Source organism: Panthera uncia, chromosome C2 (genome assembly GCF_023721935.1).
Source record: "Panthera uncia isolate 11264 chromosome C2, Puncia_PCG_1.0, whole genome shotgun sequence".
In the NCBI taxonomy this organism is placed as follows: domain Eukaryota; kingdom Metazoa; phylum Chordata; class Mammalia; order Carnivora; family Felidae; genus Panthera; species Panthera uncia.
The window spans coordinates 4,164,497-4,306,041 of record NC_064810.1 but is presented as its reverse complement, the minus strand read 5'-3'; the positions used below and the strand labels follow the sequence as shown (position 1 = coordinate 4,306,041).

Sequence of the window (141,545 nt, the reverse complement as noted above, 5' to 3'; positions counted from 1 at the left end):
TTAATTCATAACCTGCTTTAAATAACAAAGAAAATGATTTAAGTCACAGGAAATCATGTGCTTTGTACACACTTTTGGAACACCCAGATTTAACAAATGCTAACGTTTTTGTCGTATTTTCTTCAAAAATTTGTCATGGAAACAAAGTAAATGGAGTTAGAGCCCCACCCCACTGCCTTCCCGAGAATTACCCTTTAGCTTGAAACCGGTGTACGTTCTTATAATTACTACGCACGTAACATTTCACTACACAGGTATGAGTACCTTGCATTCATCATCTCTTGCTTGGTAACAACTTAGCCCCCAGTTTAGCAGTACTTGATGACCTTGTGCAGGTGCTGAAGGTCAGCAGCCGAGGAGTGGCTTAGCTGGTGGTTCTGGTCTAGGGTCTCCGTGGTCTAGGGTCTCTCGTGAGGCTGGAGGGGACTCTTGGAAGCTCACTCCTGTGGTTGGACCTTGCCAACCGGACCTTACTTGCCGTTTGGACCTCACACCAGGCTTCCCTGAGCACACTTAGGACAGTCGTCTGGTCACCCGGGAGCAAGCGATTGCAGGGAGTAGAAGGGCAATAGAGCAACCAAGACAGAAGCCACAGTCTTTTTTCCAACCAATTTTGAAAGGGCATACTGTCGCTTCCGCCCTATTCTGTTGGTTGCACAGAACCACCCTGGTGCACTGTGGGAGGGGGATTACACAAGTGTAAACACCGGGGAGCGGGGATCGTCGGCGTCACCTTAGAAGCTGTCTCCCATAGACCTGTAAATAAGTACCATATAACAACCAACATAGGTTGGTTGGTCGTGGGTTTTTGATGTTTTAAAATGTATATGGGGGCGCCTGGGTGGCTCAGTCGGTTAAGCGTCAGACTTCGGCTCAGGTCATGATCTCGCGGTCTGTGGGTTCAAGCCCCACGTGGGGCTCTGCGCTGACAGCTCGGAGCCTGGAGCCTGCTTCGGATTCTGTGTCTCCCTCTCAATCTGCCCCTCTCCTACTCACACTCTTTCTTTCTCTCTCCCTCTCTCAAAAATAAATAAACATTAAAAAAATTTAAGGAAACAATTATTGAAAAATAATAATATGAAATGTATGTGAATGCTACACAATACTGTATATAATAATATATATCTTTTGTCCACCTGCTTTATCGGTCAGCATTACATTTACTAGATTTTCCGTGTTGATGGGAGATCACCCATTTTGACTGCTGTATAGTATCCTCTTGTATGAATATACCCAGATTATTTACCCAGTCCTGCCTTGATTAACATCTGGATTGTTTCTAATATTTGCAGTTATAAACACTACTGCAGCGAACATCTTTCTGCCTGTGAATGAGATCTTCTGAAAATGGAATTTCTAGATGGTTTGGTATGTCAGTCTTTGGAATTACTGGCTGCTGTTGGATTTGTCCTCATGGTAGCTGGACCATCAGGATTCTACAAGAGTTTTCATTTCCTCAAACTATTCTATTCTATTTGTTTTGTTTTGGTTTTTGCTTTTTGCCAATCTGTATGTGTGAAATAGTGTCACAGTTTGATTACTTCTGAGATGATGCAACTTTGGATGTTTTCGGGGTGTCTGAGCTTTCTCTCTTGTGGTGAATTTTTCTAATAGTTTATGGACATTTTCTTTTTTTTTTTTTAATTTTTTTTAACGTTTATTTATTTTTGGGACAGAGAGAGACAGAGCATGAACGGGGGAGGGGCAGAGAGAGAGGGAGACACAGAATCGGAAGCAGGCTCCAGGCTCCGAGCCATCAGCCCAGAGCCCGACGCGGGGCTCGAACTCACGGACCGCGAGATCGTGACCTGAGCCGAAGTCGGACGCTCAACCGACTGAGCCCCCCAGGCGCCCCAGGGACATTTTTCTACCATCTCTTTTATTGATGGCTACACAGTCTTAATATTTGATCCATTAATTCTGGGGGGCTAATGTGTGGTAAATATCTGCTAGTCTCTGGATTTCTGTTACTTGTTTTTATTAGCTTTCACTTACATTTATCGACATTTAGGGAAATAAAATGTACCAATCTCTTCTTTACGGCTTTTACTCTGTACCTTATTTAAGAAATTTTTCTTTAATCTAAGAAAATAGAGATTTTTTTTCTAAAGATACTGTATACTTCCCCTCCCCCCCATTTTCTCATAATGTGAAGTAGGAATCTGATTTTTATAAGGGCATTCAATTTTCTCAGTACCATTTATGGAATATATTTTCTCCTCTGATATTTTCAATATTGTATTATAAAAAATTTTAATATACGAAAAGACTAAAAATAATGACATTCTAAATACACACTATCTAGATTTAATAATTTTTATATTTTGATATATATTAGTATACGTGTGTATGTAGTTTTTGTTTGAGCCATTTGCAAATAGGTTGCAGATATCATGACATTTTACTCCTAAATATTTTACTCCATAATACCTCATCCACAAATATCTCTTAAAAATAAGGACAGGCTCGTATATAACCATAATACCATTATGACTCCTAAAAAACCAACAATATTTACATTGTAATATTGTGTAGTATCTAGACCATATTCAGATTTCCTCAGTTACCCCCAAAATGATATTCTTAGCTGTTCTTTTTTTTTTCCAAAAGACAGTTGTTTTGTAGGATATATTTAGATTTGTCTGGATTTTTCCTAATGGTATCATTTAACATGTTCATTTAACCTCACATTTCTATAAACTTGGCTTGGTTTGGATTCAAGTTAAATAATTAAATAATTTTAATAACATCTTTGTTGTATACCAAGACCCAGTATAAATCTGGATCTATTATTTTTTTTTTATTTTAAGTTTATTTATTTATTTTGAGAGAGAGCACAAGTGGGAGAGGGGCAGAGAGAGAGAGATTCTGTGCAGGCTCTGTGCTGTCAGTGTGGAGCTGAACTCAGGGCTTGAACCCACGAACTGTGAGATCAGGACCTGAGCCGAAACTAAGAGTCTTACCCTCCACCAACTGAGCTCCCCAGGTGCCCCTGGATCTCTTATTTCTGAACATTCTCTTTTATCCCACTGGTGTAGCTGTCTGCCCCTGTGGTATAACATATAGTTTAATATCTGTAGTTATAATAAGACCTAATATCCAGCAGGGGCTCACCTCTTCTCCTTATTCTTCTTTAGATGGTCCTGGCTACTTTTGTCCTTTTGTTCAGCTTGTCAAGATCTCTGAAGAACCTTATTGGGATTTTGATTGCAAGTGCACTGGATGTACAGATTAACTTGAGAAGAAATCAAATCTTTATTTACTTTTTAATGTTTATTTATTTTTGAGAGAGAGAGAGAGAGAGAGACAAGAGTGCGAGCAGGGGAGGGGCAGAATCTGAAGCAGGCTCCAGGCTCTGAGCTGTGAGCAGAGAGCCCGATGCGGGTCTCGAACTCACGAACCACGAGATCATGACCTGAGCTGAAGTCAGATGCTTCACTGGCTGAGCCACCCAGGCGCCCCCAAAATCAAATCTTTATTATACAAGTCTTCTCCTCCTGAATGTGCCAAGTCTTACTTGTTTAGGTCTTCTATTATATCCTACAGAGTTTTTGCAGTTTTCTTCAAGAAGTTCTTATGCATATATCTCTTGCTTAGGTACCTATTTTGATTGGTATACGGGCAACACAGGGTTTGTTTGTATATTAATCTTCTATCCAGTCACGTTGCTAAAATTCTCCTTTTAAAATAGTTGTTAGTCACTTGGATTTTTTGTGAGAGCAGTCCTATAGTCTGGTGCATGGAGTAGGCTCTTGGAGTTCCCTTCTAATCCTCCGTTAAGGGATTCTCACTTTGCTGAAATTGTTTAGTATGAATGGAAAAACGGTTTGACATTTTCTGCTAATGTTAAACATATTCCTACTCTATGACTCAGCAACGGCACTCTTAGGTAGATGCAGTGAGGAAATGAATGTGTGTTTCCACCCAAAGACCTGACCAGAAGCAGCTTTATTCATAAAACAAACTAAAGCACATCATTCAGTAATTACATTGTTACATAAAACCGCCATTTTCATCAAACTAAAAACTGTTCAAAGCTCAACAAAGGAAAATGGATAAACATTATGACACAGCAGTTTTCCTTATGCTGAAGAATGTAATTTAGGATTTCTTTTAAATTTCATTTTTCCCCCAAGTTAAAAAAAATTTCTAGGGGGCACCTGGGTGGCTCAGTCGGTTGAGCGTCCGACGTCGGCTCAGGTCATGATCTCACAGTTTGTGGGTTCGAGCCCCATGTCGGGCTCTGTGCTGACAGCTCAGAGCCTGGAGTCTGCTTCTGATTCTGTGTCTCCCTCTCTCTCTGCTCCTCCCCCGCTCGTGCTCTGTTTCTCTCTCTCCTCCAAAAATAAATGAAAATTAAAAAAAATTTTTTTTAATATTTACTTTTGAGAGAGACACACACACAGAGCATGAACAGGGCAGGTGCAGAGAGAGAGGGAGACACAGAACCCAAAGCAGGCTCCAGGCTCTGAGCTGTCAGCACAGAGCCCTATGTGGGGCTCAAACTCAAAAACCGTGAGATCACGACCTGAGCCGACGTTGGATGCTCAACCAATTGAGCCACCCAGATGCCCCTCATTCATCCCCAATTCTTGACTCATAATTTAACTATGTGTGGAATTCTAGGGTGACCGTTTTTCCCTTAGTGTTTTGAAGATGATATTTCAACATCTTCTGGCCAACATTACTGCTGATGAAAAGTCACTTTCAGTTGTGGTACCAAAAAGGGTCATCGGTTTCCTCTGCTTGCTGTTCAGACTTAGGTTAAATTTTTAGTCTTCTGGAGTTTCACCATGATGTATGTAGGTATAGATGGTTTTTCATCTTGCTCAAGACTCATTGTGCTCTCTGAATCTAAGGATTCGTGTTTTTTATCACCAATCCTAGAGAATTCTCAGCTCGTGCCTCCTTCACTATTACCTCACAGCCATTTTTACTAGTTCCTTCTTTTGGGTCTCCTGAGATAAATTTCGAGATTTCTCCTTATTTCCTCCATGTCCCTTGACCTCTCACTCATACTTTCTTCTCTTTACCTTTGCTGTATTCTGTGTAGTTTTCTGCAGATACATCCCGTAGTGCCCTAGTCCTCTCTTCAACTGTGTTCAGTCGACCACTTAAACTATTCAGTGAGCTTTTAATTACATCGACTGTATTTTTCATTTCTGGCAATTCCACTGTGTACTTTTTCAAATAGACACGTTTACTTCTCTGTAAATTTTGTTCTGTAAATATTGTTGTGACTTGTATTCCCTTTATCTCCATTATTTTATTTAATTTTTGAAAACGGCCAGATCGTGTTCAAATCACAGTGCGTTAGATAGCGCCCCGCTCTGTTAGAGGCAGTTATAAAGACTTCAAGTGTTCCCTCATTATTTTCTTAAGTTTATTTATTTTGAGAGAGAGAGAGAACCAGCAGGGGAGGGGCAGTGAGAGAGGGGGACAGGGGATCCAAAGTGGGTTTTGCACTGGCAGCAGAGAGCTCGATGCAGGGCTCAAACTCTTGAACCGCGAGATCATGACCTGAGCCGAAGTTGGACACTTAACCGAGTGGGCCATCCAGGCGCCCCCTCTCCCCATTATTGTTTGAGCCTCATAATCTTCTGTCGCTCTTCTCTAATTCATTTAACAATTCCTTATGGATACATTGAAGTTGTTTCCAGTCTCCTGTTGTTATAGACAGTGTTGCAGTGGATGCCATTTGTCTGTGTTTATTCTCACATATGAAAGTACAATTGCTGGGTTAAAGGGTATAAACATATAAGAATCTTTTCTTTCTAATGTTTATTTATTTTTGAGAGAGTGTGCAGGCAGGGGAGGGGGAGAGAGGGCGGGGGGGCAGAGGATCTGAAGCAGCCTTTGCCCTGTCAGCAGCAAGCCCGATACAGGTAGGGCTCGAGCTCACGAACTGTGAGATCGTGACCTGAGTCGCTCAGCCAACTGAGCCCCCCAGATGCCCTAAGATTTTGTCATCTTGATGGGTATCGTCACATCGCCTTCTAAGGAGGTTGTGCTCTTTTCTGCGTTGGCTGTACCGTTTGTCTAGCAACGTATACTGTGGCCTGACTCTCCAGTCAGCGTCACCAACAAGGTGTTGTCACCCCTTTGGGAATTTTGCCAATCTGATGGATGAAGGTTATCTCAGTGTAGTTTTTAATTTGTATGACTTTGTATGCGTGAGGTGGAGTTTATTTTTATAAGTAAATGTCTAGGGCATTTGTTTCTCATTTTCTGTGAACTAGGCACTCATATCCTTTCCCCTTTTTTTTCTTTCCTGTCGGATTTTTAGTTGTTTTCTATTGATTTGTAGAATCTCTGTGGTGTAATGGAGTAATTAGCTATTTGGAGGGAAAAAAGCTATAATCCATATTTCAATTCTACATTATTTAGAAACTTTGCTGATAATGGATTTTTAAAAAAATTTTTTTTAACGTTTATTTATTTTTGAGACAGAGAGAGACAGAGCATGAACGGGGGAGGGGCAGAGAGAGAGGGAGACACAGAACCCGAAACAGGCTCCAGGCTCTGAGCTGTCGGCACAGAGCCCGACGCGGGGCTCGAACTCACGGACCGCGAGATCATGACCTGAGCCGAAGTTGGCCGCTCAACCGACTGAGCCACCCAGGCGCCCCTGATAATGGATTTTATTGAAAAAATGCTTTCATGTATTTAAATATGTCAGTCTTTTCCTTTAAGGCCCTTAGGTTTAAAGCCACATTTTAAATGACCTTGTTTATTGAAATTATTTCGTGATTTGTACAAGTACTTCTATGTTTGATTTACCTTGACATAGTTTGTATGGATTAAACCTCCCCCCCATATGATTATCCCATGTTCCTATGACGTTTTCCCAAATAATCCACATTTTCTTCACTGATTTGAATATTATCACATACCAAATTCCAGTAAGTATTTGGGGAGATAGGTCTGTATGTCTGGATTTTCTATTCTGTTCAATCGATATATCTTACAGTATTTTTTTTTTTTTAATTTATTGCTCTTGGGAGAGCAGGAGAGAGTGTGTGCGCATGTGCTCACACATGCATGAGTGGGGAAGGGGCAGAGAGGGCGACCGAGAATCCCAAACAAGTTCCACGCCGATAGCTGGATGAGGGGCTTGATCTCATGAACGGTGAGATCATGACCTGAATCGAAATCAAGCATCAGACGCTTAACTGACTGAGCCACCCAGGCGCACCCCCCCTCCCCCCGCTGTTCTTTCTCAATTTTATTTTCCTTTATGAACCTTTCAATCAGCCTGATTAAAAAGCCTTGGTAGTATTTTAGTGAGTTTTTAAACACCGCTATTGTGTAATCTCCAGCATATTCTGTTTTCCTATCGTTTACGGAGAGCTGATCTCTTTGGTTTTGTGTCTGCTGTTCTCTCGTGGCAGATTTTCTTCTCACTTGGTTTGCAACTACTTGTTGTGAGCTTATCTTTAGTGGGAAAGCTTTTTTTTTTTTTCCCTTTGGAGAGAGTTCAGTGCACCTTGGGTTGTAAAAATGTTGCCATAAACCAATTTTGCATTTGTTTCTGCTGAGTGTGAGGCGATGAGCACTTCAGGATTTCTACACCAAGCTGTGTAAATTTCGATGCCAGCCCTGCTCCAGGCGGTGGCAGGGAAGCTCTGCTTCTCGCAGGAGGTTCTTCCTTGCCCTTCCGGCCCCCAGACCTCGGGCAGAGTCCGGCTTCCTGGTTGGCAGAAATTTCCCGGCTCCCTCCCCCAGCAAGCCAGCCTCTACCAGCCCCCTCCGTGGTGCCGGGGTCAAGTCTTTTTCCCATCCCCCTCCGCACCCCTGTCCCTGGGCTTTGGATCCCCAGTCCTAGCACCTATTTCCGGGCTCATCTACATATTTAAAAATATGAGTTTATCATCTTTTCTCTGTGTGGGAGGAGGAGGACGTTCTCTCTCGGTGCCAGCTAGCACTTGGTGGAGCCCAAACCTTTGGGAGCTTCCCTTTTCTCTTGATGTCTTTTATTGGGTTTCCGTAATAATTGGTGTTTGTCACACCACACTCCGCCATGGGATTCGGCTTGTCTCTAAGGGTTGGGACAGGGTGGGAAGGAGAGCAGCGAGTGGGAGCTCTTTGAGGACTTTGCCGGGGAGCTTTTTAAAATACAGGATGGCCCACACCCTCCCCTCCTTTTTCAGCCAGGGTGTATCAGAATGGTGGTAGGTGGGAGGGTGATGGTTATTTTGGAAAAAGATCCACAGATGCTTCTCTTGTGCTGCCCTGCCTCTCCTCGCCTCACCCCCCCCCCCCCAACCCCTACAAAGAATCACTATTCTGGTCTCAGATCGGAGCCGGATAAATACGGCGGTGGTCACCGCGTGTCATAGTGCTGGCCGGCCTGGGGCTTCAGCGTACAGATAGTCTCACAAGTCAGCAGCAGACAGACAGACGGACGTTCAAGGCCGGTGCGCTTTCAGATGCCTCTGTGTTGGCTGGGCCAAGTGTCCTAGAGCTAGAAGGATAACAGAGCGTTAAGATTGACAGATCTCTCTTAATGTATCCAAAGCTTCTGAAATACCACTCATGTCTTTTTATAGATTGAGACATTTAACACCCAAGAGCTGTATAGAGTTGAGCTTTTACAACTTGAGACGTACCATGGATTGTGGCAGTCGTTTCGCTGTGAATTTCCTTGTGCAGGTTGAAAGTGGATCATCTGGTACATATTCATGTTTAAAAATAGGAAAGTTAGCTGTTAAGAACAGAGTTTCAGAGCGGGGCCTCTGCCATCTACTTAGAATATAATCAAAGGATTGCAAAGCCAAGGGGCCCCAAAGACATGAATCATGCGGTCTCAAAAGAACACCGAGGCCTGGGGTAGTTAGTAAGAGGTTTTCGTGTAGTTGCAGCACAAAATGGCCCTGGGTCTAGAATGCCTGTCCTGGAGCTCCAGAATGTTCTTCCAAGTGAACCACGGCTGCTCGAAAGGCGTCTCGGTACCATCACTTTATTTTACATGCCATGGCAGAAAAGACCCCAGCCATGATAATTTTTATAGTTGGTAAGTTGATGGATCTTCCTCAGGTGCTCATTATCAACTGGGTCTTCTGGAAGATAGAACCGAGAAAACACATAGTTACAATTTTAACCCAAGACATTGATGAAAGATTTAAAATAACAAGATATTAACACGTGGTGCTTAGGAAGCACTGCCCTTACCCCAGGCACTGTACTAAGTGCCTTCTATTAGCTTGGTCCCCATTCACTAAGACTGTGATTTGTGGGTACCATTGCCATCTCCCATTTTACAGATAAAATACCTAGGAGATCTGGGCTTGGTTTTGGTTTTGTTGTTGTTTGGTTTTCTCTTTTAACCTAAGTGAAATCATATCATGTGTGCTGTTCGTTGACATACTTGACTGCCCCGTTCTTTTGATTTTTCTTTCTTTAATTTTTTAGGCTTATTTTCAGACAGAGAGAGAGAGAGCGCGCGCGTGTACAAGCGGGGCAGGGGCAGAGAGAGAGACAGAATCCCAAGCAGAGCCTCGTGTGGGGCTTGAACTCACGAACTGTGAGATCGTGACTTGAGTGAGCCAAAGTCAAGAGTTGGACACTTAACTGCCAGAGCCACCCAGGCGCCCCTCTGTTTCTGACTTCTTACTTAATTCCACTGTGGTCAGAGAACACAGTATGAACTGAATTCTTTTTTTTTTTTTATTAAAAAAACTTTCTTAAGTGTTTTTATTTTTGAGACAGAGCATGAGTGGGGGAGGGGCAGAGAGCGAGGGAGACACAGAATCGGAAGCAGGCTCCAGACGCGGGGCTCGAACTCACCAACCGTGAGATCATGACCTGAGCTGAAGTCAGACGCTTAACCCACTGAGCCACCCAAGCGCCCCTGAACTGAATTCTTTTCAATGTCTTGAAACTTGTTTCGTGGCCCAGAATGTAGCCTGTGTTGGTTAAATGTGCTCTCGAAAGCAAGGTATATTCGGGGCTCCTGGGTGGCTCCCTCGGTTGAGCGTCCGACCGCAGCTCGGTCATGATCTCGCGGTTCCTGGGTTCCGGCCCTGCATCGGGCTCTGTGCTGATGGCTCAGAGCCTGGAGCCTGCTTCGGATTCTGTGTCTCCCTCTCTCTCTCTCTCTGTCCTTCCCCTGCTCACTCTCTGCCTTTCTCTCAAAAATAGACGTGAAAAAAAATTAAAATATTCGCTGCGTGGGTGGAGTAATTGCCAGTGACGTCAAGCTTGCGGGTCGTGCTGCTGGGGTGGCCTCTACCCGCACTCACTTCCTGCCCGCGTGCGCTCTTGCTGAGAATGATAAGGGCGGGTTTCCCTAAACTTCTGCAGGTTCCTTATTCTTGTTTCCTACATTTCAAAATTCTTAGGAGGCGTGTAAACCCTTAGTATGGCTGTGCCCTGTTGGTGCGTTGAACCCGAACCCTTCGGAAATGAGTGCCTTCGTCCCTGGCAGTCCTCTTTGCTCTGAGTCTGCGGTGTCTGATAACTGACACGGCCACTGCATTTCTCTTGATTACCGTTAGCCTGACCCGTCTTTTTTCCACCCTGTGACTTGCAACGTATTTGAGTGTTTGTATTTAAAGTGGGCTTCTTACAGGTCGCGAGTAGTCGGGTCTTGCTTCATATCTAATTCCACGGTGTCTGCGTTGTCGCTGGGGCGTTGAGACCCGAGGTTGGCAGATGGCAGCCCGCAGGCCGGATCTGGCGGGTGGAGGTCTTTTCTACGACCTCTGAAGATGGTTTTACATTTTTTTAATTTATTTTTTTATTTTTTTAATGTTTTATTTATTTTTGAGACAGAGACAGAGCATGAATGGGGGAGGGTCAGAGAGAGAGACAGGGAGACACAGAATCTGAAGCAGGCTCCAGGCTCCGAGCTGTCAGCACAGAGCCCGACGCAGGGCTTGAACCCACGGACCGTGAGATCGTGACCTGAGCCGAAGTCGGACACTTCACTGACTGAGCCACCCGGGCGCCCGGTTTTACATTTTTAAAGGGGTGTGAAAATAATCAGGACAGAAGGGGACAGGAATCCTAGGGCGGCCCCAAAATCCCTAACACATTTGCTATCCGATCCTTCCCAGAAATGTTTGCCGACCCCCGGCTTAGATTATATTTAATGTGATGATTCATGTGGGAATGAATGCTGTTCCCGCGTTGCTACCTGTTTTCTGTTGGCCTCTTCTCTCCCTTCCCCGCCTTTTTCTGCTGCCTTTGGATTGAACATTTTTGTTTCTCTTGATCTCGGCGAGTTTATGAGCTGTGGCTGTTGTGTGGTGGTGGTTGCCACAGGGTTCGTAGCCTGCGGCTTTGATTGACACAGGGAACCGCTTCGGGTAGGAAAGGGACCTAGAGTGTTCTTGCATGGTCTCTCGCCATCCTGTCCCCCGATGTTGCTGTCACACGTTTTACTTAGGCATGTGTTAGAAACCGCCCCCTACACTGGTGTTATTTTTGCTTTCAGCCAGTTATCTTCTTCAGTGTTTAAAATGAAAAGGAGAGACGTTATAATTGCCCGTGTGGTCACCGAGTCTGGGCTCGTCTTCCCTTTGTGTGGATCCCAGTTTCCATCCGACATCACCGATTTCTGCTCGAAGGGCTGGCTTTGCCGTGGTTTTGGTGCAGTTGGCTGTGATGGTTTCTTCCTTTTTTTGGTCAGCTTTATTGAGATATAATTGACAGATGAAAGCTATATGCATTTAAGGTATACAACTTGATGCTTTGATAGATGTGTATGTTGTGGAATGATCCCTGGAAGCTAACATATCCATCACCTACCTCACAAAGGTACTGTCTCCTTCCTTTCCTTCCCTTCCCTTCCCTTTCCTTTTTCCTCCCTCCCTCCTTCCTTCTTCCTTTCTTTTCCTTTCCTTTCCTTTCCTTTCCTTTCCTTTCCTTTCCTTTCCTTTCCTTCTCTTCCTCCCTCCTTCCTTCTTTTCTTCTTCTCTTTTCTCTTCTCTTCCTTTCTTCTTTCTTTCCTTCCTTCCTTCACTTAAGATCTACCCCCACAATTCTACTCTCTGCTGCTGAGTTGAACTATTTTAGATTCCACGTGTAGGTGAGATCCAGCCAGATTCTCTGTCTGGCTTATGTCACTTAACATAATGTCCTCCAGGTTTATCTGTGTGTGTGTGTGTGTGTGTATGTGTGTGTGTGTGTGTGTGTGTTAAGTTTATTTTGAGAGAGAGAGCCAGGGACAGGCAGAGAGAGAGAGAGAGAGAGAGAGAGGAAGAGAGAGAATCCCAAGCAGGCTCCTTGCTGCTAGTGCAGAGCCTGATGCGGGGGCTCAGTTCTCATGACCCTGAGATCATGACCTGAGCTGAAATCAAGAGTTAGGATGCTTAACTGACTGAGCCACCCAGGTGTCCCAGAATTTCCTTCTTTCTTAAGGCTGTGCGTGTCTCTTCTTGTGATAAATTCTTGCAGCTGGTGTATGTCAGAAAACATCTTTATCTTCACTTTGAAAGACCCTGTTGCTTGGTACAGAATTCTAGATTGACAAGGTTTTCCCTTCCGGCACTTGAAAGCTGTCACCGCACAGTCTTGTCGCTTGTGTTACTCCTGACGTGAAAGTCGCTCTAATTCTGTTTGTTCCTTTGTACAGAATGTTTCGTTTTGCTCTGTATGCTTTTAAGATTTTCCCTTTGTCACCGGTTTTCAGCAGTTCACTGGTGTAATCTGCTTCGTGCTTCTTAGGCTTGGGGATCTCTGAGCCTCTTGGATCTGTGACCTTGCTGGTTCCTTGAAGTTTGGAAAGGTTTGGGGTATCATTGTTTCAGATATGTTTTCTGCCTCCCATCCCTCCCCTCATCTGGGTCCTCTGAGTGTGGCCCTACAGTTTACCGACGTTCTCTGTTTATGTTTTCAGGATTTTGCCCTCTCTGTGTTTCATGGTTAGTTTCAAGTTGTCGAGTTGACTGGTCTTTTTCTCCTGCGGATTCATATTCCATTAATATCATGCAGTGCATTTCTCCTCTTGCACATTGCGGTTTTCATCTCTAGAAATTTGACTTAGGTCTTATAGCTGCTGTCTGTCTAACACGTCTGACGTGATTATAGCTATTGTGTCTCTATTCACGCCCGATATTCCCTCCAGCATCCTGAGTGGAACGCAGTTATAGTAGCTGTTTCAATATCCTGTCTACGAATTCCACCATGGGTGTCATTCCTTTGCCAAGTTCCATAGGATTGATTCTTTCCCCCCTTGGTATGAACTGCGTTTTTCTACTTCTGTGTGAATTATGAATTGTGTTTTCCTGCTCCTTTGCACACTTGGTGATTTTTTCTTTTTCTTTTTTTTTTTATTGGAGGCCAGACATTGTGAATTCCACCTTGTTGGATGCTTGTGATGTTACAGGTTACAAGAAATATGTGTTTGGTATCTGCCTCCATTTCTGGCACAGAGCTCCTTAAAACCCTGGGAATTTCCAACGAGGAGTGTTGTCTTTTGTTATGTTAGTGAGGTGACTTTGGAAAGCATCTAAGGGTGGGGCTGGCCTGTGATTAGTGTTGGAACTTCCCGTCCCTCCCCCTGGCCTGCAGGGAGGGAGGGGCTGGTCACCGAAGCCATCTCCACTGGCCAGTGACTTCATCCATCGGGTCTGTGCAGCGAACCCACTATGAAAATCCAAAAGGAGAGGGTTCGGGGCAGGTGGATGTGTGGAAATATGGTGAGAGCGGCACCTGCAGGCACGGAGGCTCCTCCCCCTCCCCCCACACCTCGCCCTGGCCACCTCTTCCATCTGGCTGCCCCTGAGTTTTGTCCTTTTCTAGTAAACCAGTAATTCAGTAAGTACCCAGTCTCTCTGAGTTCCCTGAGCCTCTCTAGCAAATGAATGAAGCTCAAGGTGGGGGTGGTTGGTACCTCCAGTCTGTAGTTCATCAGTCAGAAGCATAGGTAACAACCTGGGCTTTTAACTGATGTCTGAAGGTCGGGGGTTGGGGGACAGCTTTGTAGGACTGAGCCCTTCACCTGTGGGATCTGATGCTGCTTCCGGGTAGACAGTGTCAGAATTGAGTTGAATTCGAGGACACCCAGCTGGGGTGTGAGAACTGCCTGTTGGTGACTTAAGCCCCAGCATGTTAAAGTTGGGTCCAGGTATCCAAAACAGTGCTGAATACTCCTGTATTCCTGCAAATATGCTTGAGATCTGTTCCTGGGTCACATTTAAGTTAGAGTCCTGCCTTGTCTTGCTTTTTTTTTTTTTTTTTCCTTAATGCTTATTTTTTTTTATTTTCGAAAATAGAGCGGGAGCAGGGGAGGGGCAGAGAGAGAGGGAGAGAGAATCCCAAGCAGGCTCTGTGTTGATAGCCTGGGGCTTGATCTCGGGAACCCCGAGATTGATGAGGGAAACAAAGGCAAGAGAAATGTAGCTGAAGTTAAATCTCCTTACAGCTCGCAGCCCGCTGACACTGACACGTGCCGAGTGTGACCTTGCTCAGGGAGCTCCTGGCTGCCTTACTGCCTTGGTGTTTTTGTTTTATCAAAGACCGAAGGTAACCTCATCTTAGCAGCAGCGAGCCCCTCAAGGTCCTGAAATCCTAGCTTCCAAGTTCCTTAGAGACTTACGCCGCCCCTCACCCCCACTAACTTAGAAGTATATGGCCACTCACTCCTCACAAGCCCGGTGCAGCTCTTTCTGCCCCCGGGTCCTGTCCCCGAGCTGGAAGAAAATCACCTTTTGCACCAGAGACGTCGCAAGAATTCTTTCTTAGCCGTTTGCTCACGAACCCACTCCGTAATTTCATCGTTTCGGCGCCCTTACGTGGGGCTGTGAGTCTTTCCATCCTCTGGGCTCTGCGCCTCGGTGTGAACCAAGTGAGTCCTCTCTCTTCTTCCTTTACTCTCATTTCAGGGGCTTTTCGAGAAGTTTGGTCCTAATGGAACACTTTGATGTCAATCGCTCGGGCTGTAATCCTCTAGTCCAGGGCTGCTCCACGGGGAGGACAAAGCCCCCCCTTTGGCTGGAAGTTAAGACCCCGGCCGATTTGGTAGTAAGACCCAGGAGCTGGAGGCCCTCTCTTTATCCCTGTCCTTGTACGACGTTGTCTGTCTTGGGCATGGGACAGCCACCTAAGTCACCAGGACGGCTGCCAACCTTCACGACTGCCGTATGAGATTTCCTCCTCATTGGTCTGATGTGATCCCCTCCACATCCCTGGTCTGGCTGCTTCTGGCCCTGGGACCTCCACTGGGAGCCGGCCGAAACTAGGACCCGACCGACTTAAAACCCAGCCAAGGACTGTTTCCTAGGAAGTGGTCTGTAAGGACTATATATGTGTCGGAACGTGGCTTGGACCATGATGGAATTCTGCCTTTACTATTTTTCATCAGAGTCCCCTACTGACTACTGAAGCCCTCTCTTCTGCAGGAAACAGAACAGGTAGACTGAGGTACCCTGCGTCCAGCTGTGAATGGCCCTAAAGCAGGCTCCCGATCTCAGGGCCTCTTGCAGAATGTGTTTGGCTACTAATCAGGCTGATAAACTGCCTCCGGATATATTGGATGTTTGTCTAAACGGGCCTCCTGCGGAGGAGCCCCTCCCCGGTAGCCAGACTCCTTTGGTTTCATTCTCGACCTAATCAACCGGGTGCCGGGACTGCTGTCAGCCCTGATCGTGGGTTCCATCTGCCATAACGCGATCCCCGCGTTTTAGAAAAGCGGTTACAAGATCATGACCTGGGCTGAAACCAAGAGTGGGACGCTCAACCCACTGAGCCACCCAGGCGCCCGTGGCCCGTGTTGCTTTTAAGCCTCTAAGATCAGACCAGAGCGCTGTGCAGTCTATGGTTCCTTTCCCTGTGATGGAGGAGAGACCCTTAGTACTCTGATTCATGCCCTGCGAGTTGGGTTTGGGTTTTTTTCCACTGGGACACGGCGTAGACAGAAAGCGGTTGGCGGTAGATACAGTAGTCAGCTCTGCACGGGAGCTCCAAGCCCTGTTCCTTCTAGGCCTTTCAAGTGGATCTTGGGCCCTCCGCTCAATTTTGTCAGCTCTCTGCTGAAGGCTCAGCGGGGGCCCTCTGGAGGTGTGTGGAATTTCTGTCTACAGCTGCCTCCTGCCCTTCACTGCCCTTGTGAACCCCAGCAGTCCCCAGCCCTGCCTTGCCCCCCACCCCCAGCCCTGCCCTTCTGCCCTGCTTCCCAGCCCTGCCCTGTCCCCGCAGCCCTGCCCCTCTGCCCTGCCCCTCCCCTCAGTCCTGCCTGGACCTCCCAGCCCTGCCCCGCCCCCGCCCCAAAGGCTGCCCACCTCTGCCCGTGTCCCCCTCCCTGCACCACAACCCAGAAACGTTCTCAAGGCCACTTTCCTCTATCCGTCGGGATTTAGGCTCCTTGTGCAGTTTGCAATACCTTCAGAATCTTTGTTTCATCACATATTTTGTCCAGTATTTTAGTTGTTTCAGGTGTGTGGGGGGGTAAATGCGGCCCCTCTTACTCCATCTTGAAGCAAAAGTGGTTTTAGGTGATTTTCATCGCCTCGCGTTCTGCACTGGTGCTGGTTTTGGTACGTGCGCTAAGCATGCTTCCCAATTTATAAAGTAAACACGCTTTTTAAAAGACAGAGGACCTGCTCTGGAAAGGCACTTGCCACTTGTTTCTACTACGTGAAGGATTCTTACGGCTCAGGAGAAAAAGGCAGAAATTATAATAGAAATATAAATGGCCAAAGAGTTTGTTGTTTAAATGGTGACCACAGCCGCGGCACCTGCTGTCTGGATGGACAGGAGGCCAGCGCCCCTGTGTTCCTGGGTACACACAGGCTCTGGTCCCTTGCTGCGCTCTTCCAGCTGACTCAGAGGACGCTGTGAGTCCACACACACACACACACACACACACACACACACACAATCCCCATGAGCAGGAAAATGTTCCAATCACGTCTGTTTCTTCCCCCATTTTAAACCCTTCTTCTAAGGCCATCATTCCATTGTTAGTTTGACTTTTTCTTTCCTCACCAAAAAAAGATGTTATGTGGCAGACCTTAGGGTCTTGAGGCTTCCAGTTACAGAAAAATCAAATGCTTAGTGACAGTGTTTTTTGGCGCCTCAATATGCATCTCTGCGATTAAACATGGGTGAAGCGGGTGGCAAGACCTTTCTCTTTTTCCAAGTAAAACGTAAAGTGCCACATAAATTCTGTGCTTCTGAAAGGGGCAGATAAATCTGATGGTAGAGAAATGCAGTACTGATAACCCCCAGACTTGCTTTGAGAAATCCTCTCCGGGGCGCCCGAGTGGCTCAGTCCCTTAAGCATCCGACTCTTGATCTCAGCTCAGGTCTTGATCTCAGGGTCATGGGTTTAAGCCCCGTGTTGGGCTCTGCTCTGGGCATGGAGCCTACAATTTGTTTTAATTAAAAAAAAATTTTTTTTTTTAAATGTTCGTTTATTTTTGAGACAGAGACAGAGCATGAGCAGGGGAGGGTCAGAGAGAGAGAGAGACACCGAATCCGAAGCAGGCTCCAGGCTCCGAGCTGTGAGCGCAGAGCCTGACGCGGGGCTCGAACTCACGGACCGTGAGATCATGACCTGAGCCGAAGTCGGACGCTTAACCGGCTGAGCCACCCAGGCGCCCCTAAAATTTTTTTAATGTTTATATTATTTTTGAGAGAGAGAGAGCGTGTGCGCGAGTGGGGGATTCTGTCACAGAGAGTGACAGAATCCGAAGCAGGCTCCAGGCTCCGAGCTGTCAGCACAGGGTCCGACACGGGGCTTGAACTCATGAGCCGTGAGATCATGACCTGAGCCAAAGTTGGTCGCTTAACTGACTGAGCCCACCTGGGTGGGCTCCCTGGGCATGAAGCCTACATAAAAAAAAAAAAAAAAAAGAAAAAAGAAAAAGGAAGGGAGGGAGGGAGGGAGGGAGGAACGAACGAACCCTCCTGACCTCGTGCGAATTCAGTGTCACACTCACATACCGTTCCTGATTCTGGGCCCTTCACACACTGCAGGGGGGACGCGGGGCAGGGAAGACTCTCTTGGGCAGGCCGGTCTGGCCGGCTGGTCTTGGAGCCCAGCGGGAGTGTGGGGCAGGCTGACGTGAAGGCAGCATGAAGTCAGGTGGACTGCACCGGGGACATCCCCGAGCTTCGGGCAGGCTCTGCCGAGCTCCTCGCCGTAGATACCACTGTCCTCCCTACTTCCTTCCCCTCCTTCCCTCCCAGCCGCCCCGTCTCGGTCGTCCTCCCCAGGCGCTGGGCGATGCACCCTCGCCCGCCGGGCCCCGCGGCCCTGCCAGGCCTCGCCGGGGCCCCCGAGGCTTCTGGATGTGCCCTTCTGCCCATCGCTCTCCCCCACGTGGGTGCAGCACCTGCAGACCGCGGGACGTGCCGTGCTCCGGTGCGGGCACTGAACGCCGTGACAATGTGCTGACGCAGAGGTCCCCTGCCTGAGCCACTGGCTCCTGACCCGTGAGGCCGCGGTCTCACAGAGCAGGCGTTCTCTCTCTCGTTACACGGCGGAGATGGGCTGCGCCCCTCACAGCTGTGGATTTTCCCCCTTTCTGTCTCCCCAGAAATTGCCGGTGCTCCAGTGTCTGAAATTTCTGGGCCTTTCTCAACAGACGACATAGCCAGCAACTGCGTCCCCGCCCTGCCTTTGAACGAGCCCATTTTGTGGATTGTCTCCTACACTCTCATGAGCGTGTGTGGAATCATCCTTCTTACCCTGATCGTCCTGCTGCTACTTCCTTTCCGGTGTCGGCGCCTGCCCCCGGACCCCGAGGTTGTCAATGACGAGTCCTCGCTCGTCCGGCATCGCTGGAAATGAAGAGCAGGGTCCGAGCTCGTGCGCGACCTTGAACTCTCTGTTAGGAGAATTCCGTTTCAGGTGCAGCAGCCGGGGTCATAAGGCAGGGTTCCTTCCTGTAACCACTAGTCTTAAATCTGTTCTGCTCCCAGATGCCTTCCAGATTCACTGTATTTTGATTCTTGATTTTAAAGCTTCCTTCTTCTCCCTCACTTCCAAGAAAAATTATAATAAAAACACCTCATTCTAAACCAAAACAGAGTGAATTGGGCTTCAGGCTTTCTGTGACTGGTTATGCCAGACTGGCTAAGTGTGCGGCCAAGACCCGCTTTGGCTCATTCTCCCCTTCCTCCCGTCTCCGGAGAAGGGAGTACGTATGGTTCGTAACTCCTCCTAGCTGATGGGAAGCTTTTCATATTAATTGCATGGAAGGGTATTTTGCGCCAGGCCTCAACCTGGATCAGAGTGTACGGGAGCCTTGCAATATGGCGGCAGGAGGAGCAACCTGGGGCCTGATGATATGACCATCCTGCCCGCTTCGGAGTTGGAAACAGAACCCTTTTCTGGGTCTCTCTGTGGTCTGAATGGGAGCTCGAATCCTTTGGGAGAAGAACATCCCTCCACGGTCTTCACCAGCCTCTTCTGAAGACGGGAAGCATATTGTCCATCAAGGGAAGCCTCCTCTTTTGTGCTCGTACTTGTGTAGTACCGTGGGTCTGAAAATAAGAAGCTACCTCTGCTGAGACTTTGCCCGGGGCCCCGCGCCCGGGTGGGGGCCGCAGGCAGCTTGCTTGCTGCCCTTGTTGCCCTCGGCTGGAAGAATCATCATCCCCGCTGGGTGAGAGTGACAGGTGCTGTTCTGTCACCCAGCTGGCCATCATCCCACAGGCGTACTTGTACTTAAAATTAACAAGTGGGGTTTGGGTGAGAAAAACAGATCCTATTTCGCCAGCTTGGTTGTTTGTTTTTTCCAGATCTCTGAAGGTAGGTTGGGTTATTACCTTTTAGGAAGGTAGGGAAATGGCCGAATGCCCGTCCTGGTGACCAACACTCAGGGGGAAGGAAGACACAAGATGTGCGGAGGACTTGAAGGAACTTCGGCTTTTCCCGTGCTTCCAGACCATGTGTCCGCATCTGCAGAACCCCTAGACTCCAGTGTAGCCATCTGAACCCGCGAGAACAAATCCGTGACCTGCGCGCTGCTCTCCTTCGGCGTGTTCGGTCTCCGGCGACGAGGTGGGTGTGCAGTGCGATCTTTATTTGGGGAACCTCCCTCTTGCTATCATTTATTTGATAAACTAATTTCTTCGCAAAAAAAAAAAAAAAAATCCTTCATGCTCTGTAGTCAGCCTGCTGTGATCAGATGTAATTAGAAGCGTTCACAGCTCAAAGCCAATATCCCCTCTCTTGTTTGGGTGCCCAAGTCCATGTTCACTTTGCATTGCTATTGGGGTGAGTTGGGTGGATGCAGGAATCCTACTGGGAGGGCTAACTGGCGTTTCTGCTCTGGCTGAACCGTCACGTATATTCAGAATAGGCTACATCGCGGTGGGGGAGGGGGGGGTCAGCCATCTGCTCTGCTCACTGGACCAGGGCATATCCGTCCTGAGGAATAGACAACCACAGAGACGTGGGGCCACGTATACGTGTCGTGGTGTCCTTGTGGACACTACAGCAACAGAAGGTTTGAGTTGATCTTAGAGCGTGAATCTTCTGTGCTCTGTTCAGGAAAACAGCTGGAACATGGCGGGTTAGGAGGCCCTCTAGAGATGGGATGGCAGGAGGGGGGTTCCCTTATCGGATGCTCATCATCAGGTCCGGTCTCGGCTAGGTGACACGTAGTAATCACGTAGTAATCACATTTCAGAGTTCGAAATCTCTGGAAGCCTAACTCTCTTGTCCTGTTGGCTTTTTCATGGGTTCCCGCTTTGTGGTCCACTTCTCACGGAAGTGATGGCGGTCCTCCCAGACCGGGTTTTCCCTTGGCAGTGAAAATCCAAGCTCGTGCACTAAAACGAGGGAACTGCAGAGGTGACCCGGGCGGTTTTGCTGCCTCGTCCTTCACACGGATATCTTCTGTCCAGTCTCTCGTGTTGGGTTTCCGGGCTCGTGTTAGACCAGCAGGCACTGTCCCCAGAATGCATGATGAGAGCAAGTCAGTTTCAAGCTCTAGGGTAGCTGATGAAGTTTGCTGTAATGCTGTGGGTTTCCTACCAGATTTCGCCACCTTTTCATCCCAGATGTCATGGGATGTGACATTTTAATGGAAATGCTTAGATTACAAAAGTGTACGTTAGCAACCAGAATGAAATAGACAGTGGAATGTGGGACATTTTTCTGGCATGCTTTGCTGTCGAAAATTGGACGTTGAGTCAAAACCCTGGTTCGTGACACCCACCTCCTCGAGTTATGTAAATTGATACGGAGCTTGGGAAACCTTCTAGCGGGCCTGCTTTGAACAGGAAGGGAAGTAGCAATTGTCTGACCGTGTCATTTTTACCTTATACCACGCTATGGAAAATGCTGGAAGACAGTCCTTTCTTGAAAGCTGCAACTTAGCATTATGCTTTTGTCAAACCTTGTCAACCCTCCCATGAGAAGTGGGATGCTTCTCCGTGAACCATAGGTTTGTTGTTTTTTTTTTTTTTTACTAGGGTGATATTTTATATTCTCGGTAAGTTATTTGGAAGCCCCAAATGCAGTCCTGTCTTCAGTCTCTAGAGCTCTTTGAAAACTAGCAAGAAACAAGATGAGGACTGAGTCCTCCCCCCGCCCACCCCCGGGAGTTTTAAAAAGCGCCACAGTGATTGGTACCACACTATTCTGTATTTTTTCTAAACCAAAAACCAGTATCTGGCATTAAAGAAACGGGTTCCTTGCATGAGACTTCTGGGAATGCTGTCCTTCGTGAATGCAGCCCACTCCTGAAAACTTGGAACCAGACTCCTTGTGAAATGCAGAGTGTTGTGGTTGGAGATCAAGGTGGGGTCAGTTATGGCTCAGAATCACGAAAGTCATCCCCAGCAGTGCCCCCACCGCTGACATCTCCGCAGAGCCGTGGGTGATAGATCTTGCAAACAGTTCTGACTTAGCATTGTCTTATTTAAGAAGTGAGGAAGGACTGTTTGATCATTTAATACGTCCCCGTGGAAATGAAAATTTGTCACGTTCTTCTCTCCAGGTCCCTGTGTGGTGGATTACCGTCACAGTTCAGTTCTGAGTTCTGGCCCAGGGCCTCGTGATGACACGGGAGATAAAACCCTGCCCGCCCCCCCCCCCCCCCCGCCCAAAAACCTGTTCCATAAGCATCAATAATAGAGTTTCACCAACTTATTCTTCTTAGTGGAAACCAGATACTTGGGTGGACTCCCCAGATGTTCTTGTCTTGAACAGACTCATTAGAATTGATATCACAACTGTTCAGAGCCAATACTTAGCCACCAAGAGGTTGTTTTTTTTTTTTCTGTTTTAGGAAAAACAACTAAACATTATAAAATGTAGAATTTGGGTTTTGCCAAGAGAGGGACTAGGTTTTTAGCGCCAAGAAGACTCCATACAGCAGAAGCTCTTGCATACATTTGTAGTGGGTTTTAAGAATTTCCGATCAGAACTTCTGTCGGTTGACCAGTTACGTGGCAAAGCTGGAAAAATACATTTTGCGAGTGGGGAAGGGAAATAAACACGTAATCCAAAGTATGGCGACAACATAAGCGGAATTCGCAGTTTGGGAAAAGCTGCTCGAATTAATTCCGGGAATCCTCACGTTTCTTACCCTTAGAGTTGCTGAATCAGTGGCAGGTGGGATTTACTTTCTACAGCAGCAAGCCCGAAACTTAAAGAACATTCAAGCCGGAGTCACGGGTCAGGTGTCAGCATGGGCAACGTGATAACGCGGCCCCTTACACTTCGAATTGCCCAAGCCAGGTGAAGATTGGTTCATTTGAGGACCAGGGAAGGGGGTGATTGGGATTTCGAAGGTTCTAGAACCTGAGAAGGGAGGTGGGATAGGAAGCCGGATCCTTTGTCGGCAGATGGCTGTGAAGGATCTTCTGGGCAAACTGAGGACGTCCCAGGATGTCATAGGCAACTCATTTCCACCCCCTGGAAATGATTTTTTTTGCACCCATACTTTCCAAGAATTTTCCAAAGGAACCTCTAAAGGGAAACTTGCTTTACAGCCATGTTAGAACACCTGTATCCTAATGCAACTAGAGACACATGAACTCCCAAGCAAGACCTAGTCCTTAGGCTGTAGACTCAAGGTTGTACACTGGGATGTTCCTAGGGCAGGGTCAAGGGGCCGAAGCCAGAGCGGGTGGTCGGCAGTTACCTTAGGGGTGTGGGCATCAGACAGTTGCCTTGAAAGCCAGAGCGACTCAGACACAGTCACGTCCGCCCAACCCTGCCGGGCAGCCCCCTGACTCAGGAAGAATCCGACAGGTCCCTGACCGCACTCCTCCTCTGGGGACACCTGCTGTCGGAGACACTTGCAGAAGGAAGCGTCAGCCCCTGTGCCCCTGTGCACAAGCGTGGCCTTGTGGCATCTCACAGGCCATACATCTCGCAGCTCACCCTGGTTCTGTTCAGAATCAGCGCAGTTCCGTAGGCTCCCCACGTGTCTAGTGAACCCCAGCCGCTGCTTGAGCTCATGCCCTGCTTCCACGAGAATGTCATCCTGGGGGCGGGTTGGCCGGATTGTAGTGACGCCAGCCTGTCGGCGGAACCTCTAGTCTCGTGAGTTCCCAGGGAGAATTTTGAGTGTCATGAAGACACGTGACTTCAGCCAATCAGTACAGCGTTTCTCCCTAGTCCTGAGCCTTCTCTGGGTTTCTTAGCGTCAGTGTTACGTACACGTGTCTGGCGTTTCTCAACTACATCGTGCTGGGTGATGTGGCCGCACGTTTTTCTCTTGAAGATCTGCCCGTAGCCAAAGGCTGGGCCGGGAGGGTCCATCCGCCTTCCTAAATAACCGTGTGTGCTTTGTGGCTGGGAGTTACAATCGGGATCGTTTTCTCACTTTCCTAATTGGAGGCCATGCAGCATCTAATGTGTCACGTGTAACATTCTTGTATCCGTGAGCTTGGCAACCCTATTTAGCCCGGGAGGTACCTGGAACCCGGGAGGAGGCGGCCTGAGCGAGTGCTCGTAGGTCAGCTGTACTTTGGTAATAAGCGTGTTTCAACCCCGGAGCGATGGCTGGGATCTGCTACGCGCGAATGAAAGGTGAATTTTTGCCATCTGCGATGAGGTATTTCCTACTGCTCCTGTTCATTTGCACAGTCAGGGAGACTTCAGGCTTAAAATCTCCACGTCCGGTCCCTGGAGGCGGTGACTTTTTTTTTTCTTTCCCCCGTAAGAAGGGTGACTTTGCTGCCGCCCTGGGGTGTGCCTGCTCGGGCCGGGAAGCTGCAAACCTCGGATTCTCAAGTGGTGCCGACCGTAGCACTTCGCGGACCGTATTGGCGTGCGTGTCTCAGATGAACAACTTCCGTGCACGGCTCCGTGCAACTTGCATTTCTGACAAGGCTGAAGATTGTTTTTTGTGTCCCTCTTGGGATGTCCCTCCGTTGGGGGCGTGCCACGGTGATCGAAACCGAGGGCGCGCCAGGCCAGCAGTTGGCGTGAGGAGGTACGCGCCCCGCCTCGGAAGTGGCTTCGCAGCCACGGCCACGGTCCACGTGGTTGGGCACCTCACAGTCGGGTTTTCTAAAGCCCTTGTCTTTTTATACTTGTGGCCTCCCCCACTTTAAGATGTATCCCGTTGGGAAGGAAACAGAGGAGCTTGGTTTGTTTGAATAAACACCACTTTCGACTTAACTGGGCTTGGAGTCGTTTTCATGCTTTTCGAGTCACACTTCCGACGTGGCTGGCCGTGGCGCGTGTCATGTTCCGCTCGCCTCCACTGCTGCCAGATGGGTTCCTGGGAAGCGTGAAAGATAAAATTGAGGGTAGGGGGATGATGTACCTGGCGGAGAATAGAGCACTTCGGGACGTGAGGCCACGTCTAACCGTCTAAACCATGTATTATAGATCAGCATGTTTAAGGGGTCACAAGGACTGGACAGGATCCCCCGCCCGCCCCGCCCTGTTCACCCTGCAAGGAGATGGTGTCCGAATCCGACAGACCAACCAGCCCCAGGTCACACGCTCAGGAACACACAGCCAGAAAAGTATTCGCCTGGGAAGGGACCCTGGTCTGTCCACCTGCCGAGCAAATCTGCACCACACTGTCTCACCAGGTGCGGTGCCGAGCCATAGCTTCCAGAAGCATCGGGGGCCAGCCAAGTGGTTTCAGCTTCCAGACAGGGATGTTGCCAACTTGGGGGAAAGCAGAAGTAATGAACGAAGACAGATGTCACCCGCGAGCTGTGATCTAGCCGCTACGCCAAACCTTGAAAGACCCCCTTTCAATGATTAGATAGATGCGTTTGGTGATACCTAGGCAAGAGGGGGTGGGGGAGGAAGGGAATTTCAAGCCATTAGTAAGTGAAGCAATAGTCACTGGAGAAAGACAACAGGACGTTTGCTTCCTTATCATGAAAGAGATCATTTGATTTCAGTGTGGTTTTTTTTTGCTATGCTGGTTTATCATATTTTGCCCTTCCTTAAGCGGTGGGTCGTGTTGAAGATGTGGTTTTGTGTGCTCATCACTAGGTGGTGCTGTTGCCAAACTTTGTGAAATAACATTTCTGCTTTTAATTATTTATTTTTCATTCTGCGTACCTTTGTTGGCAAATTTCATCAAGTGTGTGCATGAAATGAAACTATACCCCACAACTATCCAAGGATGTTTACTCTTCCATTCTACTCTGAAGTAGAATCTTCGAAAGATGCTAGAAAATGTAGTAAATCTTGGGGGGTGATCCCCACATGTGCATTTTCACCTCCTAGCCTATTTGGCTGCCGCACAGGGAAGGAAACTGAGTCACAGGTGCCGTAAGCTCTCCGGGTTCTCGCTGTCAGTGGCAGCGTCCAGATTTGAAAAACCACCTTGTCTGATCACCAGACCTGTGATCACAACCATATTCTGCTACTGTTTTCATGAGGTTAAAAATGGAGAATCAACAAGAAAACTATTTTTAAAAATGGGAACTAATGTATGCTAGAATAAAAACGCTACCTGGGTAGGTATTGGGAGAATTATCTGTGTATTTACACATTGGCATATACGTATGTATTTATAAATAGAAGGATGAAGCAAACATTTATTGGACGATGAATTCTGGCCTGGCTGATCAGGTACATGATGACATTTCCTTCCTCAGATCAGGCCCTAAGCAGGTACACATCGTTACTAAAAATATCTTGTGAACTGTGCGTGGAAGGCAAGGGTACGGAGAGGACAGATGACAGAAATTGAGAGGTCTGGGGAAAGGAAGCTCTCGCCCACAGGAGAAGAGTCCGTAGGCCAAGGTCTTTTTTTTTGGGGGGGGGTGCAAAGGGGTGATTTTATTAAAGCACGGGGACAGGACCCGTGGGCAGAAAGAGCTGCCCATAGGCCAAGGTCTTAAGAGTGTCATCATGGTAAGAAAAGAAAAATAGTAATAAAACCAAAAGACCTGCTGCCCTTCGCATACAAAAATTTCATACCAGTAAAGCCAAAGGTACTAACCATGTCTTTATTTTCTGTGTTCTGACGCTCGGACATGTGGTACCTTATTGGCTGTGGAGAGACTGCGCTCCCGGAGTTCGCCAGTTCCTAGAGAGAGCAAGCAGCTCACTCCAGAGTAAACGACACTGGCTCCAAATGTGACCCAAGCAAGCCAGAGCCCATACCCCGCAATGGTCTCCTTTATCTGGTTCCCACACTCTGGGCCACTGTCTCCCCACCCCCCCTGCCACCCGGATCACCCCAGGGTCAGGTACCAGACAATTAAGGACAACCTCTGTGCCCCAGGGCCTGCTGAGATCATTCAGTCTGGCCAGACAGCCCCTTTTAAAAGCCCTGCCTTGCCCATTCCTTCCTCTGGAAACCAGAGTGAAGGCTCTTGTTTCCCCCTCCTCCTCCCTCTGCCTCCCCCTGTGGCCCTGAATGGCATGCCACGCCTCCTGTCTCCAGGGATCTTCCTTCATGACAGCCCCTTCTGCTTCTGCTGTCTTACCATACCTCATTAAAACAAACCTCAGCTACCCGTTAAACACCAAAGAAGAACATGAGAGCCAAGAAGAAAAACATACAAAAGCTGGCAAATGGGAAAATGGTCACGAAACGTGAAATCGCTTGATCGATCTTACAATGTGTGCAGAAGTTTACATACTTAGGAATCAAGTGAACCCAGTTTTTAAAAAAAAAATTTAACCATTTATTTATTTTTGAGAGACAGAACATGAGTGGGGAAGGGGCACAGAGAGGGAGACACAGAATCCAAAGCAGGCTTCAGGCTCTGAGCTGTCAGCGTAGAGCCCGACACGGGGCTTGAACCCACAGACCACGAGACCATGACCTGAGCTGAAGTCGGACGCTCAACCAACTGAGCCACTGGGGCGCCCCTAGTGAACCCAGGTTTTAATGACCAGTCGCTGCCTACGAGGTGAGCCATCTACGGTGCTGGGGCAGTGTGTAAGCTGGGGCAGGCATTCCAGTGAGCCTGAAGAATACCCACGTCCCCTCTGAATGGATACTTCTGGAATCTATCCTCAAGAAATAGCAATGTAGACAAACCAGGAAATGATGCAGACAGAGAGGCGGTTTGCTGAATGATTTGCCAGTATCGCATCCATTTTTCAAGAGAAATAAACGAATAGGAACGCGAGTGTGTAAAATGTAAGAATCTAGTGAGTATATGACGTTCACCCGAACCTGTTACCTCAAAAATTGGGAATCCTGGGTGAAAGGAATAGTTTAGGGATTTTTAATTAGTTTTTATTCAAGTCCTACATTGGCATCATTATTAAAAATTCAAATAATCTCAGGAGGCTTTTCATAAAAAGCAGTGGTCCCCCGACTCACCCCTACACTTATTAATACGGTTTTAACATATAGGATGGTTAATGGAATTAATATAGAATTAATATATAATATCCCCCCCCCCTTAGTCATCCTGCTCAACGTTGTATACTGATTCTCCTAGATATCCTTTAGAGATATTGGGTGATGTTTCTAAAACTATCCTGTTGAGATTTGTTTTGGAACCGTGCTAAATGTATAGATAAATTTGGGGAGAATTTACATCGTTACGAAATGAAGACTTTGAACCCAATGGAGCGGGTTGTTTTGTCTCGACTTGTCCTCTTTCCTGTCCCGAGCAGACTTTATTTCATGTAGATCCACACCTATTTCTTGATAACTTAATTCGCCAGGGTTTTGAATTTTCTGTCATCATTATGAATGGGATTTTTCTATGTTCATCCTGTAATTGACCACATCAGTCAACTTATTGTTTCTAACACGTTTTGTTCTGCTTTGACTTGTCGGGGGGGGGGGGGGGGGGTTTCCAGGAAGACGATGAGGTCATCTTCAAATGATGGTAATCTTATCTCCTTTCTGAGATCTGTGCCTTCTGTGTTCTTGTGTGTGTGTGTGTGTGTTATGGCATAAAATACAATGTTTGAGCTGTCGTTTTCCCTACTTTTTGCATAGGTTGTATGTTCGCAGAGTTCAAAAACCAAAACACAGCGTGATGAGAAGTCTCCTTCCCACTCCCGACTCCTCATCCGCCTGGTTTTTCTCTTCCGTATTGCTCTCCACCTCTCCCAAGGTAACCTGTTAGAGGAGTTTGCCGTGTAGCCTTCCAGTTTTTCTTTAGGCATTGATCAGCACACGCTTTTCTTTTCTCTCTCCTTTTGATATAAAAAGGTAAGTGTATACACCATTCTGCTTCTCTTTTTTTTGCCCCCCACATAGCTCACCTTGGGAGATTGCTTCCCGTGTATTTCCCAGATGCTCCACGTCTGCAGTATGCATGTACATTCTTGATGCAACTGGTCCCTTGGTGACATCATCTGGGTTGTTTGCTCTCTTTTGCTTCTACAAACGTGGCTGCAATGAATAACCTTGTACAAACATCGTTATGTGGGCAGGTCCACGTGTACGGTGAGTTTCCAGGAGGGGAGTTGCGGGGTCAGAAGGCAGCTACATGTGTAACCCTCACAAGCGCTGTCGAATTGCCCTTTTTAAGGGTTATTCCAGATTACGCTCCCACAAGTAATGCATGAGTGTGCCTATTCTCTCATCAGGAAGCTGGTAGCTTAACTTGCAGAATGTTTGCCAAGCTGATGGGTGGAGGGTGACATTTCAGTGTAGTTCTCATTTGCATGTCTTTTATTATGAGCAACTTTGGATATCTTTTTATGCATTTAAAAGCCAACTGAGTTCTTTTGGAGCGCCTGGGCGGCTCAGTCGGTTGAGGGCCGACTTCGGCTCAGGTCATGATCTCACGGTTCATGGGTTCGAGCCCCGCGTCGGGCTCTGTGCTGACAGCTCAGAGCCTGGAGGCTGCTTCGGATTCTGTGTCTCCCTCTCTTTCTGTCCCTCCTCCGCTCATGCTCAGTCTCTCTAAAATAAACATTAAAATTTTTTTTAAGCCAACTGAGTTCTTTTCCTATGAGCTGTTCACATCTTTTGGCCATTTTTCCATAAAACTCTTTTTTGGTCAACTTCTGGGGAACCATCACGTGTATATCGGTGTATATTACAGGATTTACATACCGAAGTCTCCTTACATGTTAACTTCATGCTGTGTGATTTTGGCAAACTAACCCTTCCTGCTTGAATTTCCCAGCTGTGAAATGGTGTTAATGCTAACGCTCCCTCCCAGGGTTGGTATACAAAGTAACTGAGCTAATCTTGGTAGCATAAGAAGTCCCGCCTCCCCCGGGATGATGGCTTTTTAAAATGATGGCTTTTAACATTTTTAAGATGTTAGGGGAGGGGCTGGTGGTGTGCACCTGGTGGCTCAGTTGGTTAAGCATCCGACTCTTGATCTCAGCTCAGGTCTCAGCCTCGTGAGTTCAAGCCCCACATTGGGCTCTGTGCTGGGTGTTAAGCCTACTTAAAAATAAGTAAAATAAAATAAGATAAAATAATAAAGTAGACAGGTTGGCGGGGGGGTTCTTATCAGTCGCAATTTTGTTTTCCAGTTCGTCACGTCTTTTGACTGAATATCATGGGTTTGGGTTGTTGTGTTTTGTTTTGTTTTTGCCTTTGAGAAAGGTGTGCACTCTCACACATACTCAACTTTACACAATGTTTTCTGATAAGCCTTCTGGATTTAAGTCTGTTAGAAAAGCCTTCCCACCTGGGTGTTTATAAAGAGACTTATACACATGTTTTCTTCTGATTATATTTGTGGATTGCTTTTTTGGTAAACATTTCACCTTCAATCCATTTGGAAGAAGCTCATGCAAGGTGTGAGGTGTGGCGTTCCCATTGGGAGGTGCACCCAGTTCTCACTCTTTTTCAATAGCTCACCCTTTCCGTTGACTTACGATGCCTTTTTATCGCACACATCATTGTTGTGTGTGGTTGTGCCTCCAATGATGCGTGGGGTTGTGCCTCCTTCCAGACTTTGTTCCCTGTGCTGTGCGTTCTCTTTCTTTCCCCTGTGTTTCTTTTCCATTGGTCTGTTCTGTGACTTGCCAGCACCTGGTTGTTTCAGTGTTACAATTTCTTTTTCAGTCTTAGAATTAAAAAAAAAAAATGTTTATATATTTTGAGAGAGAGAGAGAGAGAGAGAGGGAGGGAGGATCCCAACCTCTGACAATGCAGAGCCCAGTGCGGAGCTCAGTCTCACGAACTGTGAGATCACGACCTGAGCCAAAACCAAGAGTTGGATGCTTAACTGACTGAGCCACCCAGGCACACCCTCTGTATTATAATTTTGCACAAGTTTTCATAGTCATGGCTACTGTGTTCATACTGCCCTTCTTTTTTTAAAAAAATTCTTTTAATATTTATTTATTTTTGAGAGAGACAAAGAGACAGACCGTGAGTGAGAGGGAGGGGTAGAGAGAGAGGGAGACACAGAGTCCGAAGCAGGCTCCAGGCTCTGGGCTGTCAGCACGGAGCCCGACGCGGGGCTTGAACTCACGAACCGTGAGATCGTGACCTGAGCTGAAGTCGGATGGTTAACTGACTGAGCCACCCAGGAGCCCCTCATACTGCCCTTCTTTTTCAAACGTTTCCTATTATTTTTTCATATGAACAATTGAATCAGTTTGTATAGATGCCTCCCCCAAACATATATTGGAATTTTTATTGGGATCTCATAAACTTGCAGTGGAACTTAGGGAGACTCAACACCCTTCTGCTGTTGAGGTATCCTATCCAAGAAGAGGAAATGTGTTCCTAGTCATTAATTTCTCCCTTTTTGTTCCTTCGGGACGTTTTAAAGTTTCCTTGGTGCAAGTCTTGCCAATTTCTTATTAAATTTATTTCTGGGTGTTTAATCTTTTGTCGTTGTTACTGCAAATGAGATCTTTCTCCAGTTACATACATCTCCTAACTGGTTGTCGTTTTTGAATATGAAATCTGCTCGTTTCTTTTTTCTTTTTTTTTTTTTAGTTTTTTTAATGTTTATTTATTTTTGAGACACAGAGAGACAGAGCATGAATGGGGGAGGGTCAGAGAGAGAGGGAGACACAGAATCTGAAACAGGCTCCAGGCTCTGAGCTGTCAGCACAGAGCCCGACGTGGGGCTTGAACCCACAAACTGTGAGATCATGGCCTGAGCCAAAGTCGGACGCCCAACCAACTGAGCCACCCAGGTGCCCCCAAATCTGCTCGTTTCTATATACCGATTTTGTATCATGCTTTCGTAGTGAATTCCTTAGTTTGGCCAACGCGGGCTCCACACTGACAGCAGAAAGCCTGATGCGGGGTTCGAACTCAGGAGCTGTGAGATCATGGCCTGGGCCGAGGTCAGACACCTAACCCACTGAGCCACCCAGGCACCCCTCTTTCATGACTTTAAACCTGATACTACTTGAGAAAGAGATGATTTATTATGTTGAGGAAGTATCCATTTCTCATAGTTAACTTTGTGTCAGTGTGGCCATGGAGGTATTTTTTTAGATGAGATTAACATTTAGATGAGTGGACGTTGAGTAAAGCACATTACCCTCTATACTGCGGGTGGGCCTCGTCCACTCAGTTGAAGGTCTTAAGAGAGAAAAGATGGAATTCTGCCTCCAGACAGCTTTCAGACTCAAACTGCCAATGGAGTCTTTCCTGGGTCTTCAGGCTGCCTGGTCGTCCTCCAGATTTTGGACTTGGCCAAGCTCCACGATTACGTGAGCCAATTCCTTAAAATAAATCTATGTATCTATACATCCTCTTGGTTCTGTTTTTCTGGAGAACCCCAACTGCTATACCACCTATTTTTTTTTTTAAGAGAGAGAGAGGACGTACGCGTGTGTGCACAAGTTGGGGAGGGGCAGAGGTAGAGAGAATCTCAATCAGTCTCCACGTTCAGCGCAGAGCCGACACGGGGCTCGATCCTATGGCCCTGGGATCATGACCCGAGCCAAAATCAAGAGTTGGATGCTAAACTGACTGAGCCACCCACGGTGCCTCCATCTGTTTCTATTTTATTGAGAAGTTTATCATAAATTTTACAATTATGTTAGGTACTTTTTTTTATCATCTATGGAGGACGTCGTGATTTATCTCCTTAGATTTAATAATATTGTGAATTATATTTCCGGATTTCCTAATAGTGAACCATTTGCCCTTCTGGAATAACCTGTATTTGGTTGTGACGTGTTTTTCTTTTTGATTCTTTTGATTCTGTTTGCTCGTGTTTTACTTAACACCTTCTGAACCATATTCACAACTGTGTTTTGTCTATCGTTTCCTTTTTCTGCAGCCTGCCAGGTGTTATCAATGCTGCGCTCACTTCATAAAGATAATTTGGATGTTTACCCTTTTCCTGCGCTCTGGGAGAGCTTATGTGTGGTAATGGGATTACTGGCTCTTAAAACGTTTGGTAGATTTTCCTTAGAATTCTCTGTGTCTGATGTTTTGCCAACTAGCACGTTGACTCCTTTCTCTGTGTCTTCCGCGGAAACAGTCTGTTTAGATTTTCTCTCTTGACTTAAAATCAGTTTTGATAAATTATATCTTCTTATAAAATTATGCATTTTAATTCAGGGTGCCAGATTATCCTTACAAGTTAAGCATAACAGTCTTATGGTTCCTTTCTCCATTTTGCCTGTTTTTGTAACTTGTTTTTCCTTTATTCTTCGTTTTGTGTATCTGTGCTCTTTTTTTAAAATTACTTTTGTTTCTTTATTTTTGAGAGAGAGAGAGAGAAAGAGAGAACAAATGGGGGAGGGGCAAAGAGAGAGGGAGACACAGAATCCACGGCAGGTTCCAGACTCTGAGCTGTCAGCACGGAGCCCGACGCGGGGCTCGCACCCACAGACCGTGAGATCATGACCTGAGCCGAAGTGGGATGCTTAACCCACTGAGCCGCCCAGGCACCCCTCCCTGTGCTCTCTTTTTTTTTATTATGTCAGGTTAGCTCATGACTTACCCATTTTATTTTTTGAAGGGTTTATTGTTTTAAAGGTTTTACCGATTAATTCGACTGTTTACTGTCCTTATTCATTTCTGTTTTATGAATCTCTTTTCTCTTTGTTTTGCTTACATATCTTCTTGATTGATGATTTTAATGCATTTATTTTCATTCTGTTTCCTTGATAGAAGCTTTGTGGCAATACGTTTTCCTCTTAGTGCGGGTAGAATTGTATCTTAACCAGGCTTCATGCCCAGTGCGCGCCTGACCTCCCACTGGGAGACCATGACCTGAGGCGGAAGCAAGAGGCCTGACACCAGGGCGCCTGGGTGGCTCAGTGGGTTGAGTGACCGACTTCGACTCTGGTCATGATCTTGAGGTTCTGAGTCGGGCTCTGTGCTGCCAGCTCGGAGCCTGGAGATGCTTCAGATTCTGTGTCTCCCTCTCTCTGTCCCTCTGCCACTCACACTCTGTCTCTCTCTCTCTCTCTCTCAAAAATAAATGTTGGGGGGGGCGGGGGAAGAGTCCTAACACTTAACTGACTGAACCACCCAGGCGCCCTCTTTTTTTGAGCACCTTATGGCACAGCATTGCTGCCTTCTGGCTTTGAACATGGCTTTGGGGGAAACTGATACCAGCTTTTTATCCCTCCTATTTTATATGACTTGACATTTTTTTCCCTAGCTGCCCTAAAGACTCTTAACTCAAAAGCTCTCTAATGTGTATATAATGACCTGTCTCATGCTGACCATTTGGGGTCCAGGAAAGTTAAATGTTTCTTCCGATCCGATGCTTTGGCCCCTCCCCACTTGTATGTGAACTTCAGTTATACATATGGGATCTCTGTCTTGCTTGTCTTTGATAACCATCACTTTATAATACTTGAAAAATATTGCTTTATTCCCCCAAGTTTTTTTTACCGGCCTCATTTCTCTCGAACCATGTTGCCTACTCTGGTTTCCTAAGCATTGTTTCCCCCATGTGTGTGTCTTCTGATGACTTTGTCTTTTTCTTTGGCGTCTTTCTTGAGTTTGGTCAGCTTGGATTTCATTTCTTCCTATCATTTTGCTCTCCTCAAACGTTTGCTTTGCTTTCCTTCATTACGGGTCTCCTTCCCTGAAGGAATTGCTTCTGTGAGGTGTTTTTGGTTTTGTTTTAATTGGTGATGAAAGGCATGCTCGCATTTGTCATCTGCTCTCTGAAGACCCTTTTCTGGAAAGCGTTCTCTGTTAGATGGGAAGCTTTCCCACATGTTATTTCTCGTAACATCGGCTCATCGGTTCTGCTCTATTTCTTTTTTTTTTTTAATTTTTTTTTTTATATTTTAATTTACTTTTTGAGAGAGAGAGAGAAAGAGCATGAGTGGGGGAAGGGCGCACAGAGGATCTGAAGCAGGCTCTGTGCTGACAGCAGGGAGCCCGACGTGGGGCTCGAACTCAGGAACCGAGAGATCCCGACCTGAGCAGAAGTCGGACGCTCAACCGGCTGAGCCACCCAGGTGCACCTCGATTTCCTTTTCAAACCACTCCCTCACGGGGGAGCAGGGGACGAGCTGTCCACAGGAGGTCCCACTGGGACAGAGCATGTGAGTTTCACACAGCCTCCTGGGTTTCCTGGCTCTAACCTTGGCAGCTTATCTCTCCTTGGGCTTATCTCCGCTCCTGGTTTCCGGAGAACTACAGAGTTCAAAGCTCTGTGGCTCCCATTCTTTCATGTTTTTCATGTTGCTTCTGTGATTCCCAGGACAAGAAGGGCAAGTTGCTGACTTACGTGCCAGGGAGTCTGGCCTTTGCCATTTATTGTATATATTTTTATATCATTTCAATGGGGGTTTTTTTGGCGGGGAGGGAGGTGTTGTTTTTGTTTTTGTTTTTTTACTACTGGAACGTTTTCGTTTGGTTATTTAGATATTTTTAAACCTTTTTATTGAAACGTGAATAAAGATTTTATTACAAACATATTGTTGTGTTTTTCTTTTTCTTTTTTTTTATTTTGAGAGAGAGAGAGAGAGAAAGAGAGAATTTAGAGCAGGCTCCACACCAGTGCAGAGCCTGACGCGGGGCTCGACCTCACGACCCCGGGATCATGACCTGAGCCGAAATCAAGAGTTGGACGCTTAACTGACTGAGCCTCCAGGCGCCCCCAGTTGTGTTTTTCAAGGTGGAAAAAAAAGGCAGTGATCCAAGTGTCCAGCACTAACAGAATAGAGTAATTGTTATACACCCATAGGGTACAATGCAAGGCAACTTTTAAAAATCTATTTTAATAACTTTAAGGTCAGGAAATGATTATACTAAGAGAAAAATGATATAAACTGTCTATTCAGTGAGATCACCGTCTTAAATGTATACACACACACACACACACACACACACACACACGTACAGACAGAGACAGACCAAATACCGGAGAGAAAAACACCAAAACGTTGACGAAGGAATTACAGGTGATTTAAACCATTCTTTTACAAGTTACGTACTTCCTAAATATATATTTATAATCAGCAAGTACCATGAAAAAATACATTTGAAAATCTTGCCCATTGATTTCTTGCTGTCCCTCTCCCTCGATCCTTCCTTCGATTCCTTCTCCCTCCATCCTTCCTTCTGTCTTGGTCAATGGCAGCCCCACCACAGCCTGGGCAGGAAACCTGAGTCATTCTCCTGTCCTCTTGGTCCTCCATTCCCCACCCTGGGTGGGTCATTAGTCACTTGGCTCTACCTTCTAGAGGCCTCATATTGATCCCCCTCTCACTCAGGTGCTCCAGTGATCTGTCTTCTAGGCTTTTCTTTTTTCAGTGTTTGTTTGAGACAGAGAGAGAGCGAATGCAAGTGTGGGAGGAGCAGAGGGGGGTGGGGACAGAGGATCCGAAGGGGGCTCTGTGCTGACAGCAGAGAGTCGAATGAGGGGCTTGAATTCACAAACCCCAAGCTCATGATCTGAGCCAAAGTCAGATGCCTAACCGACCGAGCCACCCAGGTGCCCCTGTCTTCTGGGCTTTTGAGTTGGTCTCCTTGTTTGTACCCTGGCCGTCTGCCTGTCCCACCTTGACACCGCCTTCTCTCTGGGTTGAATCACCTCCAGTCTAAACACCGCCCCTGGCTTACTGCAGCAGCAGGAAGAAAAAAGGCAAATTCAAGCACTCAAGGCCAGCCTCAGCCTGACCTGAATCTCTATCCCATGACACACCTGCTGCACTCCCATCTCTGTATACCCTGCCCTGTGGCACCCTCCTGGGTCCACGTGACCGTCCCAGCAACCAGAACCAATGCTGGCTGACTCTGCCCCGCCGAGAACGTAACAGGTGCTCAGTGGAAGGACCTGTTACTGAGGTCGTGGCAGTGCAGGAAGCACGGAGCACCCAGGTCCAGACAGAACCAGTTCTAAACCATGCTAGAAAATGGTCACTCGTCGTGGGGCGCCTGGGTGGCTCAGTCGGTTAAGTGTCCGACTTTGGCTCAGGTCGTGACCTCACAGTTCAGGGGTTCGAGCCCCCCGTCGGGCTCTGTGCTGACAGCTCAGAGCCTGGAGCCTGCTTTCGATTCGGATTCTGTGTCTCCCTCTCTTTCCGCACCCCCCCCCAAATAAATAAACATTAAAAAAAAAAAAAAAGAAAGAAAATGGTAACTTGTCCTAACTTAGAAGCATGGGAGAATAGGAACGCCAGATTCCTGCGTGGCAACCATTATAGCACCCAATTCGTGTTTTGATCGTTTGAACGTGTTAGCGGGAAACGCTCGTGTTGTCGTCTCTGGGCTTGTTTTCTCTGAACCCCACGTTCTCCTTGGATCCCTCTCGCAGTGCCGTAAGGTAGTGCAGACAGCAGCCCTGGGTCCTGGGAAACAGAGGGTCTGTCCGCTCTGTCGGTATTTGGATACTTTTCTGGGAAGATACCCAAATTCATACTCCTCTCAGCAGTGGGATGAGACTGGTCGCCTGACATATATTAATATTATCTGTCAAGCCCCGCCTAGTTTTAGAGGCACCCGCTTGTTGGCAACATTACATTTTTTGTTCTGTGTATCACGTATTTTGCAAACGGTTGCTTCATTTCATTGGTCCATTTTTTAAAAATAGTATTTCTTTTTTTCTAACTTTTTTTATTTTTTGAGACCGAGAGAGAGTGCGCAAGCCAGGGAGGGGCAGAGGGGGGCAGGGACAGAGGATCAGAAGCACCACGGGGCTCGAACGCGCGAACGATGAGATCCTGACCTGAGCCAAAGTCAGATGCTCAAGCAACTGAGCCCCCCAGGCGCCCCTTCTTGGTCCATTTTCTACTCGGGGTCTCAGGTTTGCTGTGCTGGATGAGCACGAAGGCTGAGCCCTGCACGTGTGAGGAAGGAACGTTCAAGGAGAAGTGCGCGTCCCGGCCCAGCAGGCCGGGGAAGGAGCAGATCTCTCCGCTCAGAGTCGCTAAGTTACATCTTGTTTATTGACTGCAGTCCATGCACTGGGAACAAGCACCCGTGCCAAGGAGGAGAAGGATCTGGGAGCTGGCTGAGAGCAGGGACGCTCCAGTCCCCGGCTTGCTGGCCCCTCAGGAGGACAGATGGAGGAAACAGTGGTTTTCAAACCTCTCCTGGCTGCCACTCACCTGCCCCGTGCTCGTTCCCATAATGGCCCCAGACTCACCCTCACCCCCAAGACCGCAGATACTCTTTGCACAGAATTCTCTGGGCCAGAGCTTCTCGGGGTTTAACATGACGCGAATCATGGCGGGATCTTGTTAAAATTCGCCTTTGGATTCTGTGTCTGGGGTGGGGCCTTTCTTCTTTTTTTTTTTTCTTTGAATGTGTTTTGACGTTTTCATTCATTTTTTGAGGGACAGAGAGAGAGGGAGACACAGGATCCGACGCAGGCTCCAGGCTCCGAGCTGTCAGCGCAGAGCTGGACGCAGGGCTCCAACCCACGGACCGTGAGATCACGACCTGAGCTGAAGTCAGCCACTTACCCAACTGAGCCACCCAGGAGGGCGGGGCCTTTGTGACAAGCTCCCTTGATAGGGTCCCCCTTAAGTAACAAGGCCTAGGTTACACCCTCACCCCCAACCCTGCCTTCAGGAAACACGCTGCTGCCCCTCATTCTCAGACCCCGGCCAGGTCTCCCCTCCCGCTGGAAGGAAGGCCGTCTCAGCAGGACCTGAGATGGGACAGAAACCAAGCCCTCCCCCCGAGGATGTTGATTAGCTGGGCCTGTGTCCAGCCTGGTGGGAAGCAGGCTGCGGCATCGGGCGCCATGCCTGGCTGGGGGTAGATGATGCCTCTTTTCTAGATCAGTGAGTGCACGGTAGCTTATCTGGGTTTCTCTATGCTTTTTATAACCTCATTAAAACGTTTTGAGTCTCCAGACGGTAAAAACCCTCAGTGGACGAGGGGCGTGTGTTGAGATCCATTTCTGTGCCATGCACTTGGCAAAAACTTGTCGGTTCCACCCTTGAAAGTGCTGTGGCCCTCCCCACGAATCCGCTTACCCCCCAGCCCCTTCCCCACGCCCACCCACACACCCAGCCGAGTATTTAGCAGGGATCGGCGCTTTGAACATAACCCTCTGGAAGGAAGGAGGCTGTGAGCCCGGGTCTATGCCTGTCATGGCCCCGGTGGCCTGTGTCGTGATCCCCGCCTCGGCTGTCAATAAGGCCTTTCTTTCCCTCATCCTTTAAAACTGGCCCCCATTCCAAGCCTCAGGCCTGGGCCTCCCAGGCTCCCGGGGAGCAGCTGTGTGAGTGGAAGGGGGACGGGGCCCGTCTGATAACCCCTCCCTGAAGGATGGGGATACAACACCCGCCTCCCCGTGGCGGCTCAGGCATAGGTGACCCGGGGCATGCTTTTCCTCACCTTTGTCCCTATTCTGTCACTGAATATACGGATGGATCGATGGAAGCATTTGCTAAGCTGAACTCTTAGAAGAAATAGGAAGTGTTGACATAAGCAGTTATTATTTTTTTAATGTTATTTATTATGAGGGAGAGAGAGAGAAAGAGCAGAGGAGGGGCAGAGAGAGGGAGAGACAGAATCCCAAGCAGGTTCCACGACGTCAGCACAGAGCCTGACTCGGGGCTCGAACCCATGAACCATGAGATCATGAACTAGCTGAGATTAAGAGTCGGACTCAACTGACTGAGCCCACCCAGGCACACCTACAAGCAGTTTTTAACAGAGAAGAGAATGAATGCAAGCAAACCCCTGGCCCCTGGCAACAGAAAGATGGAGACACCCCTCTGGGTCCTTTGCTAGGGAAACCCCAAGTAACCTTTTATTTTATTAAAAAATTTTTAATTTATTTAAAAAATTAATTTTATTTAATTTATTTAAAAATTTTTATTTTATTAAAAAAAATTTGTAGTTGTTTATTTTTGAGAAAGGGTGGAGAGGGGCAGAAGAGAGAACGGGACCGAAGATCCCAAGTGGGTTCTGTGGGAGCCCACCCTGGGGCTCAAACCCACAAACTGTGAGATCATGGCCTGAGCCAAAGTCAGACGCTTAACCTACTGAGCCACCCAGGTGCCTCCTCCCAAGTAACTTTAAAAAAAAAATTTTTTTTTTTAATGTTTATTTATTTTTGAGATAGAGACAGAGCATGAGTGTGGGAGGGGCAGAGAGGGAGGGAGACACAGAATCGGAAGCAGGCTCCAGGCTCCGAGCTGTCAGCACAGAGCCCGATGCGGGGCTCGAACTCACGAGCTGTGAGATCATGAGCTGAGCTGAAGTCGGACGCTCAACCGACTGAGCCACCCAGGCGCCCCTCAAGTAACTTTTTAAAAAGCAGGTAAATGGGGTGCCTGGCTCGCTCAGTCAGGTAACCATCAGACTCAATTTCGGCTCAGGTCATGGTCTCATGGTTCATGAATTCAAGCCCCGCGTCGGATTCTGTGCTCACAGCTCAGAGCCTGGAGCCTGCTTCAGATTCTGTGTCTCCCTCTCCCCCTCCTCCCTTCTTGCTCTCTTTCTCTCTCTCTCTCTCTCCCCCTCAAAATAAATAAACACTTAAAACTAACTTCACAAAAGCAGGGAAGTATAAAGAAAAGCAAGTCATCGGAGGAAGAGGAAGGAGGAAGAGGCGGCCTCCGCGGTTATGAAAATAAACCTGATGCCTGTCTACCTTATATTCCATTCCTGTCTCCAGCCACTGGACAAACATTTAGGGAGTGGGGACTGTGGCCCAGGTCCCACCCAAGGCCCTGGTGAGGCAGCTCTGAGTGAGTCAAAGACCCTCTCCTCATGGAGCTTGCAGCCCAGGGCAGAAGGGTTAGGTAACAAGCAAGTTCACAGTGAAGTGCCTGAGATAATTGCCGTCAGTACTCAGTGCTGGGGGGTGGGGGAGGGGAGAGAAGTCAGGATAATTATCATGGGGCCGCCATCCCATTTCCATAAATCCCCAAGGCTGCCCTTGTGTGACTTCCCTGCCCTTCCAAGCTGCCCTTGACACCCGTGTCCCGCCCAGCTCTCGCCCACACAGGTGTCTGGGGGAGGCCGGAGGGCAACCCAGGCGTGGTTGTCAGGGGACAGAGTGCAAAGCCAGCTGGCAGGCCTGCCCTCTGCTCCCTGGCGGCTGTGGCCCTGGCTGTGCCCGCCACGCTGTGCCCTGACGGCCCTGGCCAGGCCAACTCAGTCCCTCCCACGCTTCCCTCACCCTCACCGCACCAGGGGCCAGGCCCCTTCACTCGGCAGGAAGCACCGGCCTCACATGACTGTCATTTGCGTGGTGTCGAGGAGGGAGACGTAGGGCAACGTAGGGTTGCCTGTGACAATGGCAGACTTGCTCACCCAGTTCCCTGGTGATGACGGTCATTAGGGTTCCTCTCAATGGGCTGTCCCACCCACGGCCCTCCCATCAAGCAAAGCTCATCTCAGGTACACCCCAGGGACAACCTCTCCCCTGCCTCCCTGCCACTCGCCCAGCAGAGCTCTGATGCAGGGAAGCAAACCACCACGTCTGGGAGGTTCCAGTGGCTCCCCGCCCCTTGCACGCTGACCTTCCAAGGCTCTGATGTCCTACTCTCTGGATGCTGACGGTGAATTACTATTGCAATAAACCGGCTGCTTCCCAGCGATCGCAACATTGGAGCCCTGGCCGCGTTCTCAGACACTCACGGGCACGTGAGTCACCAGGGATCTTGAGAATGTGAGGATCCCCCTTCAGGTGGAGTGGGGGTGGGGTCTGCAGTTCTAACAAGTTCCCAGGTGATATAGGACCTGGGGTGGCCCACTGAGAATCAAATACCACGGTAGTCTCTCTCCTCCCATCCTTCATTCTATTTTTAGTGTTTATTTATCCTTGAGAGAGAGAGAGAGAGAGAGCACGAACAGGGGAGGGGCCAAGAGAGAAGGGGACACAGAATCCGAAGCAGGCTCCAGGCTCCGAGCTGTCAGCACAGAGCCCGACGCGGGGCTCGAACTCACGAACCGGGAGATCATGACCTGAGCCGAAGTGGGACGCTTAACCGACTGAGCCACCCGGGTGCCTGACCCCTCCTCATTCTCAAATCCAGTGGTTCTCAACTGGGGGCCCTTAGGCCTACCGGGGAGACATTGTTGGGGGTCACGACAGGTGGTGTTGCCGCTGGCCGACCAGCAGACAGAGATCAGGGGTGCTGCTGAGTCTCCCGCTCTGTCCAGGACAGCCCCGCGGCGGATAATTATCGGGCCCCAAACATCAATAGTGTCCCAGTTGAAAAACCCTACATCCCAACTCAGTAGGACCTAATTTCGTGGACACGTGAGAGTTACCTCGGGTTCTTCGAAGAATGTCGGTTCCCGGGGTCTCTCCCAGACCATGACATCACAATCTCGGGGGTGAGACCTTGGTTCTGTACTTGTCAGATGCACTCGCGAGTCCGCTGTGCAACCCCGGCTGAGAAGCAGGCCTCCACCAGCACTGACCGCTGCGATGGAAGCCGTGGGCTGGGGGCGAGGGCTGGTGTTTGGGACTTTTCACACGCCCTCTGCTTGGCTGCACAGCACACGTTCTTAACTAACATCAGCTGCCAGGGTGTGGAGCAGCCCGAACACAAACCGAATTTTGTGCTCTGCTCCGTCAGGACCTGGGAAAACCCCGAGGGCCACTCTGTGCGCGTGGGGGCGGGGGGGGGGGGGGGCTCAGCCTCCACCCCGGGGAGAGCTGACGGGTCCCCTGCTGCCCCCTCCCCCCATCCCCTGGCCGTGATTGGCTTCCGGCAGCACAGACACTACATGGGAGTTTTCACCTCATTTTTATGAAAATCGGGGGTGAATGGTTAATAACAACAATCATCCTGTGGTTGCACAGGCGAGAAAATGAGGGGCCGGGAGAGCGGGCTGGGCTGCCTAGAAAACAGGCAGAGCTGGGATCAGAACCTGGAACTTATCCGTTCGAATCACATGAAATCTCCACTGTTATTCCACTTTCCACAGAATTGATTTGTTCGCTCATTCACGCGGTCATTCATTCGTTCATTCATTTGTTCATTCAGACGCATGAAAAATCTGCAGTGTGTGCCAAGGATCCTTCCAGTTGCCGGACAAACAAGGCTTGGAGAGCTCGTGCCCACGCAGATGAGGGGACCAGATCCTTACGATGCAGGGTGATGGATGCCCTGCAAAGGAGCGGACCGTCACGCTACCCTCAGCCTGCATCTTGCCAGCTGTGGGACACTGAGCAACTCACCGCACCTCTCTGATCCTCAGCGGCCTCATCTGTGAAATGGGTACAGCAACTTCGCCCTCCTGCACTGTTGTGGTTGTAAATTGAAATCATCGAAGCGACAGGTCCGCAGGAAATGTCGATTCATCCACTCACGTCCTCTCTACGACACTGGGCGGAAGAAAAGGTGCACGGTGATGGGAAGACGTTGAATCAAAGAAAGAGTAACAACTTCGTTTGTTTTTCCCTTTAGAAGGAAAGCAGGCGTTCTTATTAAACAGGTTTTGGGGTGCCTGAGTGGCTCAGTCCGTTAAGCATCTGACTTCAGCTCAGGTCACGAGCTCTTGGTTTGCGAGTTCGAGCCCCGCCTCGGGCTCTGTGCTGTCAGCTCGGAGCCTGGAGCCTGCTTCAGATTCTGTGTCTCCCCCCCTCTCTTCCCCTCCCCCCCTCGCTCTCAGTCTCTCTCTTTCTCTCTCAAAAATAAATAAACATAAAAAATATTTAAAAACCAAGTTTTGAAAATTCTCGTCGCCTCTAAGCAAGACGTGTGCATATGTATTTAATTTAATCACATTAAATTTAATTTAATTTAATCATATGTATTTAATTTAATTGATCACTGCCGATCACTGTTTCACTCTAGAAAGGAAAAGCAGCTTTTTTGCTCGCATCTCAAAGGAGGTTTACCGTTATCAGGACAAAGTAAGCCAGGCTGCTTGGCAAGCCTGCTCTAAGGCAATGTGACCGAGGACTTTTTGCTTTGCGTTCTTTTTTTTTTTTTAACCTTTTTTAATGTTTTATTTTATTTTTGAGACAGAGAGACAGATCATGAGTGGGGGAGGGGCAGAGAGAGAGGGAGACACAGACTCCGAAACAGGCTCCAGGCTCCGAGCTGTCAGCACAGGGCCCGACGCGGGGCTCGAACCCACGAACCGTGAGATCACGACCTGAGCCGAAGTCGGATGCTTAACCGACGGAGCCACCCAGGCGCCCCTGCTCTGCATTCTTAACCAGGCCTTCTGACTTGTTCCGTTTAATAAGGTCAAGAGCAAACTGTGAGAAAGAACTTACTGGTTTTGTTTCTCTCAGAAAACAGCTTTCCTCCAGCCAAATCCTTGATCAAACACACCTTACCTGTCAACACTGATGACAGGAAGAACTGAAGGTGTGACATCAACCGTCTTCCTGATCCCTGTGGCCTGAACTCAAATTACAGTTTACTGGTTGGTAGGAGTGCAAAGCATTGTTTTCTGCCACAAGTGTGGTGCCCCAAATACTACCTTGTTATTTCTCCCAGTTGAATCCAACATGGGGCTCTTGAAGATCGGGACTTCAAAGGGACAGGATTTATACATAGCACAGGAGTCACAGCATAGCCCACAGTCGAGTCACTTAACTGGGTTCCCAATGTCCTCATCTGCAACAGAAAGCACTGAGGGGCAGGGGTCCGGCGGGGGATGGGGCGGGAACTCCCCATAACTTCCTCCTGGAAGGCTGCGGGGCGCTGGGTTTGGATATCATGCTGTTACGGACCGGAGGCTTGTGTCCCCTCAAAACGCGGATGTTAAAGTGCTAACCCCCGGTGCAATGGTAGATAATCAGGCCTAGATGAGGTCATGAGGGTCTTGATAGGACTAGTGCCCAAGAAGAGAAAGAGACACCAGAGTGCTCTCTCTCTCTCCCTCTCTCTCTATCACATGAACACACAGCAGAGCAGCAGTTATCCTGGGGAAGAGAGACTTCCCCAAGAACCTAATGTTCATGCACCTTGGTCCTGCCCTTTGAAGCCTCCAGAACTGGAAGCAAATGAACCTGTGCTGTTTTCGCTGCCCAGTATGAGGTGTTCTGTTCTGGCCCGAGCCGACTGGTACAGCTGCTCAGAAGGAGTGGAGTTAGGTGAAGCCTGGACTTTGGGCCAGCTTTGCATTTTAAGAGGCATTCGTTCAGCACACGCGTGGTGGCCCAGCGCTCCCCGAGTGCCCCACCCAGGGCGGTGGACTGGGGACCCAGAGAAAACACAGGCCCTGCCTTCCACGGGCCTGCCGGGGTGTCTACCAAAGAAGTCCCTGATCCCACTTTATACGCGGAAGTACCGCGCGGGCAGGATTGAGACAGCTAATGGAGCATTTTCTCAGAAGCACTTTAATTCTAAAGTCCTTCCAGGGAGTCTCCTCTTACCTTCCAACAATGAGTGGTGATTATAAAGGGCAGGGAGGAAGCCACGCCCGGCTTGGAGCAGCCGGCAGGTGTGTGCCTACGGGTAGCAGGAGCAATGGCGGGGCTTCCAGGCCGAGAGCTCTCACACTACCCCGCAGGGGGCCCTTCGCAGGCCCCGCCGCTGTGGGGCACACTCTTCTGGCTGTGGGACCCTCCTGCAGGGACCTTTGGCTGGGCAGTTTCAGCGACCCCAAGGGCAGAAAAGCCTAAGGCAGTTTGAGGGGGTCCTCCGGCAGGGCGGCCGAGGGAAGGCCTCGGTGGTCCGTCTGTGGCTCCCCGGGGTCCGCCCAGCAGGAGAGGCGGGGGTGGCGCCCACGGGACCCGGGGGGCGCAGGAGAGGCGGTGGGGCCCCGTTTCGGCGCCGCGGGGCCTGCGCGGTGGGGAGGCGGCGGGGAGGGGGGGGGGGGGGGGGGGGGGGTCGGGAGAGGCGCCCCCCGCGGCGGGGATGGCGGGGCGGCGCACACCGGCTCCGGCCCACGGAGAAGGGCGGCGGCAGGGTGAGAGCGCGGGGGCGAGGCGGGGTGAGGCGGGGCGAGGCGAGGCGGGGCAGGGGCGGGACCCCGGGGTTGGAAGGGAGCCGCCCTTCACGTCGGGGATGCGGCGCGAGGGTCGGAGGACTCAGGCCCTTCTCGGCCGCCGGGGACACCCGGCCCCGACACAGGGCCTCCGGGCTTGAACCCACGTGGGCGGCCGGGGTCGCGCGTGGGGTCGGGGCCCGAGACCCGTGCTTCTCCTTGAAAGCGGGGCGGACGAGACACGTGGGGGGGCATCCGGAAAGGAGGGGAGGCAGCGGAGGGCCCCCCACCCCCACCCCCGGCGGGTGCCATCCGGGTCATCCAGCGGGGCTGGGGGGCGGGGGGGTGGGTTGGGTGACGTCACCAGAACCGCGTGGCGCGGGACGGGCGGGGCAGTGGGGCCGCGGGGGACCCCCGTGTTGGTGCGGGACTGCGGTGAGTTCTGCGACGCTTTGCCCTTCCCTTCGCTGCTGATGCTTTCAGTTCTCCGAGGATCCCCCCCTCCCGAAAGGACGTGTCCCAAGTGAGGCGTCACTCATCCCGAGAGAGGCTCCGATCCCGCCCCAGGTGGGGGGGGGGCAGCTGTCTGGGGGGCTGGGAAGGGGGCCGCCGTCTCTCGGGTGCCTCACAGGAGGGTGGAAGAGAAAGTGGGGCTGCGGGTTCCGCGTGGGGGCCCGGCAGTGATGGGTGACGGCTTGGGGGTGCGGTGGAGGACGAGGGCAGTGCTCCCCAGGTTCCCAACCGCCAACGTATGGCAGCTGGTCCCGCTTCCCAGTCACCGAGTTTCAGAAATCCTGTGTTTTCCTCCTTTTAGCATTTTGGGACCATTACGCGCGCTGTTGACATGGTTAGTGTTCTTTGCCAAAGGACTTACCTTTAGGAAACATCTTTTGTCGTCGGAATATTCTAGGACAGGTGTCCCACGGTGTGTTTGTGGTAGTCTCTTACTTAACTTTTTCCGTTTATGTATTTATTTATTTATTTATTTTTAAAATTTATTTTGAGAGATAGCCGGGGAGGGGCGGAGAGGGACGGAGAGAGAGAATCCCCAGCAGGCCCTGCACTGTCAGAGCAGAGCCTGATGGGGGCCTCCGTGTCAGGAAGCATGAGATCATGACCTGAGCCGAAATCAAGAGTCAGATGCTTAAGTGACTGAGCCACCCAGGCGCCCCAACTTTTTTCTACATCAAAGCTGAAATTCAGCTAATTTTTCCTCTTGGTTGCTTGTGACAGTGAGAAATAAAATAACTCCTAAAATCTCTTAAAAATAATAATAGTGACCATTTATGGGTTCCCTTCTTACATCCAGCATCGTTCTGGTACCTTCTTTGTATTCTCTCACCTCTGGGGTGGGTGTTGTGGACATCCGCTCCGCACCTCCAAAGTAGCTCCCACCCCAGACCAGCCAGCTGCCGAGAGATGGAGCTAGGAGATCAGGGTCAGTCTGATCCGATTTCCATGCTATTCATCCTCCAAATTTCAGTCACTGTAGCCAGCAAAAATTGTTTCATAAAAAGTGAAAACCAGCAGCAAAGGAAATGGGTTTGGGTGTTTGTTTTTTTGGTTTTGTTTCTCACAAACCTCCCATTCCCGGGGAGGCGTGAGGAAACAGATCACAGGCACTTCACATCTCGCCGTGTGTGGGTTCGAGCCCCGCATGGGGCTCTGTACTGACAGCTCAGACCCTGGAGCCTGCTTCGAATTCTGTGTCTCCCTCTCTCGCTGTCCCTCTCCCTGCTCATGCTCTGTCTCTTTTGTCCCTCAATAATAAATAAATGTTAAAAAAAAAAAAAGATGAACATTTCCTCTTCCAAGGTTGGAAGAACTTGGAAGGGTCGGCTCTTCCATTGTCCTATGGCTTTCCTAGGAGACCTCCCAGGACATGGAGAGCCTTTACTTTCCTTGTGGTTGGTCAGCTGGCCTGGACTCTGAACAACCTCACTCCCAACTCAGCAGACTCTCTGGCAACCCTCAGTACCTTATAGGACGAAGTGCAGTGTGCATAAACAATAACATGTCTCAGTGCCTGCTAGCTTCGGGCTGTCTGTGCCAGCACATTCCATATATCAGTTCATTTAATCTCAGCAGTTCTAAAAATGTTATAATACCATTTAATTATCACCCCCCCAAAATGAAATACTTAGGTATAAATCTAAAAAAAATATGTACAAGATCTATATGAGGAAAACTACAAAATACTAATGAACAAAATCAAAGAAAAGGTAAATGGGAGAGATATTCCATGTTCATGGATAGGAGGACTCAATACTTGGAAGATGTCAGTTCTTTCCAACTTGATCTGTAGATTCACTGCAATCCCAGTCAATCAAAATCCCAGAGAGTTATTTTGTGGATATTGACAAGTTGATTCTAAAGTTTATATGGAGAAGGAAACCACTCAGAATAGCCAACACAGTATTGAAGGAGAAAAACAAAGTCGCAGGACTGACATTACCCAACTTCAAGACTTACTATAAAGCTACAGCGATTAAGACACTGTGGTGTCGGTGACAGAATAGACAAGTAGATCAATGGAACAGACTAGAGAGCTTAGTAATAGACCCACATATAGTTAGCTGATCTTTGACAAAGAAGCAAAGACAAGGGAGCAAAGATAGTCTTTTCAACAAATGATCTTGGAACAATGGAACATCCACATGCAAAAAAAAAAAAAAAGACCCAACCCCCCCCCCCAAAAAAAAACCCAAATCTAGAAATAGACCTTATACCTTTTACAAAAATTAACTCAAAATTGATCCCGGGGGCTCCTGGGTGGCTCAGTCAAGATTGCAACTCTTGATTTTGGCTCGGGTCATGATCTCACGGTTTGTGGGATTGAGCACTGCATCGGGCTCTGCACTGACAGCTCGGAGCCTGACTGGGATTCTCTCTCTCTCCCTCTCTCTCTGCCCCTCCCCCACTCACGCAATCTCATTCCCTCTCAAAATAAATAATAAATAAACATTGAAAAAAGAAAAACTGATCCCAGACACAACTGTCAAATGCAAAACAATAAAACTCCCAGAAGATAAACTAGGAGAACACCTACATGACCTTGGGTATGGTGATGACGTTTTAGATACAACACAAAAGGCGCGATCCTGAAAGAAATCATTGAAAAGCTGGACTTCATTGAAGTTCAACATGTCTGCCCTCCAAAAGATAGTGTCAAGAGAATGAAAAGACAAGCCACAGTCCAGGAGAAAATATCTGCAAAGGACACATCTGACAAGGACCTGTCACCCAAAATATACAAAGAGCTCTAAAAACTCAACCATAAGAAAACCGACAACTAAATTTAAAATGGACCAAAGGATTTAACAGACACCTCACCAAAGATACACAAATGTCAGATAAGTGAATGGAAAGATAATCCACATCATATGCCCTGAGGGAAGTGCAAATTAAGACACAGACACCTCTATGCACCTGTTCAAAATAGGCGAAACCCAGAGCACTGACAACCCCAAATGCTGGTGAGGATATGGATCAGGAATGCAAAACGGTAGAGCCACTTTGGACGATTTGGGGGGGTTCTTACAAAACTAAACGTATTCTTCCTGAATGACCCAGCAGTCACGCTCCTTGATCTTTACCCCAAGGACTTGAAAGCTTACGTGCACGCCAAAACCCACACACCGTTGTTTTTCGGGACTTTCCTGATAATTGCCAAAGCTTGGAAGGAACCGGGATGTCCTTCAGTCGGTGAAGAGATCAGCGGGTGCATCCAAAACAACCATGGGTTAATCAGCGCTAAAAGAAATGATCTGCCAAGTCGTAAAAAGACATGGGGAGGAAAGTTAAACACAGATCGCTAAGTGAGAGGAGCCCGTCGGAAGAGGCGGAAGAGGCTACGTACTGTGTGATTACAACTGTCGGACATTCTCGCTACAACTGGGGAGACAGTAAAGCGATCAGTGGTTGCCAGGGGCTGGGGGGCAGGGAGAGATGACAGGCAGAGCCCAGAGGATTTTTATGGCAATGAAACTACTCCGTGTGATACTATGACGCTGGAAACCTGTCGCTGTACATTTGTCCACACCTACAGAATTTACAACACCATGAGCAAATCCTAGTGTAGACGGTGGACTCTGAGTGATTATGACATGTCTGTGTAGATTGATCAGTTTGTAACAAATGTACCCTCCCGTGGGGAATGTTGACGGGGTGGGGGAGGGGGGACTATGGGAAACCTCTATTTCCCGTTCAATTTTGCTATGAACCTAAAACTGCTCTAAAAAATTTTGTTAAAAAAAAAAAAGACACCTGGTATATATTTTGGCTCTAAGACAGTGCGGTGTGGCCACAGTCATGGTCTGCTGTCCGTGTCCTCCATTTGTGGCCCCTCGCGTGGTCAGAAGAAAACTCAGGTGGGTCTTTATTACCTTTAGTTGGATGACTCCTTTCCTGTTTGTGACCTTCCTTCTTTCCAGATTCCTGTAAATCCTCCTGTTTATGGACTCTGCCTTTGGGCAGCCTTTGACCTGCTCGCTCAGTACCTAAATCAGAGTCCTAACTCCTTTCCCCTTTCGGTCTGCCGCCCTCCCGACCTGTGTCTCATTCAGTGGAATCCTTGGTTCACTCATTAGTTCACGTACGTACTCGCGTGTTCACCAGAGATCTGTTGAGAAACGCTTCTGTGCCAGGCTCTGTGCTGGGCACCCGGGGGCCGGCAGTGCACGGGATGTGGCCCCGCAGACATTGAGCGGCTCCCCAAACAAGGCAAAGAACTTGGCTGGTGCTAAGTGCACTGAAGAAGAGTGATAGGGCGAGAGGAGTGGGGCTCTGGGCTTATGCTTTTGGGTGTCCAGGGAAGGCTTCTCTGCAGAGACCCCTTTGTGGGCATGTGTCAATGTCATGTAGGAGTCCTCATTATCCTCGGCCACCAGTCACGGGGGTAGACTGATCTTGCCCTTATCTCTTATGTCTCCTGCTCATTGTCCCTTACAGTTGACGGCCTCCCTGTTGACAATGCGTTCCTCCTTGTTTACCGTGATGTTTCTCTAGCATCCCAGTCACCTTTTGCCCCCTACTCCAGACTGAGCTCACCACCTCCCTATGCTCCCCAAGGAGGCACCCCCACCTCTGGGGGCAGCATGCCAGGAAGCCGCATTCTATCCAAGGGCACTGTTAATCCCCTAAATTAGCACGAAGGAGTATGACAGCAGAACTTCCATGTAAAAAAAAAAAGCGGAGGGTGGGGGGTGGGGAGCCCAGCTCCATCAGGGTAGACACTAACCTCAAATGAACAGCTTATGTTGAATTATAGCCAGTTTTGAATCAACTAGGTCATTCATGAGTTTTCAAGCCTTGACTTATATATATATACGTGTATATATATATATATATGTATATATATATATATATATTAATGCTTATTCATTTTTGAGTGAGAGAGCGCATGGGCCAGCAGGAGAGGGGCAGAGAGAGGGGGGACAGAAGATCTGAAGCAGATTCTGTGTTAACAGCAGAGAGCCCAAGGCAGGGCTCAGACTCGTGAACCTTGAGATCATGACCTGAGCCAAAGTCAGATGCTTAACCAACTGAGACATGCAGGTACCCCTATATGTATATTTTTATAGATGGTCCCAGAGTGGTCATGACTCAGATCCCAGCAAAAACAAACACAAATATTTTCAGGAGTAAATTACTTTCACTGGCCCGAAGATGTTTTTTCACACATTTTTTTTTTCAAATACAATGTCCAGTGCACAGCCAGTCAGGCAAAAATCTCCATGAGCTACAAACCAGGAAAACAGCTTGCAAAGACTTCAAACAAATTATAATCAGATTATAGACTGTAATAATCTCTAGGTTATAGCTCTAGACTGTTAACTGGCTACACTAATTATGATTAAAGTCAAATCAGGCTTTAAGATACCTTCAGGAAACAGAAAATTATATAATATAAAGTTATATTATAAGTAGCTTTGAAAAAGAACCAAATCGAATTTCTAGAAATAAAAGTCTGTACAATAACAACAAACTCAAATGACCACGTTTAACAGCAGATTAGATAGAGCTATGTAATTAGTGACCGGAAAGTCACAAAAAGCTAAATAAACATAGTGCAGCGTAGAGAAACAAGAGGGTGCAGAATAAAGGGTGAGTGATGTGGAGACACAGTGATGACGTCTAACACCTGCCCCAGGAGAAGAAGGGAAGTTTGTTTCCAGAAATTTCCAGGCATTTCAACATGTGGAGTCTCCAGCTATGGGATCAGTAAGAGAAACAACTGACTTAGTTGTTAAGAAGCTAAATCTAATTCTTTCAAAGAAAAAAGGCCTTAGCATTTTATGTGCTATGGATTTTTGAGATGGAGAATTTGGAAGCCAGGTCATTCTGAGGATCCAAGGAGACAGAATTTAGGGGCTGTGACTATAGAGTACTGCCATTAGGAGGCCCTGGCCTGCCCTGTGCTGTGACTTCAGCAAGCAAATACACTCAAGGAGAACTTAGCACATTCGGACTCACTTAGAATCCTTTGGAATCCTCACTCCCTAACTGATGGCTTTTATGACAATTGATGCTTCATTTTACCATTAAAAATTTGTTTTTAAATCCTTATTTTTGAAAGAGACACACACAGAATGCGAGTAGGGGAGGGGTAGAGAGAGAGGGAGACACAGAATCCGAAGCAGGCTCCAGGCTCCAAGCCATCAGCACAGAGTCTGACGTGGGGCTCGAACTCACAAACCACGAGATCATGACCTGAGCCGAAATCGGACGCTTCACTGACTGAGCCACCCAGGCGCCTCTCACTTTACCACTTGTAAAGGGGTTAAGATAACTTCCCTTTAGGCTGTTGTGAGGGCTGAAAAAGATCTCTCAGTCCAGCCTCCAGATCAGAGTGTGTCCCATGCTGGGGACTCTGTGGCTGGAGTGGGACAGCCAACATGAGCAGTGACAGCTGAATCCAAAATTCATCGGTAAAGTGAACACGCAACGATCACTAATACCTGAGCAGAAGGAGACGAGGCGGAGAGAACAGAATATAAAGTCCAGACATCAAAACAAGTACACTTGAGCCTTAATATGGTGACGGGGCAATTCAGTCAATGTTAGGAAATGATCATTCAACAAATAGCAAGCGACCGGCTGGCCAGATGGGAAGAGAATAAAATCTCCATCAGAGTGAATATGGAGGGATCAAATATTTTAATCAAAAAATGAGAAACTGTGGGGAAGGGGAGAAAGGCCTTTCCAAGTAAGGCAAAACTCCAAAGCTGTAAAAACAAAAAATCAGATAATTGTTTTATTTTTTTTAATTTTTTAAAATGTTTACTTATTTATTTTGAGAGAGACAGAGACAGCATGAGTAGCGGAAGGGAAGAGAGAGGAAGAGGGAGAGAAACTTAAGCAGGCTCCGTGATGCCAGCACGGAGCCCGACGCGGGGCTTGAACCCACGGAACCATGAGATCATGACCTGAGCCGAAACCAAGAGTCAGACGCTCAACCAACTGAGCCACCCAGGCACCCGCCCCCCCCCCTTTTTTTAAATGTGTAATAAGGGGAGACCCATTTTATTTATTTTTTTTTAATTTTTTTTTCAACGTTTTTTATTTATTTTTGGGACAGAGAGAGACAGAGCATGAACGGGGGAGGGGCAGAGAGAGAGGGAGACACAGAATCGGAAACAGGCTCCAGGCTCCGAGCCATCAGCCCAGAGCCCGACGCGGGGCTCAAACTCACGGACCGCGAGATCGTGACCTGGCTGAAGTCGGACGCTTAACCGACTGCGCCACCCAGGCGCCCCAGGGGAGACCCATTTTAAATGGCAGTGCTTTCCCAAGTAAGCAAGTAAAGTGAAAATCAAGAGTAGGGAAAATTATCCTGGAGAAGACTTTATAACGGAACAAACGTGCATCAGCATGGTTGTCGATGAGTGCAACAGCCATCCAGGTCCGTCTTGGCAAACTTTTATCAAAATTACAAACAGCAGAAGCTCGGCAGTTCCGCTTCTAGGGTTTTTTTTTTTTTTAAGTAGGTTCTATGCCCAGCATGGGGCTCCAACTCGTGACCCCCAGACCAAGACTGCCCTGCTCTACCAACTGAGCCAGCTGGGCGCCCCAACATCAGAGATAGTTTTGTTATTGTTGTTTTATTCATTTCACGTAAGTGAAAAGTTCTATGTGCAAGATTCTTGTTACAGTGTTAGTCCTAATGAGAAGTGGAAAAGAATGTCTCTAGTGAGGAGCTTGCTAGATAAATTATGGTCCATCCACGCTGTCAGATGCTTTGTAGCTGTTGAAAGAACGAGGGAGAGTTCTGTAGACACAAGTGAAAACTCTCCAAGATACCTTGACAAGCAAGAGGTGGGGGCAGGGGCAGAGTATGTGACAGTTTGTTCACGTGTGTGTGTGTGTGTGTGTGCGCACGTGCGCGGTGGGGTTTGGTTGGGTATGTCGGAAGAAATTCTGGAAGGACACCCAAGAAATTAATAACTCCGGGTTTCTACTAGGTAAAGAGGATATGTGAGTAGGGAGGTGATTTATCACCATATATCTTTTAAGACACTTAAAAAAAATTGGACTATATAAATGTATTATCTAGTCAACAAAGTATTTCTCACAGCTACCACAACTCAAAAAGAAAAAGGCTAACAGCTTCATAGAAGACTGGGCAATTGATATGACTAGATGGTTCCTGAAAAAGAAATACAAGTCACAAATGGCTTTTAAACCTACGAAAGTATGCCAGAGCAATCACTTTTTTTTTTAAATTTACATCCAAGTTAGCATATAGTGCAGCAATGATTTCAGTAGATTCCTTAATGCCCCTTACCATTTAGCCCATCCCCCCTCCCACAATCCCTCTAGCAACACTCTTTTTTCTCCATATTTAATAAGAGTCTCTTCTGTTTGGTCCCCCTCCCTGTTTTTATATTATTTTTGCTTCCCCTCCCTGTGTTCATCTGTTCTGTGTCTTAAAGTCCTCATATGAGTGAAGTCATATGACATTTGTCTTTCTCTGACTGACTAATTTCACTTAGCATAATACCCTCCAGTTCCATCCACGTAGTTGCAAATGGCAAGATTTCATTCTTTTTGATTGCCGAGTAATACTCCATTGTGTGTGCGTGTGTGTATATCTATACATATATAGATAGATAGATAGATAGATACGTATATAGATACATATATCTACCTGTAGATAGATAGATACATACACCACATCTTCTTTATCCATTCATCCATCAATGGACATTTGGGCTCTCTCCATACTTTGGCTATTGTCGATGGCGCTGCTATAAACATTGGGGTGCATGTGTCCCTTTGAAACAGCACACCTGTATCCCTTGGATAAATACCTAGTAGTGCAATTGCTAGGTCGTAGGGTAGTTCTACTTTCAATGTTTTGAGGAACCTCCATACTGTTTTCAAGAGTGGCTTCACCAGCTTGCATTCCCACCAGCAGTGCAAAAGAGATCCTCTTTCTCTGCATCCTCGCCAACATCTGTTGTTGCCCGAGTTGTTCATGTTAGCTATTCTGACAGTTGTGAGGTGGTATCTCAGTGTGGTTTTGATTTCTATTGCCCTGATGATGAGTGATATTGAACACTTATTCATGTGTCGGTTGGCCGTCTGGATGTCTTCTTTGGAGAAGCGTATATTCATGTCTTTTCCCGATTGCTTCACTGGATTATTTGGTTTTTGGGTGTTGAGTTTGATAAGTTCTTTATAGATTTTGGATACTAACCCTTTATCTGATATGTCATTTGCACATATCTTCTCCCATTCTGGTGGTTGCCTTTTAGTTTTGCTGATTGTTTCCTTTGCTGTGCAGAAGCTTTTTATTTTGTTGAGGTCCCAATAGTTCATTTTTGCTTTTGCTTCCCTTGCCTCCAGAAACATGTCAAGTAAGAAGTTGCTGCGGCCGAGATCAAAAAGGTTTTGCCTGCTTTCTCCTCGAGGATTTTGATGGCTTCCTGTCTTACGTTTAGGTCTTATATCCATTTTGAGTTAATTTTTGTGTATGGTGTAAGAAAGTGGTCCAGGTTCATTGTTCTGCATGTCGCTGTCCAGTTTTCCCAGCACCACTTGCTGAAGAGACTGTCTTTATTCCATTGGATATTCTTTCCTACTTTGTCAAAGATTAGTTGGCCACACATCTGTGGGTCCATTTTTGGGTTCCCTATTCTCTTCCATTGATCTGAGTGTCTTTTTTTGTGCCAGTACCACACGGTCTTGATGGTTACAGCTTTGTAGTATAGCTTGAAGTCCGAGCAGTCATTTTTTAGAAAATCTGTTTTTAACGTTTCTCAATATTTATGCCAACGTGGATACATGAAGGTTATTCACTGCAGCATTGTTAATAGTGCAAAAGACTAAAAATAACCAAAACTGCCCTTCTACACCTATTTAAAGAATATGTTCATCCCAAAATAAAAGGTGTGGCTTAAAGATATGATTTACCATGGTGGAGGGCGTGGGGGAAAGAAGAGAGAGATAAACAAACCACAAGAGACTCTTAACAAACTGAGTGTTGATGGAGGGGAGGTGGTGGTGGGGGGGATAGGCTAAATGGGTGATGGGCGTACTGGTTGTGATGAGCCCTGGGTGTTGTGTGTAAGTGATGAATCACTGAATTCTACTCCTGGAACCAATATTGCACTACATGTTAACTAACTAGAATTTAAATAAAGTTTTGAGACAAAAAAAGTAACAGAGACGTGCTTCACCCAACCATGGAATCGAACACAGCACTCAGGAAGAATAAGCAAAGCCCGGGTGTGTTTATGTACAAAGCTTTCTAAGATATTCTAACATAAAAAGGTAAGTTGTGAAACACCACGTACAATATATCTTTTGTGTAAAAAGGCTGAGGGAGATATACGCAGGCTTGCGTATGAGGAGACAGGCTCTGAGGACCACGGGGAATGCTAGGGACAGTAGCTGTCTCTGGGGACTCTGGGGAGGGAACCCTGGACCTAGCGGAGGGAAGGGACCTGTTGAGGGGGAAGGGCTGTGCCGATGAGCCTGTGGCCCAAGTGGCCCACAGACGCATGAGGAATTGAGGGGGAACTGTGTGCTGTGTTCATTTCAGGTGTATGACACAATGAGTCGGCATTCTATGCCTTACTGCTACACAGCGCTCACTGCCAGCTAGTTACCGTCTGTCCCCATACAAAGGCATTCCAATATTGTACTGTACCTTTCAGCCCTGGGACTTACTTATTTTACAAGCAGAAGTTTGTGCCTCTTCGTCCCCGTCACCTGTTTCACCCATCCCCCCAGCTCCCTCTCCTTTGGCACCCACCAGTTCTCTGTATTCATGAGTCTGTTTCTGGTTTTTGTTGGTTGGTTGGTTGGTTGGTAGGTTTTTTCGATTCCACATAGAAGTGAGATTATGTCGTATTTGTCTTTCTCTGTCTGACTTGCTTCACTTAGCGTTATACTCTCCAAGTCTATCCATGTTGTCACAAATGGCAAGGTTTCATTCTTTTTTATAGCTGAGTAATATCCCATTATATGTCTACAGCAGATCTTTACCCATCTCTCTATCGATAGACGCTTAGGTTGCTTCCATATCTTGTAGTGCTTATTTATTTAAATTTTTTTTAGGTAATGTGGCTTTATAGTACGCACAGGCAAATACCACAGGTTTTTTGCTTTTATGTGTTTCCGTCTAGTCTTCTTATAGGCATAAATGTCTGCTTTTGTTCCTGCTTTTTCACTTAAAGTAAATTTCATGTATATTTTCCATGTATATTACAAGTAATATATAATCTTGATACCAATCATTTTAAGTTCCTGAGTTGAGTTCCAAGTGGGTAATAGTAATTTATTTAAATAGTCATCCCGCCTTTTATTAGCCTCATAGATTTTTTTTTTACATTTTTCACTGTTAGTATACATAGCGTTTACTTTTTATAAAAGAAAAAAAATTCCTTAGTATAGATCAGCAGAAATGGAAATTATATCATTTTTTTTTCTCAAATAATGGGAGCTGCTAGGGAGAATTGATTAGACATGTTTGTTACAGACCGGCTGAGAATGGGGAACAGGGTCTAATGCAGGTGATTAGAGCAAAATGAAAACAAACCCTAACTTAACCAAGGAAGCAGAAAAACTTATACACTGAAAACTAGAAAACGTAGCTGAAAGAAAGGAAGGAAGGCACCAATAAATGAAAAGACACCTGGTGTCCACAGATTGGAAGGTTTATTATCATTAAGCTATCATTACCACCCAAAACAGTCTACAGAGTCAATGAAAGCCCTATCAAAATCGCAATGATGTTTTGTGGTTTTTTTTTTACAGAAATAGAAAAATCCAACCAAAAATTCCAGTGGAATCCGAGGGGGCTCTGAATATCCAAAACAATCTTGAAAGAGAAAAAGTTGGAAGGCTCACACTTCCTGATTTCAAAACTTATTATAAAGCTACAGTAATCAAAAACGTGGTACTGGCATAAAGAAAGATTCTGTATACATCAATGGAATGTACCAGAGAGCCCAAAAAGAGACCCTTGCATATATGGTCATATGATCTTGGACAAGGATGCCAAGACCATTCAATAGGGAAAGGACAGTCTCTTCAACAAATGGTATTGGGAAAAGTGGACATCCACATCAAAAGAATGTCGTGAGGCCCTTCCCTAACACCACATACGAAAACTAACTCAAAATGGATCAAGGACCTTAATGTAGGTCCTAAAACAGTAAAACCCCTAGAAGAAACACAGGAGAAAAACTTCACAACACTGGCTTTGGCAATGATTTCTCGGACGTGACACTGAAAGCACAGGCAAGAACAACAAAAATAGAGGAGACTGTATCAAACTTATCAACTGTGCATCGTAGGACACAATCAACACAGCAGAAAAGAAACCTGCCGAATCAGGGGATATATTTGCAAACAGTACATCGGATAAGGAATTAATATCCAGAATATTTCAAGAACCCCTACAGCTCAGCAGCAACAACAACAAAATCAGACTACAAAATGTGCGAAGAACTTGAACAGACATTTCTCCAAGGATGATATGCAGATGGCCAAAAAGCATACGAAAAGATGCTCCGTATCACTCATCATTAGAGACTCATGCAAATCAAACCACAGTGAGATACCAGCCCATAGCCCTTATGGCTACTATTTAAAAAATTTAAAAGCAAAACAAAACATGTGTTGGTGAGGATGTGGACAAATTGGAATACGTGCACACCAATACTTTATATTAGGAATATAAAATGGTGTAGCCACCGAGGGGAACTGCACGGTGGTTCCTTAAAAACTTATAAATACAATTGCCATAGGATCCAGCAATCTCATTTCAGGGTGTGTACCCAAAAATAATTGAAAGCAGGGTCTCGAAGAGATGTGCATCCATCTGCTATGTTCATAGCAGCGTTACTCACGGTGGTCACGAGGCGGAAGTAACCCAAGTGTTCATCAACAAATAAATGGATGAACAAAATGTGGAACGCATGCACGACGGAGTATTATTCAGCCTTAAGAAAGCATGAAATCCTGTCGCGTGCCACAACACGGATGCCCCTTGAGGACGTCATACTAAGTGAAATAAGCTAGTCATAAAAAGACAAATGGTGGAGGCTCCACTTCTGTGAAGTATCTAAAGGAGATGACTTCATAGAAAAAGAAAGTAGAATGGCGGTTGCCAAGAGCCGGGGGGTGGGGGGAGGGGAGCTGATATTAACGGAGACAGAGTCTCAGTTTTGCAAAATGTCCTGAGATCTGTTGCACGACAATGTGAATATACTGAACACTACTGAGCTGTACACTTAAAATGTAAAATTTTAAATGTGGTAAAAGATAGTAGGTTTTATATTATGTATTTTTTTTACCACATTAAAAAAAAAAAAAGAAAGGAAACAACAGGACATAAACGCTCAATCTCCGAAATCAGGTGAGCCAAAGACAAAAAGTTGAGACTCTTGGTCAATGAAACCAATATCCACTTTATTAAAAAATTTTTTTTAATTATTTTATTTTATTTTTATTTATTTTTATTTATTTTTATTTTTATTTTTATATTTTATTTTTATTTTTATTTATTTTATTTTTTTATTTAGAGAGAGAGCATGTGTGTGTGCACGCATGAACAGGGCAGGAGGAGCAGAGAGAGAGAATCTCGAGCAGTCTCCATGCTCAGCGTGGAGCCGGACGGGGGGCTTGGCAGCACGACCGTGAGATCACGACCTGAGCCGATATCAGGAGTCAGATGCTCAACTGGCTGAGCCGTCCCGGCGCCCCCCAACATCCACTTTAATGAATCGATGCGCTTGCTCAATGTAACTTAGGAGCAGCTGGAGAGCAGCCCCGAAGCGGCATCCCAAGGGAAATGTGCCATGCTGAAGCTATGGTACAGTTCTCAAGCCCTGGAGCTGGGAGACCCCGTCTTCGGATCGCCCTGATGTGGGGAACCATTGGGGGAGGGGGTGACCTGGAGGACTCAAGCCAAACTGTCCACAGGACATGTGTCCCAGGCTCCCTGGATGGGGCCACGCAGCAGCTCCTCAGGAGGCAAAGACCACAATGGAGAAGGGTCACGGTCAAGTCCCTTTTGACAGCCCACAGGTTGATGCGTATCCTGGGACTAGGTGAGGGGACTTTGTGTTGCACGTCGAGGCCTCTGGGCTTTTCCGGAGAAGAGAAACAGGGACCAGCAGAACTGTGGGGGCCACGGACGCGGGGGGTGGGAGTGGGTTTTTTGCAAAGACCTGTCCACCTGGAACACTCTTGCTCTGCGAAGGTGACCAACTGCCCTTGGAGCCTTAACTTGCCCTTGGCAGTCTGAGGCCACGATGACTACGGTGTGTTCCAAAGAGCTGTAAAAACCCGATGGGTGTCTGGAATGTGAGTCTACACAGAGAGAGACTCTTCCTATTAGGAGCTGGGGCGTCTTCTGGGAAGCTTTCTTCGAACACCTGCCGGACTGCGGCCCTGGCCGCCCCGGGCCTCCCTGTGAACAAAAGGGCTTGCAAACCCGTGACCCTGACCGATGGCGCCCGGGGGCACTGTCCCTGCCACATTTCCCCAGTCAGGCCCTGAGGTTAAAAAAGGACACGAGGTGGAGGACTGTGGTGGGCGGCGGGAACGTTCTGGATGAAGCAAGGAGCCTCATGACTTTGGCCCAGGGGCTGTTGACCGCTAGCCTGGACCCTGCTAGCACTCGGCTTTGACGATTCAGAGGCTCAGGACATGCTTGTCTTTGTAGCTGTTTCCTCTTGTGTGACATTATATTGGGAGCTGAGGCCGCGAACCGTTCTGGGACCCAGTGTCCTGCCTCAGGAACAAACCCTGCTCGTTACTCCTGGCCCCCTGTCGGCGGGGCGGAGGGAGCATCCCGCCCGGGCTGCCGGCCTGGAGCTCGTGGGCGCCGCCCCGCGCACCTGCCGGCCCGCACCTGCCGGATCTGCAGGCACCTGCCGGCCCAGCACCCGCCCGGCCCGCACCGGCCCGCACTTCCGTCTCGGCCCCTGCGCCCGCCCTTTGCTCTCCTTCCCCGCCGCTGTGCGCTTCGAGGGCGCGTCTCGGTGCCTTCCTCGCCACACGGTCCCAGCGAGGTCCCTCGGGTCCCCAGGGAGCCGCACCTGGAAGATGCGCCCAGGGACGACCGGTGAGTGCTGCGTCCACCGCAGGAGGAAGAGGGGACCTCGGCCGGGGAGACCCGCCCCCTCGCCTAGGCGGGACCCCTCCCGGTGCCTGCCGCGGCCGAGCCCGAGGGCGGGGCCGGCGCTGGGGCCGGGTCTCCTCGTAGCCCCGGGATCTGAAATGCGGAAAGCGAATCCAACAGGGGCCAGTTGGCCGGGGTTCCCGGCGCAGGTAAGACCTACACCGTTTCCCGGCTCCGGGAGTCTGACGCTTTGCCTGGAAAGTAGGTCTCAGGTGAGCGCAGGCACAGCCGGACCCAACGAGCTCCCGGAGGACGGGGGCTCGGTCCCGGGGAAGGGCGTGTGCCGGCCGGGATGTCCAGGACCTCAGGCGCTAGCAAGGGGGGCGGGCAGTTGCCGGCTAGAGGCACTTGTGGGCTCCACCTGGTGGTCCTGTGGCTGGAATCAGGGGTCATCAGCCACAGGTCAAACTGACCAGCCCAGCAAATTATGGAAAGTGGAGAGGACAGTGAGGCAGCCGTAAAAAAAAAAAAAAAATTTTAATATTTATTTTTGAGAGGCAAAGACAGAGGGAGAGCAGGGGAGGGGCAGACACTGAGTCTGAAGCAGGTTCCAGGGGAGAGGCAGAGAGAGAGAGAGAGAGAGAGAGAGAGAGAGACTAGAATCCAAAGCAGGCTGCAGCCTCTGGGCTGTCAGCACAGAGCCTGACGCAGGGCTCGAACTCACTCCCAAACCGAAAGATCATGACGTGAGCTGAAGCCAGCCGCTTAATGGACTGAGCCACCTAGGCGCCACCGGGAGGCAGCCTTTTTAAGTCCCTGGGGGATGTGGGTGGGCGGGACATGGGGAGGGACTAACAGGGAGTGACCCGTGTCACTGACTGTAACAGTTCTGGTAGCAACTCTCTATAAGGCCCTTGTTATTTTCTCCAAATACCAAACGACTTGAGACCCGCAGAAAGCCCGGGAGAAATAGGAAAAGGGAAAGAAAAACAAAACGGTCATCCCACCAGTCATTTGGTCTCCCGAAGCCGGCCTTCCTGACCGTGGCCACTGTCCACAGTCACTTGCCTGGCTGCCTGGCTTTACAGGGCGCCCTGGGTTCCTGCGTTAACCTGCCCCACCTGCCTCCTTTCTGATTGGTTTTGCTGTTTCCTTCCTATAATCTGAGGGATCCGGATTCCTCCTGGAGCCGGTCTGCAGACCTTGCCCAAAAAGGGGAAGTTCAGAAGTGGAAAGATCTCTTGGCCTCTTTAGCAGCCCCCTCCCCTCCCTGGGGGACAGCTTGTCTGCTGGGAGGGGGTCAAGGACCCTCTTTCCTTCTGGCACTAGCTTTCCAGCTGTGTGGTCACAACTCCAGAGAGTTCTAAAGGCCACCTTCGCAGCTCCGGACCCAAAGTTTGGAAAGACGGATTTGAAGATTTTTCTTTACTGTGTGGAATCGTCACGTTCTCTATAAAACTGGTTGTTTATGAACAACATGGCTTTTGGTAACTCGTGTGGATGGTAGGATACATGGGTGGAAATACGTGTCTCTTTTTGTGGGGGGAGCAAACATCTCCCCCAGGACACTGGCTTTCATGATAGCTATTTGGGAAGATTTTTCCCCCCATTATTTCTGTATTGTATTCTTACAATATTTTGCCGGTTACTTGATGGAAAATGCTGAATACTCTCAGATTGCTTTCCCCTCCCTACACCTTTTTCACACATAGCCCTATGAGTCATTGCACGAATCATGTGGTCCTTTCACACAAGGCTCTGACACGGCACCAGATTTGTATTTATATGGATGTGTGTGGTTATGAGAGAAGGTCACCTGCGGTCACTCAGAACCGTGTTGCTCTGGATTTTGTGAGCTAAGGATTTGGCAACGTTCTTGGAAGCGACATTTTCCTGGCTACTTCAGTCCGGCCCTGGGTCTGTCCCAGGCAGAAAGTTCACAGGAAGGACAGTTTCAGATTGAATGGGTGAAGTGAGTTAAGCCAGCACCGCCCTTCGCCAGTGGGGCAGCTGCTCGGTGGTGGTTGTCCTAACTCCGCAGAAGTAGGGCGTTGGTGTGCGAACCTTACAAGGCAGGTTACCTTCCAAACCTACTGTGGTGTTCGGGTGTCATACCTGCCAGTCTCTCTGCCCCCAAGCCCCAGTCAACAGGACAGCGACAACTGTGGACGCTGAGGCCGGCTGAGCCTGGAGCCACACAGCAGCCAAGTCCCGAGTAGGATGAATAGGGCTCAGCCACGCCAGCCTGCTCGGCCCCCACCGGGGACAAGAGGGGCAGGTGTGGCTGCCTCCAGGGTGACGGGGGTTTGGGTTCGTGTCGGCGAGGCTGCTAGGGACAGACAGCTTCCTCGTCCTACTTCACGTTGAAGAAGTCCCACCAAAGAAGGTGTGTTCTTACGGGCTCAGAATTGCCTTCTTCAGGGCCCCCCCCCGCCCCGGGTTGGAGGGGTAGGGCGAGCCCTGAGAGCCACCTGCCTCCAGCCTGGCTTAGCGTGAACTCTGGGACTGCCGTCTTCTGCAGCGTAAGTGAAGGGGCCGGGGCCGGCCCGAGACCCCGAGAATCTGCGGGCGCCGATGAGGGCAGGACACACACACAGAGGCAGGAGTACACAGTGATCGAGAGTGTCTGGAGAGGAGTTTCACTGACTCCCTATCTGTGCTTGGAACTGACCTTCGCTCTAGCCCTCACGTGTGATGCCTGCCACACGGAAGCACATAGGATACGTATCTGTCAGCCACCGAGGACTTCATTACTTTATAAGAAGAGGCCAGATCCTGGTTACAGGGTCACAGAAGGTTCCTGAACTCTGCATACTTCCTCACCATCCCCCCCACCTCCTCGGAAGCTGCCGGACCCCCTCCCACGCAGGTCCAGGGAGCCGTCTTAGCTGAGGTCTGGCTCCCACCTTTCCCAAGATGAGTCCTCACCTGTGCCCTGCTGGGGCTCTGGATTCTTCTCTGCTGCCCAGGGTCTGAGGCTATCGCCACAAACTGCCCCGTGTCCCATCTGCTCTCCACTCACCCCAGGTACTGAGCTCCTGATGCAAGTGCCTCAGCTTGTCTGGACATTGTCCAGGCTCCCGGGCCTGCTTTCCCCTGCCAGCCGGGATGCTTCTGTGACTGTGACCGGCCTGTGCACTGGCTGATGGTCTAGCTCATCCCCAGCACCTGCCGCCTAGGTCTCACGGTGGACTGGCCCCGGCCTGTGCTGCCTGGTCTCCCCTCCTGCCATCAGGTGGTTCTGGCTCTAGCTCTCGGCTTCTCTCAGCCAACCCCAGAAAGCTGCAAGGTCACTGGCTCGCCCCTCACCTGAAGCACACACACTCCATAGCCTTCCGAGGAGCCCTGGAAAATGTCCAGGGTCGGGAGCTCATTGCCTTGCAAGGCAGGCCGGCCACGGTTTATACTCTTGCTTACGAGGATGCACGGGCTCCTTATTCGTTCCTTATTTTCTTCCCCGTTACTTCCATTCATTTGTCCTTGTTCAGCTGGGGACGAAATCACGTCTTCCTCCCCTGTCGCTGTCCTTTCCACATTTGGAAGGTAGCATCATGTTCCGTTCCAGAATTCTCCACGCTAAACGGCACCTCTGCTCCAAGATCTCACACGGGACGTGGCGCCTGGAAGATCCTGAGAAGAATCTCTCGTTGCCAGTTTTCTTCTTTAAATGTGACACTTGGATAAAATAGCCCAGCCGTGATCACACACACACACACATACACACACACACACACACACACACGACACAGTGGACTATTGTTGCTTTGAACCTGACACCGTTAATGCTGACTCCATATTTCCAGCAGTCCTACCACACTGTTCACTCGATGTGCATCCAACGGAATATTCTGGAACATACGTGGCCCATGGCCCGTGCACTCTCCTGGAGGACCCTTGGTGTGCAATGCTGGCAGGGCATATGAAGGGCTGGTATGAGGGTGTGTGGCAGGCCGCACTGAGGTCGGGGGGAGCCTTGAAGAGAGAGAGAGAGAAGGCTGGGGGTCATGGAGGAGAGCACCCTGTAGTCGGAGGGACAAACTCATACAAACGTGTGAGACAGGAGAGGGCCTGGGCTCCCTCGAATCGTGTGACCTGGTACAGAACAAACCCAGGAGTTGCAGGAACAGGGTCGGCCACACCTGTGGCTCTCATTTTGTTTCCTGTGGCTGGTTTTTCCAGCTTTGAGGGGTCCCTTCAGTCCTGCAAATGACGGTGGTCACAACTGCCCCAGGTGCTTCACAACAGAAGCCATCCCCGCAGAACCTTCTAGCAACCTTCGGGACCGCGGGGTTTGCAGAATGGAAGGAGGGAGTTGATGTCGAAGGTCACACTTGAAAAAGACTGACTCATCACGGTCAAACCGAAGCCTCCCATCCTGTCCCATCCGCACGACCCCCTGCGCTAAGGAGCCGCCCCCGTGCACACACACCGGCTCGAGTTAACATCCCCAGTGGACAACCCACGGATCGGGAGGACCAACCGAACGAGGAAGCTTCTGGGGGGAAGGCTGGGAGGGCCCCGGCCTCGGAGTTCTGGGCCTTTGCCCCGTGGGCTGATGGCACATTACCGTCCTCACACACCCGAATGTTTGCTACAGGAAGGGACCCACCTTCAAGGTTCGGGAGTCCAGAGTTCTTGGATCTTATTATGCCTCGGTTACATGACCAGGTGACCCAGGTGGGACTCCCTTCCCTTTCCTCTCCTGGAGGTCCAGCACATGCTGGGCCAGCCCCTCCCTAAAAGCTACCTAAGGACCTCCCCTCCCTCCTTGTCACCTCCTTAGCACGGGCTCAGGTGTGGTTGAAAGGGGCTCCTTTATGAACACCGCAGACACTCCTAAGAGACAAGAGATAGCAAGGGTTTTAGGATCTCTTGCCAGGGACAGGGACAAAGACCAGACATAATCTTTATTGTACCCCCTGTGATAAATGGACACGTCATCTGGGAGCCCAGGCGGGTGTGGGATTTTCTCTCCCTGTCAGCGGGAGGGAAGATTGAGGATGGTCGTGGCCTGGGGAGGGGGAGGCTAGAGAGAGGCAGAGAAGTCCGGGGAGGTGAGATTTATGGTGGAGGTAAACCCATAGAGACTGGCCGATGGATTCCATCAGGGCTGGGCAGGGAAGCGTGCCACGAAGGAAGGGTCCCAGCTGCCTGGCACCTGACCCCGTCCATGCACTGGGATGGGCCGCACGCGGGTCAGGAGCAGACCTGGGGGGCAGGGAGGAGGAAGGGTTTTCCGGAACGTGCCAAATGCGCAGCCTAGACATCCCAGGGTGCTGACCGCAGGTCCGCGGTGGGGCGCCCCTACCAGGAACTCAGAGGATCGTCTGGGTGAGCCGGCCCCGGGGTCCTGAGGAGAGGCCCGGGCTGCGCCCTGGGAGGGAGAGCCGGCAGAGAAGGCCAGCCGTGCCCACAAAGTGGGAGCCCCGTCATGGAGCAGGAGGGTCGTCTGGAGAGGCCATGCACAGGGGAGTCTGCCCTCCAGGGACAGGGCGCTGGCAGCGTGGAGGACTTGGGAGGCCTCGACCAGCACGGCCGCCCTGAGCCACCTGTGGGAGGTGAGGCCTGGAGGCTGTGGGAGGGGACAGTTATTTCTAGGTGCTTGGCCTGAGTGGGTGCAGACGTGAGGCAGCCAGAACATGGTGGGGCCAGGCGGGGGGGCGGGGGGTGGGTCCCTTCCCTTCCCCTTTTCTTTTTCCACCTTCTTTTCTTTATCCTCTCCTCCCTCCCCCCTGTCCTGCTTTTTCTTAATTCTTAGGACTGGACCCATTAACACATAGTTAAATGCTGATCGGGAAATTCGTGCTGCCTTTTTATGCTGGGCCTCCATCTTGGCACTGTGGGTGATCCTGAACTGAGTCCTGATCTTTGAGATATTTGGGGGCTGAAATCAGAAAGGACTGGTGGCAGGTTGTCTGTGAAGGGACGAGGAGTTGACCCCCTAGGCTTCCCCTGACCTAGGAGTGGGTGATGCCTTTTTTTTTTAATTGGGGCGCCTGGGTGGCTCAGTTGGTTGAGCAGCTGACTTCGGTTCAAGTCACGATCTCACCGTTGGCGGGTTTGAGCCCCGCGTCAGGCTCTGTGCTGACGGCTCAGAGCCTGGAGCCTGTGTCTCCCTCTCCCTCTGCCCCACCCCTGCTCGCACTCTGTCTCTCTCAAGAATAAATAATAAAACATTAGAAAAAAGTGGGAGGAAGGTACCAGAGCCAGTCAACCGGAAAGACTCCCTCCAGGGACTTTCTCCTTCTGCCAGACCTAGGTTTCGCCGCCAACTTGTCTGTGATGATAATGACAGGCTTGGTGGCTGTTCCCAGTGTTACAGGGACTCCAGGTGCTGTTCTCAGCATAAACAAAACAAAGTCCCCACCCTCTGGGATTTTCAGTCCGCAAGCCACTAATGAATCATTGATGTTAGCATTTGAGGAAGCTGAGACCCAGACCGAGCGCAAATATAAAAAATGGGCGTAGGAAACATCCCTAACTTGTTTGCATCTTTCGCTGCGATGGCGACAAATGCTTAGTCTTAGCAGCGCCTGCGAAGCCATCATGGCTTCATCGAGGCAGCCATGGGCCTGACCCGGCTCCCGCTTACCCAGGAGTAATTTCTCCTCGGAGCGCCCTGCAGACGTGGTGCAGGAAGGGGGCTAGGGTGGCACCTGTTCCCCGGGCATCCACCATTGTGTCTTGTCTGTCCCCAGGCACTCTGAAGGCTGTGTTCTTCCTCTTCGCGTCCATATGCGCCTGGTATTCTGGGTACCTGCTTGCAGAGCTCATTCCGGAGGTATCCCTGTCCAGTGCTGCTTATAGCATCCGGAGCATTGGTGAGAGGCCCGTCCTCAAGGGTGAGTTCCATGAGATGTGTCAGCTCACGGTTCTGAAACCCAGCCGTGGTGGTGAGGGGGCGTCTGGCCTCAGCTGTGCCCAAGCTGGCCATTTGATGTTGATGAAGTTGATCATGATGATGATGGTGATGGTGATGATGAGGAGGAGAGGGGGAGAAGGGGGGGGTAATACTCGCCCCTTGGGCTCCCACACCTTTCCAAGGTAGGGTACCCCTGCTCATCCCCATATGAGACCCCACGACAAACTATGATGTTAGGAAAACAAAGAAACTTCATGTCCAGGAGGTGTCAGATAAAAATAAGCATTTGGAATACGACGCAAACTGGGAATGAAGTGAAACCACAAAATCTCTGTTACAGTCTCCATAGGAAAAGGCGTGGGGCCCTCAGGTAGTGATTCGTACCCTTTTTCGAAATCTCATTGTAAGTAGGTAAGCTGGCACGTTTCCAATGCAGAAATGGGTCCTACAAAATTAATTTGCGCAAATATAAAAAACCGGGTAATGATTTTTAAGAAGTTGCAAAAGCAAGGGGGGTGCCTGGCTGGCTCAGTCGGTACAGGATAGGACTCTTGATCTCAGGGTCATGAGTTTGATTGAGCCCCATGTTGGGTGTGGGGCCTCCTTAAAAAGAGATCTTTTTTTCCAATGGTTATTATTTTTGAGAGAGAGAGTGAATGGGGAAGGAGCAGAGAGAGGGGGACACAGAATCCAAATCAGGCTCCAGGCTCTGAGTTGTCAGCACAGAGCCCGATGCAGGGCTCAAACCCACAAACCATGAAATCATAACCTGAGCCAAAGTCGGACACTTAACTGGCTGAACCACCCAGGAGACCCCCCCCCCCCCAAATAAAATCTTTAAAAAAAACTTGTAAATCTCTTCCTTTTCAGATTAATCGCATTTCTGAAAAGCTATTTATTTATTTATTTATTTATTTATTTATTTATTTATTTATGGGGGAGAATGGGCAGAGTAGAGGCAGAGATAGAAGGAGGGAGAGAGAATCCCAAGAAGCTTCCTTGATGTCAGTGCAGAGCCCCATGTGGGGCTCGATCTCACAAACCACGATATCAGGACCTGAGCAGAAATCAGGAGTCGGACGCTTAACCGACAAGCCACCCAGGCGCCCTTGGATTAATTCCCTTTTATGACCACCCCCATAAAAAAAATTTTAAAAAACCCGTAACTTTCTAGGAAGTGATTATGACTGTTTTTATTTTAAATGAAGTTTCCATAGTGAATGTGCATGCAATTGGATACGCTTACAGTATCCAGACTGGATGAGGCTCAGTGCCAGGTGGGGCCCACACACATAGAGAACATGGGAGACACCCTCAAAGGGCTTTCTCATCGTCCCCATTGTTATACAAAATGTGCCGTCCGTCCTGGACGTGGGCTTGCCTCTAGGAGCTGCCTCTGAGGCCTGCCTTTTGAGTGGGGCTCCTTCGTGTGGTTTCCCAGACCCCCCCCCCCCGCCCCCCCGCCCCAGCGCAGGCCGGGGGAGGCCCTGTCACCTTCCCCTGCAACTGAAGCACTATCTGGTTCCTGGAAACCCAGAGGTGGCGGGAGAGCGGCTGACCACGGCTGGTGTGAGGGCTGCGTCCTGGCTCCTGCTGGCAGTCGGCTCCACTTTGGAGGGACACATGACTTCCTGGGCGTCTGGTGGGCTCAGAGTTTGGGGGTTGAGCCTAGTGATCGATTGGTGGTTCAGGGCTCGCGTGGATAAGACATTAACAGGGACCGCGTCGTCCTTGGGGCTCTGCGGGCTTTGCTGTGGGGCTCATTTTGTGCCATTGCCAAGCCCCCAGGGAGTGGCCTCCGTGCAAACACAGGTACCCTTTGGCCAGGCACTGCCTGTACAGCCCTCAGCGAACCCCTGGGTCCCTCTGGACACCTGCACTCCTCCGTGCCTGTTGAGCACACAGGGACCTAGTCATCCTTGGCTTTGGACAGGGTTCAAGGTGAGCGCAGTTCCTGCCATCAGCACGGGGACCTCTGTTACTCTTGGCTCAGCAGAATAACGGGAACACCCTCCTGGGAGTGTTTGTTCTCATGTCCTCAGTGACCCCCCCCATGTCTGATCAGATCTGAAGCAGAGGAAGGAGCGTGTTGGCCTGTGAGATCGGTGCTGGGCACGGACGGACGGGGGCCCAGGAGCCGGAGGCACCCACAGAGCACTCACCCCCGTGCCCGAGGCCACGCGGGCTGAGCCCCCCTCACTTGGCCCTGACGCCCCTCAACCTCGGGCTTTCCCCCTAATCCGTGGTTTGCTTTTCCACTTCATAAACTATTCTCTGAAAATGACCCACCTCCCGGCACAGCCGCCCAGCCCCGGGGTGGTGGCTTTGGGTTTTCTGAAGTTAATTCTCACCCCGCGAGTCCGTGCTCTGCTGGGCTCATACCGTCCCCACGTTGGATGTTGCCTCCCCGCCATCTTTACGAGACGGTAAATCTGAGCTCATCCCAAGTACCCCTGAATCTGGTGGTTTCCGCGACCCGGCCGTTGGGAATCCATGCTCCGGCTGCCCTGTGCCACCCTGTTCCTCATGTTTGGTGAGAGGACTGACTGCGTCGGCCTGGCTCCTTTGTGAAGGATGCCGTGCTCGCCCCGGAGGACAGAGCGCCTTGCGGCTCCTTCTCTCCCCTCAGGCCTCAGTCTCCCCTCACCGCCCTTCCTCCTCACGTCTTTGACCCTCTGCCCGGGTGAGGGAGTTAAGATGCCGGGTTATCACCTACCTGGGCAAAGGCGGCCCTGGTTTGACTTTTCCTGCCCCTTCGCCCCATTTTCCGCTCCAGTCCATTCTCCCAACCAGCGTCTCTTGGTGACAGCATCTCTCTGTTTGGATACCTAATCGCAGACAGAACTGTCCTGTCCTGCCGATGAGTGTATCTTGGCATCAGAAGGTGCTGACCCCTCGGCCCGGGGCCCGTGGTTCCGTGGCAGGCGGCGACTGGGAACGCCAGGCCTTCGTCCCTGTGCCCTGTCCCCTCCTCCGTATACTGCGCGTGTGTGCCTTGCCCGTTTCTCTGCGGTGGTTCTCTTTCTTCTTGTTGATTTGCAGGGAGTTTTGGGTACGTGTGAAGCTACTGATGCCTGATCACCCCCTCCCCCACCCCACGGCACATGTCACAATGTACCATGACCCGTTCTAGCTTACCTTCCGTCTCCCGCGTTTGCGTGTATGAAAGCTCCTGCGTCGACTGCGGTCCCGTCAGGTTGGGGCCGGTACCTGATGTCTAACAGGTATTTTAGTAAGTGTCGGTGGAAGAATTTGTACGTCACTCGAGGGGTGCATCTGGTGGGAGGCCCCGCGTGCCCCACACACAGCTTGCAACCCCAGGCCGCGAAGGTCAGTTTCAGGAGAGAGCAAGGGGAAGGAGGATCCTGTTGGAGTTTTCTCTCGTATACTCCAGATACGAGGTCGTCGAATCATTTTCTTAGGCACTCTTGCGAGAGGGGACCAAGCCAGGCAAATCAGCCGTGGTGAGCTGCCTTCCTAGATTCTCAGCTGAGGTGAGAGGAGCTGATGACCGCTAAATGGCTACCGTTGCACAAAAAAGCCAGAAAAAGTACTTTTTAAGAAATGTTTATTTATTTATTTTTTTTGAAGGGGCGGAGGAGGGGGAGAGGGAGAGGGAGAGAGAATCCCAAGCAGGCTCCACACTGTCAGCCCAGAGCCCGATGCGGGGCCCGAACCCACGAACCGTGAGATCATAACCCGAGCTGAAATCAAGAGCCAGACAGTCAACTGACTGAGCCACCCAGGTGCCCCTGAAAAAGATACTTTTTTTTTTAACCTTTATTTATTTTTGAGAGAGAGAGAGAGAGAGTGAGAGAGAGCGAGCATAAACGGGGGTGGGTAAGAGAGGGGGAGACAGAGAGAGAGAGGGGGACAGAGGATCCGAAGCAGGCTCTGTGTGGGCAGCAGAGAGCCTGATGCGGGGCTCGAACTCACAAACGGAGAGATCATGACCTGAGCCAAAGTCAGACGCTCAACTGACTGAGCCACCCAGGTTCCCCGAAAAACCACTTCTAATTCTGCTCTTAACTAGTTGTCAGTGTCTTCGAGATCCCTCCTCTGTCGCTGAGGGGACATTGTAAATGCGGTCTACGTCTGAGGCTCTTTCCAGTTCCAAAATCAACCCTGCCTTCCGGGGTGCTGTGTCCTCTGGGATCAGCTGCGTTTCCTGCTTTCTAATCCCATGCCCCCTCAGTGAAGGTGCAATGCCACTCCCTTTGGGGGGACATGGGGACAGAAGCTCAGTGGAGGTGACACAGCGGTGTGCCCACACAGTCTCCCCGTGGGGTTCAGCATCTTTCTGCATTGGCATCACTGAGCCAGGGGAACCGGTGGGTGTGCCAAGCGTGTACCACCTGTCACCGCCCTGGGGGCATCTGAGAAATCATTATCACTGATTATGAGAGACACCAGCCCTCTTTGGGTGCCTTCTGGGCTTTGCTTTTTGTGGACCGGACTTTCATCTCCTATAGAACAATGAGGCGAGTTGACATGGCTGAAATGCCCTCAGCACACGCCCGGGAGCACCCTTCCTCTCTTCCTGGAGCACACGGCAGGATCGCATTTCTGGAATCACCTTCCTCATTTAAAGGGGTGAATGTAGCCATGGTTCCCAAATCAGGAAGTACTTCAGGAAGACAGGTTCCTGGACCCTGCTCCAGGAAATAAAAAATCTGGGTTCAGGGTGGAGCCTAAGAACCTATATTTGCTTTAGTTAATGTATGGATAAGAACTAAGGTAGACTTCCCTCAGCAAGAGAATGATTTCTGGACTGAAATTCCCAGCAGGAGGCCGGCCGTGTGGGAACCACACCGCCCGTCAGGACATCGGGTCTTACTTAGAACAACAAGCGGGTTTTTTGGGAGACCCATAAGCAGGATACTGACCAGCAGGCTGGCTGTTTGTGCTGGCTGGGCGTCAGCTTCTGGGTGCTCACGAGGGCTTTCCTGTTCAGTCTTTGGGGAATGAATTTCAGGAAAAGTGCCCAGGACCTAGATGTAACACAGTGTCGGGTATTTAACAGGTATTTTTTGAATACCTATCTGTGTTGTCAGACTCTGCAAATTTGTCAAGGAGTGAACCTGGTTGGGGAGCATGGTGGGGAAGAGGCAGGGTTTGGACAGAGCTCTGTCTTCTGAGACGATGTATCTGTCCTTCCACACCCCCACTCCAAATAACGAATACGATCTTTGTTCACGTAATGGTATTTTGTGCTTCTAGGGAATGGGTAGAAGGTTAAGAAAACCTTAAAAAATTTTTTCTTCGTGTTTATTTATTTTTGAGGGAGAGAGAGAGACAGAGTGAGGGAGGGGCAGAGAGAGAAACACACACACAATCCGAAGCAGGCTCCAGGCTCTGAGCCATCAGCACAGAGCCCTATGCGGGGCCCGAACTCATGAACCGCGAGATCATGACCTGAGCCGAAGTCGGACGTTCAACCGACTGAGCCCCCCAGGAGCCCCCAGAAAACCTTTTTAAAATGCTACACAACCGTCCCCAGGCCCTGTGAGAAAACAGCATCTCCACGTCACTTTGGTCACAAGAACCACATTCTCCTTGGAGAATCCTATGAAAACCAACGCCTCCCTTCTAGAAAACGCACCCACACACATCTACACGAGCAGCACCTGCATTTTGCAAGGGCCTGTGAGTGGCGGGGCCACAGGTTTGGAAGACCGGCCCATGGCACTCCCGGCAAAGCGTGGGGCCCTGCTCCCAGCCCACCCGGCCCCCAGGGGAGCTGGCCGCCGTGCAGACAGCAAGTCGGGTCATGCTGCTGACCCCAGGGGAGGAGGAGGCCACGGGAGAACATCCTTATGGGAGCCCTCCTCCCCATCTCCCAAGGACGGCCCGGCTGGGAAACTCCAGCGTCAGGCCTGGGGTGAGAGGGCGGGAGGGATAGGCGGGTCAAGTCTGTACTGTGCTTGCCCTGCTGCGCCAGTCACCTTGTCCGTGTCCCTGAGCCCCAGCCAGGCGGGGCAGAGGGGACAGCAACAGGAGAACAGAACAGCTCAGGTTGGGACCCAGCCCGCACTGCCCCATCCAGCCCTTGTTTCCTCCTGACCTTCACCAGGTCTCTCTCCCAGGTGGAGTCCCGGCTCCTGGCTCTAGAACAATCCAAAATCCCTTTTCCTCTAGCCCTTGCCATCACTGTACTAATCTGCTGTTGTTCTGTCTCCACATTCCCGGGGGGCACAGTGTGGCCGTTGGGCACACGGGACACTGGCCACCTCCGTCAGTCAACATGGCACTCCTGTCATCATGCTCAGTGCGTTCAGGACACACGTAGTTGCTTCTCAGCTCTAGGTTGAGAGGACCACATGGCCAGGGCCCTCCTACAGTCTGGGGTGATGGCAAGACCCGGAAGCAGTGTCCTTCTCCGAGAGCAGAGGGCTGCTTCGGTGACTCTCGTTCCAGTTGTGTGGGGAACAGCAGGGTCCGCGCACGAGGGAGCGAGTCTGTGTGCTTGTTAAGGGGACAGGGACACCAATGTTAAGGCAAGGCAAGTACCCGGTAGGATGTATGTGGATCCCCGTTCAAGAATATTCTCTCCGGGTGGGCTGTATACACAGGATGTCTGCACGCCAGGAGACAGGGCACACCTGCTTTTATTTTATTTTTTAAATGTTTATTTATTTATTTATTCTGAGAAAGAGAGAGAGCGCGTACGCATGCAGAGAGAGAGGGAGAGAAGGAATCCCAAGCAGACTCCGCACTGTTAGTGCAGAGCCTGGTGCGGGGCTCGATCCCACGAACCGTGAGATCGTGACCTGAGCCAAAACCAAGAGTCAGATGCTTAACTGACTGAGCTACCCAGACCCCCGCCGCACACATCTCCTTTTAAACAGTATGTTAACGTTTTCAAATACTATGCCCGGTGCGTTTTTAGGGAAATTACCTCTAACTTTGAAGTAATGGGTATTCTTATTAAATTGGAAGAAAAAAAAAAGACCTAAAATAAATACTGTAGTGCCCCAAATCCAGAGACACAGAGAAGATACTGTATTTTTGGCACTTTTTCACATTCACGGTTGGACCCCTCGCTTTAAATTTAGAGATTGGGAAAAAAACGTATTGAGTACATTATGTGAACACTTATGGAAGTAACGTACCGCTTGAATATATACAACCTATGTTTACCAACTTTGCAGATGCCCTCTGCATGCATAGAAACGTCTGGAGGAAGATAAGCCGAAAAGAGTCTCAAGACTCTTTAGAGTGAAAACGTGGACTGTAGTCCTTTTCTTTCACTTTATTTTTCTCCGGCAGAAATTAAACAAGGAAAGGTAAAAAACCCCGTGGTCCTTTCTTGTGTTAAAAGATAGACTCGATAGGAAGGAAGGTTGGTGAAGGTGGACCGGGGCCTGCAGCCACACGTGTCCAGAAAGCCCTACGGTCCCTCGCGGCTTTCGCATGGGGCGCGGGGTGGGGACAGAGTTGGGTGTCTCTGAAGTCAGGAGATTTCTCCCCCACCCGGGGGGTGCAGATGCCCACTCAGTCGGTCAACTAACAGTAGAGCCGCTGCGTTTACCACATCCCACCTGGGGGCTGGGAGCACGGCGGAGAAGAGACAGACACCGTCTCCTGGGGGAAGGGGACTGGGGGATAAGCTGAGGGCCAGGAGAAAGAAAAGAGAACAGAGAGCTGGGCAGCGGGGAGGTCTCAGGGGCGGGGCAGGCGAGGAGGGAGGGGAAGCTGTGGATGGGGCACGTGCTCCCTGGAGAGCTCCGTGGGCCCCCATCCCCAGCCGGGGCACCTGCTTCTCTGTGCTCCCCTAGAAGTTCTGCCCGTCCAGCTCTGGACCTTCCCCGTGCGCGTCTGCACCCGGATTCCCGCCAGCAGGGCCTCCCAGGGCCTCACCACCCGCCCGGCTGTCACAGCCGTGCGTCCTCAGTCAGAGAGGCACGGATCACACCTCTGGTCAAACTGGACAAGCGAGAGGGGGGCTTGGGATTTAAATCTGAACTGGGCACGGCACGGCGGGTTCTGTGGACGACGGCAGACAGAGAAGGGCACGTGGTAGGGACGGCCACATGGCACCCGGCAGAGGGAGGGGCGCGGGGCTGTCCCGAGGCCAGCTGGGCTCCTGAGGTGCTGCCCCTGTAAAGTACGGGTGCTGGGGAGACATCTCCAGCGCTGACCTCGTCGCCCCCTGGCGGAAAAACTCAGTGTCTCAGGCTCATATGGAAGGACAGTGGTCACGTGGCCAGAGCAGGCGTGTGTGTGTGTGTGTGTGTGTGCGCGCGTCAGGGTGTGTAAATGCAGAAGCTGGGTAAATGCTCCATAGATGGCTATTGCTTTGCTCACCAGCCCCCTTCGACCCAAGGGAGCTTTCTTTCCATATTGTGTGCTAAGAATGTCAGTGAGGGAACCGGCCCTGGGCAGGGGCTCCCTCACCTTCTGAAATTGTTATGCCCACCCAGCATCCTCTCCCTTGTGCAGATTTGTTATTTTAAGACAAACACAGATCAGGGGCGCCTGGGTGGCTCAGTCGGTTAAGCTTCGATTTCGGCTCAGTCACGATCTCACGGCTTGTGAGTTCAAGTCCCGCGTCGGGCTCTGTGCAGACAGCTCGGAGCCTGGAGCCTGCTTCCGATTCTGTGTCTCCCCCTCTCTCTGCCCCTCCCCAACTTGTGCTCCGTCTCTCTGTCTCTCAAAAATAAATAAACGTTAAAAAAAAGACACATGCAGGTTAAACCAGCTGTATCTCTAGGGGAATTTCGGACGCTGCCAATGCAAAGTTGGTGACTCCCTTCCCCACTCCAGGTGGGACTTGCCAGGCTGGAGTCTTGGGATCGAAGGGCCACTGCTCACGGTCGAGTAGTGGGTCCATTTGACAAGTACCTGCAAGATGCTAACCGTTATGTTCCTGTTTGTTGCAGCCCCAGCCCCTAAAAGGCAGAAATGTGACCACTGGACCCCGTGCCCCTCGGACACCTACGCCTACCGCTTGCTCAGCGGGGGCGGCAGGGACAAGTATGCCAAAATCTGCTTTGAAGACGAGCTGTGAGTACCCGTGATGAGGACACCCACGTGATGCCTTCCCTTCCCCGGGGCCAGCCCCGCGGCATGCTTGCCCTCAGAGGGAAAGGCAAAGGCTGGGAATCCAAGCGGGAATGGGGGTGACAGCTGCTGTGTCCTGTGGGGGGGGGGGGGTGTCCCCGCCTTGAGCTCTCATTTGCCTGCGGGTGGGACAGCGCCGAGCTTCCATGTTGTGCCCTGCTTCGAACGCGTGGCACAGCCCTCCAAAGTCATAGACATGCCAGAATTCAGCAGATGCCGTCTTGCTTTCCTTCTTTAAAAAAAATTCTTTTTACTGTTTATTTATTTTTGAGAGAGAGAGGCAGAACGTGAGCGGGGAAGGGGCAGAGAGAGAGGGAGACACAGAATCCGAAGCAGGCTCCAGGCTCCGAGCCGTCAGCACAGAGCCCGACGCGGGGCTCGAACCCACGAACTTTGAGATCGTGACCTGAGCTGAAGTCAACCGACTGAGCCACCCAGGCGCCCCTTGCTTCCCTTTTCTTTTTATGGTCCTCACCCTCGTGGATTAAAGCAGATGTCGTTTCTCCTGGCAGCCCACACCTCCTCCTTCCTGACGGCCTGACCCACGATAGCTTAAATAAATCTCGGCGCTTAGAACTGCCCTGGCCTAGTGTTTGCCTCTGCCCGGGGGGCCCTAACAAAGCACCGCGGACCGGATGCTTAAGCAACAGCCATTTATTCATTCTTTCACAGTCCTGGAGGCTGGTCGCCCAAGGTCAAGGTGTGGGCAGGGCTGGTTCCCTTTGTGAGGGGGAGTCTGTCCCAACCTCTCTCCTGGGCTTGCAAAGAGCTGTCTTCTGTGTGTGTGTGTGTGTGTGTGTGTGTGTGTGTGTGTGTCCTAATTCCCCCCTTTAAAAAGGACACCAGTCATATGAAGTAGGACCACCCTAATGGCCTCATTTTAACTTAGTCACCTCTTGGAAGGCCCTTCCTCCAAAGAAGGTCACGTTCTGGGGTACCGCGAGCTAGGACATCAGCACGTGGATTTTGAGAGGCCACAGTGCAATCCATAACACCTAGCTTAAGGATGCTTAAGCCATGAATAGTTACTACAAAGGAGAGAGAGCGTGGGCTTTCCCCAACACGGAGGAGGAAGTCTTTCCCAATCATCCACCCTTTTCCCAAAACTGGGCTCGCCTTCCTTTCTCGTTGCTGGCTGGTTCATTGCGAGAGATGCACGTCCCTCTCTCCAACTTTTAATTCGTAGTCTCTGCACTCAGCTCATCCTCCCAAGGAGCGTAGCACGCCAGGGCACGAGCCGAAGACTCAGCAACCCCCCCTTGCCTGGTCTCAGCACATTCCCCATTCCGTACGGGGACTGGATGGAAAGCACATTGCCCTTTGGGGGTCCCTCACTCACCCAAGGCCCGCTTTACTCAGCCCCGGGGGGCTTATCGGTAAACATTCCTTCACACAAAACCCCCGGGTGGGGCACTCGGTGGCAGAATAGGACAGTAAACATGGCTCTTGTGCTCAAGGAGCTGATGTCACAGTCCAGGGTTCTCCACCTCAACACCACTGACCCTGTGGACCAATGACCTTGTCTGTGTCGTGGGTTCAGTAGCATCCCAGACGTCCAGCTGCTGGATACCATAGGCTACCCCGTCCGGCTGTGACAGCCATACGTGTCTCTATACACGGCCGCATGTCTCCTGGGGGCCAAGCCCCTCCTTCCCCACCAAGAACTGTTATACTTGGGAGAGAACAGATTTTTCAGTCTTCCGTGGTGAAGGCGATATGGTGATTTTGTGGGTGGTTGTGGAATATTCCAGAAGCAAATGTACCATTGAATGGGATTGCCAGAGAGGTCCATGGAGGAGACAAGGTGGGGATTCGGCTTGAAAACTGAGCAGGAGCCTGTGGTAGAGAAGAGGGGAGGGGCACCTGGGGGGCTCGGTCCATTGAGCGTCCAGCTCTTGATTTCAGCTCAGGTCATGATCTCACGGCTCGTGAGTTCGAGCCCCACGTCAGGCTCTGCGCTGACAGTGTGGAGCCTGCTTGGGATTCTCTGTCTCCCCCTCTCTCCGCCCCTTCCCTGCACTCTCTTTCTCTTAAAACTAAAGGAATAAACTTAAAAAAAAAAAAAGAAGAGGGAGACCTGGGAGGGGTAGGGACAGTGGGATAGGGATGCTCACCCAGAATCACGTCACCAGAAGGGAATTGTTCCAAATTAGACCCAGAGCGCCGGGTTCCCACTGGTCCACACTGCCTGAAGCCTTCCCCTGACCATGGTGCCAAAGCAACAGCATCATGCCAACCTAGGACACACTAATGCACGTATGTGTTAACTTCAGGCGACTTCCTGTGAGGTGTCCCGTCTGTCATCCCCATGGCACAGTCAAGGGGACCGACTCACAGATTCAGCAGCCTGCCCCTCGTCACTCAGAGCTCGTGGCAGAGCCAGGATTCTGCCCTGGAGTCCAGGGGTGTGCTGGGTAGACTGGCTTGAGTCCAGTAGTCTAACGGAACAACTCACGATATGAATAGGCGGGACCCAAATGTAGCTCGCCTGCTTTCAAACAGTATTCCAGATGGTTTTCAGAACACGGCGTGGTGCAAAGCAGGATAGACTCAGATAAAAGCAGGTTAAAAGGGACAGGGGAGTAAACCCAGGCAGAGGCCTACGGAGCGTCACTTGCCAGGCATAGCGTTGTGGTTTTTTTGTAGTCGACTCACGGAGCAAGAAGTGCTGGGTTGTGGTAATCATCATATGAAGAAAAAATACAATTTATGTAGAAAGACAAGGCGGTTCTCTGCCGCTCGTTTCCTTAGTGCCACCAGCCCTTACTGGGCACCGCAGCCGTGCCGGCCCCAGGGACAGCAGTTTCCATCTCTCAGCAGCCTCTTTCCTTACTTCCCGTCTCTAATGGCAGCCTTGGGCTGGCCCTTGTTGGCTTTCCCAGGTTAGGCATCATCTGTGGGCCGGCCACTCAGTAGGTGAGCGGTCCCCCCACACCGCCCACTGCTGTCTTCCTCCACACCATAGTCCTGACCCACGCCTTTTAGTGTGATCAAACCCCAGCATTTGCATCAGTAAGACCGTCAAGAGAAAATCCAAAGGACTTTTCCTTGATATGAGTATGTTACTGAGTGGGAAACGGTTGGAGAATAGGAGACCTCCCAACCGACCGTGGTCGGAAAGCCCAGGCCTCCGTAGTCGCAGCGGCGTTTACGAGGCAGGCGTGAGTTAGTGCATTGTTGTCCAGGGTCACTTGTCACTGGAGACGGCCATGCCTTCCGGAGGCATGACCTTACTTGTTCACAGCTGAAAAGTCACCCAGATGTGGGGAAAGGTCACATTTTAAGGTCAGAGTCAGTGTCTCCGTGTCAAGTTTTGGTTACGTGACTGTGATGGTTGGTCTAGGGATATATTCAAATGGTGGCCTCCAGTTTTGTTTGCTTTTTTTTTTTAATATTTATTTATTTTTGAGAGAGAGAGAGCATAAGTAGAGGAGGGGCAGAGAGAGAGGGAGACAGAGGATCTGAAGTGGGCTCTGTGCTGATGGCAGAGAGCCTGACGCGGGGCTTGAACTCACGAACGGTGAGATCACGACCTGAGCCAAAGTCAGATGCTCAACCGACTGAGCCACCCAGGACTCCCTGTTTGTTTTTTTTAAACACGGCTAAGTGAAGGTTCTTCGTGGCTGAATCACATCATGTACAACCATCGTGTCTCCTTGTCTTTTTGTTGGTTGTCAGCTTGCTTGGTTTTCTGTTACTTACATCAGTTTAATCCCAAAATGTTCTTCTAGTTAAAAAACAAATCTAATGTCCCATCAGATATCCACCAAGTTCCTCTTCTGGAGCCTTCCGACCCACTCGGGTCAGCCAGGTTGCTCTCGGGTCACCGTGCAGCTGCCGTCTGGCACCCCTATCCACCGTCATCCTGGGACGGCCTTGTCTCCCTCTCTGGAATTTTAACTCCTTTTTCTAAGATATGGCGCCTTCCACTTTCCTGGTCCCCTCCTGTGTTTTGCTGAAGGCGGGCTGGGCGATCAGACACCATGTGGATAGCAAACCCAACCAGATATGGAGGGTGATCAGCTATCAAAGGGAGGGGGATCCGGATAAACTGACTTAGCAGAGTTCTTCTAAAATTGGACAATGCAGACATGAGCACAACGTTCGAAGTCAGGCCTAGTTAAAAAAGGAGCTCAGGGGAGAGTTTGGTGAAGGAGAAAATCCGTGTGAGCAGAGGGGCACCAGGCAAACCCACTCCTGGGAGAGTCAGGCTCTGCCGATGGCCGGCTTGGGTTCCAGATGCCCCGGTGGCCTCGCTGAACCCTCCTGAGACTGCATGGCTCCGTCCCCCTGTCTTTGGCTTAGGGTCAGACTCGTATTGCAGCTGATGGCTCTCCCCCCTTAACTCAGCCCCTTCCCCCTCTCCTCTTGTAGGCAGTTCCCCTGATACAAATTCTTGTGCATTTTATCCTGTTCGGATAGCTGCTTCTCAGAGGATTCAGATTAGCACAGTGAGAATGACCGTTCCCCCATAGTCTGTCTAGCCCAGCATGTTGACAGAGACTTTGATCTCTGCCACTCTGAGAGATAGAAATTGAAGTCTCAGATGAGATTTTTACTTTCATTGCTTTTGCCATGAGTGAATTGAGGATCTTTTAAGCTAAGAGCCTTTGTGTTGATTTTCTGTAAACTGTTCATATCTCTTGCCCATTTTCACCTCTGTCTCTGGCCTTTTTTATTGGTTTACAAGATTCTTTACCTATTAAAGTAGTCTTTTTTGTGTGTTTGTAAAAAATCTTCTCCGTATTTTATCTGTTCACTTATTAAAATGCTATTTTTAAAATATATGACCCTTAACAAAGCCAAAAACACTATATGGGGTGCCTGGGTGGCTCAGTCGGTTGAGCGTCCAACTTCGGCTCAGGTCATGACCTCGTGGTTCGTGGATTTGAGCCCCATATCGGGTTCTGTGTTAATAGCTCAGACCCTAGAGCCTGCTTCGGATTCTGTGTCTCCCTCTCTCTCTCTGCCCCACCCGTGCTTGTGCTCTGTCTCTCTCTGTCTCTCTCAAAAATAAATAAACGTTAAAAAAAAAAAACGAAAGAAAAAAACCTGTATAGTGAAAGCAAAATTTTAAAATTTTAAAAAGCAACAAAACCAGAAAACAACCCAAGTATGATGGTATGACGAATAACTAGTAGGTCTCACATAATAGCAGGTGGTCCGAAAGCTGCCAGTTAAGGGAAAACAACTCTTAGATTGGATCACGGCACATAAACCTCCAATTTTTATGCTATACATAAAAACATACACATACCCGAGAATTGAGGTCACAGGGCAAACCACCGGCCTGAAAATGGGAGAGACGGGAAGATCCCCAGAATCCCACGTCAGCTTGGAGCCAGCATCAGGCAGGAATCCTTCAGGGGCAATTGGTCAGTTGCTGCTGACGGGGGTTTTGGACCGTTTTGAGAGATTAAAACTCCTGCAGGCCAAACCTTGGAGGAATCCCTACACTTTCCTGAGTTTTTCTGTCAGGAACCCCACCAGGCCCTCAGAGTAAAGATCAAAGAAAAAGTCCCCTCCTGCTTTTGTCAGGGGGAAGGGAAAACAGCCGGTCTGAAATATGCCCCCAGGGCTCTGTTCTCCTTCACGATGGCCTGCCTTCAAGAGAAACTTTTTGCCAGAGTCTAACCAATGTCGGTTTTCCCTGATACTAACTGACCTGTGGGAGGAAAATACCCAACACCAGAGGGGCCCCCTCTAAACCAGCCCCCTCTAACCTTCCTGTCTCACCTAAGGGGTCAAAGAAACAATATGGCCTCTTGTGAAGCCCACCGCCCAAGTAGCACAGGCTCCCCAAAAGATTGAGACTCAGTCTTGGGACTGTACATTTCCCCTTCCCCCACATCTTAACATCACACAAAAGAAGCTCCTTTGACATAACAGGGGTTTGCAGTTGGTTGAGCATCTGACTCTTGATTTTTGCTCAGGTCACGATCTCATGGTTTGTGGGATTGAGCCCCGTGACCTCCTGCTGTTAGCATTGAGCCTGCTTGGAATTCTCTTTTCTCCCCCTCTCTCTCCCCCTCCTGTTCTCTCTCTCTCTGTCCCTCCAAATGAATAAATAAACATTCAAAAAAAAAAAAATAACAGAGGGTTACAGCGTAAAAGAACCACAAGGCTAAACCCAATTTTAAAAAGAGTCTCTAGGCATATCTTAGACATAGGAGAGAAATTTTAGCCTTTGGCACCTACAGCCCACAGCAAATAACAAACACAGCTCACTCCTAGTCAGGTGAACGTAAACACTCACGCTAAAGTTCTATTTACCTCTGTTCCTTTTTTTAAAAAAAATTATTCACTTATTTTTTCATTTCCATGCAAGTTAGTTAGCATATAGTGCAATAATGATTTCAGGAGTAGATTCCAATGATTCATCCCCTATGTATATGCCCAGTGCTCATCCCAACAAGTGTCTACGTTAATGCCCATCACCCATAACCCCTCCAGCAACCTTCAGTTTGTTCCCTGTATTTAACAGGCTCTTATGTTTTGTCTCCCTCCTTGTTTTCGTATTATTTTTCCTTCCCTTCCCTTATGTTCATCAATTTTGCATCTTAAATTCCACATATGAGAGAAGTCATATGATTTTTGTCTTTCTCTGAGTGACTAATTTCACTTAGCGTAATAACCTCCAGTTCCATCCACGTAGTTGCAAATGGCAAGGTTTCATTCTTTTTGATTGCTGAGTAATACACCATTGTATCTATATACCACATCTTCTTTATCCATTCATCCATCGATGGACATTTGGGCTCTTTCCATACTTTGGCTATTGTCGATAGTGCTGCTATAAACACGGGGGGTGCATGTATCCCTTCAAAACAGCTCACCTGGGGGCACCTGGGTGGCTCAGTCGGTTGAGTGTCCGACTTTGGCTCAGGTCACGATGTCACGGTTGGTGGGTTCAAGCCCTGCATCAGGCTCTGTGCTGACAGCTCAGAGCCTGGAGCCTGCTTCAGATTCTTTCTCCCTCTCTCTCTGCCCCTCCATGGCTTGCATTCTCTATCTCTCTCTCAAAAATAAATAAACATTAAAAAAATTTAAAAAACAGCACACCTGTATCCCTTGGATAAATACCTAGTAGTGCAATTGCTGGGTCGTAGGGTAGTTCTTTTTTTAGCTTTTTGAGGAACCTCCATACTGTTTCCCAGAGTGGCTGCACCAGCTTGCATTCCCACCAGCGGTGCAAAAGAGATCCTCTTTCTCCACATCCTCGCCAACATCTGTTGTTGCCTGAGTTGTTAATGTCAGCCACTCTGACAGGTGTGAGGTGGTATCTCATTGTGGTTTTGATTTCTATTTCCCTGATGATGAGTGATACTGTGCATTTTTTCATGTGTCAGTTGGCCATCCGGATGTCTTCTTTGGAGAAGCGTGTATTCATGTCTTTTCCCGATTTCTTCACTGGATTATTTGGTTTTTGGGTGTTGAGTTTGATAAGTTCTTTACATTTTGGAAACTAACCCTTTATCTGATATGTCATTTGCACATATCTTCTCCCATTCTGTCGGTTGCCTTTTAGTTTTGCGGATTGTTTCCTTTGCTGTACAGAAGCTTTTTATTTTGATGAGGTCCCGGTAGTTCATTTTTTGCTTTTGTTTCCCTTTCCTCCAGAGATGTGTTGAGGAAGAAGTTGCTGTGGCCAAGATCAAAGAGGTTTTTGCCTATTTTCTCCTTGAGGATTCTGATGGCTTCCTGTCTTACATTTAAGTCTTTCATCCATTTTGAGTTTATTTTTGTGTATGGTGTAAGAAAGTGGTCCAGGTTCATTGTTCTGCATGTCGCTGTCCAGTTTTCCCAGCACCACTTGCTGAAGAGACTGTCTTTATTCCATTGGATATTCGTTCCTGCTTTGTCAAAGATTAGCTGGCCATACGCTTGTGGGTCCATTTCTGGGTTCTCTATTCAGTTCCATTGATCTGAGTGTCTGTTCTTGTGCCAGGACCATACTGTCTTGATTACAGCTTCGTAATCCATCTTGAAGTCTGGAATTGTGATGCCTCCATCTTGAAGTCCGGAATTGTGATGCCTCCAGCTTTGGTTTTCTTTTTCAAGATTGCTTTGGCTATTCGGGGTCTTTTCTGATTCCATACAAACTTCAGGATTGTTTGTTCTAGCTCTGTGAAGAATGCTGGTGTTATTTTGATAGGGATTGCACTGAACATGTAGATTGCTTTGGGTAGTATTGACATTTTAACAATATTTGTTCTTCCAATCCAGGTGCATGGAATATTTTTCCATTTTTTGTGTGTGTCTTCTTCAATTTCTTTCATGAGCTTTCTATAGTTTTCAGTGTATAGATTTTTCACCTCTTTGGTTCAATTTATTCCTAGGTATTTTATGCTTTTTGGTGCAATTGTAAATGGGATCGATTCCTTGATTTCTCCTTATGTTGCTTCATTATTGGTGTATAGAAATGCAACCGATTTCTGTGCATTGATTTTTATAGTCTGCAACTTTGCTGAATTCATGGATCAGTTCTAGCAATTTTTTGGTGGAATCTTTTTAGGTTTTCCATATAGACTATCATGTCATCTGTAAAGAGTGAAAGTTTGACTTCCTGATTGCCATTTTGGATGCCTTTTATTCCATTGTGTTGTCTGATTGCAGGGGCTAGGACTTCAAAACTATGTTGACTAACAGTGGCAAGAGTGGACAGCCCTGTTGTGTTCCTGAACTCAGGGGGAAAGCTCTCAGTTTTTCCCCATTGAGGATGATATTAGCGGTGGGTCTTTCACATATGGCTTTTAAGATCTTGAGGTATGATCCTTCTATCCCTACTTTCTGAGGGTTTTTCTCAAGAAAGGATGCTGTATTTTGTCAAGTGCTTTCTCTGCATCTGTTGAGAGACTCATGTGGTTCTTGTCCTTTCTTTTATTGATGTGATGTATTACATTGATTATTTTGTGGATATCGAACCAGCCCTGCATCCTGGGTATAAATCCTCTTGATCATGATGAATAATTCTTTTAATGTATTGTTGGCTCTGGTTGGCTAGTATCTTATTGAGGACTTTTGCATCCAGGTTCATCAGGGTACCTCTGTTCCTTTTAACTGGCATACTATGTCTAGCTTTCAAAAACAAGTAACAAGGCACACTAAAGGTAAACAGCACAGTTTGAAGAGACGGGGCAAGCATCAGAACTTGACTCAAGCATAGCAGAGATTTTGCAATTAGCAGACCAGGAATTTGAAACAACTATGATTAATATGCTAAAGGTTCCAATTGAAAAAGTGGACAAAATACAAGTACAGATGAGCAATGTCAGCAGAGAGATGAAAACCCTAAGAAAGAATCAAAGGAAATTAATTACTGTAACAGAAATGAGAAACACCTTTGTTGGGTTCATCAGTAGACCAGATACAAGAAAGGAAAGAGTTGGGGAGCTGGAGGATATGTCAATAGAAATTCCCAAACTGAAAGAGGAAGAGAAGGGAAAAAAAAAAAAAAGACTGAAGGAAAAAAACGCAACAGAATATCCGAGAACTGTGGGACAAGTAAAAAGGTATAATGTGTAATAGGAGTACCAGAAGAAGGGAAAGAGAAAGGAACAGAAATATTTGAAGCAGTGTTGCTGGAAGTTTTCCAAAATTATCGACAGGCCCCAAACCACAGATCCAGGGAGCTTAATGAAACCAAGTAAGATGAATACTAAAATATCTACACCTAAGTATGTCAAACTACAGAGGATCAAAGACAAGGAGAAAAATCGTATGAGAAACCAGAGGCAAATAAAACAAAGTAAAAAAAAGCAAAAGCACCTTACCTATAAAGCAACAAGGCGAAGAATTATATTGGGCTTTTTTTCAGAAACCAGGCAAACAAGAAGAAAATGGGGTGAAACATTTTAAGTATTAAAGCAAAGTGTTGTCCTGTGTTACATTCCCATCAGTGTATGAGAGTTGATCCACCATCATGCTGCACTAACACTCATATGCTCAGTCCTTCCAATCTAGGGCATCCTAACAGGTGTGCAGTGGTACCTAAGTTTCTAATCTGCATTTTCCTGATGACTACTGACGTAGCACCTCTTTCTGAGTATGTATTTGCTATATGTATATCTTATTTGATGAAGTATCTACGTCAGTTGTCCATTTTTTAACTGGGTTGTTTTATTTTTAAAAGAAATATTTATTTAAGAGGCGCCTGGGTGGCTCAGTCGGTTGAGCTCCTGACTTCGGCTCGGGTCACGATCTCACAGTTCATGGGTTTGAGCCCCGCATCAGGCTCTGTGCTGACAGCTCAGAGCCTGGAGCCCGCTTCCAATTCTGTGTGTCCCTCTCTGCTTCTCTCCTGCTCACGCTCTGATCCTCTCCTTCTGTCTCTCAAAAATAAATATTAAAAAAAATTTTTTTTAAATGTTTATTTTCAAGAGAGAGAGTGAGAGAGCGTACACATGGGGGAGGGGCAGAAAGACAAGGGGGCAGAGGATCTGAAGCGGGCTCTGTGCTGCCAGCAGCAGAAAGCCTGACGCGCAGCTTGAACTCATGAACCATGAGCCTGAGCTGAAGTTGGATGCTTAACTGACTGAGCCACCCAGGTGCCCCTGGGTTGTTTTCTTATTATTGACTTTCAGATTTCTTTATATATTCTGTATCCAAGTCCTTCATCAAGTACATGATTTGCAAATATTTTCTCCCAGTTTGTGGCTTGTCTTTTTTCTTCTCTTAACTGTGTTTATCAAAGAGCAGAAATTCTTAATTTTATTGAAGTCCGATTTACCAGTTTTTAATTTTAGGATCATATTTTTTGTGTCCTATCTAAGATCCTGTCTGCCCAACCCAAAGTCACAGAAATTTTCTTGTATTTTTCTTCTAGAAATTTGATAATTTTAGATTTTTCAATACATATACTGTGAGATACCCATTTGGGGTTAATTTTTGCATATGATGTGAAGTCTGGATTGAAATCACTTTTAAATGTGGATATCCAATTGTTCTAGCACATTTATTCAAAATACCATCTTTGTCTACTGAATTTGTACCATTGGCCAAAATCAAGGGACCATATCTAATTCTGGACTCTCCATTCCCTTCCACTTGTCTGTCTTTCATTATATAAACTGCCCTGATAAATGTAGCTTTACATTAATTCTTGAAGTTCAGTAACATAATTTCTTCAGTTTTGTTTTTCTTTTTCAAAATTATGTTGACTATTTTAGATCCTTTCCATATACATATGAATTTTAGAATCAGCTTACACATTTCTACACAAAACTATTGGCTTTTGATTGGGATTGCATTGGGTCTCTAGATCAATTTGGGGAGAATTGGCATTTTAGCAATATTGAATCTTTTACTCAAGAAACATAGTTAGCTCTCCATTTATTAAAATTTTCTTCAACTTGTCTCAGTAATGTTTTTACTGTATTCAGTATACGCATCTTACAGCTCTTTTACTATATTTACCTGTAAGTATTTCATTTTTGATGCTATAGTATACTTAAAATTTTTTTAAATTTCCAGCTGTTTATTACTAGCAAATAGAGATACGATTAATTTTTGGATAATGAGCTTATATCCCACAACCTTGCTAAACTCACTTATTAGTTCTAGTAGTTTTGTTTTTACATTGGATAGTCTATGTAGATGATAATGCCATCTACCCACCCCCAATAAAAGAGAGTTTTACCACTTCTTTTCTTTTTTTTTAAGAATAGATTTTGGGGCACCTGGGTGGCTCAGTCAGTTGAGCGTTTGACTTCAGCTCAGGTCATGATCTCGCAGTTGATGAGTTCCAGCCCCGCATCAGGCTCTGTGCTGACAGCTCAGAGCCTGGAGCCTGCTTCCAATTCTGGGTCTCCCTGTCTCTGTGCCCCTCCCCCACTCATGCTCTGTCTCAAAAATAAAGATAAACATTAAAAACAAAAAAAGAATTTTTTTTAGGGAGGGGAGGGGCAGAGGGAGAGGCAAAAAGAGAGAGAAGGAGAATCTCAAACAGGCACCATGCTCAGCATGAAGCCCAACACGGTGCTCAAGCCCACGACACTGGGATCGTGACCTGAGCCAAAATCAGCTGAGCCACCCAGGTGACCCTTACCATTTCTTTTTTAATCTGAATGCCTTTGCTTTCTTTTTCTTGCCTGATTACACTAGATAAAACCTCCACTACAATGCTGGATAGAAATGCTGAGAGTAGACATCATTGCCTTTTTCCTTGTCGTAGAGGAAACGCATTCCATCGTTCATCATTAAATATGATGTTAATTAGGGATTTTTCATAGAAACCCTTTATCAGTTGAGGAAATTCCTTCTACCTCAAGATTTCTGAGAGTTTTTAATCAGTGATGGATACTAGATTTTGTCACATGTTTTTTTCTGCATCTCTCTTTTTTTAATGTTTATTTTTGAGAGAGAGAGAGAGAGAGAGAGAGAGAGACCAAGCATGAGTGGGGGAGGGGCAGAGAGAGAGGGAGACACAGAATCCAAAGCAGGCTCCAGGCTCCTAGCGGTCGGCACAGAGCCTGACATGGGGCTCAAACTCACAGACCGTGAGATCATGACCTGAGCTGAAGTTGGACGCTTAACCGACGGAGCCACCCAGGCACCTCTATTTTTTTAATGTTTAATTTTTTAATTAAATTAATTAATTTTAATTAATTTTTTAATTTTTTTAATGTTTATTTATGAGACAGAGACAGAGCATGAGCAGGGGAGGGGCAGAGGGAGAGGGAGACACAGAATCCAAAGCAGGCTCTAGGCTCCGAGCTGTCAGCACAGAGCCCGATGCAGGGCTCGAACCCACAGACTGTGAGACCGTGACCTGAGCCGAAGTCGGACGCTCAGCCAACTGAGCCAGCCAGTGTCCCTTCTGCATCTCTTGAAGTGATTATATAGTTTGTCTTTTTTAGTCTGCTAATATGGCAAATTACATTTTTGAATATTAAGCCAACCTTGCATTTCTGAGGTGAGTCCCACTTGCTTGTGATATATCATCCTTTTTCTATATTGTTGGGTTCAATTGGCTAAAATTCTGTTAAAAATTTTTGTATATGCATTCATGAGAGATACTGGTCTGTGGTTTTCTTCTTATTTTTTTTTCTGGTTTTGGTATCAGGGTGGAGTATATTGGTGAGTATTCTCTCCTTTTCAATATTCTGAGAGAGTTTGTACAAAATTGGTATTATTTCTTTAAGGATTTGGTGCAGTTCCCCAGTGAAGCCTTCTGGCCTGGAGTGTTCTTTGTGAGAAGATTTCTAACTGCACATTTCAATTTCTTTAATAAATACAGAGCTACTCAAGTTATCTGTTTTTATCTCAAGAAGCCCCATTATTTTGGGTGCATAAAGAAAAACCCCATTGTTTTCCTTACACTACACACGATACTCTGAGTGCATCCGTACCCAATGTGTGGTAGGTTTTTCCCAACATCAAGCAATTATCTGCCACCCCAGCTGGGTGGTCTATAATTCAACTCGATTCTGACCCTGTCTACTTGAAGATGGCCTCAGACTCCACAGCTTAAGGGCTTAGTCTCACAAGACTCTCTCCCCCCACACTTCAGATGCAATCACAAGTCCCAGATTGTTACTATGCTTCTGACTGACTGGCTATAAATCTGAGTTCCCGTGACCTCCTCCTTGGGTTTCATTATTTGCTAGAATGGCTCACAGAACTCAGAGCAACACATTTACTGGTTGGTTATAAAATAATATGATAAGGAATACACACATCTACGTAAATACACTCACACATAAGTGTACTCATATGTGTATATATACCTATATGTAAAACACAGGCGTAAACATATATTAATCATACACATGCAATTTGCTTATTTTTGACATAAAAACACACTGGAGGAGTAAATCAGAAACTAAGAAAAATTAATGGAAATGAGAACAGGGGATGAGGAGAACAAAGTGGAGGATGTAGGGAAGATTTCTTTGGGTATAATTTTATTTTGTGCACATAACGGTGATTTTTTGAACCGCATAAATGTATTGCATATTCAAAAATGAAATACAATCCAAAGAAAAACAAAAGAAATTCTAGAATTGAAAACAGGCTGAAATAGGTCCACTTGGACATCAAATGTGTAATATAATTACACATCTCCTTGTGCACATGTGCATATACTTCAGTTGGATATTGTTTTGGCGGGGTCGCACAGCTACCCTCAACTTCAGTGATATTCTAGGGGGACTAGTAAGACTCAGTAACAGCTAATACTTATAGTTAAGGTTTATTACAACAAAAGATACAGAACAAAAGCTTCTGTGTTTTCTGGTGGTGGGGAACTGTCTCAGTGTATGTTGAAGTATCTTTATTTCATCTTCATTGTTGAAAGATGTTTGTTCCAGGTTGTGTTTCAAACCCATCCAGATACCATTCCATTGTCTTCCGGCTTCCATTGTTTCTCATGAGAGTCAGCTAACAACTGAATTGCTAATCCTGTGAAAGTAACAGCCTTCTTTTCCCTCTCCTATTATCTGTATGATTTTTCCTTGTCTTTGGTTTTCAGCACTTATACCCTGCTGTGTCTGTTATTATTGCTGTATTCTCTTTGGTGTTCATTGTGCTTCTTTTTTTTTAATTTTTTTTAACTTTTATTTATTTTTGAGACAGAGAGAGATAGAGCATGAGCGGGGAAGGGGCAGAGAGAGAGGGAGACACAGAATCTGAAACAGGCTCCAGGCTCTGAGCCATCAGTATAGAGCCCGGCGTGGGCTTGAACTCACAGACTGCGAGATCATGACCTGAGCCGAAGTTGGATGCTCAACCGACTGAGCCAGCCAGGCGCCCCTCATTGTGCTTCTTAAATATGTGTGAATTGAAGGCTTTCATACATCTAACAAATTCTCGGACATTGCATCTTCTTCTCCATTAACCTTCTGTTCCTATGAGACTCCTAACGAAACATATGTCAGATCTTATTATTTATTATATTCTCTATAGCCTTCAGTCTATTTTGTATTTTCCATCCTTGTATCTCTCTGGTTTTCCTTGTAGACAGAGCTCTTTTCCTCTGAACTGTCGTTCAGTTCACCGGTTCTTCTGTGCCTAATCTGCTGTTAAACCCCTCTGTTAACTACCGATTGTTAAGCAATTTTAGTTTTAGAGCTTCATTTTACTCTTCTTCTAATCTTCATGTCAGTTTTTGTAGTTTCCAGTTCAAAAATTTCATTTATTGTCTATATTACATCTATAGCTATATTATATTATCTATATCTATATTATATCTATATTATCTATAATATCTATATTGTTTCATTTATTATCTTCTTTATCGTAAAGTCTGTTGGGCAATTTGTTTGGAACCCTCACACATCGTCACTATTCTCTATTATTTTCTCCTGTCTCATCGACACTTGTTTACGTTGGCATCTCTCCTTATGTGCCAGGTGACATTTGATAGTGTGACAGACCATGCGTTTGAGAAGTTGTGGTGATTTTTTCTTAATTAAGGCATTAGATGATATATTCTTCTGGGGATTTGTGTTTGCTTATACCAAGGACTTGGAACCATTAGCAGAATAGAATGATCTGAATAAGTGCTAAGGATTGAGACTTGGTGGGGGCAGGGGTCACCCAGTTGACTTAAAATTTGGAGGCAGCTATTCAAGTTCTGATCTATTTCTGGTTCATTCTTGTTTTTAAGAGTCATCTGTTTTTGATCCCAACCCAAAGAAGATGAAGGATTTGACATGACCTTCCGTTTGGTGGGCCCAGCTTCCAACTTCTGTCCCACTAGCCTCACATGGTTGTCAAAAGTGCTACTCTTCTTTTTTGACCCTTTTTCTGGAATTAGCAAATGCTCCTGAGGCAAAGTAGATTTACATGCTGAGCTCACCTGCTTGAAACTTAGTGTTCTCCCACGTCCTGGCTTTGGAACTCTTCACTTCCTTGTTAGGTCTCCAGTACAGTCAAGTAGATACACTCTTCAAGTCCCGTTTTTAAATTTTTCTCTCTGAGACGTTAGGTTCAGGTGACCCCACTTTCCATGATCACAAATGGAAGTTTCTCTTTCTTTTTCAAGATACTATAGAATATTCTCAAAAACTGTCAAAAAGCTATGCCTCCAAAAAGGACTTAGCCTGGAAAGCCCCCAGGAGAGTTTTGGTAAACATGTCAAGAGCAACATATTATAGTGCCATATTCACTGCTCCCAAGCATGGGAAAAGGAGGGAAACTTCCAGCTTCTTTTTGTGACTGTATCGCTGATTATAAAACTTGACAGAGGGTACATGCACACACACACACACACACACACACACACACACACTTCCAGGATCTTCAGTAATAGATACCATCTCCAGGAAGGTCAGTCTTCTTTTTTTTTTTTTTTAAACGTTTATTTATTTCTGAGACAGAGAGAGACAGAGCATGAACAGGGGAGGGGCAGAGAGAGAGAGGGACACAGAATCCGAAACAGGCTCCAGGCTCCGAGCTGTCAGCACAGAGCCCGACGCGGGGCTCGAACTCACGGACTGTGAGATCGTGACCTGAGCCGAAGTCGGACGCTCAACCGACCGAGCCACCCAGGCGCCCCAACTTCTTACTGGTTTTAGGGCACAATTCATTTGAAGTTGACATTTCCTATTCTCCCATTTAAAAGTGAAAATTAAGTGACGTGATCTAAGGCATTTCTTTGAGGAGGTAAGCTGGGTTCCGTTTTGTGGCTGGATAAAAGCGTCATCAAGAGTCAAGCAAAGCCTCCGTCAGTACGAGGACAGAGGGTGTATACGTGGGTACCAGCCTTGAGTTAGGTCCATTTCCAACTGACCCACCTCTTAGGACTTCATAGCTGTAAGATGGAAAAATGGATGGTGGTGAGATGGTCGAGGATTCAGTGAAACAATATTTGTCAAGAGTCTGCACTACACAAATACTTGATTTTCCTCTTCCTGGCCATTTGTCTGGATTGTAAGATGAAAGGCAGTTTCCAGGTTTTCTGAGGGACCGAGTCTGTGGAAACTTGGAGGTGGGTATGTGCGGAGCGAGTATGGGGGTGACTTTCAAGGGCGCTGGGCCAAGGCCGGTGCGGATCTGTGACAGGATGGTAAGAACCAATGGCAGTGTCTCTGTCGAGAGAAGATTTTATGGAATGGGGAGGGCTACTCATTGCTTAATAAGAAAGGGACTCTGACCCTTATTTATATTTCAGGCTTATAGGAGAAAAGACTGGAAATGTTGGAAGAGGAATAAATATTGCCATTGTCAACTGTGAGTTATTAAATGTTTTCTTTCAAACTTCTCTAAAAGCTCCCATGATTGGGTTTTCAAAGATACCTTGGGTTTTTTATGATTTTTGCACAAGATCTAGTCTAGGCTTATATCTGAATGCGTTTTTAAATTATTGGGTTATTTTTATAATGCCTCACTGTCCAGATTATTTGTGGTTTCTACAAAAAAAAATGGGGGGGGGGCTCCTGGCTGGCTCAGTCAGAGGAGTGTGCAACTCTTGACCTCAGGGTCGTGAGTTCGAGCTCCATGTTGGGTGTAGAGTTTGCTAAAAATAAATAAACTTTTTTAAAAAGTCAAATATAAATAGGCTTTTAAAAACCAAAAAAAATAAAAAGGGCCCACAGAAGGCAGGGTTAAAACCAGCTAAGCATGCTGTGGGGGCACAGACCGGTCTGGCGTTGCTCTTGGATTCCTACGAGCCCTGCAGAGGGTGGCACCAGCAGCCAGTCCCCACCTCTGTGAGAAAATGCCACTTGGGCCTCAGGGGAAGCCGAGCTTGGCATCCTCGTAGAGCTGGGAAAGACATCCTGTCACAATTGCCACTGGGGGCCCATGACCGTGAGAACTGTTGCAGGCTTGGGGAATGGGTTTTGTGTGTGTCCTGTGCCTGACAGCAAGCTGAGCACGCGGTCCCCTGATCGCGGGGCTGTGGGAACCAGAGAAAATGTGCCCACTCTGGGAATCTGGCTGGGAAATTAAAATACGAAGCAGAGAGGGCTGAGGTGGGCACCCAGTGTTTGTGTGGGAGAGGTGGGTGTGGCAGGAAGGGGTAGGGTCCACCTAACTGAAAGCAGACAGGAGGAAAGTTCTAGAACAGCTGTTCAGCCATGACCTGACCTGCCCACAGCAGCCATGCTTCCTGGAAAGAGGAATGTGTCGTTTTGAGCACCGTGGTGCCACAAATGCATCCCGGGGTCCAGTGAACTTTCTTTTAAAAACTATTTCTTTTTATTTTTAGATATGACTGGGAAAGTGACGGCAACACAGTATTTTGATATGTTTGAAGGAGGTAAGAAAACTCTTCCTATGAAAATTAAAATGAATTCTAAACATTAAGATTAAAAAGAAAACACAGATAAAAATGTCAAACATTCTTATTTTGTCTACTAAAAATGTTCCAGAAGCTCATGTGAATATTCTAGAACACTCTTACACAAGCCCTCCTTGTCTCTAACTGGATTCATATGGTGAAGTTTGAAGGTGTTGTCTAGAAAATGTCTCCTCTGATCACGCTTGTCCTGGATCTTTTCTTCTGTTCCTTCATCAGATAATGGGAAAGAGAAAACATTCTTTTAAAATCAGATATGTGTAAAATAATGTGATTAGCCTCCATCCCTGAACAGCATCATTATCCCTATCCTGTTCATGGTGTCCCGCTGGGCTAGGCACACGCATCCGTGGGATGCACTGGACTTGACCGCAGTGGTCAGTCAGGATATAGCAGCCCCTTATATTTTTATTGAACAGTGAGGATTATTAAAAACAAGTCTTTATAAGGACAACAGAGAAATTAAGAGATGGCTGGATGCACCTGTTGGGCACTAAGCATTTTTACTCTGTAAGTAACGGAAGCGTCACTGTAAATGACAAGCCCCCGTGGTTTCACCACGGGGGCTTGAGATTAGCCCTTCCTGTTCTTCCCGCAAGACCTACCATGCCCGGTCTGGTCAGCACATCTGATTTCTCACCCCCATTCTGCATATGAGTGTCCTGGGGCCACTCTGCTGTCAGATGGTTCCTCTCGGGTCAGGGCTTCATTCATTAGTCATTGCAGAGAACGGGCCACATGTGCTGCGGTCTCAAGGTCAAGTCATAGAATCTTAAGGAGCCGCCCGTGCCCCTCACGTCTGCTGGTTGCTCCGTGGAGCCCAGCGGCCGCTCACTCGTGGACCAGGAGTACCATTCACGTGGTCGTGGGAGGAGCTCCAGGAACCGGAAGATTCCGAGCAAACACGGTAGCTAAGAGCAGAGGAGGCTCAGCGTCCGGGGCCAGCGGACCGGGAAGACCCTAAAACTGATTGATTTGCCTTGACCCAACAGATAACTCCGGACAGATGATAAACTTTATTCAGAGCGCACCGTCAAAGTCGTTGCTTTTCATGGTGACCCACGATGATGGAGCCAGCAGGTGAGCGTGTACAGATTTGTCGCAGCGGCAGGGGGGAAGCCAGCTGGCAGAGAGCACCAGGCCAGCAACAGGGCCCCTGAAGAGCATCCTGTAGGAAAGAACACAAATCCAAAGGGCAGGATGTTTTCTTAAGGAGCCTCTGACAAAGCAGCCTGTGTTCCTAAAAGACCCGTGAGTAGCCAGGCGAGTAAGTCAGTACTAGAAGCTAAAGGATCTTTCCAGGTAGCAAGACCGAGCCACCACTGACCACAACTAGCACAGGAAAGCTAACACTTGGCCCAAAAAAGCTTAAACCCAGGGCTGGACTTACAGAAATAGGAAAGGGAGTTGAGAAAATTCTCTGTAGGAGCACCAATAGAATGAAAAAGACACGCCCACACACGCACAGTACTTCCCGTAGGGAGAGGTGCATCCGGCTCCGCGTTTCTCGCAATTCTGGGTAAACGCGTGCACCTTCGCTGCCAGACTTCCAAGGACCTCCAAGTGCTTCTGTGCACTGCGTTTCCAAGGTGGTTCCCGAACCCAGCATTCCCAGCTTTATGTGACCTCAGCCCTTATTTTTAATAGAGTATCTTACCAGACTGAAGTTATCTGGTGCACACTTGGAAAAATTCCGACTTCGCTCCCTCGGGGAAACTCTGAGCTCATTGTTTTGTTTTGTTTTTTTCCTTTCCTTGCTGCCTTCCTTCCTCTGCTTACTCGAAATTTGCACGCTTTTACGATGGTTGGCCTTGTTTTCCATTTTTTGTTTTCTTTTTTGATACTGACCTTTGTGAAAATGAAAGGGACCATTCTGACCTTTGCTTTCATCTTTCAGCAACTTCTGTCTGCTTATTTTGTGGTCAGGAAACAAGAGGGACAGCAGAGCCCAATGGTTACGTTGGCTGGATGCGAGGACGTGACTGCACCCCAAGACACAGGGCTTTTGAGAATTGAGAGTTAAAACTGTGCGTCCCACACTGGTCTTAAGGAGTCCCTGATGCTGTCACGTGTTTAGAAATCCGATATCCTCCCGCTGTTTACGTCAGGAGGAGGTAGATTGCTTTAGAAGCCCCTTTCCCAGGACAAAGAGGGGTGACCCTCTGGTGTCTCCACATGCGACCTTCACACGCCCTCCCTTCTCCCCCCAGGTTGAAGGAGGACGCCAAGAAGGTCATAGAAGGACTCGGAAGTAAACACATCAGGAACATACAGTTCAGGTCGAGCTGGGTATTTCTCACGGCCAAAGACCTTCAACTTCCCGAAGAAATTCAGAGAGAAAGTGTAAGTGTTTTTCAAAGGTCCTTTCCCACAAATGGTCCGTAGAGCGCGCTCTGTGATTTGAAAGGCTGTGGGTTGGTTACGGCCGCTTACCTCCGAGACATTCCTGCGCCAGGCCGGCCGCGTGGGCTCGTGGCCTGGGACTCTGCATTCCCAAGTCCGGGAAGAATCACGGGGAGGTGTTCGAGATGCCCTTCTAGGTGAAAGAGCCCATCGCACAGTGTGGGTAACCCTTTTCACGTTACACCGTGAAAAGGCGCGCGACTCAAGTTCACCCTGCCCAAGCCTGTTTAAAAGTCGAGGACGCTTGAGACTCCGCAGTCTGGGACAAGCCTCTCTGTCCTTCGCCTCGGCCGTGAGGCCCGTAGCCGCGCCAGTCTGGGGACTCACCCAGCCTGTGCACGAGATGGGCTTAAAGCAGCGGGTGCCAGAAACACCCTGGATGAATGCAGCCTTCATCGGTGTTGTGGCCAGAAGTCCACGCGTCATCGAGTCCCCCCCACCGTGTCCTCTTTGTGGAGGGAGAGCAAAGACCGAGAGAATAAGGTTTCTAACGCAGGAAGTCGGTCGCCTGTGAAACTTCCAACGGAGCATCGGCACCTGTCCTGGGGGTCACAAGCGGGCGCCCCTGGGGACCGTCACACAGCCCCTTGCAGAGTCGCCGCTCGCTGGGACACACGACAGCTTCTGGACAGGAGGGGTTAGCGGCATCGGAGTGAGGGCCCCAGCTGCTCCTGCGCAGGAGAGGCGCCTCCTTTCGAGGAGCCGGAGACTCCAAGGAGGCAGTGGGCGTCTGGAGGCCGTTGTAAGAGGCTGCTTCTGACTTCAGGCCAGGTGCCCTCCTGGCGCCCTCTGGTGTGGTGACGGGTCTGGGAAGGGAGACACGCAGAAACAGACAGCAGGGGGGTCTCTCCTCGTTCGCAGGACCACCCTGGCTGGAGACGGGGGCTGGGAGAGGTGGGGCTTCAGTGTGGCCGCACAACCAGGTAACTCGCAACCAGCTCCCAAGGGAAGGCCCTCGGCTTCTCTGATGCCCTCCGCCGTGGCACTCTGGAGGCTGGGCAGTCGGGGTTATTTTAGCACGCCTCTAAAAAAGCACGTTTCCCCTTGTAACTCTCAGGTTCTTTCACCGACAGGAAGCCAGCCTCGCAGAACACGTTAGGAGTGTTTACCCGGCGCCCTAGTGTAGACTTCTTGTTACTAATGACTGGGTCCGGACACCCAGTGCCCAGCAGGGACCTCAGTGACTTGTCCTAATGAGAAGGGCGTTCCCTGGGCTCCGCGTGGTAGCGCTTGTCTGGGCCAGGGCCGCCTGGACCCACTCTGCTCCGTGAGGTGAGCTGAGCCAGGGGCCAGGCGCAGCCACATAAGGGTCCCTGGGGATTGAGTGGGAACGATAAGCAGAGAGCAACTTCCGGGAGCTTCCCCTGCCCCGCCACGTCGCACTCGTCCACCCCCAACCTGCCGTCCCCAACCTGAGTCTCCATAAAACACTGATGCCCAGGCCGTATGCAGGCCAGCCGGACTGGAGTCTCAGGGTGGGAGCTGGCTGGTGATTCTGACGCACAGGAAGGGTTGGACCCGTTGCCCTGATTTGCGCGGCAGGTTGGAGGCCCTTGCCCCAGCTCTCTCACCCTGTGTCCTCCCCACCTGCCCGCCGCCCCCCTCTTCTCCACCAGCTCCCTCAGCCTCTCTGGGTGCCTGGCTCCACCCCCACACCACCTGCCCCAGGTCAGGGACCCCAGCCAGAGTCCAAGCCAGGCCGCCTAGGGGCGCACTGCCCTTACCACCCCGCCCTCTGGTGCCTGAGTGGGTCCTCAGTATCAGAAAAGCCAGGCGTGAGGCTTGAATCCCTTCTAACTCAACGTTAACATCTCAACAAACAGGTTCCCTACTAATGTTCAGCTAAGACACTTAAAATAAAACCTCATTTGAATTGCAAAGTAGCAGTGGCCCTTGCTCTCCAGCCTTCTCTGCAAGAAAAAGTTTCTGGAAGAGGAGGAATCAAGGAAAGAGCGGGTTTCCAAACGCAGTCCTGAGTTCAGAGAACCCATGTGTTTTGAAACGGTGGGGGGGGGGGCAGGGGGGGGGGGGGGGGGGCTCGAAGGGAATTTTGGGAAAACGCGTGTCTTCCCTGCATGGGAGGGTTGAAGATTTTTGCTGCAGTGGCTACAAGGGTATCCGGATGAGACCTGAACCCGTGAGCGGGTCTTGCAAGGGCTGTTAGAGCCTCGGCTTGGGGACACTCCAGGGGGTTTGCTCAGATGCCGGCGAGGCCCGAGCTGGGGGCCTCGTCTCACCCAGAGCTGTGTCGGGGGATTCACATGTCTTCCTGATTTGGATATGCGGACTTGCTGTCTTCCTGATTTGGATATGCGGACTTGCTGCGTGGACTTCCCCGAGGGTGACGTCTGGCTGTGTGGGATGGGCCTCCGGAGCCCTGGGTGGCCCCCAGCCATTGTCACATCCAGCCCCCTGCTGTTTCCAGGGCACAGCCCGAGGGTCATTCCCGCGTTAGGAAGCCTCCACCAGCCCTCTACACACCAAACTGAATCTTAAAACGTAAGACGCTTGCTTTCTTCCGAGCTACCCAGGGAGGGATCCGTCCGTCATCGTTCCGCATCCCTGTGATATCTTACGGGGAGACTCGCGGCATCCGGGACCTTGACGTCCTGCAGGCAGAGGAGGAGGATGTCCTTGAATTCCTTGCAGCAGGAACCCACCTAGGCGGCACCAACCTTGACTTCCAGGTGGAACAGCACCTCCACAGAAGGAGGAGTGGTGGTGTCTACGTCATGAACCTGAGGAGAACCGGGAGAATCTTCTGCTGGCAACTCGTGCCATTGTGGCCATTGAAAACCCGGCTGATGTCAGCGTCCCTCTCACCCAGGAATCCCTGGCCAGCAAGCTGGGCTGCAGCTGGCCGCTTCGCTCCTGGAACCCTCCGGAAGCAGATCCAGGCGGTTACGGGTGGCGGTTGCGGACCCCAGGGCTGACTACCAGCCTCCCAGGGAGGCATCTCATGTTAACCTGCTTCCCGTCGCTCTGTGCAGCCCCAACTCTCCTCTGCGCTGTGTGGACCGGTCACCATCCCATGCAACGCCAAGGGAGCTCACTCGGGGGGGACGCCGGCCTGGAAGGTTCTGTGCGTGGGTGGCTGTGGGAACTTGTGCCTGATTCCCGCTTCTACGGAGGCCTGAAGACATTGTAAGGGAAGAGCAGGCCACTGCTGGAGAGGCTGTGACCAAAGAGGAATTTCAGGGTGAACGGGCTGCTCCGGCTCCTGAGGTCATGCTGGCCTGAGGCGGGCAGGTGCCCTCTCTGCCTGTTTGGCACTTTACCACTGGAGACTGAGCAGTCAGCCTGTCGCTGAGGACTGGTCCACAGCTTCCCCTGCTCGGGCCACTGAATGGCTAGGAAGGACCCCTGATTCTATACTTTATTTCTTTTTTTATTAAAAAATTTTTTTAATGTGTATTGATTTTTGAGAGACAGAGAGAGATAGAGCATGAGTAGGGGAGGGGCAGAGAAGGAGGGAGACACAGAATCCGAAGCAGGCCCCAGGCTCCGAGCTGTCAGCACAGAGCCCGACGCGGGGCTCGAACTCACACACTGTGAGATCATGACCTGAGCCGAAGTCGGACGCTTAACTGACAGAGCCACCCAGGTGCCCCTGATTCTACACTTTCAATGTGAATTTTATCTTAGTAAATCTGTTCTATAAAAAAAGGAATGTAAAACCGGAATGAAACTTATGGAAAGTTACGGAAACTACAGTTCCATAACGATGCGTGTGATCCCTCCTGTGCTTTAGATTAAGGCGTTCCGTTATCTGTGAAAGGATCGAAGACGTGAAAAACTAAAGCCCATTCAGGATGCACATTTGCTGAGCAAGGGACTGTACAGTTTCCCTGGAAAACATACAGTCCTACTCCCAGAGAATTGGAAAGTAGGCATTCGAGCTATGCTGTCCAATAAGGCAGCTCCTGGCCAAATTTGCATTTACATTTAAATTTATTTAAATTAAATAGAATTTAGGGGTGCCTGGGTGGCTCAGCGTGTTAAGCATTGGACGCTTGATTTCTCGCGGTTCATGAGGTCGAGCCCCACACCAGGCTCTGCACTGATGGCCCAGAGCCTGCTTGGGATCCTCTCTCTCTCTCCCTGTGTCTCTCTGCCCCTCCCCGACTCGCACACACGTGTGCACACTCTCTCTTTCTCTCCCCAAATAAATAAACATTTTTGAAAAAATAAAAAAAAAAAAAATGAGTTCCTTAGTCATAGTAGCCACATTTTCAGTAATCACTAACCCAAACGTGACTCTACGGGATAGCATAGACTCCTGGATAGATATCTACATCATTGAAGAAAGTTCTAGAGCTGCATTAACACCTAGTTCCAATATTATTAAACAAACTTTTTTTAATGTCTATTTATTTTTGAGAGAGACAGGGAGCGTGAGCAGAGGAGGAACAGAGAGAAAGGGAGACGCAGAATCCGAAGCAGGCTCAAACTCACAGACCGCGAGATCATGACCTGAGCCAAAGTTGGACGCTTAACCAACTGAGCCACCCAGGCGCCCCCCTGGCTCCAATATTATTATTTTTTCTCCATTATTATTAAGAAACATGTTGAGAAAAAAATAATCAAGTACCCAGAGTAGTTTGGAGCGAATCCCATTTTAGGAAGTGATTCTCTTTTTATGACTTCGCTCATTGCTGACACATTAAATATTTGTTAATTAGATTGGTGGATACAGAAAACTCTTTTTCTTTTTTTACACAGATCAACCACTCTGACAGTGCAAGGAACAGATACTCTGGCTGGCCTGCAGAGGTACAGATAGAAGGCTGCATACCGAAAAAAACAAGCTAACGTTGCGCGACCTTAATAAATAGATTATGTATAGACCAACACCGTGTGGAATGACCCGAGCATCTTAACCAAGGGTCAATATCTGATGAGTATTTGGAGTCTGTCTTCAACCGAGCAGTATTTGCTAGCTGGATACAACCTTGGCACACGGTGTTTTTACGCCGGGATTTATCTAGTGAGGGCACTAATGAGCAGGAAGGCTGACATGGGTAGGAATTGTGAGGGGAGGGAGGGTCTGGCCTGGAAAGGAGCTTCTGGGGGAAGCGAGCTTCACGCAGACAGCCCTGCACAGACAAAACCTTTATTGTGTTAGCACCAGGCACACCCTCATTTCGGACCTGGCTCTCCCAGGAGACTGCGCACAGAGGGCTTACCAGAGCTGCCTTGGTCCACTCCAGCTAAGCCCTTAAACTCTTCCTGGGGGGTCCGTGAACTTACTCATTTGCCCCAGCAATCTGGCCGCACCTGCCTTCTGGCACCAGCATCATGGAAGTGAGGGAGACCCAGTCTCTGCCATGAACGCGGGGGTGTCTCTCTGGGGGTGGGATGGGAGGGAGGAGCCCGGGCAGGGTGAGCAGGGTCTGCTCTCAGGAGGACAACTGTATACCCCCCACTTACCGGAGGACGTATCATGAGATATGGGGCTTGGGGGTAAGGAAGTCATGCGCAAAATTCATACGTTGAAATCCTAACCCCTGGTGCCTCCGAACGTGACCCTTTTTGGAAATCGGGTCATTGCAGATGCAGTGGGTTAGATGGAGTGGGGTGGGCCATGAGCCCGCGTGACTGTGTCCCTGTGGAAAGGGGGAATGTGGACGCGGACGCGCACACAGGGAGAGTGCCCCGTAAGGATGGAGGCAGAGATCTGGGCGATGCCTCCACCAGCCAAGGAACCCCGAAGACACCAGCAAACCCCTAGAAGCCTGGGGCGAGGCCTGGAGCAGACACTCCCCGGGAGCCCATGGAGGGCACAGGGTCAGGGCAACCCCTAGGACTTCTGGCCTCCAGACTGAGAGTCAGCGTCTGCTGTTTAAGTCACGCAGGCTGTATGCGGCCCGAGGGACACGGATACAGTTGCCTTGTGGTTCTAAACTCTCGTGCCCATAGACCTTTCTGTACTAAAGACGGGGAGGGAGCATATTTTATTCTGACTGGGATCACTACATTTGCATACCACCGTGAACTTGATGAGGCCTCGGGCACTCCTGGCCTAGCACATCCCACAGTCCTGCCCCGGGATGCGAGGCTCCCGTGACACCCCCACCCTGACACAGCACTGGGGCCCCTCGGTCTCTTCGGGCACCTGCGGTGGCCTTCACTGGTGCGTCCCCACCAGGGGCACAGGACCCTGAACCGTCCCTGTCCTGTCTCCTGCTTACAAGGGCACTGAGTGTGGACGTGGTCATGGCCCCCCCGGGCGCCAATGCTGGGGAGGTCCCCATGTCCCTTCTCACCGTGCCACCTGCTGACGCTCTTTGGCCAAGCTGACTGCCCGCCAAACACAGAGCTTCCTGAAAATGTCCTCCTCATCAGGTTTATGTTTTCTACCTGAGCTTCCATTGTATTCCGTTAAATAACATGGCCGGTGGGATGGCTTCACCTTAGTGCGTGTGACACTTCAGTCCTGGGGTACTGCTGCGGGCTAGGCCCCACCACAGGGTTTTCTTTCGGCAGGTCTCGCGGAACTTTCCTGAAAGCATCTGTTCCCTGTCTGCACGGGGCGGCTCACAGCCCACGGCTGTGCTGACGGCGTCCCCTGCCCCGCGCTGGGGAGTGCTTCCTCCCCGCAGAGCCCAGTGTCCTCACCAGCCACCTCCAGGAAGCCCCTTTGGCCCCCTCTACAGGAGGAGTCAGGGGCTCTGGACCAGAGGTAGCTGGAGACAGTGAGGTGGTCGCTGAGGGGGTGGCAGATGGGGGCCGCGGGCAGGCCTCGGGGTGGGGGTGGGGTGGCCGGGCGGGGCTCAGAGGACCTGTCAACGTCAAAGCCACAGAACGCCCACCACCGAGAGAGAGCTTGATGCAAACCGTGGACTCCGGGGGGCGCTGTGTCGGGGCGGGTTCCTCCACCGGGACCACGGCACCACTCTGGTGGGGATGTCCACAGTGGGGGTGGCTGTGCACGTGTGGGAGCGCCAGGAGGTGGGCGAAAACTGCGCCTTCCTGTCCCTTTTGCTTTGAGCCTGTAACTGCTTTAAAAATAGTCTATTAAAAAGAAAAAAAGAAAAACGTGCCAGCCAGCCAGAGATGGGCATGCCGGGGTAGGTCGAAGCGCCCCTCTCTGGGGCAGAGCAGGGGTGAACCCTCCCCGGAGGAGTGCAGACCCTGCCCTTCCCTATGGCAGGTTCAAGCACAGCAGCAGGGGAGTCTGGAAGCAGCTGCCCCTTCCAGAGAGGCTACCAGGGCCTCAAGCCTCTGCCCCGCTACCCCCACCAACCTCAGCATCTCCATTTTCAAGATGCCTTGGACTTTGGGGTGCCTGGGTGCTCAGTCAGTTAGGCATCTGACTTCCGCTCAGGTCATGATCTCGCGGTCCATGAGTTCGAGCCCTGCGTCGGGCTCTGTGCTGACGGCTCAGAGCCTGGAGCCTGCTTCCGATTCTGTGTCTCCCTCTCTCTGCCCCTCCCCCAGTTGTGCTCTCTGTCTCTCTCTCTCTCAAAAGTAAACATAAAAAAAATTTTTAAAAAAGATGAATCTGATCCGAACACCACAAAACTGAGAACGGAGCTTACTCCTGAACAAGCCTTTCCTGGAGAAAAGGGCATCGCCAGCTGGGATGCACCAGCCCCTTAGTGGACCTTTGTCCCATCTGGCCCACACATTGCCACTGCCGGCCCGGGCCAGTCCACCACGGACGGCACCCTGCGTGAGGGCCGACAGGCTGTCCCATGTGCCCAGCCCGCTTGCTTGTGGACCCTCCACCACTCCTCGCGCCCGCCCACCCTGGGGTGGGGGCTCCATTGTCACCCCCCGTGAGCTGGGCACGTCCCCATCCACCGGCTGCAAGGACCCCCGCCCGGCACTTTGAACACTCAGGCGCCCCTGCGTCCTCCTGGAGAGGCCACTGGGATTAGGAGCCGGCAGGAGGGGGTGCTCTTTGGACACCGATGGGGGTTCCCCGCTGCCCCTGCAGAAGCTGGAGCCGCTCTGTCCAGCTTCTCCGAGCGGTGCCTTCATTGTGCCTTTCCTGGAGCTACAGACGCGCCCCAAGCTGTCTACAAGGCGTCAGCGGGGAAACAGGAAAGCACCCGCTGCAAATCGGCGGCCCGGTCCCCCCCTCCCCCGGGGGGCTCTGGAGTTACTCAGCTCAGCCTCGGAGCCTACAGCATACAGATCTCGAAGGCTCCCAGTGCCAGCATTCTAAAAACATCTGTTAAGCCTTTAAATTCCTTCTTTAAAGGAAAACTCGCCCACAGAGGCAGCAAGTCAAATGAACGAACCAAGAAGTGCTTGGGATTTTTTCCCCCGTGGTTTCTAATGTTTCGTTTTGGGGGGAGGATCAGAGACTGAGGCCTGCACCCCGCTTCTTGCACAGCCCCGGCATCCCGAGGGCTCCTGGGCTTCCCTGACAGCCGTGCTCTCGGGATGGGAAGTCCACACTCACTTCCACTCCGTCACAGAACGGGGAGCCTTCAGGACCGCTGGGGCACACGCCTGCACCTTTGCAGGTGACACAACCTAGGACCAGAAGGTCAACTGGCTCGGCTCAAAGCTGAGCTCCTGGGCGGCAGCCGCCTTTAGTCTGGACCCGGCTCTCTTCCCGTCCCTGCGGAGAGCTCTCCAAGCGGGGGACCCGCCAGGGGTTCTAGGGTGTGCACTGCGCAGATGGGTTGTTGCACGAATGGGTTGTGGACTTCCCTTCTTTGGGTTTGCAGCCCTTAACACGGGGAGAGGGTGACAACTGTCTGGGTGGCTCAGGCGTGCTGCCACGGGGCAGCTCAGAACTTTTAGATCAGAGGCCTGCCGGGCACGGTCCAGTATGGGAGCCACACGCTCAGTGGCTCTTTAAGTGAATTAGAATGAAACAGAGTAAGACGCTCAGGTCCTCAGGCTCAGCAGCCAGAGTGGCGCCCGTCTGTATCAGAGAGCAAAGAACAGAACGTTCCCACCGTCGCGGGATGTCCTGTAGGACACAGCTTCTCTAAGTCACTGGGTCCCCGACTGTGGCTCGACACCAGCCTCCCCTGAGAACTCATCAGCGATGCAGATTCTCAGGCATCCGACTTCCCTGGGCAGCAGACCCTGTGTCCCCAAGCCCTGTGGGAGACCCAGATGCAGCTGGAGGCTGAGGACCTCCTCCTGAGTCACCGGGGAGGGTGCTGTTCCTACAGTTTCATTTCTGGGGCCTGGTGTCAGGTCATTTCTCTCACTGCTGCTCAGGAGGAGTGGTCCACACGCCACGTGGGAGCGAAGGGAAGAAGGGCGGGTGACTCACCTGGTCTCTGTCCTGAAGGTGCACAGGTGACAGCAGGGCCGGGTCGTGGGGTTGGGGCGGGGGTGGGGTGGGTGGAGGAATTCACGACATCCTCATGCAGCAATTGGCCTTTTCAAAGGACTTCCCAGGAACAGTGGCTTGTGCTGGCAGGCAGGGGACAAAAAGGCAAGTTTCCGAGGCTGCCCCACGTGAGATTTGGAAAGGCCTGTGCTGGTGCCCGCTGACGCAGAGAGTGCGTTCTAGAGAAGAGGCGGCTGGCCTGGGGGCCCAGGGCAGCCCCCCATCCTGAATCTGACCAAAAGCCCCGTGGCCACAAAGGGGTGGCTTCTGGGATGCTTTGCTTGGCGTTGATGGTGGACACGCATCTGGAGGTGGGGTGGGAGCTTGTGCCCCTGTGATATTGTGATTATAAGGTATATTAACACTAGTCACGCTGCTATATATTACCTCCCCAGAGTTTGTAATAGGGTAGCTAATAACACTGCATTGCATCTTTGAAAGTTGCTTAGGGAGTAGACCTTAAAAGTCCTCATGGTAAGAAAAACGAAGCTATGTATGGAGACAGATGTAACTAGATTTATTGCAGTGATCATTTTGCCATATATACAAATATCAGAAAAAAATAATTTATTTGCGAGAGAGAGAGAGAGAGAGAGAGAGAGAGAAAGCATGAGCCAGGGAGAGGACAGAGGGAGAATCTTAAGCAGGCTTCACACTGGGGGCGGCGGGGGGGGGGGGGATCAACACAGGGGTCCATCCAACTACCCTTGGATCATAATTTGAGCAGAAATCAAGAGTCAGATGCTCAACCATCTGAGCCACCCACATGCCCCTAGGAAAACACACACACACACACACACACACACACACACACACATAAAATTTAGTCTTCCTTCCTGGCACAGAGCTCCTAAAACCCTGGGAATTTCCAACAAGGAGATAGTGTGGTCTTTTGTTATGCTAATAAGGTGACTTTGGAAAGCATCTAAGGGTGGGGCTGGCCTATGATTAGTGTTGGAACTTCCGGTCCCTCCCCCTGACCTCCTCCACTCATGCTCTGTTTCTCTCTCTCTCTCTCTCAAAAATAAATAAATATTAAAAAAAACTCATGTATTGGAATTGGTGTCAGACTTCAAGCCCCAAAGCCTGGTGTTGGGACTTCAGGTGCCTGCTTGCTTGTGACCCTGGTGGCGCAGGGCCACCTGAGTGGGGTGCTGGGAAACTGGCCCCCCGAGAGGAGAGGGCGCCTGCCTTCTAGCATTTGCTACCCTGTATCATGGCACGTAGTGTGGTGTGGTGCCTTCACAGTGTTACTTACACCCTGATGCCAAGACTTCCCGGCAAAGAGTGGCCTTTGTGGGGAACAGATTAGGCGTAAAGCAGGGAGTGTTAGTGAGACTCACAGGGGTTTAGATCCTGCACTGATAACTCAAGAACGTGTGGGGCCAGTCTGCACGTTGGAACCAGCGCGGGGGCTGATGGTTCGTCCCTGATGCCATTAAGGCAGCCTCCTGGCCTGATGGTGGCTGCTCGTTCTTGCCTTCTTTTCTTCCCTGGAAATGGTTAACTGCTGGGGGCTGTTCTGGAGTTCCAACATATCCCAGGAGGCTCTGCAAAAATGTGCTTGGGGCAAATAGCAGCAGTCAGGATCGCAGGATGTCCGGGGCCCAAAACGACTTTTCTAATGTCAAGAAAGCGATGTCTCATCTTTCTTTTCCTGGGGACCCCTAACTCCTTCTGCTCGCAAAACCATAAAACAAGAATGAAACCTGGTAAGACTCTGGGGACAAAGCCATGGAGCACGGCAAGGCCCACGACCCTATGACCGCCGGTGATTTGCTTGTGAGCCTCCTTGCGGTCAAGGGCCAGGCTGCACAGATGGGTGTGCCCTGCTCTCTGGAGTAAGGGGGCACTCGATTCACCGGGAGGGAGAACGTCTCCAGTCTGGCCCTCTGCAAAGTAATTTACTGTATTTTTGTCTCATAGAGGTTAATATAACTTACATGATTTCCTTATTTAAGGAGGTTAAATAAGTCGATGGATTTGTTCTTGATGGCAGTTTTACTTAAACAAACAAAAAAGCAGGGGTGCCTAGGTGGCTCAGTCGGTTGAGTGTCTGACTCTTGATCTTTTACGTGTATGATATTATGATTCATAAGAAACATATATTTGGCCGTTCTGATGACCGGAATGTATTTTTCATATATATTTGGTCTTTGTCCACAGTTCCTGGCTCACGGCTCCAAAAGCCACTGGAATTTCCTAAGCGTTGAGGGTGATAAAGGTGTCTTCTATTTACTGATGGAGGTGACCTCTGGACCCCACCCTGGGGCAGGTGCTGGTGTAGGGAGGCCCAGAGGGGAGAGGGTTGGCACTTCCGGTTCCGCCCCCACCCCACCCCCACTTCCGGGGAGGGGAGGCGGGCTGGAGGTTGGGTCAACCAATAGCTGAGGACTCAGTCAGTCATGCCTGAGTAATGAAGACTCCATAAAACCCCCGAGAGGACTGAGTAGGGAGCATCTGGGCTAGTGAACAGGTGGAGGGGCGGGTGAATGGTGTCTGGGTTGGGGGGTGCGGGGAAGCTCCAGGCCCTCTCCGGGGACCTCACCCTTCTATCATTTATCACATCCCTTTTTTTTTTTTTTTTTTTTTTTTTGAGAGAGAGAGAGTGGGGGGAGGGGGGAGGGAGAGAGAGGGAGAGAGAGAGAATCTCAAGCAGGCTTCATGCTCAGCGCGGTGAGATCACGACCTGAGCTGAAATCAAGAGTCAGACGCTGAATGACTGAGCCACCCAGGTGCCCCTTATCACATCCTTTACTAAACCGGAAACAGTGAAGTTTTCCCAGAGTTCCTTTCGCCGCGCTGGTGATGTAGAAGCCTCCGAGGAGGAGGCCGTTGGAGCCTCCAGTGGTTGTCACAGCGTGGTTGTCACAAGGACAGAGGACAGCCCGGGGCTCGCGGCTGGCGTCTGGAGTGGGGGGCGGGGCGGCCCTGTGGGGCTGAGCCCTGAGCCTGTGGGGTCCCCTGCTGTCTCCTCCCAGCCGGTGTCAGAGCTCAACCCCCGCTGGTGCCCGAGAACTGCTTGGTCCTGTGCGGGGACCCCCACGCTGGGACTGGGTCCGGGAACCCGCCCGGAGCTGGTGTCAGTGGACATGGGATGACAGGGTGTCTGGACACTGGCTGAAGGGCAGGCACGACGGGGAGTGGCAGTCTGGTAAAACAAATGATCGGTGGGGGGTGGGGGGGGGCCCGGATAAGATGGTAACGTGTTAAAGTAGGAAACCGTAGGATGCTGACACTATCAAAGGCTAAAACTCAGAGAAGTGAAGGAAAACTGGAAGACGCAAAATCCCTCTAAATAACCAGGATTTCTTTTTGGTCCCCCATCAGAGGGAGGGGCTCTCTTGGAGCCCGTTTCTCTGAAGCTGGTGCCCGGCGACGCGACTCCTCTGACAGGTGCACGGCCAGGGGTTTCCAGCCCAGGACGCACCGGCTGCGGGAAGGGACCTGGGCGTGATGAGTACCTGAGTCCCTGCTGAACAACCTCACGGTCGCCTTCCCTCCGTAGGGGGGAAGGGAGGTGGCGCAGGCTGCGAGCCGCGTGGGATGCAAAGCAAACAGGAAAGCACGAGGCTGGCAGGACCGCACGGTGCACAGAAGCTACTGAGCTCCAGGTGGGGAGACTCTCGTCACTTCTGCTTCTGCCTTTGCCTGTAAGCGGAGGGCTGGGGCTCAGGGGCCAGGCCGTGACAGGCAGTGGGCCACCGGGGGGTGGGGCACGGTGAGTAGGCTTGGGGGGGGGGGGTGGCGGGGGGGGGGGGGGGGGGGCACGGCTGAGGCGGGGGCTTTGCACTCACGGGGGCCCCCGGGAGCGGGGTCCCTTCCGGGATCGTGGGGTCAGTGGCCGCTTCTGGTAAAAAGCCACCAGGCTGGGTGGCCAGGTCAGCATGTGATTGAGATGGCTTGATCATGTGATCCACAGTGGCTTGGGTCAAGGTGGTGAGAGATCAGATGCTGGACGCGTCGAAGGCAGAGTCCACGTGTTTGCCGAGGGGGGGCCGTGGGGCTGATGGGCAGAGCGGCTGGGGAGGCGTTTGGCCAGGGCTGCGGGAAGGTCGGAAGTGGCCTGAACTGGGATGGGAAGGTGGGGTGGGGGGGGGGGGGGGGGGGAGGAGCGTGATACCAGTTTTATTTCTGAGAGGGGATGAGGAACCCCTAAATCCTCCCCTAGAACAACAGCCTTCGCAGCCCCCGCAGGGGAGTATCGGTCCCCCCGCCCATTCGTTCGTGCAGCCAAAGTCTAGGGGGCACCTGCCACGTGCCCGGTGCCAGCCTGGGGCGGGGACTCAGCAGTGCAGAAGGCACAGTACCTGCTGTCATGAGGTGACGGGTGACAAGTAAACAGAGAGCGACTTTGTAGGTGCCCCTCCCTGGGGATCCCTCCTCACGTGAGGTCTCCAGGTCAGTGGGACTGACCGACCCCTCATAGGAGGGTCTTCCCTGCCTCTTTCCAGCCCAAGCCCAGGTGTCAGTTCTGGCTCCGACAACACCCGGGGGCCAGGCCCCCCTCGCCCCCTAAAGGAGCTGCCCCCAGGCTTGGCTTTCTGAGCACCCCCTCCATGAGAAAGGAGGAGGGGGAGCTTCAGAGACAGAGAAAGGCTGGCCCCGAGCCTCCCGTCACACCTTGCTTCTCTGAACTCCGAAGTTTAAAACAAAAATGAAAAAGAACAGAAAGCAAGACAGAAACGGGGGGGCCTCCTCCCCGGGGGTCCCTGGCAGCTGGGAAGGAAGTGTGGGGAGAACCCTCTGTCTGCCGGCACCGAGCCCAGGGCCTTCTCCTCGGCCGGAGCAGCCCTTCCCGCCCTGGGGTCTGGCGCCCGGGAAGGGGGTGGCAAGAAGGAGAAAATGACAAGGCCGGCACCGGCTTTCACTCTTGGAGCCACGTTGCGCCTGGCCCGGTGCTGCGCCTTTGCATGAACCCTCAGCCCTCTAACACCCTCACGGGGTGTCACAATGAAGGGATGTGGCCAGCTCACCCACACAGCTAGTCCGGCCCCCAGGTCCCGGTGCCGGACGCCTCCTCCATGCTGAGCGACACCAGAACTAATCCTGGTTTCTAATGATGTATCCCGAAATCTGACCGTGAAGTTTATCTTCAAGAGAGAGCACTGCCGCTTGCTTTTCTCTGATTCTCCTTGCTTTGACTCAGTCGCCGCCTCCCGGAAGTAGAGCCTAAGACAGGACCTTGTGCGGAGATTTGCAGGGAGGGGTTCCCAGGGAGCAGGTGTAGGGTCTGGGTGGGTGCAGCCAACCCCACGCGGGCCACTGGACTCCCTAGGGAGCTGGGCAAGAACGTGCACATCAGAGAGGTGAGAGAAGAGCAAAGCTGTCACAGCCGGCACACGTCACAGGTTGCCTCAAGGGGCTTAACTCTGTGCTCCCCCCCAGGTTGTGTGTATGCTTGGGAGCAGGGCGGGTGCGGGCAGGTGCAGGCAGGTGCATACCTGGGAGCGGGCGGGTGCAGGCGGGTGCAGGCGGGTGCAAGCAGGTTCGTATCTGGGAGCAGGGCAGGTGCGGGCGGGTGCAGGCGGGTGCAGGCAGGTGCATACCTGGGAGCAGGGCGGGTGTGGGCAGGTGCAGGCAGGTGCAGGTGGGTTCAGGCAGGTGCATACCTGGGAGCGGGCGGGTGCAGGCGGGTGCAGGCGGGTGCAAGCAGGTTCGTATCTGGGAGCAGGGCGGGTGCGGGCGGGTGCAGGCGGGTGCAGGCAGGTGCATACCTGGGAGCAGGGCGGGTGCAGGGCAGGTGCAGGCGGGTGCATACCTGGGAGCAGGGTGGGTGCGGGCAGGTGCAGGTGGGTGCATACCTGGGAGCAGGGCGGGTGCAGGGCGGGTACAGGCGGGTGCAGGCTGGCGGCCACGCTGCAGCTTCAGAGAGACCCCTTGTGTGGCTGGAGGGCGAGGTAAGCCCAGGCAGCGCAGGTGGTGGGACGCGGCTCCCGTGTCTTCCGCTCGCACCCGTGTCTTCCTACCTGGGACTGGGTGCCATCCTCCAACTCCTGGTTTTGCCTGGGTTTGAACTCCACCACTTAGCAGCTGGTGGCCTCTGGTGAGCGCCTCACTTCCCTGCAGTTCTGCATCCCGGTCTGTGAATCACGAACCCCGCAGGCACAGGGTGGCGGTGAAAATCCGTGCCTTAGCCTGCAGGGCACACAGACGGAACGCTGAAAGTGAGAGGGTTCTGGGTCCTGGGCCTGGTGGCCGTCAGTCCCGAACCTGGGACTCTGGCTTTGGCTGACGACCGTGCCTCCTCACGTCCTTGCCTTCCGTCCACGCCGCCTGCTCTCCCTGCCTGTGTAAACATCCATCAGGTCACCCACAGAGAGATGGGACGAGGCCGGGGGTTTAGGAAGAAGGCAGGTGCGGTAAATAAACACACTTGCGCCCAGTGTCTCAAGGACGGAGGGGCTGGGCTGAGCGGAAGGAGTCCAGCTGGGCGAGGCACGTGAGCGGACTTCCCAAAGCCCAGCCGGTTCACCTGGAGACCCCAGGCCGTCCCCACTCTGTGACCTTCCTCAGTCTGTCTTCACAAATTACCCACATTCAGCAGCTTAAAACCACCGAGATGTGCCCTCTCACAGCCTGGAGGCCAGAAGGTCCAGATAGAGGCATCAGTGGGGCTGGTGCCTCTGGACATTCTGAGGAGGGACCTAGGCCTCTCCCAGCTCCTGGTGGCTCCTTGAGGTCCTTGGCATGCTCGGCTTGGGGCCACATTAGTCTAGACCCACCTCCGTCTACACTGGTCTCTCCCTTCTCCCCGGATCTGTGTCTCCAGTCTCCCTCTGCCTCCTCTGACCTGTGGCTCGGTTTAGTCCCACGTCCAGGTCTTACAAATACTCTTTCTCCAAATAAGGTCACGTTCGCTCTTCCAAGGACACCATTCAACCTACTGCAGCCACTTTGTTCCCGGAAGGATGGGCCGTGTAGGTCATAGCGGGGAAGGGTTTGTGACGGGGAGTGGCCCGGGGTGGGTCTGAGTCCTGACTTAGACCAGTAGCTGACCCACCCTCCCCCCACTTTAATCTGTTTTCTTCTTTTTTTTTCTTTCAGTAAGCTCTCTGCCCAAAGTGGGGCTTGAACTCACGATCCCAAGATCAAAAGTCAAGTGCTCTATTGACTGGGCCAGCCGGGGGCCCTGGCACTTAATTTCTTGGCTTGGAAAGTCCAACAGGGTCCTAGCACACAAGGCTGCTGTACAAGGGAGACAAGAGCCTGGGAGCAGCACTGGGGAGGCCGGGAGGCCGACTATTTCTAACAGTGCTGACTTTATGTGATCATCAGCTATGGACGTTCAAGGGCGAGAGACCAAACACCCACCTTTTCCAGACGAGTCTGGGCGAGAACCAGTGAGGGCCGGGCAGAGATTAGCTTCCAGAGGGCCTGAGAGATACCACCTCCCATCTCTTCCTGCCTGATGGTCTCCTGTCTGGTCCTCAGCCACAAGTGACACGGAGCCCACCTCTCTAGAGGAACGTTCGACCCCCTCTGTGGAAATGCGGAGTTATGCCCAGAGGCTCACATTGTCTTTGCCAGTAACTCAGGACTTAAAATTTATAGAAATATTTTGCAGGGGACAAGCCTACAGCATACAGGACAATCTCTCTCTCTTTTTTAAAAATTTGTAATGTTTATTATTTATTTTTGAGAGAGAGAGAGAGAAACAGAGCGTGAGCAGGGGAGGGGAAGAAAGAGAGGGAGACACAGAATCCGAAGCGGGCTCCAGGCTCCGAGCTGTCAGCACAGAGCCCGACGCGGGGCTCGAACCCACGCACCGTGAGATCATGACCTGAGCCGAAGCTGGCTGCTTAACCGACTGAGCCACCCAGGAGTCCCAGGACGGTATCTCTTAATAGGCCAATAAAGAAATGACATACTCCAAACTAGTGATAGATTGATTACCCTACTGGTCCAAGCAAAGGGGACAGAAACAAAGTCCAAATTTAGTTGAGGTTGCTTTCTACAAGTTGGTTCTTGGAAGAGTCGATCCAGTTAGCCCACCAGGAGCTGATGTCCAGCCACCGGCACAGAGCAGAAGTCCCCTGATACCAGAGCATGGCGCTGGGGACCAGAGCAGCGGGGGGAGGCGGGCAAGACAGCCCCTCTGGAGGGGCCACTGCACGGCCTTCACCCCTGCCAGCAAAGAGGGGCCTTGCTGCTCTAGAAGCCAGTGCTCCCAGGTCTGCAGAGAGCTTTCGAGCTCAGCAAAGGGTAGCCTTGCCCAGACGGAACACTCTCAGTGGGTCCTCACAAACTCTCGCTATTTGAAGTTTCAATGTCCGCTGCGTCTGCACACCTGTCCATATATTCTTATCCGTAAGTCCCCAGTGGCGCCCGTCAGCTGCTGAGCGACTGCTTAGTGACAACAGATGTCAAGGATGACGTCCTAACACAGCTTCCTCTATGTAAGTAAACGCACCCTTAGATCTAAATAGCTTCCCGTAACTCGTAAACAGGTGGCTTTAAAAGCATAATAAACCAATACATGACAGGAAGTTCTCTGCCCCTGTCCCCACGCCCCGGGGGCCGCCGAGACCCCAGCTGTGAGCTGCACCTGTTTACTGCGGCGGCCTCTCCTGCGGACTGAGGCCTTGCTGGGCTGCCAGTCTCCCCTGTGTCTGTGGGTTGTGTGGGCTTGGGCGAGGGGGGGCTGGCAAAGGTCCAGCCTGGGAGGGGACCGCCTGGGGACAATGGGCCACTCTGCCAACTTGTGTCTTTGCGGAGCTCGTGAAGGAGACGGGAGGTGCTGAGCAGCGGGGAACCCACCCACCAGCTCGGACTGAATGACAGCTAATGCCTAAGGCCCACGGTTCTTGGCCGTGCCCGAGGCACAGTCTGTTTCCTTTTTTTTCTTTTCCTGACAATGTGCAAAAAAAGAAATGAATCTCGTCCAGCGACAGCCACCGCCATCCGGCACAGCAGCAGGGCACATGATGTATCCCCCAGACCGGCAGGTGGGACGGCAGGACCCAGTTTAGCTCACCAAGAAGTTCAACTTGCCGACGCTGAACCTTCAGCAGCCAGGAGGAAGCAGGGGCCCACGGAAGGCAAAGGTAAGTCACGTAGAGGGACCTTCAGGAAGGGTGCGTTCCAGCCGCCGGCCAGAGGCGAGCACCCCAACCGCAGCCATAAACCTGCAAGCGTGGTCTAACCCCAACAGTACGGCTGGTGCCCCGCAGTCCCCCAGGCACCTCTGACATGCACCAGGGGCGCCCGGTCTCTGGGGCAGCAAGTATGGGGGCTTCTTTTCCAGGTGCTGGGGTCTCCCTCCTGGGAGCTCTCCCTGCAACTATTATCACTGTGACCATTGCTGACCCACCCCACTCCCCACCCCACCCCTGCTCAGCAGCCCAGGGCCTGGCTCCTGTCCTCCCTCTGGCCAGGAGCTCCCACCCTGGGTACATTCTCCCTGCTCAGTGAGACGCCTCCTCCCCCGCCAGACATCCCACATCAGCAGAAGCAAATCCTGCGCGGGACAAGAACACAGGGACCTCCCAGAGGCACACGCACCTCCCGTCTGCAGCCCAGCATCAGGAGAGGCACAAATTCTGCCCCAAATTCCCAAGGATGATGATGGGACTCCGATCACAGGCCAAGCCCGTGAAGTCCGGTCTGCCTCTTCCGGGGCCCGAGAGCGGCCTGTACAGCCAGTACGAGCAGAAGGTGAGCCCCCGCACTGACCTCATCGGCTCCCTGCGGACCCTGGGTGTGGAGCGGGACCTGGCCCCGGCCACCATCGCTGTCATCGGGGACCAGAGCTGGGGCAGGAGCTCCTGCGGGAAGCTCTGTCGGGGTCGCCCTCCCCAGAGGCAGTGGTAGGCAGAGCTGGGCCGGCTCTGCTCTCCCCGCGGGCCACAAAGCATCCTGGGGGTACCAGGCGTTTCAGACATTGGCCCCGGGAGGCTTAGGTCTACGGGCATGGCCTGGGCTGCCCCCAGGTCTCTGACCCCCTTTCGCATCCTTAGCCGTCGCTGGGCCTGTGTCCGTCGGGGCCCGGAACCTGACGGCCCAGCCCTGACTCCAGACCTTGTCCAGTGGTCTGTGGCAGGCATGTCTTTGATGACACCGAGCTTGTAAGTCTCAGGTGCCGTGTGAAGTCGTTCCGAAGAATTTTCTCAGTGTTTGGAAAAAGCGATTAGCCAGGGTCATAGTGTGATAAGACACGATGTTTTCCTTAAAAAAAAAAAAGTGATTTTGTACGTCTACGATTTAATAAAATAAAGGAAAAAAGGGAGGAAGGAGATAGTACCCTCCTCGTGGGTTGGGGGAGGCTCAGTCCTGGTCCCTTCTCTTGGTCCCATCTCCTGCCAGTGCTGTCAGAGGCCAGACCCAACCAGAACCCAGGGTTTGGGCACCACCGACGCCGTCTTGCCCGGGCCACCCCCCGCCCTGGGCACAAAGGAGGGTGTGGGGACCCCAGTGGGCTGCCCAGATCCTGCACAGCCCCCAACAGCAGCTGCCTCGACAGATGCCCCGGCCTGGGCTCCCTCCAGGTCACTGGCAGCCCAGTCCTTGATCCCAGGGGGTCCTGTGGGATCCCGGTCAGCCCGGCGGAACACCGGATGCACCAGAGAGGAAGGATCCGGGGCAGTCGTCCCTCTGCTCTGCCGCGGGGTCGGCATTTTGGGGAGAGGGGGCAACATGGTGGAGGGTCTGGTTGCCGGTGGCAGGCATGTGACCCCTGGGCATGTCCCCAGGCTGGAGGAGACGATAAACGCCCTTATAGGGCCAGCAATACAAAGGATACATCAGTGCTCAGGACTCAGCGACAGGAACGCCCGGCCCCAAGAAGCCCAGGGCGATTCCAGCCTTTCTGAGCTCCGGCTGTGCAAACTGCCCACTGAGAATTCCCTTGAACCCCCTCCTTCGGACGTCCAGACTCTTGCCCTGGCTCTTGCTGCCTTCTCCCTGCACCCACCGTCCGCAACTGTGAGGGGGCTTGGAGACGCATGGATCCCCCTGCTCCCCACATTTCCATCTGTCCCCTTTCCTCAGCCGCCACCTGGACAAATGCAGGTCCTGTGGCCAAAGCCCGAGGCCTGTCTCCAGCCCGGGAGTCCTGGGGGCCCTCAGACACTGAGCCGCGACTCTGGCTCGTGTGGCGGACAGAGCAGCACCGTGGGGACGTGGCCACGGTCGGCCTGGAGACACTCCGCTGCCGATGCCTCTGTCCCCAGGCCTGTGCTCCTTTGTGCCCGCCCAGTCCAGGCGGCCCCATCACCTCCCAGCCCTGGACAGGGACAGAAATTTTAGTCCAGGACTCTGGGGACACTGGGGCAGCTCCCTTGGGGGGTGAGAGGACAGGGCACCTGCGAACTTGGAATGTTTGGAAAACTGCTCAGGACCTGTGACCTGGTGCTGAGAGAATCGGCTTCCTCCGGCCGGTCCTCAGGACCGTCCGTCGTCAGGACCCCTCCCAGGTAGGAAGGAGATCCTTGAAGGTGGGAGGCACGGGGTTTCTGCAGGTGAGGCTCTGATGGCTGCTCCCTCACTGTCCTGGCTCCTCCTCTGCTGCCTGGTCCCCACCAAGTGTTTCGGTCTCCACCGGGGAGCCCGCTGCCTCTTCCTTCCAGGCTTTTCCATGTGTTGGTCCTCCTCTGAGAAAGGCCCCCGCGGGACTCCCGGCTGTCCTGGTCACCGCTGTCCTGGGGCACTGCTCTGGAGATGATGAAAGCGGGCCCTGTGGGACGCGGGGCTCCATGTGACCGGTAACACAGCGTCCGGGGTCGAGGCCTTTCCGTGGCTTCCCGCGCTCAGCTAACTGAGAATCCGTGTCTGCAGGCCTCGAATGGCTGAGCAGAGAGACCCCCTCCAGAATGGAGAAGTCCTGCCCCCAGTCCTTGTGTTCACCCCCAAATATGGATGACCACCCCACAAGGCTGCTGGACAGAGAAGGATCTTCCAGGCCAGATTTTCCAGGACTCACTTCCTGTTCCTGGGTGGATCGGCGGCTAATTCCAAGAGGAGAAGGAAGAGGGACGCCGGGAGGTGTTGAGGACTGAGGACACCCACGGGGACAAGACGAGGTGACTGGGGAGCATCGTCCTTATGTCTCCACGCTTGAGCTGGTAACCAATGACCTCTGTCCTTGTCTTGTCCTTGGCTCGCGTGCCCCACGTATCTGATTTCTGCCATCGATACCCTCCCCTCACCTAGATCATCCTGGACATCATCTCGTTTCAAGATCGTCCCCTAGCCCCTGGCCCCTCAGTGTGACCTCCTCTGCTGGAGGCTTGCAGAAATGGCTGGGGAAAAACACCCAGACCTGCTGAGTCAGAATCTGGACTTGAACCGAGCTCCAAAATGGGTCGTGTGCACTCGAGTTTGAGAAACCAGGCTCAGAGCAGAGCCAGCTATACGACTTAGGGGCTCAGAGCAAAATAAAACAGCAAGACCCCTCGTTCGAAATGACTTAGACTCTCAAGATAGTGAAAGCAGACAGCAAACCAGGAGGGGACCCTTCCGAACACGGGGCTCCGCGGGATTAGTCCTGGTTCTGAGTGTGTGCGCACAAAATATCCTCGTTGGTCCCTTTTCTGGTTTTGAAAAACAACCCGGGGGAAGACTCCCGTTTTTTCCAGCTCACCTACGGGGCTTGCTCCCAAGAGCACGTCATGGCATGTCTGGTGCCCCCTTGGGCCTGAGGCCACTTGGACATCACTGTGAGTAGCAGCCGAGCCAAGTGCGTGCAGAGCCGGGCAGCTGGGAGGGGGTGACAGAAGTGAGGTGGGTGGGGGGACTTTCTTAGCTCTGTCTATATCTCCTCCCTCCGGCCTCGAGATTTGCTTTGCAAAGCTCTCGTGGAGAACCCCAGGGCCCAAATCTGCCTGTCACTTCTCCACTACCACGCCTGTCCTTCGCCCCTGCACCGAGACTTGGCTTGCAGATGTGATGGGAGGTCCCTGCCGATGGCACTGAGGGGCCATCTTTACTGACACTTGGGTCTCTGTTACCAAGTGTGCACGCCGTCGGACTTGTGGCCCAGGGACCCTATCCTTTGGCCATCCTCTAGAACAGGAACTGTCCTGCCCACGGACAAGGCTCAAGTCCAGTTCAAGGATAAATTTTTTTTCATTTTTTGAGCACTATTATAGATTGTTTCTGTCATATCTATGACATAACTGTTTTTTTAAAAACTTTTAGGACAATCGGCGGCTTATAGAACCCGGACACAAGTAGACCTTCCCGCCCACGCAGGTTAAAGGTCGCCATCGGTTCCACAGTAAGGAGGAATCTGAGACACAGGATGGAATCACTGAGTATTTTTAAAGTTTATTTGCCTGTTTTGAGAGAGAGCTGAGGAGAGGGAGAGAGAGAGTCCCGAGCAAGCTTCGGGCTGTCAGCACAGAGCCTGACGCAGGGCTCGAACCCACAAACCACGGGATCATGACCTGAGCTGAAATCAAGACTGGGCCACCTAACCAACTGAGCCGCCCAGATGCCCATCACTGTATATGATTTACGTGTAGGCTGGGGTACATATTCGGTATCCCCTAAATTAGATGCCGTTCTCAAAAAGTCCTTTGAACCTCCAGTGAAGACTCTATAGAAATAATCTACTTGCAAAAATGAACGTAAGGGAAGAAATAATCTTGCTTTCCTTCTGCTTCCTTTTCTCCATCCCTTCCTTCCATACCTCTTACCCCCCAAGAGACAGTGCAGGGGGATTCCTACAAAACGTTCCAGGACCTAAGAGAAGTGGCAGGTGGTGTTAAACAGGGACACGGGTACTACGGACATGGTGTGTCTGCTTACGTGATCTTGTTCGGCCGAGGGGTCCCACTCCTGAGTTCCTCTGCCGTCCCTCTGGCAGACCCTGGGGTGGCCGGGGGTTGACCCTGGGAGGTCCCCTCTTCTCAGGGGTCTGCTTAGCTCCAGACTGACTGCTGGCCTTCCGATCGGCCCCCCCTTTCCAACAGACAGGAAGCAGGCAGATGGGCTTTTCCTTAAGTATCGGGAAGTAGAGGGGTGTCTACGCCGCCCAGAAACACGCTGTGCTAAACACACAATTGACTGTGTGTGTTCGTAGTGTGCGTTTATGTGTGTGTGTTGGTACGTGCTTTTGTGTACGTGTTAGCGTGTGTGTGTCTGTGTTTATCTTCTCATAAAAGTAGTATATACCTGTGTGCGTTATCTGTTTGCTGCATAACAAATTATCCCGAACCTGGTGACTTCGAAGACAGAATTTGTTCTCTCCCACAGTGTGAGAGTCAGCAACTGCAGGGTCTTGGCTGGGGGGCTGTGGCTCAGGGTCCCTGGGGAGCCGTGGTTGAGGTATTGTCGGCGTCTGCATCGGCTGAAGGCTCGACTGTGGCTGGTGAGCTGCTCTTCACGTGGCCGTGAGCGGAAGGCCTCAGTGCCTTACTTTGTGGACCTCTCCGTCGGTCCCTGGTGTCCTCAGGACGGGGCTGCCAGCCTCCCCCAGAGCGAGCCATGCAAGAGAAGGCAAGAGGCAGTCACGACACATTTACTGCTAGTCCCACACGGTCACTTCTGCCATATCTATCTTTAGACAGAAGTCCCTATGTCCGGTTCGCGCTCAAGGTTTCACCTTTTGGAGGGAAGAGTGTAGAAGAATTTGTGGGTGTATTTTAAGCCACTGCCACGGTCACTGGCAAATATCAAGAAGGGTAAAGAAAGAGAACAGCATCCCTCTGTAACCCCACCATGAACGTATCGGTATGTTTTCCTCCAGGCTTTCGGAAGGTGAATATCTATGCTACCTCTGTGTTTGATGGCCACACTAGTGGCCTCAGAGACCACTCCCCAGGCTTCTGTGAAGTGTTTTCTAAGCACCAGAGACATTTGGAGCCTCCTACCACTGCTTTTTCTCGGATGGGTCATTAATCTGAAGGCTGGCTTTCCCGTCTCTGGGCCTCCACAGCCCAGAACACCATAGCTGGCCTTGGAGTTAGCATCAGCCATGAGCTCATCAGGCTGGAGATCACCTCCCTGAGGTTCTGGATCTGACCCTCACTGATCTTCCCAGCATCACCAGTGTGGCCGTGGGAAACCAGCCCCAGGACATCAGACTGCAGGCAAGTCTTTCTAGAACTTGGGAATGGGCCAAGCTGAAGTTCAGGAGACTTCTAGGTTTCTGCGGGCAGCAGCAGGGCTTCTGGTGTGCCTCCCCTGCCCTTGCGCTGAGTGGTTGGGGAGGAGACTGGGGTAGCAGTGCCCAGGGCACGGGGCAGAGCTATTAGGACACAGGTTAGAGGCTATCACTCCCCAACACTCTCCAGTGTGGTTCCATGTCCATCATCATTAAAGCTTCCAATGGCCAGGACGCCTGGGTGGCTCAGTCAGTTAAGCGTTTGACTCTTGATTTTGCCTCAGGTCATGATCTTGCGGTTGGTGAGTTCAAGCCCTGTGTCGGGCTCAGAGCTGACACCAAGAGCCTGCTTGAGATTCTCTCTCTCCCTCTTTCTCTCTGCCCCTCCCCCACTTGTGCTCTCCCCCTCAAAATAAAGAAATTAACTTACAAATAAAAGCATCCAGCGGCTGATGTGCTCTGGCCCCACTCGCTCATTGGCCACACCCATCACTGTGCCCCACCCCTCATCCACTCCAGCCACACCTGAATCCTTAGTGGTCCTCGAACCTACCAGAAGGTCCTTGTATCTTCTCTTCCCTCTCTCTGAAACGTTCTCCCTGCCCAGCTTTGACGTGGCACGTTCTCTATTTCCCTCAAAGTTCTGACAAATGCCACCTTCTCCGGGATGCCCGATACCCTGGACCTGGTCCTTGTGTCTGTTGTCTACATTACCTCCTGGGGCACAAACCCCTGAGGGATAGTGCCTGTGTGCGTAATAGTGAATCTCCAGACCCTGGAATGGACCTAATGCCTATGAATGCCCGTAACTGATGCATGACTAGAAGGTGATCTTTATGGGGTCTCTCTCTGCTGGCAGACATTCTGGGGAGCAGTTACCACTCCCCAAGACCCTGTCAAAATGCATGGGAAGATATGTGTTTCATATAGTGGTCTCTACCCCAAGCCTACTTCATCCCCAGGGACGTCGGCAATGGCAACGTCTGAGACATTTATGGTCGTTACAACCTGGGAAAGAAGGTTTGCTACTGGCATCCTGTGAGTGGAGACCAGAAATGGAGCTAGATTTTCTATAATGCACCCGATGGCCCCTGCCACAAAGAACCATCCATCCCAAATTGTCCATGGTGCTGAGGTGGAGAACACTGGATGGTCTGTTCACTCACAGACATCAGACCGCGTGCTACGCATGGGGGTAGCAGGGGGAATAAAGACCAACGAGAAGATGCCTTTTAACTGAAGGACAGTTCACGTTAAAATTCACTTCCCGAAGTCGACTATAACTTTCCTCGGTGAAGTTTTCCCATGGTTAGGACTTAATTTGGCCTGTTTATATTTGTCGTCTTTATCTGGCCCCGGCACTTAATTGTTTATATGATGCTAGCTTGTGCTTATGTGATGCAAATTTCCTACTTGTGGCTGTGCAGTATTATCTTTTGTGTGCAGCTTAACATAATTTTATGGGACATCATGAGAGCTAAAGCACATGTCAATTGGAGCAACTATTTTATTTCATTATTTTTTTAAATTTTTTAATGTTTATTTTTATTTGAGAAAGAGAGAGCACAAGTGGGGGAGGGCCAGAGAGAGGGACACAGAATCCGAGGCAGGCTCCAGGCTCCGAGCTGTCAGCACAGAGCCCGATGTGGGGCTCAAACTCATGAGCCGTGAGATCATGGCCTGAGCTGAAGTCAGACGCTTCACTGACTGAGACCCCCCCCGGGAGCCCCTGTAGCAAACTATTTTTAAAAATATGTCCCTAGATGTCAGCCTTTCCTTGTTTGTTTGTATTGTCTGTGGGCAAAAACATTATTGAAATTTGGTGTGTGAGGCTTATCTGCTCATATCTCTCTCTGCAGATTCTAAGAAATTTTATTGGATTTCTCTAATTTGAGTGACCCCTTCCAAGAACAGACTCCAGAAAAAGTAATATTAGGAATGAGCGCATGTAGAGACATTTATTGACATCAGATCCTATCACAGCAGGCACAGAGCACCTATGGCTTGGGGACCTCTGCGGGACTGCATGGGGACACTGAGATGGCACATGACATGTCACAAAGGCACCCCTGGGCTTTTGGGGCAAATACAACACGTATACAAACACTGTCATAGAAGGCACAGTCTTAGAAGCATCACAGGAGAGATTTAGAAAAGGAGAGGTCTCGTCTGGCTATAGGAGGCAGAGTCCTCGGGAAAGAAGAAATACCAGTGGTGGGTTAAAAAAAAAAAAAAGTTTAACATTTATTTATTTTTGGGAGAGAGAGCCAGAAAGAGGGAGACAGAGAATTCAAAGCAGTTTCGGTGCAGGGACTTCCTGACGCTCAAACTCAAGAACCAAGAGATCATGACCTGAGCCAAAATCAAGAGTCAGAGGCTTGACCGACTGAGTCACCAGGCGCCCCACCAGTGGTGGGTTTTGAAGAAAAGTAGGAAATCAACAGAGAACATAGTAAAAGCAGATGGGCAGGGCTTCCTGTTGGCCAAGCCAACGCCCAGGAGTATGAAAACCAGGTCATGGTCTCAGTTACCGGTTTTCCACCATCACACCTGTCTGGCCGTATTGTTGGATGCCCAGAGATGTACTCTTCCTTTGTGTGCTTTTTTTCTTTTTTTTTTGTCATCAGATCAAGGCACTCATACATCCAGGGGCAACAGACCATCAACTTGGTGGTGGTCCCCTGTAACGTGGACATTGCCAGCACAGAGGCACTGAGCGTGGCTCGGGAGGTGGACCCCGTTGGAGACAGGGCCAGAGGTAAGAAGAAAGAACCTAGCTTCCAGAAGACGGGTAAGAAGGGGGAGACTTCTTATATATTTAGAAGGTCCCTTAATGCAGCACCGTTAGAGACAAGAGCTCTTCCCAGGAGAAGCTCCATGGGCTCAGGATGCATTCACACCCTGTGGATGGGTATCTCCACTCACAGGGTTAGAGGCGTGGCCAGAATTTGGGGGCTCCTCACCCTTCTTCCTCTGCCCCTCATTTGTATTCACAAACCATCCTGGATGGGGTGGGGGCGAGAACTACCTTATCTGCTATCCCACAATGGTCTGGAAAGGAGAAAGTGACTGGCCCTTCAGATCTGCCTTGCTACAGGTAAAGTTCTTGGGACCCATTGATGCATGGAAAGCACCTTTATAAGGTCTCAGCGAACATTCTACTGGGCCGATGTTGGAACAAGAGGGCCTGCAGAATGTATATTCAAGCAGAATTCGTAGGCAGCTGGGGTCTCCTAAATTTCTTAAAAAAAAAAAAATAGTCACCCTGGAAGGCATGAGAGGGAACTTGGTTTAAGAGCACACACTGTCTCGTTTGAGTCCTTGTTCTACCACTTTCTGGCTACATATCCTTGGGTTATATATTTAACCTCTCCTGGCCTCGGTCTCCTCATCCATGAAACGGTACTCCCAGTAAGTACCTATGTGCTGGCTTGTTGGAAGGATTCCATGAAGAAATACTGTACACAATGCTACTTAGGTCTGTGTGCATAGTATTTTCTCAACAAACGGTTGCTGCTATGTTTTTTAATTTGCAATATTACCATTCAACATCCCTTCTCCACCAACCATCCCACCTACCCGTCGAGTTGACCTTCCTGGAACTTTGCAGGTCATTTCCCTTGACTGAATGCACACTCATCATATAACCACCTTTCCCGTTTCTTCCCACATAGATGCCTGGTTTTCCAGTAAGGACAGAAATAAACAGTAGGGGCAAACCCCTCAAGTATAACGTTTCACCACGCGCTGGACCACGCTTGCGGCCTATTAGCTGTTGACTTCTCCAAGCATCACAAACGCACTGAGCCAGAGAGAACACTCAGGCTTTGGGTCATCAGTCATCATAGGTCAACCTTCTTTCTCTCCTCTCAATCCTAAGTCGTGAAGGGTGTTTTACTGATGGCCACAGTAGGTAATATCATCGGTCTGGGAGGGAGATCTATCTGGATATCAAAATCTTTGTAGAAGCGGGGTGGGGTGGGGCACTTGGGACTTAATGGACGAGTACAGAGTTTTAGGTCTGCAAGATGAAAAAAATTCTGGTGGGATGGTCACACAACAATGAGAGTACAATTTAAAGTCGCTACGGCGGTAACGTGTATGTGATGCCTATTTCACCACAATTTTTTAAAACGCACGTAAGTTTCAAAACCAGGGTAACTGAAGGTGGAGTGAAGGCAGGAGAATCATACTTTCATTAGCTGAATGATTCTCTTGTACGCATGAGTGATGTGTGTTTTACCACAATTTTTTTAATAGGAAGCTAAATGGATTATCTATACAGTACTTCCAAAAGGGTGAAAACGAACAAATTTGGTGACTAATAGAGTAGTGGTTTATATAATACCAAGTTACAAAAAGAGCTGTGAGTCAGTATATTTGCAAACTCTCCACCAGACTGGTTCCCCACCCGTCCATTGCTAACTGCACACTGTCTACACAGCCAGCTCCAGCTCGACTCCTGTCACCACCATGGCACAGCGATGGCACTTGTTAGGGTCACCGGTGCCCTCCATGCTGACAAACATGTGGTCACTTCTCTGTCCCCATCTTTCTCGACCTCAGCCAACATGGCTGACCGTATTCCCTCCTTCCTGAAATCTTTCCTTCCTTTGCTGTAGCACACAGCCTGCTGGTTTCTGTCTCACCATTCTCCCTCGGTCTCCTCCTTCACTGGCCACTGGAGGTCACATTCTTAGTGTCCTGGTCTGGTTGCTTCTTCAGTTCTCTGATCCCTAAAGTCGGAAAGCCAAAACTTTGCTCTGAGATCCTCCCTCCGTCAACACGTGCTCTTTAGGCAAGCTTATCAGGTGAGCTCATCTCTATCAGCTGGCAACTCCCAGATCTAAATTTGTGATCCTTCCCTTTCCCTAGACTTGACATTTCCAGTTGGATGTCTGTCAAAGGTCTCCAATCTAGTGCGACCAAAACATAGCTCCTGATACCCCACCCTGCCTCAGTCCTCCTCCCTCCCAAGGCTTCTCCCCCTATTCCCAGCACCACATCTGCCTGCCCAGTTCTAGAACTAAATCTAAGAGTCACACTTGATTCCTCCTTCCCCTGCTTCCATTTCTAATTCACCTAGAGTCCAGATGACTCTGTCCCCAAAACCAAGACCACATCTGTCCACCACGCTCCATCACCACGTAGGCCAGGCCCCCTTCCTCTCTTGCCTGGACTACTCAAGCATCCTCCTGCTGGCCTCCTGGCTCTCACCTTGCCCTAAGTACACCCTCCACTGACCTTTGAACAGGTAAATGAAGTCACGCCCTTCCTCTGCTTCTACCCTAATGCGTCCACGCCACGTACACAAACCCTAGGCTCCTTTCCTGGACGACAAACCCTCCTGTGACCTGGCTCCATCCGCCTCTGTGCGCATGGTTCCCTTCCACTCTGCCTTTCCCACCACCCTTCAGTGTAGCTGTGAGCCCGAGGGCCTGGGATGCTCTTTCTCCTTCCTCACAGGGCTGGGTGTGCAGATCTCAGCCCGAACCCTACTCTCCCAGAGGCCTTCTGTCCACTCAGCCCAGCACCGCACCACCCACCCCCACCTGCACTCATTTGCCGACACATGACCGGATGTCACTTCTCTGCGTAACGCTTCTCAATAGCGTTACTCTCAAGGTATGTTTCTTTATTTCTCGCAAATCACAAGACTAATGTATCTGGGTTTTACCCGCTGGAAGGTGACGGGGTAGTCACACAACAGGGACTCTGCAGTCTGGTTCACTGCCGCTTCCTCAACTAAAGTAGCGTGCTTAATAAGCATCTTTCAATTCCATATGAATGTGCAAGGTATGCAGGAAGGAGTTAATTTAAAAAGAGAAAAAAACACCCTAAAGCATCTAAAAACAGGTGACCGTTCCCTTCTCTGTGGCGCAGTAGTTGGGATATTAGATGATGCTTAAAGCCCACTGCAGGGCTCGAACTCCCAAAGGGTGAGATCCTGACCTGAGCTGGGATCCGGAGTCTGTGGCTCATCCAACCAAGCCACCCAGGCACCCCCTAGCGTGAATTCTGATAGCAAGTCTCACTCTTTATTATCTTCCCACTTTTTCTCAGGATAAAGGACAGGGATGTAGGCATTCCTGAATGATTGCTGGCTCCCAGGAAGGGCTTCCCCAGGTTTACTGCCTCCTCTCCCACTGGAGGGTCCTCTCCTTTCCTTTGGGAAGTGCGGGCATACATTCAGAGATGTGTCGGCTCTGTTAGTAACAGGAAGGACAACTTCTGCCAATAGGAAGGTAAAACAGAGAGACAGACATTCAGCTGCTTAGAGGCCAGGAAGGTTTCAGGAAATGATAGGCCAGATGGCCAGACTTAACCACAAATTAAAAACAAGGACGAAAATAGCAGAAGATGACGTTCGGTTCCCAACATAAACAAACAAACAAACAGAAACATGCAGTGGCCATTTGATGCCCCAAGAATCGAAAGAAATACTCAGAATTCAAAGCTTTCGATCCAATCCAAGTGGGAGGGTATGTGGGGGCAGCGGGGAGACAGGGAGGCCGGGAGGACAATGTCAATGGAGGCACCCACAGGAGGAGGGCAGCGTGATTCTGTGACAGGAGACACCTGAGAGGGGCACCGACCTTCTGCACAGCAGGGACTGAGCCCTTGCGGGCAATCCGGTGGGCGTCGGTCAGTAATGATGATGCGTGCTGCCTGGTGTCTGGAACCCAGCAGGTGCCCGGGAACGTTTGTTCGATAAATCCCACAAGGCAGTTAATGAATTGCATAGCGAAAGAACAATAAACACGCAGATAAGAGAGGTGGCGATGGAACGCACCGAGAGGGTGTCAGGCGCGGGGCCATCGCAACAGAAGGCTTCTCTGGTCCTGGCCAAAGAAGGATCCCAGAGCCTCGCAGCCTTCAAGTATATTTGAGGAGAAAACGGAACATTCCACTGCCTTTCGCTAACCATCTCACAGGAATCCCGACCAAAGCAGATGTAGCAGGCAAGGCACCGAAAAAGTTGTCATGAGTGTGGTGTGGAATATCACGTCCCGTCTTGAGAAGGGTTACGGGATAGCAACGTGTGGAGCCGGCAGGAGATCAGATCACGAACAAGCTGACGTTGGCGGAGGCAACGAAGGAAGAAATGTTCTTCCAGACACATCGGTATTTCAGGTGACATTCTTCAGGACGGTCCTAGAACAGAACTCCGTGGGAGCCAGCCCTGCCTTCCGGAACCGGCCAAGGTAAGGTTACCAAGTGATATAGATAAAATTATACAAGTTTTATAGTCATGCCAGGTCTGGGGTGGGGCCCAAGAATTTATGTTTCTATCAAGTTCCCAGTTGAGGCCAATGTTACTGGTGCAGGGACCACACTTTGAAACCACCACTCAAGGTCTTTGGGAAAGTCAAGGCTTGGATGAGCAAATGCATTGAAGTGGTCGGTCATCGTGCGTCCGGTTGTAAATCCTGAGGGCCCAGGTGCTGGGGACTCACCGCTGACGTGAGAAGCATTCAGAACGGTGTCGGAAAAATGAGCCCCAGCGATCCTCCCTGAGTTCACGTAAATAACAAATATTCTGCAGCCAGACTGCCTGGTGTGTGGCCTTGGGCAAGCCACGTAACCTCTCTGGGCCTTTACCATCAATCGTTTTCTGATGAAATACATTCACATTTGTAAAGCCCTTAGAACTGTGCCGTCACTTAGAAAACAGCATGCACATTTTTTAAAATTTAATTTTATTGGGGTAAGAACACTTAACATGGGGTCTACCCTCTTAACAAAAATTGTTTAATATTTATTTATTTTGGGGAGACAGAGTGCAAGCAGGGGAGGGGCAGAGAGAGACAGAGATACAGAATCTGAGGCAGTCACAGAGCCCGACGCGGGGCTCGAACCCCCAAAGCGCAGGATCATGACCTGGGCTGAAGTCAGACGCTTAACCGGCTGGGCCACCCAGGCGCCCCTTAACAAATTTTTAAGTGCGCAATACAGTCTTGTTAACTACAGGCACGATGTCGTATGGCCACGTCTAGACCTATTCATCTTGCATAACTGAAATGTCACACCTGTTGATTAGCAACTGCCTGTTTCCCCTCCCCCAACATCTGGCAACCCTCATTCTACCTCCTGGTTCAGTGAGTTTGGCTTGTTTAAATGGCTTGCGTAAGTGGGATCGTCCAGTCTTCGTCCTTCTGTAGCTGGCTTATTTCACTCAGCCCACCGTCCTCAAGGTCCATCGATGCTGTCACATGCTGCAGAATCTCCTTTGTAAAAGCCCAATCCTATTCCTTTGTGTGTATTTTCTTTATCCATTCATCCACCTGTGGGCATTTAGGTTGTTTCCACATCTTCTGATGGGGCCAGCATCCTCAAAGGAGTGCTAATATCTCTTTGAGATCCTGATTTAAACTACTTTGGATAAATACCCAGAAGTGGGATTGCCGGATCATACGGCTGCTCCATATTTCAATTTTTTGAGGAACATCTCTATGGCTTTCCACGGCGGCTGCATTATTTGGCATTGCCACCGACAGTGTACAGGGGTTCTCATTTTCCCACCTCCTTGCTCACACTTGTGTGGTTTGTTTTAAATGTTGATATTTATTTATTTTTGAGAGAGGGTCAGGGGCAGAGGGAGCGCGAGAGAGAATCCCAGGCCAGCTCCACACCGTCAGCACAGAGCCCAGCGTAGGGCTCGATCCCACGAACCATGAGGTCGTGACCCATCGGCCATTTGTATGTCTTCTTTGAAGAAATCTCTATTCAAGTATTGGGCCCAGTTTTGATTAGGTTTTTAGGATTTTATTGGTGTCATCATTGTTAAATTGTGGGAGCTCTTTAAGTATTTTGGGAACTAGCCCCTTATCAGTTATATGGTTTGCACATATCTTCTCCCATTCTGTAGGTTGCTTTTGCCTTTGTTCGTTGTCTCCAGTGCTGTGGAGAAGCTTTTCCACTTCCACTAAGCTGTAGTCCAGCTTATCTGTTTTTGCTTTGGTGGCCAGTGCTTTTGGTATCATACCCATGAAATAATTTCTAAGACCAATATCGTGAAGATTTCAGCCTATGTTTTCTTCTAGGAGTTTTACCATCTCAGGTCTTGCATTCAAGCCTTTAATCAATTTTCAGCTGGCTTTTGTGTATAGTGTAAGTTGCATTCTTTTGCATGTAGATCTCCAGTTTTCCATCATCATTTGGTGAAGAGACTATCCTTTCCCCGTGGTATATTCTTGGACCTACCCCCCCCCCCCCCCCCCCCCCCCGCCATCAAAAACCAGCTAACTGCATGTGTGTGGGTTTATTTCTGGGCTCACTGTTCTGATCCATTGGTCTGAATGTCCACCTTTATATAGTACCATAGTGTTTTAATTACTGTAGATTTGTCCAATCTGTTTGAAATCAAGAAGTATAATGCCTTCAGCTTTATTCTTCTTTATCAAGATTGATTTGGCTATTTGGAGGTAATTCTGTATTACAAGAAATAAAATACTAGTTTGGGCAAGTCACATAACCTCTACGAAGTTAAGTTTGTTTTGTTTTCCTGTAGATAAAACAGGTGACATACCTCATGAATTTATTGGGATGGTAAAGAGAAAATAAATTTCGCCTTCCTAACACCATGCTTGCTTAGGTTTGGGCTCACTCTGTAATTAGCAACTGTCGCCCTAATGCACTACCTGGCTTTTCTGAAGGCATGTGTCATCCTGGGGAGGTGAGCTTACCGACCCCCTTATAAAGCCCAGAATTGGCAAAATGATCACTCACATAGGTTGTTGGCCTTAGAAATAAAATAGTTATTTCTCCAGCAAAAATGAATTTATTTGGGAATGACAGAGAATTGCAATTTGGGGGGTAAAAAGCCATGGCAAAACCATAGGCAAGTCCCACAAACAAAGGAGAAGAATTTTATTTTATACAGAAGAAGGAGAAAGTTGGGTTGTTTTGAACTCAGTCCATCGGAGAAAAGCACGCGTTCAGGGTGCTGACGGCTTTTCCCTGGCTGAGCTGCAGGGGGTGGTTGGTCGCTTGTAGGGGATGCCGTGCACGTCTCTTCCTGTTGGGGCCTACAGTTGATGATTCAGTTGAGGAGTCCTCTGCCGGGTCTGTAAGGGACACTTCTTGGACAGTGGTATGGCGGGAGAGCTCCCCCTTCTGGCTTCCCGACTCCCTTGCAGCAAGGTTTCCCTGAGCATTAACACCAGGGTCCCTCGTGAATGCCCTTGTGCTCCGTCTTGTTTCCGAGCTCTCCTGGGAGGAAGGAAAGGCCACGGTGCCCCGTCTGGCAGGAAGACTTACCCATGGGCTCACGTTGCCTTGTCAGTGTGAGTCGACGGGTTGAGTTTCAATGGGTTGAGTTGCAAGTTGCAAAAGTTACAGCTTACCCAAGGCACTCCGTCCTGAGGTGGTTGAGACACCCCATTGAGCTGCCCACACAAGCCAAGAAACAAGCACGTTCTGGAAACCAAATCGCTCGTGGCCAGGGGCTCACAGGGGAGCTTCCGAAACTGGAAGTAACAACTGCCTAATGTCGAAACAAAGAGCCGATCAATCTGGGAAGCAAGAAGGGAAGGAAGAAAACTATAAACCATTTAGGAGGGCAAAAGGAATGAACACTGACTCAGCAAATGTATCCTTTTAACAGGTTCACACTTTGTCGACCTTGACAGTGAAACAGCCAGTTATTTTCCCAGCCTGTCAGACAAAAGCAACGAATTCTTCTGAGCCAGGAAACACGTACTCCCAAGAACATTGAGTTGGAAGAAAGAAGCCAGTGGTTCTCCAACTGCAATGTGCACAAGAATCACCTGGGGGCGCCTGGGTGGCTCGGTCGGTTAAGCGTCCGACTTCGGCTCAGGTCATGATCTCACAGTCTGTGAGTTCGAGCCCCGCGTCGGGCTCTGTGCTGACCGCTCGGAGCCTGGAGCCTGTTTCGGATTCTGTGTCTCCCTCTCTCTCTGCTCTTCCCCTGCTCATGCTCTGTCTCTGTCACTCAAAAATTAGTAAACATTGAAAAAATTAAAAAAAAAGAATCACCTGGAAAGTTTATTTAAATTCAGATTCCTGGGTCCCAATCCAAGTTTCTGGGTCAATAAATCAGGGGGATGAGGGGGCAATGAGTTTGCCCCTCTAACTTCCCAGGTGATCCAGGGAACATACCTTGAGGAGCCCCAACTCTAGTGGGATTCCCCTCAGTTCACAGAAGAGGGCTTCGAAAGACGTATCCCTGTCTAAAAGACACAACCTTGTCAAACTGACAAAAACCTTGGTGTTTTGCAAAAAGACGTTGCATTTTGATAGCCGTTTTTGATAGTACATTTCACAATATTTAAATCGTCTACATTCAAACTTTAATTTTACATTTGTGATATTTTAAGTTAATTTTTAAAAATTCATAACGATTATGATAATGATGATTTGAAGGATCAGGAAACAATTTCATACATTTCCGACTATAGATTCAAACTGCCCCCCCCCCCCCCCCCCAAAGCACCTGTGAGACCTTATGACTTCCTGGTGTCATCCAAAGTCATCCGCATTTTACGAGGCCTCGGTACGCTAATCCACAAACTCCCTCTAGACCCCAACACACTCCTCCCGCCTGGCTCGGGGACCTCATTCGCCGAGGCAGAAGCTGGGCCCGCTGGGCACTCAGGCATCCGTGTCCACCTGCACGGGCTGCGGAGGCGGTGAGCTGGGTGTGCCCTGGGACCCTCCACCACTGACTCGCTCTGTGACGGTATCTGGCAATTAGCCTCTCTGAGCCTTAGATTCCTCTCTTGTAAAACAGAGAAGCAACCAAGCCACGTGCTTTGTCCTGCAGTTGGGGGCGGGGTGCTTAACTGAGATGTGGAGGGTGCTTGGCCCAAAGACAACCCTCTGTGGTGCCTCTCTGTGTCCTTCCTTCTCCTCCCCTTCATTATCATCGCCATCGTTGATTGGTTAGGACTGTACCCCGCCTGCCACCAATATCCAGGCCACATCCCCTACCAAAGGGCCGTTTATCAGTTTATAACACTCAAATGATCACTGACAGAGCATTTTCGTAAAGAAAGCTTACGTTATTTTCAAGTGTACTTGTTCTCTAAATACAAAGTGCGAAGCCAAACCCAAGCCTGGCCGCTTCTTGGCACTTCCCTACTCCAGTGACATAACAAAACTGCACACCAGGTCATTTGAGCTGTATTGCATGCAAAGCCATCCTTGGGCTCTTTAACAGGTGTCCATCTTAAACATTTTTTACAAATGTTTGTTTATTTTGAGACAGAGAGAGAGAAGGTGGAGAGGAGGGAGAGAGAGAGAGAGGGAGAAAGAGAATCCCAAGCAGGCCCCACACTGTCAGTGCAGAGGCCAACACGGGGCTCGATCTCACGAATCCGCGAGATCATAATCTGAGCCCATGTCAAGCATTGGACACTTAACCAGCTGAGCCACCCAGGCGCCACAACAGGGGCCCGTCTTAGCGAACTTCGCACAAAAATAGAAATTCCGGACCCCCTCGAATGCTGTCACAGGGGATTCGGCCCACGTATGGAAGAAATCTGTCAGCCAGTTCCATCAAGCTGCAGAGTGTCATCGTTCGCTATTTTGTTCAGAAATCACTCCCGTCGTTAGAAAAGCAAATAAGGGAGAGCCACCGGAGGGCGACAGAGAGGCCGCACCTGTGTGGAGAGGCATCCCCAGCAATGAAGCGGATAAAATGTTCTTTCTGATCCATGAGGATTCCTGGGGACTCCAGGTGACAGGCACAGAAACTGGCGTCTGTGTCACCCGCTCCCTTTAGACGGCCGCATCCTTCCTGGTGGCCCAGCACATCCTGAGATGGCCCTCCTCGCGTCCCTGCCTGTGGTGTGCTGGCCGCCCCGTTATGCAGGAGCTGCCCTCCATTTGTCTTGCCTGAGAGATGGGAGGGTTGGGTGGCCGATGGGATCCTCTCGCGGCCCCCAGCCCAACACCACACGCTGCTGCCCCAGGCAGGTCCCAGCTCTTCAATGCGGTTACGGCTCAGATCGACGACTCTCATTTTCGGAAAATTAAGGTGTTTAATCAGGAGCTCGGAAAGTTAGGAGAAGAAGTCATAAGGCAGAACGAGACCTGCTTCTACAACAAAATCAGGGAGGAGTTTAAAAACTGGGTTCTCACACTTACAGCCAATACCCCAAATGGCAAGTCCTAGGACGAGGCTCCGCCTAAACACGGTGTCATGTTTACCAAGACCAGAAGCTACTTCTGGCACATAAGAAGCGTGCAGACAGATGCACATGCCCATGAGACAGACCACGGGGCCCCTTAGGCTTTCCTACAACTGCTTCCCAGCCACCAACGTGGAGCCCCGCCCACACCAGGAGACAATTCCACCACCTCCAACTTTCTCTGGCTTCTTCATTTTGAGGCTGGACAGTTCGACTTACTTCTCTTCCCTTCTTGTCTTCACCCCTAGTGCACGACCGACCGAAGAGGTCAGTGGTTTCGTATGTGCTGCCGAAGCGAGCACACGGGTCAGTGGTTTGATAAGAGTGTCCCTGTTTTGCCTGGGGAAGTTCCGACTTTCATTCTGCTATAGCCCTGATGCCAGGAGGGTGTTTGTGTGTGTGTGGGCGCGCGCGCACGCGTGCATTGTATCTTTGTCTTAGCACGTAATAAAACCAGCACTCTTCGTGTCTGGATGTGCTCTCGGGAGATCTGCAAGTGCTATAATAACAGGTTTCTGTTTCCATTGAACGAATCCAGTGCTTTCTACCAGTTACAAACACTCAGCTTCTCTCTCAGGGTGAATACCCTCAACTGAAATGTATTTTCATAGAATAACAATTTGGTTTCCTAAAAGTCAGTTTTCCTCGGGGCGTCTGGGTGGCTCAGTCAGTTAGGCATCCTACTCTTGATCTCAGCTCAGGTCTTGATCTCAGGGTCGTGAGTTCAAGCCCCACATTGGGCTCCACGCTGGGCACGCAATCTACTTGAAAATTTAAAAAAAAAAAGTCAGTTTTCTTTAAATTAGCATTATCAGATCATAAATTTTTTCTCATTATGAAAAAAAACCTCCGTTCGGGGCACCTGGGTGGCTTAGTCCGTTAAGTGTCCAACTTCAGCTCAGGTCATGATCTCATGGTTTGGGGGTTCGAGCCCCGTGTGTTGACAGCTCAGAGCCTGGAGCCTGCTTTGGATTCTGTGTTTCCCTCTCTCTCTGTCCCTTCCCTGCTCATGCTCTCTCTCTCTCTCTCTCTCTCTCAAAAATAAATAAACATTAAAAAATTTTTTAAAGAAAGAAAAGAAAAAAATCTCCATTTAGAAACATTGCCTTAGGGTACAGTGGGTAAGCCAGACTTAAATTTTAAAAAGTTCCTATCTTTAAAATGTCTGGGGAATTTATAGAATTCACCACGGTGGTTTGTTTGGTATTGCAGTTAGAAATATTATCCACGGGGGCGCCTGGGTGGCTCAGTCGGCTGAGCGTCCGACTTCGGCTCAGGTCATGATCTCACAGTTCGTGAGTTCGAGCCCCGCGTCAGGCTCTGTGCTGACAGCTCGGGGCCTGGAGCCTGCTTCAGAGGCTGTGTATGTCTCTCTCTCTGCCCCTCCCCTGCTCACACTCTGTATCTCTATCTCTCAAAAATAAATAAATATTAAAAAAAATTTTTTTAAGTTGAGGCCAAGGTTATAGCTGCGGGCTTGCTGGGCTGGCCGCTCCAGGAGCACCTGCTGTTTTGCACCTGCTGAGGACTTAGTTCGTGCTCCCCGGGAGAGATGGAAGGAAGCACCCGGCCGAGTTCTCATTTCTGCATTACCTTCTGCAGCACAGGGTGATGTAGGCTTAGTGCTGATCCTCTGAATACATGACTGTGCCTGCTGTCTGACCCGTTCTTTGAATCTTTACTACAAAGACCGAATTGTCCACTAGTCCTATTCCAAAATCTTTATAAGTTGGACTTAAACACACTGCCACAGCTGTGTGGGTTTCCCCTTCAACAACTCTGATCCCCCTCTCAGTAATGGGGTGCCAGGGATGTCCAGCTTCCTTCTGCGCTCTAGATAAAAACCCTCTTCTGCCCAGGCCTGGGTCGGTGGGTCTGAATCTCATTCCACAACTCAGGTGAGCAGGAAAAAGGATTTCTGCCATTTTCCCACAACAACTGACTCAACTGACTGTCTTTTATTTCTTTGGCCAGTTGGTAAAAATGATACCTGACTTATGACCGCTCCACCGTTCCTAGGGGCTGTGTCTGACCCCCCGGGTGCCTCACCAGGGGTTGGGGGACAGGCCCTGTCCTGGATCATCATTTCTCCAGGCTGGAGAGGAGGCCCCACGGCAGTGGAGAGGGCAGGACCTGCAAGGGACAGAGGACAGGACGGATGAGGACAGCAGCATGGGCTGCCGAGGGCCTTCTTAAAGTCACCATGTAAAATGCCAGGCCTTCTCTGACTTGAATTGTGTTTAATTCCATCTCAACACAATAGTGCCTCCTACGATGTTTAAACAAGGGCGAGAAAAGAAGGAACATGTTTCTCTTTCTTATCCAACCAGGACAAAGTTGAAGACATGAAAACGAAACAAGCAGAGGCAGCAGAAAATCGGGTCCGACTTCAGTTTGGAATATGGAACAGCTGGTTTTGTCAAGACCAGATTTACCGCGTGGTTCTGAACAGAGTCCGGGAAGAGGTTTTTAACCCAGTGGGCAATCCTGTGCAGGACCTTGAGTAGAAAAGGTCTTTCTCAAATGATCGGTCTTTGACTTCGCCCATCACTGAGATCGAGTTGTGCGTGTGAGTGCGTATTTCTTGGTGAGCGTGTAGGTCAGTGCCACGGGTGTTTGCCCAGCAGATGCCGGGCACTCTGATTGACAGTTGTGTCACTGAGAGAAGGTGGGAGGGGCCACTACTGTGTATTAAATCCCTTCTGCAGTGATAAATACTCACATATTATCTCAGTTATAGTTTAACAGTAACCCTGTCAAGGGACTTTTAATTAATTTGGGAATCAGGCTTTTATTTTCTTTATTAAAATTTTTTTTAAAGTTTATTTATATTTGAGAGAGAGAGCGAGAATGAGAGAGAGCAGGGGAGGGGCAGAGAGAGAGGGAAAGGGAGAGAGATTCCCAAGCAGGCTCTGAGCGGTCAGCACAGAGCCCGACACAGGGGCTTGAACTCACGAACTGTGAGATCATGGCCTGAGCCGAAGTCTGAAGCTTAACTGACTGAGCCCCCCCAGGTGCCCCAGAATCAGGTTTTTGATGCGGCAAAGCATTTACTCAAAACCAGTTCCAACCGCAAAATTCTTTATATTTCATGCTATGCATCTATTACCAAGCCACTATTATTGGAATTCAGCAAAATACAACCAGCACTAACTTTACTCGTTATAATTTGGTTTTCCTTGAGGTTCAGAAGGCACTCAGGTCTGGAGCAGCCTCAAACTCACTGACTCCACAAGACAGGAAAGAAAAACCCTTTCCCTAGATCCCGTAGCCCCGTCACCTCCAAGGTTTCCAACCCTCTGCCCACGCGGGGTGCATAGAACGGAAGGTGGCTTTTAACCCGCAAAGAAGCCCAACTCTGGAAGCCTTTTCTTCATCAGAATAGAAAGTAGTTACCCAGATGTGGGGCCCAGCTGCCAGGCAAACTGGGCATCCCTGTGAAGAGAGGGAACGAGGTGAGCCTTGAAGCACATCCTGATCAGCTCCCAGGAGGGGCCAGGGGATCTAGGGGCCCAGAGGTCTCTCTGGGAGGTGGAGCGGGCATGGGGGTGGAGGAGGGGGAGGAGCTCCTGTGAAGGCTGGGATGTCCAGAACGTGCTATGGGTTTGCCAGCTTACAGGGTGGGTTCATAGTGCCAGAGGGAATGCCTGATCCTAGAGTTCGGGGCAGCACAGAGAGCGCCTTGCCGTGGTTGGATGCTGACCACTGGAGTGGGGTGGACAGGGCCACCGGGACCTCTCGAGGCAACTATCCACTCATCCGAGAATCCCAAGGCTTCCCTGCAAGCACAGGCCGAGACCCCTCCGGCTGACCCTTCTTCCTCCCTCTTCCAGGAAACCAGCAAACGTCTGGCCAAGCAGATCCCATTCGTAATTCAATATTTCATGCTGCAGCAAACGGGCACTCGCTTACAGAAAGCCACGATGCAGATACTACAGGAGACAGACCACTATTCCCGGCTGCTTCAGGAACCCAGCGATGCCTCCACCGAGAGGAGATTCCTTAAGGAGAAAACTGACCGGCTCACGCTCTCCGGAAATCATCCAGTTAAAGGGCGCGGATGCACAAAAGGGCAGCAATGCTTTGGGGTGTTTCCCGCCGTGCATTCACCGTGAGATGGCCCACGAAGTGGCTCCGCATCTGGGACCGCACTCTGTCGCCTTCCCTGTCCACCTTCGCTGGATTGCACGCAGCACCAGAGTTTGGGTCTGACAGGCACTCACGCCCGGGGCGGTCCCCTCTGCCGGAAGAGATGGCTCTCCGGGCCTTGGGCCCCACACCTCCCCAGTTACGGGGTTCTCAAATACTGCTCTCTTTCTTTGTTAATTCATCATCCCCACCATCAGATTATAAGACCCCAGAGTGGGGAGGTCCGTATCATATTCTTCTTTGGTATTTCCGGGATCTTACATGGCACCTGTTACCTAGTAGCTGCTTAATGAATGACATCTTGTTGAACAAATGCATGATGAGGGTGACCGGCTGCTATGGCTTAGCTCCAGACTTTGGTCGTTTGAGACGGTGTCCCTGAGCTGGTCACTCTCAGAGGAATCTGGCTGTGCCACCTGCTCCCCACTGTTGACCACGGTCGTGTTTACAACCCCCAGGAGAAACGAGCCGGCGTGATACTGATTGTCATCTGTCCTGTTTCTCTGGCTGCGATGAGCTCCCATTGCTATGTGAAGCCCTGAAGAGAAGTTTTATAAGGAAAAAAAATGTTTTTTTAAATGTTTACTTATTTTTGAGAGAGACAGAGGGTGAGCAGGGGAGGGGCAGAGAGAGGGAGACACGGACTCCGAAGCAGGCTCCAGGCTCTGAGCTGTCAGCACAGAGCCCGACGTGGGGCTTGAACCCACGAACCGCGAGATCGTGACCTGAACCCAAGTTGGACGTTCAACCGTCTGAGCCCCCCAGGCGCACAGAAAAATACATGTTTTTAAAAAATGTCGAGCTTCCTACCAGTGGTCATCTCTAGATTGGAGGATTACGGCTAATTTTATTTTCTTCGTCACGCTAAGCAATAGTTAATTTCAGGGGAATTTTAGGAACATTAAGTGAAACCATTTCTATGAGCTACCTGTCCCCAAATCCAGCGACTCTTCCCGCTCATCAAACACCTCTCTTCTGTACTCTCTAGGTCCGTAGAGGCTCCGGGGGTTAGCCCTTGAACGTGGCTTCTGAAGAGGTAGCCCACCACACCTGGCTTCCCAGCAGGTCGGAGCGTGGGGCTGAGTGCGGGGCCCACATTCCCATCGGAATAAGCTCACGGCGACCACAAGCACCTCAAGACCTCCGCAGCTTACCACGACCCAGCCGTGCCCCTCGCTCACATCACGGATGTCCTAGGCCGACTGGCAGGGTTCTGAGCCACACTGTCCCTGGGCCACCAGCATCCTTCTACCTCATGGCCCCACCATCGCCGGCTCCTTCGAGTCCCCACCAGACCCTCTGCATCTGACCAGCAGGTGAGGAACGGGAGAGTGTAGAGGATGTGTAGAGGACTGCAAGGCAGGCTGGGAAATGTGGTCCAGCTGAGCCAACAGGGGAGACCGGCTTTGCCTGTTGCCACACCCGCCCCTACATCCGTGGGGGACCTTCGTTGCACAAAACACGGGAGTAAAGGAACAGGCGTGTTCTCTGCTCTCCCTTCTTATCCCGGGGTCACTCACTCACACACACAGGCACACATGTGCACACACGTACGTTTCCTCCTGCAATGCGCCTGTGGGCTGGCGTTTTGTTCCTAACAAGTGCGGAAATAGAGGAAGACCACCCAAGGGGGAAGGAGCAAAGGTATTTAGCGAGAGCTGATGACGACGAGGATGAGGTCAGCCAGCGTCGCTCAGGGGTTTGGGCAAAGCCTCACAGGCAGGGAGAAGGCTCCGTGTGAGCACTGGGTGGGGGCTGAGGGCAGCGAGCTAGAAGCAGACGTCCCCTGTGGCTGGTTAGGCATATATATTCGGCTTTCTCTGGTGGATCCTAAATCAGAAATAGGGACACAATTTGAGGGAAGCTGTCAGTTATTCAGCAAACCCTGGTCACCTGGGGGCGAGTCGCTGTAGAGGTTGTTGCTTCACTTTCGAGATCGTGGGTAGGAAACGGTCTGCCTTCTGCAAGTCTGACTTCCAGGAGGCTGGCCCCTGGGGCCGGTTACAGCAGAGAACAGATTGTTGCAAGAGCTCTGTTTTTACGGATGGTCTGGCCGCCGTGTGAGTATAGTCCGTCTCTCAGACTTTTCCCTTCTCTGGCCCTGGTGCTGCAGGACTGCCCCGGCAGGTGACACATGCTGTAACCCCAGTCTGGGCTGACGGTGCACGGATCCACAACCCCGTCTTTACACCCCTCCGATGCTCCTCACAGGGGCGGCA

The 141,545-nt window shown here is 50.1% G+C and overlaps 5 protein-coding genes across 6 annotated transcripts in view; 4 read left to right on the top strand and 1 right to left on the bottom strand.

The window, feature by feature from the left end:
* Positions 1 to 18,827, top strand: part of BACE2 (beta-secretase 2) — a 72,238-nt gene extending 53,411 nt beyond the window's left edge. For both annotated transcript variants that reach the window (XM_049627835.1, XM_049627836.1), the window contains exon 9: positions 18,486 to 18,827. In XM_049627835.1, the coding sequence (XP_049483792.1) occupies positions 18,486 to 18,739 (254 nt within the window). In that variant the 3' untranslated portion in view covers positions 18,740 to 18,827. The remainder of the gene's footprint in view (positions 1 to 18,485) is intronic.
* Positions 18,828 to 45,215: 26,388 nt separating this feature from the next.
* Positions 45,216 to 61,557, bottom strand: LOC125921238 (basic proline-rich protein-like). Its single transcript, XM_049628684.1, has 4 exons — positions 61,359 to 61,557; positions 60,881 to 61,257; positions 45,472 to 45,742; positions 45,216 to 45,379 (listed from the first exon to the last, which is right to left on the bottom strand). Exons 1-4 carry the CDS (start codon positions 61,555 to 61,557, stop codon positions 45,216 to 45,218), a joined length of 1,011 nt encoding a protein of 336 aa, XP_049484641.1.
* Positions 61,558 to 66,535: 4,978 nt separating this feature from the next.
* Positions 66,536 to 102,526, top strand: FAM3B (FAM3 metabolism regulating signaling molecule B). Its single transcript, XM_049628674.1, has 8 exons — positions 66,536 to 66,662; positions 67,701 to 67,946; positions 76,849 to 76,972; positions 94,143 to 94,201; positions 95,181 to 95,231; positions 96,263 to 96,350; positions 97,481 to 97,613; positions 102,396 to 102,526. Exons 1-8 carry the CDS (start codon positions 66,536 to 66,538, stop codon positions 102,483 to 102,485), a joined length of 918 nt encoding a protein of 305 aa, XP_049484631.1. The 3' UTR covers positions 102,486 to 102,526.
* A 13,907-nt stretch (positions 102,527 to 116,433) lies between these two features.
* Positions 116,434 to 117,127, top strand: LOC125920715 (interferon-induced GTP-binding protein Mx1-like). Its single transcript, XM_049627834.1, has one exon. The coding sequence runs from the start codon at positions 116,539 to 116,541 to the stop codon at positions 116,788 to 116,790; it is 252 nt and encodes an 83-aa protein (XP_049483791.1). The 5' UTR covers positions 116,434 to 116,538; the 3' UTR covers positions 116,791 to 117,127.
* On the top strand, positions 116,890 to 132,961 carry LOC125921204 (interferon-induced GTP-binding protein Mx2-like). Its single transcript, XM_049628632.1, is given in 8 exon segments — positions 116,890 to 117,019; positions 121,856 to 121,918; positions 121,921 to 122,013; positions 122,085 to 122,094; positions 124,657 to 124,814; positions 128,991 to 129,070; positions 129,072 to 129,228; positions 132,630 to 132,961. Coding segments are annotated over 7 exon segments (624 nt in total). The 3' UTR covers positions 129,162 to 129,228; positions 132,630 to 132,961.
* Positions 132,962 to 141,545: the final 8,584 nt, after the last annotated feature.

What these genes read in the sequence shown, in the direction of transcription:
- FAM3B (XM_049628674.1), top strand. Translation starts at nt 66,536, where the DNA reads ATGGAGCAGGAGGGTCGTCTGGAGAGGCCATGCACAGGGGAGTCTGCC. An exon ending in AAATATTGCCATTGTCAACT is followed by an intron (nt 94,202 to 95,180) that starts GTGAGTTATTAA and finishes TTTTATTTTTAG; the next exon opens with ATATGACTGGGAAAGTGACG. An exon ending in TTTTGATATGTTTGAAGGAG is followed by an intron (nt 95,232 to 96,262) that starts GTAAGAAAACTC and finishes TTGACCCAACAG; the next exon opens with ATAACTCCGGACAGATGATA.
- LOC125920715 (XM_049627834.1), top strand. Translation starts at nt 116,539, where the DNA reads ATGATGATGGGACTCCGATCACAGGCCAAGCCCGTGAAGTCCGGTCTG.
- LOC125921238 (XM_049628684.1), bottom strand. Translation starts at nt 61,557, where the DNA reads ATGACCCCTGATTCCAGCCACAGGACCACCAGGTGGAGCCCACAAGTG. An exon ending in ACCTGAGACCTACTTTCCAG is followed by an intron (nt 61,258 to 61,358) that starts GCAAAGCGTCAG and finishes TCCGCATTTCAG; the next exon opens with ATCCCGGGGCTACGAGGAGA. An exon ending in CTCCGTGGGCCGGAGCCGGT is followed by an intron (nt 45,380 to 45,471) that starts GTGCGCCGCCCC and finishes CCCACCGCGCAG; the next exon opens with GCCCCGCGGCGCCGAAACGG.